Raw genomic sequence first — 116,405 nt, forward strand, 5'->3', positions numbered from 1 at the left:
ATGTTTAAAATGTTAACAAGTCACTTTATTTGGCGTTGACTATTCTCTCAATCTTAATAATCTCAATCATTGTGTTTCTGTGTTTGATATGATGTAAAGCACTTTGAAATGCCTTGCTGCTGAAATGTGCTATACAAATAAAATTCAATTTGATTTTGATTTCTCTGACTATTTTCTGACTTTTCTGCACTTAGCTGTTTGGGTTTTTTTCTTGCTGTCCTTCTGAACAATTTGGGGTTGACTCATTTTATTCTGATTTTCAGAGAGCAATGAGCAATGTACATCTAGCATGTACAAAATTCGTAAACAGGTGGCACCTGTTTGGCACTTTCCAAATTTTCAACATGTCTCACTTAATTAGACAGAATCAGCAATATGACTGTTGGTACTATGACATTTACTGTTGATTTATTTGCTTCCAGTGGTTACTGAGGCTCGTGCCCCACAAATGTTGTCCTCTATTCACTTGTTGTTGTTCCAGATTTTGTCAGCTGAATGTCAATGATGCAAATCTTACACATTCCTAATTGGTGCTGATTGATTTGAGATCTGGTCACTCTACAGACCACTGGAGAGCAATCATCTCAATAGGCTGTGGTGTTCCAACAATGCTCAGCTGAGACTAAGGGGACCAAAGTGTGTCAAGAAAATATTCCTCCCACTATAACATCACCGTCATCAGCTTTTACTGTCGACAAAATGTAGGATGGATGCAAAATTTGATGTTGTTTCATCCACATTGTGACCCAACCATGAGCTGAAATTGTGACTCATCTGACCAGGCAACGTATTTTCCAATTTTCTAATATTGGTAAACCTATCTGACTTTCAGTCTCAGTTGGCAGTTCTTACCTGACGAGTGACACCTGGTCTAGTCTTTTGCTGTTGTAAACCCTGTTGTGTGCTTCAAGGTTTCACAAACGTCGGTTATAGAAGGTTGTTTGAGCTATTTCTATCACCTCAACCCAGTGAGTACACTCTTTTTTTTTTCTTCTGACATCAACAAAATATTTTCATCCACACAACTGCCACTCATTACTTCATTTGTCATATTTGGAGTCTTCTCATCAAACCGTGACCACCTGTTTAGCCCTTCAAAGTCCAATAAATCACAGTTTTTCCTCCAATCTGATGCTCGGTTGACTATCTGTATTAATAGGAAATTGAACCAATAGTAAAGTGGCTGGCGAATGTTGGTCAGCTTCAGCAGCTGGTAAATCTTGTTTGTTTGTTTCAGTAAAACATCATCTTATTTAGTATGCTTTTTTAAGCTTTACTCGTCAAACATTGAATAATCACATAGAATCCAGAAGGACATTAAGTGACATTAACATAAGAACAGAAGATTTGGCCCTCCCAATAATTATCTTGATAAATGATCTGAAAGATAAGAATGGAGGTTTGGAATTGTAGATTCTTATAATGGTTAGTAGCATAATGAATGACCATTTAAACATAGATGATATAAAGGTAGTATTGCTGTGATGAATCATGTAGTTGGAAGGCCCCGCCAATCAGATTTTGTTTAGGGCCCCAAACAATCTTCGTCCGGCTCTGATACAGGCATTTCTCATTTGTTGCTAAGGAAGTGCTGCCTGTTGTGCAGGAAACAGGGAGAGCAGTTTCCTGTTATGGAGAGAGGTTTTTTTTTTTTTTTTTTTTTCCAACAGTTGCATTCATTCAGCCTTACAACAGATGCTTGGTCAGGAAGCCGGGCCAGCAGCAAATGCTCTCTGCTGTCCTGGAGAAACTGTTTTTGTAAACTCCTTTTAGAAGCGTTTCAATGCGCCGTTTCTGTTCAGGAAATAGTCCACGAGCAAAACCGTGTGAGGACGGCTGTGAGAAAAAAAAAAAAAACATCTGCTTGATTTCTAACCCTCTAAGAAAGCAGCATCTAAAATACATCGATGTCCAGTCATTATAGGGATCAAGGTCAGCTGAGCAGCTTATGCAACTGCACGGGTCTCATACAGTTATCCTTTGTGTTTCAGGATGTCAGACATGTTCCACAAACTCAGACGTGCGACAGCTGTCACTTAAGAAAATAAGAGTCTGTTTCCGTGCAAAAGCAGACGTAAAGCAGGCCATCAAACAATGAGCTGCACGTAAATTGTGGCTTAAAGGTTAATACTTATCGCCCAAATCCTTCATGTTTAGTGGATTTGTTGCCCTGGAGTTGACTGTGTTGTTGCTAAGTTACGTTGCACTGTTTGAAGACGTGTCATGCGACAAAATAAAATCCAACTGGAAACTGAGAATTAATTTTGTTTGGTATTAAAAATCATAGCTATAGAACAAACTTCCAGTTAGTTGGTAGATAAAATACTCAGTGCTGGTTGAATTCCTTCTTTCGATTCAAGTATTTTGTATCCAATGTTAGCCAGTTTAGTTACAGCAATGCTAGCATGCTAGCCAGGTGGATAGCTTCCTAAAGCTCACGTGGTCATTGCAACTGAGGCAAAGTTTTTTTAAGAGTTATTCATTTCTTTTTAACATGGAGAACAAAACCAGACAAAACATTACTTCTTTTTGTTGAGTTGTGTATTTTAAAAAGTTAATGTAATTTAACACATTTAAGGTTGAGTTCAAAATGATAGCAGTCCCACACCAGTAACCACTGTAAGCAAATAAGTGAATAGTAAATGTCGGGCGTGACCCACGTTTGGAGGCCTTGCGTCCTCGATGCGGCTGTCACGGGTTCGACTCCCGGACCAGACGATATTTGCCGCATGTCTTCCCACCTTTCCTGTCAGCCTACTTTCATATAAGGGACACTAGAGCCCACAAAGGACCCCCTGGAGGGAGGGGGGAGTAAATGTCATAGTAACAGCAGTCATATTGCTGATTCTGTCTAAGTGAGGCGTGTTGAAAATTTGGAAAATGCTAACCAGGTGCCACCTGTTAGAGAATTTTGTCCATGGTAGGTATAATGCATTCCTGTCTGTAAATCAGATTAAAATGAGTCGCACCACAAATCGCTCAGAAGAACAACAATTTTACAGGCTATATATAGCTACATAATAATTATTATTTATTTATTTTTTGCTTCAAGAGTAGGTGAGCTGAAGTGGGTGGCCTGAAGCGAGTGGTTCGCGCTCCATCTCTCCGCGTCGCGCTGAGGTCCAGCCACAGGAAGCACCCAGCAGCACCTCCCGTTTCCACACAGGAGCGCACCAGTGCGCTGGAACATCACGCGTGGAGAGAGAGAGAGAGGGAGGGAGAGAGGGAGGGAGAGAGAAATCCGCTACCAGCTGTGAGACGAGAAAACACCTTATACAAGATCTTTCGCCGCCGAGAAGGATGCCTCTACTCTCAAAACTTGAATTCCTCTCAATGCTCGCAATGCATCTGGATTAAGTCGGGGCTTTTTGCGGGAGGGCTCCGTTATCTGTGCGGAGAAAAATGAGGACAGCCGTGGGTTTCCGTGGATGATGATGTCCCACAATGAACGCAGGTTGGTCGTGAATCCATAACGTTGTTGCACCGGAGAATAAACTTTTAGTGCTTCGTGTCTGAGTTTGGCACCGACGACACACGAGGAGGTTTGATGTTAAGTTATGAAAGTTACTGTTTTCTATGTTTTTCCCAATGAGCGTCAATATTAAACGATTTTGAGGTGCGTTAACGGAGACATTGCGCCTACTAGAAACATAAATTAATTGACTAATTTTATTAAAATTTTATCTACGGGATATGTGCGTTTCCTCGTGGTAAACATTGTAGTAGGATGATGGTGAATGGCGTGTACGCTGTATGCAGTTGGCGTGTGTGTATGTGTGTCTTCATATCCTGGAATAACACTGAAATCCTTGGAAGTGGACTCAGTAGTGTCCATCTCTTTGAAAGTTATGATAAGAAATTGAAGGGATGTAGCCTACAAGGATTTATGTTTGGATTTATTAATTCTGTCTGAGAAATAAAACCGTGGCGGATCTGAATGGGAGTGTGTGTTTGGAAGTGCTGGTTCTGTTTTCAAGTCCGAGAAGCTGTAGATTATTTCTCGAACAGAATTGGAATTACGTAGCCGACCTGAAGCTGACTTGGGACAGTTTATCTCTTTTACATTGTCCAAATGTGAACATTTGTGCATTTTGTATTATTATAAATGTAATTGTTCAACTGTAAATAATATACAAGTAAATTGTTTAGGTTCTGAGAGTAAATGGTTAACCTGTTTTTGTTTTTGTTGTTGTTTTTTGGGGGGTGGGGGGTTTCTTAAACGTTTAGAAAGATTTTGGTAGTTTTTAAGGAAATGTTGTGGCTCAAAAAAATTCTGATTCAAACAAAATGTTCTGCCTGTGGAAATGAGGAAATTATTTCCAACACTTTATGCTATAACAATTTATTCTTGAGAGCCCCCTGCCGGTGTGAAAGCCTCAATCAGCTGATCATATCGCCTATGCCTTGGACCGACTTTGCTTTTCTTATAACTCTGAAGGATCCAAAGCCTTCGTCAAATCAGATTTGAGGCAGGTGGGTACGGTTAGACATTCAGAATCGAAGCACAGTGTGAAATCACATCCTGGACGTCTGACAGACTCAAGGTTCCAGTGTCTGTCTCTTCCTTTTGTTTTGCAAAACGTTTATTTTAATTGAATTCTTGTTGCATAATTCATATCCTGTTGTTCGCAGTTGGGTGCTTTGTCAGACTGGGACCCGTGTTTTTTTTTTCTCTCCCTGTTTTATTGTTCTTTGGCGCACTCAAAGAGTCCTTTCCAAAGGGGGAAAAAGAAAAAAAAAAAAGCATGTGGTTGTGCGTGAGAATCGTTGAAGAATGGGGAGAAGGAAGTCCATTTGTGCTGTGAAAATGTGAACTCCTCGAGAGGTTTTGTGGTGGAGTGATTGGAGGGCTTCACTGTTAATGTCCTTCCCACCCAGAGATATCCTGTCTGTTTTTTTTCCACAAAAGTTCAACTGGACCTGATTTAATGTTTGAAACCAAAAGCAATGTGTCTTAGATAAAAATGAAAACAAAAACAATGTTCTAGGAATTATTTTCTTGAGATTTTTTTTATATAAGTAGAAAAAGAATAACCAGAAACCTTGTTCCTTGCAGACAGAAGGAGCAAGGAAATACTAAGGAATAAGCAGAGGGCACGCAGGGTTTAATAGGATGTGCGTCAGGACAGGTACTAAATAACAGGAAGAGACCAGGGCTGTACACACTTTGTAAAGAATGGGTGTGTTTCATGACGAGTCAAAATTTTTCTCGACAATGTTCAGTACAGACGATGTAATTTTTAAAGAGAAAGTCAGGATGAGCTTGTTGCCAGACAGACTTGTTGAGGTGAGTCTATGCGAAATGATAAGAAATAGCTCCCTTACCTGTAGTTTGCGAACATCATATCACAGTGAAAACTGATTTAACTCTCTGACTGGTGTTAGGTTGACAGCTAGCCAGACAGACTTTGCCATTTTAGCCGGTTTGGGATTTATTTGGGACTATAGAAAGTAACTCGTAACTGAAACTGAACAAGTTTATGTTAACTGAAATAATCTACTGGTTTACGATATGTTTTAACAAGGTCATTGTTACACCCTAAAATTTTGTTGGTTGAGTTTTTTTCGACCGACCTTGTCAGCTGTTAGGTTATCTGTAGAGAAGTAAGACTTGCTGTCATTGTGATCAGTGACAGTGGTTGAATGAACGCCATCCTGGAAAAAAACATATATATATATATATATATATATATATATATATATATATATATATATATATATATATATATATATATATATATATATATAGTAGTCTCAATCTAAGTTTGGCCTGTTCTTTGCAAATTATGCATGTTCAAGTTTGGAAATGATCAAATTCAGTCCACATCTCGTTAGAAAGTAATAAAAGAGCAATTCAGTTAAAAAATATTTGGTGGGTGCCTGTTCCGCCCCCTGACAAAATGGCCCCCAGGGCAGTGAGCCATACCACTCTTTTGTAGCAAAAATTGCACTTGTTTTTCCTGGTATCTTAGTTCTTGGGAACTTTTTCTAGCAGACCTCCAGTCAGCCACTTTTTGTGGCGACGCTTTGTTGTTCAGTGAAGAAAATGACAACAAACATAACAGCAGTTTCTAATGATGCCATAAATGAATAATTAAATGCTAACATTTATGAACATCCTAAGGATATGAACATCCTTTTGTTTGACTACTTTGAAAATGATTAAAGCGGCCCACTCCCACTAGCTGAAAATGACTCGACGTGCTGCAAGCAAGGGAACTGTTACTGATAGCAACTTAACAGAGCGTCGTAAAATCTGGAGCATACCCTTAAGCCTCTTGTAATTGTAGCTTATAAGGCTTTTCCCAAAGACATAAGCACTTTTGTTGAGGTAGTTGTTAGAAAAGTTTGGATCCTAGTTTGTTTTGTGTGCTGTCCTACCAAAAATCCCCAATCCACTTGTGCCACTTCCCATACAGCGGTGATACTGTCACTCCTCTAAGTACCCCGCAGCTCTTTTGTTTTTCCTGCTGATAATGTCCCTTGGAGCTTTCTGTTGGTTGCTGTCATCTGCACTGGACATAGCTTTCTTTAAAGCAGGGGTCTCAAACTCCAGGCCTCGAGGGCCGCAGTCCTGCAGTTTTTAGATGTCCCACAGGTACAAAACACTGGAATGAAATGGCTTAATTACCTCCACCTTGTGTAGATCAGTAATCCAGAGGCTTAATTATTCTATTCAGGTGGTGCAGCACAGCCACATCTAAAAGTTGCAGGACTGCGGCCCTCGAGGACTGGAGTTTGAGACCCCCGTTTTAAAGGGTCAGTTCAAGATTTATGAAATGAGGTTCTGTTCATTGATCCAGAGTGCTGAAACTAATGACCGGTCCAAGGAGGGGCTGTGGTAGGGTGCAGGGTGGTTATTGTTGGGTGATGGAGACAAGCGACATCTTAAAACAACTCCAGTCTTAAAAAAGCGTGGTAGTGGTTTTGGTGAAGTTGTTCAACCATTAAATTGACTTTAAATTTCAGTGGGTATTTACAAAGAAGCTGGTGACTGTTCACATGGAAAATTAGTAAGGTGGTTAAAATATAAAAAAAATCATTCAGCAGTTTCAGTGAAGAGTGTTTTATTGATTTTTTTTTTTTTTTTGCTAGTTGTTTTTCTATCACTTACTATGACTGCAAACAATGCATGTTTTGTTCTCAGCATGTGTTCAACACAGAAAGATCATTGGTGACACACTGCAAAAATGTATTTACAGTTTTAAAAATTATTAGCCCCTGTAAAATTAACCACCCAATTCAGATGTGAGAAAGGTTATGCATTAGTAAAATAGTATTGGTATTAACTGCTGTGATATTTGTTGCTGCAGGGAAGACATAAATTGAATGAATGTCTATAAAATTGATGCCATTAGATATAAAAATATGAGGCACACAATTATTCTTGTAAAAGAATAATAAGCCATATAAAAGCACAAAATGTTGTAAAAATATGATTTGTGTCATGCTAACTTAGAATTTTATCTCATTCTCTTCGCAGAGTTTCAAAATCCACTGGAAGTCCCTCGACCAAGGGTTCGCAGTCACCTCACTATCAAGGTGCAGTCAAAGTTGACATCAAAGTCATGGCCCCCTGTCCATGGCTTGAAACCTCCTGTGGCCCCCAAACCAAGGCCTCTCTCTCAGTCTCACCTACAGGGAGACACCCACCATCAGCACAGGCTCAGCAACGGAGAGCTGCCTCATGCTGACGGGGAGACGGGAGATCTCCTTGAAGTGACTGAGGAGAACCACAATAAAGAGGAGAGACAAGAAGTAGAGGGTGGGGTTAGTGACAACAGCGCAGGAGGGAGCGACAAAGAGCACATGGCAGAGGGAGAAACCGTGGCAGGAACAGATGGAGGAGCAGAAGTGTTTGATAAAGATGGCGATGTGGACAGCACAGCCTCCGATGACACCATCAAGGCAGACGATTTGATTGACATCGCAGAGGAAGAAACCACTGACGGTGATTCTGTTCAGCCTGAAGATGGTGACCACACTGATGATGAGAGTACAGTAATGTCATTGCATCCTCCAGCGGAGCCAGAGTATGAAGAGGTAGAAAAGACGGAAACAGGTGGTGACTCTACAGAGCACTTATATGAGCAAGAGGTAGAGTCACATCTTGAGCAAACACAATCGTCCAGTGTTGGTGGTGAGAACAATGACGCTGGACTTCACGAAACAAGCATTGAGCTGCCTGGTAGCTTTTTCCCAAATGAGGCAGAGTTGGAAAATGGCAGATTTGCATACGGATTCAGCATGCTTCCAACTGTTACTGAGGAGTATCCGTATGATTTGATCGGCCCCACTGATGATGCTAGCGATACGTGTGAGTCATGTGACACGGCTGAAACAGGGGACACAGAAGTCTGGCAGCCAGAACGAGCCACAAAGGACCCCTCTGGTTGTTTTCGATTCACGTCCAGCACAGAAGACGTGTTCGGGCCTTATTCCGTCATAGAAGCGGTCCCAGAAGATACGAGTAGCACGGCTGATCCTGAGTGGAACCCTGGAGAGGAAGATAAATCTTCATCAGCAAATGAATCTCAAACCCAGGATGCCTGTAACCAGGAACCTTACTACGTGTCATCAGATGACGTAGACAAGCTTGAAGATGAGCAAGCCAACTCAGAACAGCTTCACAATGAGGATGCCATGGAGCAATCTTTTCAACATAAAGACAAAGCAAAAGACATTGAGTCAGCTGATGAATATGCTGACATTGATGATTCAATCTGCCTAAAAGATGATAACGCTGAGCATTCCGAATGCGTGTCATCAGAAGATTACGTCGAGATAGGTGAAGAGGATGAGGAAGAGGAGGTGGAAAAGAAGCATATCCGAGTTAAGAGTGTAAACAAGAGGACTGCTCAGCGAGAACAGGCTTTGCGCGGCCAGAGAAAAAGCTGCCAGCCTCGGCTCAGGTTATGCAACATCACAGTGCCAGCAGACCTAGACCTCGGCTGCACCCCAGAGCTCACCAATAGGGTGGTGTTTGCTCACACCACTGAAGCCTTTGAAGAAGACATTGAAGAACTAGACTGCCATATTGTGCCTTACTATGAAGACACGGACTCAGACAGCGATGAGCACATATATGTAGAGGTTGGGTTTGAATCAGAAGGGGAGAACGTCATGCCTCTTGATCGAAAAACCATTGTCACACGATCAAGGTCTTACTCTGGAAAAGTCTCAAATTATGTTCCAGAAACTGTACCAGAGGAAACAGGGACAGAGACTCATGACTACTGCACCGTACCGGAGGATAAGAGCAGTGAACCTCTCAGCCCCTTGGAACAGCCAGCAGTTAATTGCATAACTCCGTCTACAAAGTCTCGTCGCTTCTTGCTCTCTTCTCGGTCTGCCGATGGTCCAGGATTATCCTTTCTCACTTCAGCGGAGAATGACCTATCGCTTCAGAATGAGATCAGGATAAAGAGAAAGGATGACACTTTGTCCCTGCCATGCGTCATAACTTCCTCTGGGAGCTTCTCTCAGCGTAGCCATCAGTCATCAAGTGGTGTTTCCACGCCAACTTCTTTAGTGGACATACCTCCACCCTTTGAGCTGGTCCCAATCACCAAGAGACCTGTCACTAAGAGCTCACCATCCCTCCTGATCCAGCATGAACTGAGTGAAATGCCCAAGAAGAAGAAGTCCTCATTTAAGCGTTTTCTGGCGTTCAAGTTCAAGAGGAAGACCGACCCAAAGGGTTTCAGTGATGGAAGTGTCCGCTCTTCGCGATCCTCCTCCGAGTCCAGCCATCACGGCGTGAGAGTCATAGAGCTTGATCGCCGAAGCAATGGCAGCTCGCCTCAGCTTCAGTCTGCCATGGTGAACCCCCAGCAACATCCATCAAATCTGCCATCCTCTCTTATTCTCTGCAAAGATCCTCTCAGGAGGAAAGGAGACCTCAAAGCTGATGGCAAGAGCGTGTCCAGAGTGGAATCCTTTGAGGAGCGCTCTCGCCGCTCCATCATGCCACTTCCAATGACCAAACCTCGCTCCATCTCTTTCCCCAGTGCGGACACCTCAGACTATGAAAATATTCCAGCCATGAGCTCTGACTATGAGAACATCCAGATCCCAGGAAGACCCACAAGATCCCACACGGTCACAGAATTTTTTGAAAATCCAAACCGCACCACAGTGGTGTCCAATGAAAATGATGGTTATGTGGATATGAACAGTTTTCCTGGGATTGACAGCAAGCCTCAGACATTGAAAGCAGACTCTGAAAGGTAGGAACAAAGTGTTTTCTATGATTTTGCCTCAACAAATCCAAAATATTTATTTCAACCTTATGTATAGTAATGTCTGGTGTAATATTATTGTCTTGGCCATAATTTTGAGAAAGCTCAAATAATTTTGATGCTTGTAGTATCAGGTACCCCAATTAATGAAAAAATCACAGCTTGATCTCACAGATCTTTCACAGAATTTTTGGCAAGCCTTCTTCTAAATCAAGCCAAATTTCCAGGTTCTCAGTTAGCAAAGCAGCCCCAGACTATTAAACTACCACCACCATGTTACCAGTTTCATTAGTAGACAGAATATTTTCTCAAAAGTGTTTCAGCCGATTTATCTCGATTTTGTGCTGCTTTTCGTTTTTATGATGTTTAGGGTCCGGTAATGAATAACACAAATACCTCCTGTGTGTATTCCCGTGTGTGGGATATGCATTCTCTTTGGTCAGCGAGGGTTTTGGGCTTTAAACTTTCCTACAGGTTAACTTTTTCTATAGTATCTTTCTTGTTAATTCATGAATGCACACCTGACATGAGGCAAGGAGGGATCTACCCTGCTCTAGTCATTGTTCTAGGTTCTTCTACAATGCTTCAAAGAGCACTATACTTCTATAGTACTCTATAGAATCTGCATGATAATTCAGGATAATTTTGGAATTGTCGCGTGGGAACATAAACCATTATTCTATTTGTGAAGAAAACAGAAAAAATGCCCAAAATGGCTTTACACAAGTATTGCTGAAGTCTTAGGAGATTAAAAGTGGGATTGTAACCCTTTCCAGATAGATGCTGGAGATTTGAACAAAATGTTGTTCTTTCATGTTTTTTTTTTACACTGGAAAATGCTGTATTGCTCTTTCGGCCTACTCTGTGTTATCTGGCATACAGTAGATGACAGCTATTTTGGTGATTTCTTGATTATACCGTTTTGGCAGTTTATTTATTTGTTTAATCATAGTTAATTTATGGTTTAACCAGCCTCATGATTGCTTTCTCACCTAAGCCCATTTTAATTGCATATTTTTCCACTTTTCAATTGAATTTGTAACTTAAAAGCTGGCTTTTGTATTCACTCAAGTTCTCATTATATAATATGAAGTTTTGTGTGATGATCTAAAACATAAACTGTGGCCAAAAGACATGCAGATGCAATCCTATTTCAATGCACACTATACAGTCAAAATTCTTGAACAGCTAACAGCCTCACACTTTATCTTAGGATACTTTCCAGTAAGAGGGATCCCACTGTACTCAACCTGGTGATATTTGTTAACGTATCTGAGAAACAAGCAGCCTGCCTGGTCAGGCATCACTGGCTTCAAAAAGACCAACAGCTCTTCTGAGAGAACTTATCCCTGTTTTTTTTGTTTTTTTTTTGGGGGGGGGGGTTTGAAGTCACATGTGGTGGTGCTTTTTCCATGCAAGACTGATGTAGTAGAACAGGTACTGGCAATGAGGAAGCTCAGCGAGTGCAGCTTCTGCACATTAGGGAAAGTCATTATGGATGCAATTAAAAGTGACAAAATGGGTGAGGGGGGTTCTTTCACACGTCGAAGTGGTGGAGGATAAGCGAAAACGTGAGAGCATCAGAGGAGGGAAAAGTGTTAATAGAAAAATGCAGATCAATATGAAAACAAGGTTTGCAATGATAAACTGGAATGGTGGATTGTCTTGCATGAACAAAAGAAAGACAAAAGAAACAGTTCTGGCGTAATTCCTCTACTATGCCAGACACTTGTGTTTAAGAGATTTTTTTGGTATTATTATTATTAAAATTACTCTCCTTGTTGCTTCTCTGTCACTGTCCTCTTGTGGGTCTGCAGGGTTTACTGCAGTGTGTGATGAAGTGTGGAATCATCACCATATTGAGATGGTACAGAAACATCCCGACTGTACTACAGTCACTCCAGAATACACCCTGAGTCCGACCAATTTCCGATCTCTCGTTTCTGTCCATAGCTTTAGAAAAACTTGTATCTCACCAAATGTAGAATTAGCTCTGTGACAATAACTTGTTTGAATAATTTCGGTCTGGCTTTCGGCCCTGTCACTGCACAGCGACCACCCTGGTCAAAATCACGAAAGGTCCCTTGACAGCATTGGACTGCTGCTTAGCCGTCCAGCATCTCTTGGAATAAACAACACAGCTTTATCCTGGTTCTCATCATCATATTTCTCTCATGACTCTCACCTTGTCCAGCTAAAGCCTTTCCAATCCCAAGTATCTCCAGTGAGTGAGTGGCACGCCCCAGGGCTGTGTCCTGGTGCCACTCTTTTTCAATATTTACCTCTTGGCAGTAAATTCAGAAAATGTATCAATTTCCACTGCTATGAAGATTACATCCAACTCTACCTGTCATCTAAACCTACCAAATCTTTATCCCTGCTCCTCCCTCTCATAATCTTCTTAAACTTAATCCATATAAAACTGAAAAACTTCTTATTGGCGCAAAGTCCATAATCCACAAATCTAGCTAATTTTCTTTATCCACTGTCCTCTCACCACAGGTCAATAGTCTTTGTGTCATCCCAGCATCACCCACTCTGCTTTCTTCCACCTTCGTAATGTTAACTGTTTCCATTCCTAACTTACCACCACTGTCGTTTTAGAGATTGGCGGTACCCACTTTTTTTTTTTTTTTTTTTTGCACTAATGTATATGCTCTATTGCAAAAATGGTCAAAAACATTTGGCTTAAGTCACTGCTAATTTTCTTACTTTTACGATAACCGTGAAATCCTGAGACTGATTAATGTGAACAAATGTTCAATATTTCAAATGTTTGGATACAGAGGCAGCTATGTACGAATATTTTAACAGTGTATTAATTGGTTTCATCAATACTTTCTGGAACAAATGGCCCTAGAGAACATTCATAATCTTGATGTGCCCAAAAATGAGTTTGGCACTTCTGCCCTACTGGGTGTAAAAATGTTTTCAAGGCACTCTTATGAGTCTGAGCATTTCTAAAGAGCTCTATACCTGACCACTGCAGATGCTCTGTCTCCTAGTGATGGCATCAGTGCGCTTCGCTTTGTGTTTCAGATCTCACACCAGCCACAAGGATGCCAAAACCTTATCAGTCTTTCTGCTTTTCCTTTAGCTGCATTCCCATCACCGAGGTTCCTGTTACCAGGGTCACTCTGAGTTGCCTCAGGGCGGATTTTTTTATTTAGGTCGATAGAATATGTATTTGTGCGAGAGTTTACTCACAGAGAGGCATTTCTCTGCCTTTCTGAGCACATATCTCGCAAAAGCCTTCGAAATCTTGACACTACCGCAGTCCCAGACCACGGAGATGACGATGACAGTGATTTATTAAGAACACATTCAACGCAGCACGGTCAAAGCTCCTCGGAGAAACAAGTTGATTTTTGTGAGAGAAACAAGCGGATAGCCTCAGGGAGTTTCTCGACAAACGCCTGCAGCCACAGACGTGCATTTTAAGGCGAGCTTACAAGGCTGCTCTCCACCACGGCTGCCCTGTTTCTTGTGGTGTGATTAATGTACACCAGCATTAAGACGCCACATTAGCACACACATTCAGACTAAGCAAAGAAACATGTTCATTAGCTGCGCACTGCAGCGTAGGATGAATGCAGAACAGGCGCTGCGATTTAACCCAATCCCAATCAATCAAGGTGTGTTATTTTTGTAGGTGTGTGGGTGGCTTATTATATGCGCAAACGTGCAAGCGGCCGGAGTTACTTCTCTGTGTTGTTTTATCGACTAGATGATGGTCCAGCTGAGGATGCTGTCTCAGCAAACCAGGCCCATTGAAAAAGCCAAATTGCCACAAATGGGCTGAGGAAACCAGCTAATTTTAGCAAAGAAAGTTCAGAATTTTGTGCAGCCGAGACGCTGTTTTATTTTAGCACGTATAATGGGGTTCTGCTAATGTGTAGCAGAGGTGTACATCACTCTTCCAGTTCAGCAAAAAGCCCCTTCAGAATGATGACAAAGCCCTGGCATGGCCTTTAAAACGGTACCTCCACCCACTGTTTTTTTAGCATTAGTAGTGATGAGGGAACCATCTTAAGTACATTGTTGTTCTGGGTGGTGCGCTGTGCAGCGAGGCGGTGGGCAAGGCGTGTCCCTGGTTCGCCAGGACCGGTGCCAGTTGCTCCGAGGTCGTTAATAGGTCATCCCAAGGGAGGAAGTATCCAGCCCAGGAGCTTCCCACCACCCTGTTTACAGGAAATGCGGGATAAGGGTGAGGTGCGGGTGGGAGGTAGAGAGGCGCAGAAACGGCATGACAGGTAGGACGAAATGGGAGGAATGGGCTTACCCCCTGTGGCGGGGTGAGGGTTTTGCTTTCCCTTGGAACAACAGAATGAGGTGTGGTCCAGTCAGGAATGTCAAGTCTGCTGTCGCTGTTGCTTGAGATTACCAATAACTGCTGCAGTCTCTCTTCAGGAACAAGCTAACAGATTTATGGGTGCTACATGTATTGTTGCTAAAAAGTGAGTTCACGTCTGCTATGATTTGCCAAACCATACAGAGCAGGACTGGAGCTACAGCAAACAATCCTCTGGTCTGGATGTACCAGACGAGCACCTGACTCTACGAACTAGTTTAAATGTACCCGTAATATAGCAATGCAACTATTTGCATCCTTTTGGCCTTGCTATTGATTGTCTATAACAACAGATAGCTCAAATGTGGCTTGTGTTCGTTTAGATTAAGCTTTATATCACACACAATCTTTGTAAGGTATACTTCTGGTTGAACACGCATATGGTTAGCTTTTTAAATTTGCTTAAAGAGCTAACCTATATTCTTTAAAAAGACACTTAAACATAAGGAGCCCTAGAAACCATTACTACTTTCTGTTTGTACTTAAAAGCACCGACTGTAATGTCCCTCCTGAAACTGAAATTCCAAGAGGGAAAGCTGGATTTTTGTTATTTTGCGATCTTCAAAGGTGTCATCTGTTATGTTGTGTCATGTTTAAACTGCATCAGAGACTCAATAAAAAGTGTTTAAGTGCACCTCTGACAGCTTTGGTGTCATTATGTCAATCACACTGAATGTACTGTAGAGTTAAAGCGGTTTTACAGTGGCTGAGTATTTAAAGAGCACTTCGGTTCTCTCTGCCTTGGTAATCACAACTTGGGAATGACATTACACCCAATTTCACCGCGCTCCAGCTGTAAGCTGATTTTATTCAAAACTTTAGTCAAAAGTCTCTGCCTTGAAATTTCTGAGTTTGAGATGGGATTCAATTCAAGTAACTAATGGGGTTACGATCAAGCCGGTTTTAAAATAATCAGTATTGGGAGGCGTTGACAAAATTCCATTCCTGTGATCAGACCTTTAATTATAGGACTGTCAGGTGTTACCGTAAGCCTGCCTCACACCATCGAGCTGTGCAGCAGAAATTTCTCAAGCCAGTTTCTTTAAATTATTGGCTGTTATTTTTTGTTGTTGTTGTTTCTTTTTCCAGTGGTTGAAATTGTGAGGAGTCCAGCTTACCATTAATTTGCTACATTTTTTTTTTTTTTATAAAAATGTAATATATCTCAAATTCATGCATAACCCAGGTAGATGTAATTTCTGTTCTGGTTCTGGCCAGCATTGCTACTGTAATGCACCAGCACTCCATGCAGTGGTTGTTTGAAATGTTGTGGCAGTGAATGGAAGCAGTGATTTTCTGCTCATAATCAGTCCGGGTGCAGCTGCACCACAGCAATGGCTATGAAAGCTTTACTTTAAGGACACCATCTGTCAAATCACTTAAACTCTGTAAGACTCTCCACTTGTTAGGTTTTCTCACTATATGCCGTTTGGTTTAATAATAAAAAAAAGAAAAAAGTGACTTAGAACTAATGGTGAAAGGAAAAGTAAGCAAAATATTGTTATTCAAGCTATCACTCATTTGGGTCAGACACCGAGAAAAAGCAAGTAGCTGTTGCAGCTAATTATCATGAGTGAGGCATGCAGGAGCAGTGTTTGGAGAGAGCAGCTGATTAATTTCATAGTGCGATTTGCTAACATTAACAGACATGAAGATATCTGAAAATAATGACCTCCGTATCTGTAGCGGCTAAAATCCTATATTTTTGGCTACTGGATGTTATTCTTCAAAAGGCGTTGGTCTTACGTGCGCTCTATTAAGATTCATGATGCCGATCTTTAGTTTGATTTACAATAAAGTCGTCTATTATCCAAACAATGTCCATTGTTTTACTATTTCCAATGAAATTCACATAACTTAGACAGCAAACACAAACCAAGCACAGTAGAAAACTGTTGCCTCTTCCCACTAACAACACCTGAACAGAATCATGGTTGACCTTAAATAACCCATTCCCCATCAGACACACAGAACTCAAAATGAAATACGCCCCCTGGTGGCGATAAACACAGAAAAGGATAAATGGCTCCTACAGTTACCCTGACAAACCACACTAGCAGTCGCCTCAGTGGTCCGACTGCTGATTCTCTTGGAGATACTTTTTTCATACTTTTACTTTTTTGATACTTTCATTGAGGCTGAAATTATCTTTACTTTCTTAATGGTCACTCTGTTTTCACTCAACTTTTTGTTATATGCTCAGTCGTCACATGTTTTCTTCTCTTTTTTTATGTCAAGAACAGTTTTCTGTTTGATTTGATCAATTTACGTTTTTTAGTCCTGTGACTGAAAATAAGATCCGGCATTTAAAAATAACCAACAGAGAAAACTTCAGTATATTTGCTAAAAAGTAAATCAATTTTCAGCTTGAATTTAAAAAAAATAAAAAAGTCAGACGCTCAAAAGTTAGAATTTGGACCTGTGACCTCAAATCCCAACTCATCGTACAGTTGAAAAATTATCCTTAATCTAACCCAAACAGACCACATGTATCATCGTAGCTATCATAAAGAAAATGTATTATTATTTTGTACAGACGCCACCTCCACATTAGTAAACAAATAACCTTCCTCTCTAAAGACAGCGAACACTCTAACACATGTTCCAAATCCCACATTAGCATCCCATTCTTCTATAGTTAGCAAGCTAATGAACCAGCACCATTAGACTTTTTTTCTCATAATGGTGCCATTACAAGTGGAAAAAGACTTCTTCTAATATATATCTTGATACGGAGTGTTTACTTTATTGAATCGTGTATTACAAGCACCATCAAATTTAGCGGAGGCTGGTGAGACTCGTCTCTCTGTTTCCACCGTTACTGTTAAATTTGACACACTAGATTTAACTTTGTCGTGTTTCCAACACAGTCAGCTGGGATAATAACTTTACTTTAATAGACTTTTTCAAAAGTCCTAATTTTCCATTCTCCAGGCCCATATCGAATGTTTCTCATAGTGGTCCGAGTTTTTGGTCTGTTTGGTTTCACTTGCTGAACTTAACATATACTGCAAACAAAATCATTTCTTTCCTTTTGTTTGATTCTATTTCTTCTTTCGTGTGAAACGTTTCTCTGAATAATTGAAGGCTGGAGTGCTATTGTAGGTTGAAGACGAAAAGGTGAAGGTGGAAGTCCTCAGCGGAGTTGCTCTCGGTCGTTTTATAGATAGCGCAATAAATCAGAGCGGCAGAATGACTTTAAAGAAGAGCAATTCCCCGCGGTTCTTTTTTTCCCCCTCCTGAGCCAAACCCGGGAGCCCCGGCTACGCCGACCCGACTACTCTGAGGTCAACCGTGAGTAATGGGCCGTAGGTGCTTCCACCGGCCCGCCCAATAAGGCTGTTATAGGTGGCTGCTTGGATGTGTGTGAGAGAGAGAGAGAGATCCTCGTGAAGTATGACTATGTCTGAATGGGAACTGAGCCCAAAAGATAACTCCTATAACCTTTAGTCTCCTGGAGGTATAGCCTACTCCTCACTAGTCAATAACAAATTATTTTTTCAATGAGGCGCTGCACTCGACTTCTAATTTTGCAGCAGCTCTGTATTGACGTTAGATCTATCGACGTACGCCTGTCGTATTTACAGTTTTGTGATGACGTGATGCTGCCAGACTTACTTAAAGGGTCATAATGGGCCAGAGGGCATCGCTAATTAGTGCAGGTTGCATTTAGAGGGGATTACACAAGAAATCGTCTGCAGCACATCCCCTCGGCTCCTGCAGCGCACAAAAGGATTTCTAGCAACTTTGCCATTTCCTCAGGACCTAATCAGGAAAGGGATTATTACACTCTAAGCACCCAGGGACTCTTTATGGAAACTGAAATGCTTAGGGACACTCAGAGGAAGCCGAAAAACATACATTTATAAGGGACTGGGAATTTAGCACCGCGTCTGAATGTGCCCTTTGGGAATGCAGTGAGTGGCCTTTCATTGTAAATTTGAGTCTGAGATGGAGTGCGCTTTATACTACTTTCCATTCCCGACAGAAAAGGAAAAAAAATAAATAAATAAGCATCGTCCCGTGTTGCCAATACAGTGATCCTGTATTCTATAGAAGCTGTTGTGATAATAGGTTTCGCTAGATTAAATGTGTCTTTTTATGTCTTGTGCAGTGCCTACACGGAACCTTTTCCCATAAACCCGGTCTCTGCCGGGCTGTCGGCTGATGAAGACCACGGTCGTACCTCAGAAGAGGAAGACGGCGCTTTGGAGCAAAGTTATGACCGACAGGTGAGTAGTAAGATCCAGAAAAAAAAAGACAAAAAGGTGTGTAACAGACATGGGGTCAGTTACCAGTTATTTTACTTTAACACACCATTTTTAGAAAAAATGGTGTGTTCCTTAGTTGTTGAAAAATATGTATTTCTCATTTGTATTCAAGGAGGAAGGACTGTACTGATAAATATGTTCACAGCCAAACATAAAATAAAACTTTCAGTTTATTATCTTTAATCAACTTTATTTTCTTAAAGGTACTTCCCTGATGTTCCCAGCTCAGATACAGGCAGTGTTTTAATTAGTGTGAGTGAAACCAATTCCTTAACAAAACAAAACATTTCTTGAGATCCCCTGGTTGTTTTTGGCCCCTAAGTGTAAAATGACTTCCTTCAAAACTTTGTGATGTGTGGCATGAAGGTTTTCCCAATGTGGATGAATTTTGACCCACTATTTAAAAATTGTTTAAATCCTCCCAGGTTGGAGGGTTTTCTAGAAGAAACAGCATTTGTGGGCATACAGAGAGATGTCAATCAGATTTAACAAACTTCCAGAAAACTGTAAAACAGCTGAAACACTGACTTCCTTTAAATCTCAACTAAAAACCCACTTGTTTAGAGTTGTATTTGAAACGTAATCAGTTACAAAATGTTTGACTTAATGTTGTGTTTTGATTGTTGATTCTATGTTGCATTGTGTTTCTGTGTTTGATTTGATGTAAAGCACTTTGAAATGCCTTACTACTGAAATGTGCTATACAAATAAAATTTGATTGATTGATTGATTGATTGATTGATTGATTAAGTCCCAGTGAGACCATTTTCTGATGGTCTCGGATTCGACCGCATTCGGTCTCGATCTCGTCTCGGTCTCGGGCGCTGAGGACTCGGGATTTTATTTCAAGACCAGTCAAGACCAGTCAACTGTGGAAGTATTACTAAACCTACAGCATACTGACCAGTTTATTTGTTAACATGTTTGTTTTCACTGGATGCAAAACGCACAGATTAAAATCCAAGCAATAAGGTGACTTACCAATTACGTGTTTCCGTTACTCCCCCCTAAAGACAGTGAGGAGTGCAAAGGGTCATATCTACCATAAAATGTTTTTAATTGTACAACAGATATTACATGACGCTCATCTTCTCAGGAAGTTTCATTTTCGTCTCCTCCGTCCAGAGAATATTTTCCCGACCCTTTGTAATGTTTTCCAGATTGACACATGCCAATGACGTTGATTCTCATGCGTTAGGATTTCTTAAGATTGGAGCACAATATTCTGCTTTTGATCCAGATTGCGTTCCTGGAAAAGTTATATTTATGCTATTGTTGGCAGGCAGTAATCAGCCCTGTAATTAAATGAAGCTCAGCTTTTGTAACAAAGCACAGAAACGTTGCGGTTTGACAAGCGCAGCAAAAAAAAATTTTGGAAAAGGCTTGTTTTGTTTCGGTAACTTTTTCACTTTGTAAACAAAATCCTCAATTGAAAACGGCGTCTTGTGTTTAACCTTGTAATTTGATGATCTGAAAAGCTTAAAAGTAACTAAAAAGGAAAACCTAGCAAGGGGTCAACTACATTTTCACAACACTGCCTTAAAGACAGAACAACAAAGACATAGTTTTGATGTAAACTACTCCTAAATTTAGCTGCTACTCTATATTGTCACCTAAGTAGCAGAAGTAGACGCTCTCACTGTAATACAGTATCAGTCTTAAATTAAGTCATTTCAGCACGTTCGAACGCCACACCTTTTTGTTTCGAAGCTTTGTCTCGATACTGTGAAGCCGCGGTCATTTTCATCCAAGGTCGTCGCTCTTTGAGAATCTCACGCCAGCCCCTGCAGAGTGGGTAATGGAACCCTGTACGTTCACTGCAGGCCGGGTGAAGCCACCTGAATCATTACAGCCTGCATTCATAATCGTGTTTAATAGACCGTGGATGGGGTTTTCATTTTGACACCATTAGATGGAGCACCTAGTGGCCGAACCCTTCACTTCCCTTCAGCCTCGTGTCGGAGTTTATTCTCCAGCCTGTACTGCTTTAGCAGATTTGATGGGCCTTGAAATCTCCCCTCTGTGTTTGTACAACCTTTTACAGCAGCTCAAAGACGGACCCCACCCATCCTGTTGCTGTCACAACAATAACAACCCCCGGTACTGATCATGTGACGCGCATTTCCTTGTTTTCTTACTCTTCAAAGCGAAGTTACAATAAATCGAACAAAAAAAAAAAAAGAAAAAGTTCAGAAGGAAGGGCGCCCTTGATTTTACCATAAAAAGATCAGTGTCCCTTTAAACGAGCAAATTTAACTCTGAACACCTTGGTCACCTTGGTAAAAACCATAAAAGCTTCAATGTTTTGCTTTTGCTCTCTTGTTTCCGAGACGCAGCAATTAGCCTCTAAATCAATGGGGCAGTTTTTCATACAGCCTCTCATAAATAATGCATCTGAATTTAAACATGTTCAATTTGAGAAGGCTTTCGAGTCGCTGCCGCAGAGTAATGAAATAATCAGTCTTATGTTGACAGCGTGAATCTTAAAAAAAAAAAGAAGTCAATTCGGTGTTTTGTCAGCCTGCTTAGCAGGGCTGCAGCTGGCACTGTGAATGTTCGAGATGGCTCCACAAAAGGCCTTTAAACATGAACTGTTTTCATTAATCTCCCACCATTTTCCCTTCCTGTCACGCAGATTGATGGGCGTTCAAGAGCGTTCTACGTTGCCAAAGAGCTTGTGGACTCAGAGAGAATGTAAGTGGCTAGGTTTTGTGGGTAAGCCCAATAAAATCAGTTCGTCTTGTTTTTCCTTTTTGTTTGTTTGACACTTCAGCGTTAACTCATCAAAAGTTCTGGAGTAACTCTCCAAAATCATACCTGTTGTTTTTTGGGGTTTTTTACATCACAACCTACAAATGTCATTATTCCTTACTGATCCAATAATGTCCAAAACTGTGAAGAGATCAATTTAGTGTGAACACTTCTGCGAGGCTTTGTGTTTTTCTTCCTCTTTAAAAACCTTTTAAATAATTTGCCAAATTTGTAGTAAAAAAAACAAAACAAAAAAAACTATTTATTTAAGGGCTTCTTTTTACAGTTTTTTCATAATCTTGTAATGTTCTTGTTTTTGCAGGCATGTTAGCTCCCTCAAGCACATTCAGGAGGTAAGGAAATCTTCTCTGCCTGATCAAAAGTGGGTCTAATGGACCTCAAATCTCTGCTGCTTAAAGATTTCTTAAAGATCTGCTCATTGTATCTTATCCTGTGTGTGTGTGTGTGTGTGTGTGTGTGTGCATGCGTGTGTGTGTGTGTGTTTGTCACATCCAGTCTCTGTCTCCTCTTCCCCCCTCCTCCCTTCTCCCTCTGGTAATGTTCGGTTTTAGAGTTTATCAGTGTTGTTGCAGCCAGGTTCACTTCCTGGTCTTGACAAAGTTGTCATGTTGTGGTCAGTTGTAGGATGACGCAACGTCCTCACACCACAAATCTGTTTTTATGGGGTTTTTTTGTTTTGTTTTTTGTGAATAAGGCAAAAATTCCTCCAAGTAAAAATGTCACTAAAAGAAAGTTGATCTTTCTCGTGACCTTGCAGCCAGTAAAATCGAGAACTTTGGGGTTTTTTGTTATTGTTTTTGAGACGGGAGGGGGATTTTTGTGCATAGAGCACACACACACACACACACACACACACCATATTTCTTTTTTCCATCCTCTCACTCACTTCCTGTCAAAGCAACATCAAATAACTGCATATTTACAAGGAAAGAATGACATTTATGTCTCATGACACTTCCTGTGACTTCACTGCAGCGATTTATTAGATCTTATACGTTGTAAACATGAACTAATATGAATATTTACAACAACAATAACAGGCCCATCTGATGACCAAAAACCTGTAGCTTCAACCTAATAGCCAAACTTACAAATTAGCTGCTGCCTCCTAGACACAAACGGAACCAGAGGCTACATCTTCATGTGAACAATGATGGATAAAGTTTACATTTGAGCATTTATTGCACAAATTGTAATAACATTGTCCAAAGTCTGGAGCACAGTGGATTTTTTTTGTGTCGCCTTGGAAACAAGCAACGGGTGTAAATAAGCTTGAAGTGGCTTACAGAGATACTCATACCCACTGAACCTGTTCACATTTAAAACAGGAGTCTGTTGATCATAACTTTTAAGTGAAAGCACGGTTTTAAAATGCTTTAACTAATTAGATTCTGAAAAGTGTGGCTTGCCTTTGTCTCCAGTCCCCTGTACTTTGGGGCATTTGGAGAACATTTTTTCCCACTCTTCTTTTTTCTAAACAGCAATTCTAAATTCAGATTTCCAGCCGGGTTTGGACCTGGACTTTGACTAGGCCGTTCTAATACTGAAATACGCTCTGATTTAAACCTTTTTGTTTGTAGTTATGCCTATATTCTCACCAGTTTCCCTGTCCCCACAGCATGATGCCACCATTTTTATTGTTGTTCATCATAAATTAACTGATTCCCCCTCCTGAGTTATTGGTATCTGCAGCTCCTCCACAACACACAAATGTTTCTTTTGTTTTACTATTATTATCCGTCTTGCCCAATCTTTAGTTCAGCTGGTCGACCATGTCTTGGTATGTTTGTATTAGCTGCAGCTGTTGCCCTTTCTAATTTTAGGTAATGGATTAAAGCGATTTAATGGGGGTTCAAAAGTTTGGGATATTGCTTATTTTTATGACCTATCAGATAAATAAATATACTTTTTAATGTGAATGATAGTGTCTGAAAAAAACCCCAGCCAATATTCAATAAAAACTCCCAGAAAGCTTGAAGAACCAATGAATTAAAAACTCTTACAACACATACAGTACAGACCAAACGTTTGGACACACTTTCATTGAATTCAATGAGAAGGTGTGTCCAAACTTTTGGTGTGTACTGTATAAAAAAAGACAGGAATAAAGAAGTATGGCTATCTCCTTTACCATCTAAAGGTGACGTTCACTCTTTAGATGATCCAGAGATATGATTATGCAGCAGGATGCTATTGCTTGTCAATCTGTGATCTTTTAAGTTATTGGCGGCAGTTCGATGGTCGTCGTTAAGCTGAAAGTGAGTAGTTCAGCCGAGGCGGCGGGGGTCGGGGGAGAGGTGGCGGTACACACAGAGGCGGAACGGCTTGAACAAACACACCGTCTGGGAAAAAAACAAGGTGCAGCGTTAAGTGAGCAGCACACATGAGCTATTGTTCCATTGTTTGATAAGGAATAACAAGAATACAAAGAATTTCCAGAGCCTGTCTCCACATAGGAAGGGAGGCCGCGCTCCTCTTCTAAACGACTTCTCTCCGGTAACGGCGAGCACAGCACATGCAGCTCGGGCCGTTTCTGTGCTAATCCGCGACCCCTTTGGCCAAGAAGAGGCAGCGAGCAGCCCACTGTGACTGACTGCCCAACCGAAAACTTCAGTTACCATGACAGAGTCGAAGCCGCGCGACGTGGAAGACAGAGTCAGGCAGAAACATGGCCGCTCTTTCAACCAGCCAATGTGGGTCGAGTCTCTTGTTCTGAAGTGGGCCGCCTTCTTGACAGTATCTCGCATCGAGACAGCGACGATTGTTCTGTGTCTTGGTTTTACACAGAACTGAAATTGATGAGCCCCATACACTCGTCCCCTAGAGCAGGGCGGTCAAACTCATTTTCAAGGTCGTGAACGTCCTCACCTTGTGGCAGAATATACTGTGAAACTTTGAAGATCTTGCATCTTTCTCTGCCTTTGATTCGCACTTCTTAAATATTTAACATCTTTGCACAATGACGCAAACAATTTGGCACATAAAAACGTGAGATTTAATTGATAAAATAATATCCAAGCACACAACTGTTATAGTTATATTTATGTGGCCCTCTTGAATCGAAATTTGACTAAAAATGATAACAACAGTTTTAAAAGATATAATAACAATTGCAACTTTTAACTATTTTGTAGTTTAATTTTTTTTATGAAACATTTGCATTTAAATTCCTAAAAATATCCTTTTTTCTCTTAATCTATTTTAGTTGTTAAACTGGAAATGATGAGCAAATATCAACAGCCGATTTAAAAAACAAAACTGTAGATATAAGCTTTTTGAAAATATTTTATGTTTCTCTTTCTATTAAAACCTACAAATAGGAGTAAAATAACTACTATATTAAAACATCAATACATTTTCTGTAGTGGATCTTCATCAAAAATGTCTTTTTTTCAAAAGGTCAGGTAATGCGTTTTATTTAGCCAGATTGAGGATAAAAATGTGTGGTTTTTTTTTTATTATTGTAAAGGTTGCAGACCTCTGGTCTAGAGGTCCACATCAACAGCTACTGTGGGGCCGGATGTGGCCCGCGGGCCCCGAGTTTGACACGCGTGCCTTATTAGAGACACAACATGTAGCTCTTCGGTGCACAGCAGTGTCGATAGAAGAGGAAGCCAATATTTCTCACATCACGCCAACGCCTCTTAATAAATTACCTGCTTTCTGTTTCTTTTTTGAGCTAATTTGCTGAGAAGATAAATATCCTCTCTCCTGTTTTTTTTTTTTTTCTTATCCTCTCCCTCCTGCCATAACTCATCAAACAAGCCCCTTTGGTTACTCACGCCGCTGCTATTAATGCCAGTTGTGCGTTCTTTATGTGCACCGAATACACTTCTGTAGAGCCAAATTAGCCGCCTTATCAGCAAATTCTTGGGCTCTTGTCTGCAGAGGTATGAAAAGCGGCGGCGGGTTTAGTACACACCGGCATTGTATCGTGGAGTTAGGTCATTATGCAGCAACACCTGGTGTGCCGTGCAGGCGGGGGCCACCTTTCCTGAATGCCTGGACGGAGCCCAAAGTGAGGGGATGATATGAAGGGAGGGTGTCAGGAAGGATGTTTAGGAGGATCTGACCTTCCTTCCATTTTTCTCCTCTCTTCATTCCTCCCGTTCCTCTGCACCTTTCATTTCTCCTGCCCTCCCTTCCTCCTTCCATCCTCCTCACAAGCACTTCCTTTATTCCTTGTTTTTGCGTTTCGAGTCCCACCGCATTGTCTTCTTGAAAAGTCTCTCATCGCAAATCCTGTTTCTCTCTCTCTCTCTCTCTCTCTCTTTCTCTCGCTCACACAGGACTTTAGGTCAGCGGTGTGCGAGGCAGTGGACGAGGAAGGGCAGCCAGTGCTGGACAAGCAGCGGCTGGTGGAGATACTGGGGGTGCTCCCACAAGTTTACACCCTCCACAGCAGCATCTTGAAGGAACTGGAGGAGCGCATTAGCAATTGGTAAGAAGCGGGCTGTTCCGTGATCCCCACGGTTTGACATTTAGGTCATTTTCACAGCCGACAGTCCCGTAGACTCAGATCCATTGGGGACTGAAACGGCCACATCTGTTACATTTTCAGCTGCTGCAGTTAGTTTCTACACTGCACAGTGACAAACAAAACAAACCATTAAAAGAAATTTAAAAAACAGTTTACCTCCTCATCTGTTAGTGGCGCTGCTCCAAGAACCACAGAAGGAAATAACAGGAAAACCTCTGAAGAAGTCTAGAGCTCAACTTCCTTCTTCGGGAAATATAAACACGAATTTTGGCGGTCGTAGGCTTTCTCTTTTGTCTTTGGAAAAATGACCATGAGCCATTTGTCCCCCCAACGCAAGACACTTTCATTTGTTTGGGTTGTATTTACCCAGAATGCCCTGCGCTATAGTCCGCTTCCTGCTTTCAGACCGATCCCAAGTTTTTAGTCAGACCAGAGTTTGATTTTTTGTCCGCATCAGAATTCGATTGCGCGTTCACACCTCCCCAAATAAACGGGACTTTCTAGACAAATGAACCAGAGTTCGATGGAATCGGACCAAACAGGGCTTTAATTTCTTTAACAAAAGGTTAACCCGGTAGTTTATTTGTTCTCTCACTCAATCACTAAAGGACCTATAAGTGGGTATTAGCAGCAGGTGTTACTGCATTTTAAATGCTACTTTGACTGAAGCAGCACTCCTATGAGTACCGTGTTGTTTAGATAAAAGCCTTGCAAGATGCACCAGACCACACTGCTTAGAACATAATTGATCAGTTTTTTAATATAAAAATCAAATTCTGATCTAAGTGACAACATATTGGCTCTCATTAGGCTCCCTCTGAGTTAAAACAGTGTAATTAAGACACCTTTACAGACAGTTGTTTACAACTTTAAACATTATTTAGTTTTGCAGGAAGCCTGTCTGGCACTAAAAAGAAACGTTCACTCTTGCAGGCCACTTTGTCAGTGCACAGCTTCAGTTATTACAACTAAAAACCAGCGATCAGCCCGAAACCTGGGAGTAGTGATGGACTCTGACCTTAAAATTCAGAGCCACATAAAGACAGTTACAAAGTCGGCCTTCTATCACCTGAAAAACATTTCCAGGATTAAAGGACTAATGTCTCAGCCAGATCTAGAGAAACTCATCCATGCGTTTATCTTCAGTCGTATCGATTATTGTAACAGCGTCTTCACGGGCCTGTCCAACAAATCAATCAAACAGCTGCAGCTGATCCAGAATGCTGCTGCTTGTATTCTCACTAAAACCAGGAAGATAGAGCACATAACACCAGTTTTAAAGTCCCTCCATTGGCTACCTGTAGCTCAAAGAATAGACTTTAAAATACTGTTGCTAGTTTATAAATCACTGAATGGTTTAGCACCACAATACATTAAAGATCTGCTGCTGTTGTATCAACCTTCCAGAACTCTCAGGTCTTCTGGTTCTGGTTCTGGTCTGCATCCCCAGAACCAGAACCGAACGAGGAGAAGCAGCATTCAGCATCTATGCACCACAAATCTGGAACAAACTTCCAGAAAACTGTAAAACAGCTGAAACACTGACTTCCTTTAAATCTCAACTAAAAACCCACTTGTTTAGAGTTGTATTTGAAACATAATCAATTGCAAGTTTATTGACGGAATCTGACTTGATGTTCTGTTTTTATTGTTGATTCTGTGTTGCATTGTGTTTCTGTGTTTGATTTGATGTAAAGCACTTTGAAATGCCTTGCTGCTGAAATGTGCTATACAAATAAAATTTGATTGATTCACTGATTTGTAGAATCCACCCGCTCTGTGAAACACATCGATGCTCTGGATTTGAATCCCAAATCCACTTGATGTCCTTTTTTAATCTTCACCTCAAAGGGAGGAGAACCAGAAGATGGTGGACGTGATCCTGTCTCGCCGGGACGAATTCAGAGTGTTTGACACGTACATCTCTGAGTTCGACCGCAGCATGTCCGTACTGGAGCAGAGCTGCAGAAGCTGCCCAGCTTTCGCCGGCATTGTCAGGAAATTTGAGGTGAGACTCTCGGCAGAGAGACTTTTTAATTCCCAGGTTTCTGTGGTGCCTTTATTACTTCGCTTGAGGATTTGAATTGTCTTCTTAAAGGACTTTTAGACACCAGGCTTACATTCCCATTCTCGGGAAGGAACATGAAGCATTGTGGGTGTTTCCAGTGCAATGATGCTGTACTGGAAACCTTTCAGCGGCTATTGAATCACTTTTTTTTTTTCCCCCCCGGCAGCCCCTGGGATCATAACAGCATTTCTGCAGCCTCTGTGACCCGCTGCAGCTTACCTTTTTGCCGTCATGCTCACATATTTTATATTCACTCGGAAATGGATCCTCATCCTTTGTCTGACTTTAATATCCTCTTTCCTAATTGACACCAGGAATGTGGGATACTAGTGAGGGGTTAGCTAGAGCTAAAACGAATATCATTACAGCCTGAAGCAAGTAGCTACTTTGTCATTTAATCAATACTGAATGTTCACTGTGAAAACAAGAGAAACAATCAAAAGCCTAACTCTGGAGGGGCTGCAGAGATATATTGCTCAGGTGGAAAGATTTAGGCAGTAATGATGATTTTAATTGGATTAGTTTCAGCTCATCTCTTTTATAAAACACACAACCTATAAAAGCACGGTCTTCGTACTATCTTTGCCGCTTACGTCTGCGTTTAGCGCCGACGCGACCGAGCCTCTCTGCCAAAATGCAGGCAAATTCGCCGGTTCCTTGCTGTGTGTTGATACGCCGTGGGTGTCTGACATAATGCTTTCAGGCGTTTCTAGTTCATTGAGAAAAGCAAACAGACAAGACGCCAACTGTCTCGGCTCATAAATATTCATCGGCAGCTGTGTCTCCTCAGAAAGTCCTAGCTCAGTCACACGTTAGCCCCTCGGCACCCTGCAGCTTGTTTCCTCGTTTGAAAACCTTCGGCTCGACGTTACTCCACTTCTCGCCCCGAGAAACTTCATATCAGGCATTAATGAGACTCCGTTGCCGCTCTTTAGGCTCCTCCGATTGCTTAAAGGAATCACAGTGTTGGCTGTGATGGTCCCAGTTTCCACTGGTATGGTGATGTGTTAATGTGATGGACGTCCTCGAATGTCGAAGCATTGCTTTGGCTGTGATTGTAGGAGTAAAGACAGTGAAATAGCTCAGAAAATATGTGTTCATGGAAGTCACCAGCCAGGATGTTCTGTAAAACTAACCAAACGCAGATTTAAATATAATATGTCCCGCATAAACCAGCTCCATGCGATGGTCTGTATTTGTATGTTTTGATTTTTTTTTTATTTCACACACGATTACCTCCGCATGTTTTTTGAAGTGCATTCTCTTGTAGTTTTGTTTGCATGTTTTCTATTTAAATTGCAACAACAACAACAACAACAAAAATAAAAATAAAAAATACAGTGAAACTTTCAAGCCAAATATAAAAACTCTGCACAGATTTCCATATGTTCAAGGTAAAAAGAGGGCTGGACTGGACTGTGTTACAGATTTCGTTATCGAATAACTTCACGCAAGGGAAATTGTGATAAATATCGTTTGGTCTCGTCGACATGTTCCAACAATGCGTCACTAGCTGCTTCTGGATAAAACCATCTCTATTACCCAGTTTTTGTCGTCAGTCTACATTTCCTAAAAGTTTTTGCTTTGATTCCTTTCATGCATCCTTGAGGAATCCTTTAATCTCCCATTGCAGCTATTCCGCCTCACAGAGCAACACTCCCCTGCGACTTCACCACTCAGCTCCTTCAGACTAGCAGCAGCAATTAGCAAACACTTGGTGGAACTGTTCGTCTGCTGAGGTTATCATCCAAGCTAGTTCTTTGTGAAAAGGCTTAATAGAGGAGCGATGTTGTCAGAAAGAGGAGGAGCTTCTTAAAGAGACAGAAGCCCAATTTCAAGGTGTCAAGTCATTACGAACGTCTTTTAAGTCGTACCTTAGAACAACTGAAGGTGTCATAGTTACTTGATTGTGCTATAAAGTGGCCCTATGTGACTGGAAAATACATAATACCGTGGGTAAGTACATCCACATGTACGTACATATTCCTGATAAACGTTGTTTTCTCTTCTGGCTGCGTTTTAGTCCTCCAATCCTTCTTTCTCTTTCAACGCCTCATTTGTGCACTCACCTTTTCCTGCTGCAAGCTAAAGTCCCGCGGTGTAAGTGGTAGTAATTTCATTGTGGATGTGGTGATGACAGTGATGAAGTAGCCGCAGTCCCCCGATCGGATCAGAGCTCAACCCTTACCGGATTACAGCCCACCACTCCCACCCCTCGCCCCCACGCCCCTTTAACAGCCAGTTGCTTGTTTACCCGCGCCATGCACAAACATCGACCAGAGCTGCGTTCAATCCATGTGTGTCTCCTACGTGTTTGTGCCCGTATGTTGTTTCTGCCTGGCTGTAGCCACACACAGACTGTGTTGATCCTCTCAAACTGGGTTCATGAAATCCCTTTTTCCAAGACTCCTCCGCCTGGATTTTTGTTCACGCCGAAGCATCCCTTGCTTTCTATGTGTGTCTGTGTGTGTGTAGGTGTGTGTGTGTGTGTGTGTGTGTGTGTGTCCGATGAGGCTGTGCAGCAGGTGGACTCAGAGCGATGGAAGGAAGGAGAGAGGGATGGAGCGAATTCCTTGTAAAGGCAGCTGGGCAATGAGGCAGACAGAAGCTAATTAGAGAAGCAGCCTCCTTTACAACTCCCCAATTAGATCAGCTGCGCGCGCGTGTGTGTGTGTGTGTGTGTGTGTAGACGAGTGTGTGTGTTTATCGCGAAGCGTCCTGCTCCTTCTTCTCCCCTCCTTTTGGTTTGCTCACCCAAACAAACCACAAGCTAATTACCATCTCTGGAGCGACACTTCCTCTGAACAAGTGTCAATTGGATGACAATTTCCAAGCGACGCTGGAGGCGAGCGGATGTTCTGAAATCATGCGCTCTGCTGCTGATCCACCCAGCAGCCCGGATCTGCTGGCTGGATCAGGGCTCCCAGTCTTGGTTTCTTTAAAGAAGAAAAAAAAAAACACAGTTTTTTTTAGGTTAGCACCTTCGTTCCTTTCACATCGTCTCATCACCAGATCAAGCTCTGTGTGTGAGGCACTATATGCGCCAAAGTGTGAAGGTATCATTGACACATTTTATATCTGTGTGTGTGTGTGTGTGTGTGTGTGTGTGTGCGTGTGTGTGTGTGTGTGTGTGTGTGTGTGTGTGTGTGTGTGTGTGTGTGTGTGTGTGTGCAGAGTAAATAAAGACGAACATGCTGTTTTCCCGCAGGGTGCTATCGGTGCCTGTCTAATGAAGGATAGAACTTCATTGGATTAGAAAAGATGGTGTGCATGTGCGTGTGTGTATGCGTGTGTGTGTGCGTGCGTGGGTGTGTGTGTGTGTGTGCACCCAAGACCCCCTGCTGCTCCTCAGCCTCTCAGGGCATAAATACCTGTCACAGACAATTAGATCCTGATTGATTTTCCAATACTCTCTTTGATAGTTCCCCCCTTTCTCTGTCCTTTCTCACCTGCAAACGACTCCATCGAGCAGCAGAATAGGACCGCTCTCTGGGTTTTTTTTGTGTGCCTCAAGGTCACACAGATGTGTCTCACGACACTTGAGTTAAAGCGGCGACCCACGTTTGGAAGACACAGAGACTTGGCTTTTTCCGTTGGTGCAGTAACACAAGTGTAGCTTTGGATGGACAAGAAGATATTGAAATTATTGCAGCGTTTCTTTTGCGGATTGGTTTCGGCACGATTGGTGCTTTTTTTTCTTCAAATTTGAGAAATGGAATATGCTGGAATGTGCTCTTTAATGTGTTGAAAATGTAATAGGCGTGTTTGTGTGTGTGTGTGTGTGTGTGTCTGCAGACTAAAAGTCCAGAAGAACCGGAGGTCCCAATGAAACACCAGCTGCTCCAAGTCATAGTGAGGGTTCTTCAGTATCGAATGCTGCTCACAGGTAACAACACAGAGACGCTCAGATTTTAAAAACTAAGGGGAAGATGTCACAGAAAATAAAGTCGTTGTCAGCATCGAGGTAGTTAACTTTGCAATGCGAAAACGTAGGAAGAAAGGTCACACGCACTTGCATCGCTTTTAACAGTCCGGTGTGGAAAGAGTCCAAATTTAGAAATGGTCACTATCTGCGCTTTTATTACAAACGTAAGCAAAATGTTTTCGATACGACGCTGCATGACTTTAAGTCCTGCAAAACCTAATTTTGCAATTGCGCCGTTTCCGTTAAATAATAAATCCCATTAAAACCGCACATGGATAAGTTTGTGCAGTAAATCATCATAAACTATGATGAATTATATTTCAACCGTGGCAGTCGCGATCGTCATCAGCCATCAGAATAGACGTCGGCGTCTCATCGAGGTGTTGGAGCGACAAACTCCTTGTAGTTGGGAGCGGCTAGGCGTGCGGCCATTACACTTTTGTGGAAAGTGCAATGGAAGATTTTGCATAAGAACCATAGATCCAGCACTTTCGAATGACAAACTCGACTATTGACGAACTGTGCGATCTCTGGTGGAGCCAGCTGTGCATTGTCCAAGGATGCCAGTGCCTGCAAATAGGCGCGTTGCTGCTAAAATGTCGTGGTGTGAGAAAAACTTTGCTCTTAGTAGTCTTAGCCACACATTATTACCTCTGTCCTGCATTCCTTCCAAACCCGTCGGGTCGTGTGGAAAAAAAAATCTTCTCTTAATATCTAGAATGAGAACTAAAATATGTGCTGAGGCAGCTTTTCCTTATTATGACCCTCATCTTTCGAGAAGCCTTTCCTGTAAACCAATCATTAGTGTGGCCTACACTTTAATGTATCATCTCTCAGTTTTTATTTAAAATTTGAGCAACTTTTATATCATTTCTTTACAGACAAGAGCTAATCTGGTTTGAATCCCTTCTTATTTCATTAATGAGTGGAATTAGTCTTGGAAAACCATGAATCTTTTGCTCATGTTGTTATCGCTTGGTGTTAAAATCTGTTCTGATGTAAGATTAAGAAACAGAACAAATATGTAGTTTCTCACTGCACCACAGTGAAAAAGTCATCTACAAAAAAAAAACAAAGTCAGAAAAGTTTTCATCAGTAACTTTGTAATTTGTAATGCTGCAAATTAGCATCTATAATTACAGTAAAAAAAACAGTTTTTTTAAACTTGAAAAAGTGCTTCAGACATTGGCGTAATTTACCAGTTAACTGCGCTCCGTTTGATTTGATGCGCACGTCTTTCATTCTTAATCTGCTCTCTCCAGATTATCTGAACAACCTCTCTCCTGACTCCAAAGAGTACGAGGACACTCAGGGTAATTCAACCGTCTCCTGACATGTTTTCATTGGCGATCTGAAGCTCACAGGCAGCTGATCAGCACCGTGTCGCCCCATCGAATGCTTTTTAACTCGTTTTCCGTTTCTGTTGCAGCCGTGCTGGTGATTGTGTCTGAGGTGGCGGACCAGGCCAACGACGGCCTGAAACAAGGGGTGAGTTTCTAAACCTGGGTTAAGAGTGTGCACTCCCAGTACAGCTCTAGCTTTAAGTCTCCAAAGGTCTTTAAGTCCTGCCTCATAGAGCGGTTCCTCCGTGTGAATCTGTCTTCTGAATGATGGCGTGCCAGAGAGAAAAAGAGGTCGATCCCTGCTTGGCGATTGACTGAGGAAAGTTTTTGTGACACAACAAAGGAGGCAGTGTAATGCCGGACATGACTTACGGTTCTTCTTAAGCTTCAAGACTTGGTGGAAATAATTGACCAACACTTCCTCAGTGTCCTTCAGGTCTTTCACTGTCAGACTCCCCCCCTGTGTCTCTTTAGGTTCCCTCCTCTGTTTATCACGCTGCTCTTCCTCCTCCTCTTCCTCCTCCTCGCACACCCACTGATACGGACACACACAGTCTGAGAGATGGGAGGGTGGGGGGACCCAAAGTTATCGCCTCCCTTTCAGCCTCCCGCACTTTCATTCAGAAATAAACTGTCCGTGTGTCGTCGGGTGATCTTCCTCTGTGTTTCATCCTTCGGTCTCCCGCAGGAGAACCTGCTGCGCCTGGTCCACATAGAGTACAGTGTGAAGGGGAAGAGGGACCTTCTGAAGCCCGGAAGGGTGAGACTCACGAAGCCACATGGCGGCAAATCAGAAACGCGGCTGTTTTGATCTGAATAAAAGCTTTTAACGCTTCTTGTCCTTGGCAGATATTCGTCAAAGAGGGGACACTCATGAAGGTCTCGAGGAAGAGTAGGCAGCCGCGGCATCTGTTTCTGGTAATACAGCTCCGTCCGCTTAACTTTTACCCCCACATCATGAAAATAGGCTTATTAAGACACAATTCAGACGTACTGATCTCTGTATTTAAAGAGCTTTTGTACCTCTTGGACTGTTTCACGTTCTGTCTCATTACAGCCTCAGGTGTCAGTGAGTCTAGTTGAAATTTTACAGATCAACACACATTAGCTCATAGTTTTTCAGAGGGAGGAAAGATGTGAGGAATTGGCCAGAGTTTTCCGATTTCTAGCAGGACAACAACCCTAAATAGAGCTCCAACGAAATAGTTTGGATTGAAGAGTATTCATGTGTGATAATGGTCCAGTCAAAGCCCAGACCAGAGGAATCTGGTAAAAGGCTTTGCACACTGATGTTCACACACACATTCTTCACATTTGAAAGAGGGATCATGATGTCATCTATAAACTTAAAATATCTAATTTTGTGACAATATCCTCAATATCTTCCATAAAAAATAAGACCAGAGGATATGTATGGAGAGTGAAGAGTGCCAAAATACGATAAACGAAAAATTGGTTAAAAGAAAAAATTTATTTAAATGGGTCATTGATTTATTAAAACTGTAAATAAATACAAAAATTATTTATTAAATATAGAATTAATTATATGGGGATTATTTAAATGTATTGATTTCCTTGTATCTATTTAGTGACTTACTTATTTCAGCTTCCCATGCTGATCATAAATTTATTTAAACAACCTCAGCATTGAACTCAGTGGGCGGGACCAAAGCTTCTTCTATAGAGACCCTGACGTCTGATTGGTTGCTACACAGAGCAAGTCAAGGCAACTTCTTACAAGTTTGCTGTGACTCTGAGGTCAATATGTTATTTTATATTTTTAATAAATCAACATATGATTGAGGCACATACAATTAATTCTATATTTAATAAATAATTTCTGAATGTATTTCCAGTTTCAAGAACTTCATTAAATATTTGAATAATTATTTCATAAGTTATTGGTTCATTGTAATTTGGCACTCTTCACTCTCCATAGCTGTACACCCATTCAAGTTATCACCACATACTCCTGGCACATTAACCACATTTAGTCCTCACAACCTTCCAACCCACCAAAAAGATAACTTTGAATTTTTACATAAAAAGACCTCACAATAATCATTTTCATGTTTAGGACGCATTTCTGTAGAGAATCTCAGGACCTAATGAGTCTGACTAGGGACCTCTTGTTTAAGGCACCTGCTGAATCACTGAGTCGCGAGTGAAATTGGTTGCTGCTTTATCTGTGTCAAGGAATGTTGGGTGGAGGTAGGTGAGCTCGTGAGGGCGGAGGGGCGCGAGGCCAAGGCTGCTGGACCTCCACTAAGCACCACACCCATCCAGCAAGGGCCTCCCTCTCCACTTGTCTCCTCTCCACCCCTCTCAGGACTTGTTTTCAAGGGCCCCGCTTCCTTACAGGATGTTTGGTGTGGGTCACTGGATGCCGGCTTCCTGTGTATTGGGAGGGAGACTGACAGCGAAGTGAAGGCCAGACACCCTGCAGAATGTGGGGAGGAGGCGGCAGAGGAGGGGCGAGGGTGTTACACAAACACATAATGTGAAATGGAGAAGCCCACTCTATTGTTCCATGTGCAATCAGCGCTGTCTCATGTTATGAAATATGCTTCGGCGAGACATCCGCAGGAGCAGCGTTTAGGGTTTGGGCTTCTCTTGGTCAATCCAACTAAAACAGAAAGATGCTCCGTGGATTAATTTGTCGTTTGTCGTTCTGTCCCGACACGTCCTCCATTGTCTTTTTCCACCTGCAGCTATACACGTTTACTGTAAAGCAATGTCCACCCCCCTAACATCTTTGGTTAGTTGGTATTTTGGGGGCTTTTAGTAATGGAGATTCCAAACTGTGAAGATGGAAAGGCATCAGTCTGGTCAGAGACAGACAAAAGGTGAAACCAATCCTTGGCCAAGTGAAGAAATAAAACCAGCTTAGGGTGTGTTCACACCAGTCCTGTTTAGTCCGCTTTAATTGAATTCTAGTGTGTTTGCCTAGAAAGTCCGCTTCCGTTTGTGGAGGTATGAACCTATGTTTTAGTTCGGTTCAAGTAAAGTATGGCGCAGTGCGATTGCAAACAGGGATAAAAGCGGTCCAAAGACTCCTCCAATGCAGTGCATTCTGGGTAAATACTACCAAAACAAACGTGTGAGAAATGGCTTGTGACAGTACATAGAAACTACAACCACTAAGAATCTGATGTTGGTCCACTTTTGTTTACATTTTGCGAAGAAGGAAATTGCGCTCATGTCTTCTTCAGAGGCTTTTATGTCGTTTTCCTCAGTAAGTTCTTGGAGAAGCGCCACCACAGGTGAGGGAGGAAACGGGAAACAATTAGTTTATATTGATCAACACAGTAGGAAAGCTAACCAGTACAGCTGAACATGTGACAAACGTTACATTTTTGGTCCCCAATCGAGCCGAGACTACTTGGACCATCAGGTGTGAAAACGCCCTTAGATTGAGCGAGGAATTAACAGAAGGAAGGAAGAAGGCAAGTGGACGGCTGAAAAGTGAAATATGAAGCGCAAAGAGGGTCGCGTACTCATGGGTCGGCCCTGCGAAGTCTGTTTGCTCAGCTCCCGTCGGCGTCTCTGTGGAAGGAATCTTTCAGTAAACGAGCGGCGCAGGGTGGAGCTCCCAAAAAATCCCGGTGGCCGCGGCCCAAAGGTCGCTCCGGCTTGGCTGCCACGCACCGTTTTGTCTCCAGCCACCTAGCTAAAAAGGAAACTAAACAAAAAAAAACTGTTTGTGTTGTTGTTGCGGTGAAGGAGGCAGGCTCCACCCAGTCCTGCTCCCCTGTAGCCTGAGAAGCCTCTGCAGGGTGAGGGTGGTGGGGGGTCCGGAGCAGGGTGGAGAATTCCTGGACGCTGCCCGTAGGGCCCCAGCGGATGTTTAGAGCACACATTAGGTGTGACCAATGATGTCATGTCTTTTGTCTGTGTTATGAAACACCTTTCATAAAACAATGGCGTGCGGGGCTTATTAGAACTCTTTATTCCAGTATTCAAACAAACATTTGCCTTAAAGTTCTGCCTTGTGTGGGCATGGGAATGGGAAATTTAAAGTACCACTGAAAAGAAACCCCCCGCCCCCAACAAAAGCTAAATTGAAAAATAGTATTTTTTTAATTTGCTTCTATTGTTATTCCATTTAAAACATGAGAAGTCAGTAGAGAGCCACAGATCATGAAGGGATTCCTGCTTTTAGAAATTCCTCTTGTAGTTCCAAGCTCGGATTGCTGACCACTGCAGGTAAGACACTGACTGCTCATAAATACTGCAACACAACAAACAAACGGAACAACCTCTTTAAACAGAGACTCTCTTGAAGCAGAGCCGCACCGCCACCTTGTGTTGGAATGAGGTAGTACATGAGTTAAGTAATGATTGTTAAATCTTAGTCTTCCCATTTATCCAATTAGAAGTATCTCAATCTCATTCCTCTGATTTCCTTTCTCTCTCTCCCGAACAGATGAATGATATTATGCTGTATACTTACCCACAACAAGATGGAAAGTACAGACTTAAAAACACACTGTCCCTGTCGGGGATGAAGGTAAGCACATTTTTCTGATGACTTCTTTTCATTTATGCTTTCCTCACACACACTTTGCCCACTGTTTCCCCTGTTTCGTATCTCTGCTGTGCGCACACAGGTGAGCAAACCCGTGGTGGACAACGTGCTCAACTGTCTCCGGGTCGAGGTGTCCGACGTCACTATCACTCTGTCTGCCAGGTGAGCGACGCCAGCAACTGCAGGTTTTGGTTTATTTTTATTTCTCTTTGAGAGATATAAGGACATCGCATTCCTTTTTTTTTTTTCTAGTATTCCTGCTGTGAGCGGTCATCGATTATTTATAATAAGTGCAGAGAGCCTTGTGTGAGGAAGCAGTCACCCTGTGCTTGTGCTTCAAGGCAAAAACAAAATCGTTTTCAGATCTTATTTTAGCAACTAGTAAAGTTAGCTTGGCTAGCATCTCTAAACAGAGGTCTCTGAGGATAGGACCTTTCTTTACAACGGAGAGTTTCAAAAGGTCGCCGGCATTTCCAAGTTCAGCATTTTCCATAAAATACAAAAGGATCAAACAGAGAAACTGTGCTGTGAAATGTTTAGCCTTTCGCTGAAAGTCTCTCGTTTTCTCTTATCGAGGAGGCACGTCTTAGAAAATACAATCTCATTTTTATTGCCTTTTTTCCCCCATCAATAACAATTTCCACATTATTGTCATCATACTGTTATAGTCCAAGATCAGAAAATGTCAAATTTATTCAATTTCCAGGCGTCAGAATCTGGCTTGGGGCATCTTAAAAGTCGCCAGCTGACTTTTTAATGCTCTTCATAGCAGAAAATCCCCTAAGAATAATATTTTTTGTGTTGTAGCAGCCTTACTAGAAACATGATTTTTATGTTTAAAATATATATATCTTTTTTTCTCAGTTCTGTTGGAGAGCGAGAGGATTGGTTTCACACTCTGAGTCGAGCCATCGCAGACCACGCTGCAGGACTCTGCACCTTTGGTGGTCCATGCAGTGAGGTAGAGTAGGAAATTATGAAATAAAATTGTTTTCTTTCTTACAAACATGCATTAACCTCAAAATATTCAGTTAACTATTACAGATGAAAGACCCCAAAGATAGTGGGGGGAGGGGAAGGAAACCCTGCAATTCGTCTCTGGCTTATCTGTCTGAATGAGTTCTGTTAATTGGAGCTTTTTTCGCTGTAACATGTGCGAATCATTACAACGCTGTTCCGACAGGCCCGCGAGAAACTGTGGATGGCTCTTGGTGAGGCCGCGCCTGTGCTTGTGCCAGTTTCCCAGGTGATGATGTGCATGAACTGCACCACAGATTTCAGCCTCACGCTCAGACGGCACCACTGCAACGCTTGTGGAAAGGTACGGTATACGCCGCCTCTTCATAAAAAAGAGAAAGAAAGGATCAGTTTTTATGCTCGCTATATGACAGGCAGATGTCAAGTACTGCTTTTCCTCTGCTAAGGTCGATGGCATCATCCACACTACTTCTCTGCTGAGCTTCTCTGATCCACCATCTCTTGAAAACAAGCAGCCCTGTTCATGTTAGCATATGTTAACATTAAAAGCGACATGGAGCCACGTTAGCATTTCATTCTCTATTGGCTAAAAGCTCTCTTATCATTTGTAATTCTTTTACAATAGATGATGAACCACCATTACTGCAGCGGATTAGCTGCTGTATGCTAAACATTAGCATGTGTCAATAAAACATGATTAAAAGACGCCATAGAAAATCAATTCTCCTTCTAAACGCAATGGTGATGTAATAGCTAAAATTACAGCATGTGACAACGTACCGAGCCGACATTTTGGCCCTAATTTCTCTTCAGAACTGGCAGGAATTAACTTTTTAGCGAGTTTCAGTATCATATTCAAGTTCCAAAAACATTTAAAGAAGTTCACAGTAGAGATACAGGCTTTAAGAAAGTACGAGCATTGAAGTGTGTATTCTAATGAGACATACTTTCCATTATAGCGCTTTGTCGGTGTGCCAATCTGCTTAGTTTATTTCAAGAGTGGCATCAGTGTCTTGGAAATGAAGCACAACATTGACGGTTCATTTCTATCGATGCTACTGTTTGAGCTCAGCTTATGTAGGAGGTTATTAATGTTTTGATAATGAGCTGTGTAGGTTTGCAGTTATTTCCATTTTGTCCTGAGGATCTCAACATAAAGCACACTGATCCACTCTGTGTGTTTGAGCAGGTGGTGTGTCGCGCTTGTTCCAGGAACAGATACCCTCTGAAGTACCTGAAGGACAGAATGGCCAAAGTGTGTGACCACTGCTACGCTGAGCTCAGGAAAAGAGGTGACCCCTTGTTTTTTAAGGATCGTAGCGGAGAACGGAGTCAGCGGGACGTTAAATGTTGTGCACGTCTGCAGGCGGCAGCATATCGGGGGCGTGTGGCAACTCGAGCCCTCGGACTCATCGGGCCAGTCGGCCGCTCTCCGCCGTTTTCCAAAGTCTGCAGCCTCCCAGTCTGTGGAAGTCCAGGAAGAGCAGCTCCAACCTCAGTCAGGTTGGCCAGCTGTTGTTTGCCCACTTCATTGTTTGCCACTGTATGCAGCTTGTTAGATATCAGAAAATAGAGAATGTTCCCTGACCGGGAATCGAACCCGGGCCGCGGCGGTGAGAGCGCCGAATCCTAACCACTAGACCACCAGGGAGCTCTGGAGTTGAGTTGCTCCTTTGACCCCTGGAATGTCTGGCTCTCTAGGCAGCTGTCAGCCGGGTTCATGTCAGCTCCCTGCCATTCTGTCTTATTCAACATGTGATATTTTAATGAAATGTTTGACAAAAGCTTGCAGAGTTGTATAGTTTCTTAACTTGTTGGACACATTATCATTTTTAGTGTAGGCCTGGCAACAAAAATGAGATCTTTGAAAACCCTTAACTGGCCCGTTTTAATTATTAGGTGTTGTCGCTGAAGATTTGTGGCTCTATTTACATTTTTAAAAAAATCAAAACACTTGTTTAGCAGCTAAAATTGTCTATTTAAGATATAATTTAGAACGTTTCATACAGAAAAGTCTCGATGTTCATCAGGGTCAGTACAAAAACTACCCCAGGCCGGACTTTGTACGCCCCTAATGTAAAGTCATCCTGCACAAAACACCCAATTCTAGTGTTTCACTCTAATGTTTGTGTCATTTCTCTGTCGTCGCTCCGTCAACGTCGCCAGGCGTCACTCGGTGTGGACGGCTCCACCATGAGCGGCAGCCTGCAGCGCCGGAAGAAGAGCAAAAGGAAGTGGAAGAGGCTGTGGTTCCTCCTCAAAGATAAGGTGCTCTACACCTTCACAACCCGTGAGGTGAGGGGGCACAGAGTCTCCCGCACCAGCCCCAGAACACTCCCACGATCCCATTACCATGATCTAAATCCACTCTGCCTCAATCAGACAGGCATGCTCTTTCTTTGCAACATCTGTTCCTCCCTCCTCTTGATGCCATTTTTTTCAACCTTTCTTCAAGCTCTTTTGGTCTCGCCGGTATACCACTAATGGAGGGGATTCTCTGTGCTCTCTCTCTTCTCTCGCTCTCTCTCCTCACAAATGCACGGGCTGTTTTTGTTGCTCTTCTTGGAAAAAAATAAAACAAAACACCTGCCGTTTTCTTCCAGCTCTCGCCAGCGGCGCTGCTCACCGCTCCTTGTGATTTTTGCGCCACGTCTGACGGTTTTCAACTGTGTCTTTTCTTCAGGATAAAGTGGCTTCGGAAAGTCTGCCTCTCCAGGGCTTCACCGTCAAGCTGACGGAGAAGCCAGACGGAGAAGAAAGCAGCAACGTGTTCCAGCTGTATCACAAGAAAACACTCTACTACACATTCAGAGCCGACGACCAGCACACCGCTCGCAGGTCGGCGCCGCCGTCTGAGGCCTGGAGGGGCTGCATTTGTTTGCAGTCGTTTCGAGTTTGCAACTCTGCAGCCACGTCGCTTTTTTGTGGATTAAAATAAATATTTAGATGGAAAAAAAAGGCCGATTTAAAGTCACACTCTAGAGGTTACATTTTTAAGTGATAGGAAATGAAAGCAGTAAGAGGAAATCTACTGACTACCAACAGAAATATGAAGGAACAGTGAAGACATAGAATAGTATTATTCTTGAAAAATGCTCCTAAGTTTATTTCTGGACATGTCTAAATGAAACAACTTGTTTATTTGGTTCAACCTTTATTGACAAATGATGATGAAATTAGTTTAATAAGCTGCAGGATTGGTGCATGTTTTTAATCGCTGTCACTTTTCAACAGTCTGATCATGCAGTAATGTTAAATTTCATTCACACCGCCAGTATATTTTGGTTTAAAGCAGATTTTTTTATTTTACTTTCATACTTCTACTAACAGAAAGTACTAAGGCCATTTTTGGAGCGGCCCATTCTGAGTCTTCACTTAAATCTGATGTGGAATCTGTGAAGAGATATAAAAATTAGGGTGATGGCAAAGAAGTTCTTTGCATTTTGTCAAATTTTCAAAGCATAAAGATGACATTTTTTTTATTTTACATGTGTTTTTAGTAGGGCATAAGTCATTTTTGACATACCATTGTTTTAGGGTTAGAGATAGGATTAGGTTTCATCATTTAAATAAATGAAAATTGAAACCAAAATGTTCAAATTTGTGTGAAAAAAAAAAAATTATTAACTTTCTCCAGAAACTCAAACATATGATAAAGAATGAAACAAAAATCATAATCCCGGCAGATTTACACGTGAACATTTGTTTTGTTTATAATCAAGGTTTAGTTTCTGGTTGGAAATGAGGCGGACATCTTTCTAAAGATAACAAGACCATGTAGATCAGTTTGAAGAAAAAAGCTATTTGTATATTTTAACTACATTCTCTTTAAAAATGTCAACTTTAAAATGCATAATTACTCACACCCTCCACTCAACAACCAATGGAAAATCTTTATTTGCTCTCCGGCAATCAAGCTCTTCATAATCACCCGCCAACTTTTCTGCACGTTTACCGTTTGGTATTTTATGACCGATCTTCGATTGAGAGCCTGAAGTCTTTGAGGTGGGAAATCCTCTTTGCCATCACCCTAATCTTTAGCTCCCTCCACATATAATCTCTATCATCAAGATTGACTGGGCAGTTTTAACATGTTAATATTACTTGTACCCTTCCCATTCCCAACCTCACAGCTGCAGGACCAAAACGGACTACATCACATAGTTAAAGCTAAATATTACAATCCAAACTGACAAGGTCTTTAAAAAAAATGCTAAATGTTTAATTTCCTGTGTTTCAGATGGGTCAACGCCATCGAGGAGGCCACAGTTTTATAGCACCTGCTTGCCTTGGGCTAACACACCCTGCTGTGTGCAGCTGCTAGCACAACAAAACTACCTACTGACCAAGAAATGCTCTGACGTCAAATGAAAGAAAAACAAAAATCACTGGATTCCTGAGAAGGCTGCCCCCCGGTGGCGAGGAACTGAAAGTGTCAGTCTGTGAAGAAGATGAGGTTTTTTGCATGATGAATTATAAACTCTTCAGAAAAAAAACAACAACCATGGGAGCCTTTCTTCTTTTCAGAATAAAGAAGAAGAAGCCTGAGACAGAAGGTATTTTCTTCTACGTTTCAACTTTTTACAACACTGTACAGATCTACCAACTTTTATTTTTTATTTTTTTAGATTATTTCTTTGTATTTTAATCTCTTAAAGCATCCAAAGGTTTTCACCTCTCTGCGGGAGAAGACTTTGCTTATGTCAGAGTTAAATAAAATAAAATTAAAAAACGAAGCATCCCACTGGGCCATCAAAACGTCAAAAGCAGCTGCACGGCAACATCCATTTTACTTCCGGCTATGAATATAAATATGCCGAATATCACAGTGAAATATCGGATTTATTTGTATAAAGTTGGTGTCATATGATACTCTGAGTAAGGGTTGTTCCTCACTGTATAAAAACATTGTGTTTCATGTGAAGTTTTACTGAATTCATTGTAAAAAAAAAAAAAAAAAAAAAAGCAAACCAAACATGACCCTCAGCATGCCTCCGTATCAAAAGTATGTCAACAAACGTTATGAACTATGCTTTGAACTTTATTGTGTAAGTTTCTACATAACAAAATCTGACTGTTCTGAAGTGCCGACTCAGTTGAATGCAGTTACATTTGCTATAATTGTAATTATTATTGAATGTGCCTGAAATCAAATGTATTCCTTATCCTTTATATTATCACAGTACTGTATGAAAACATGTTGTTTTTTGTTTTTTTTATCAGTTACTGAAACTCAAACACTGAAGAATATAGTATTGTGGCATTTTCTCTCTCTTTTTTTTTAAATTGAAGCATTTTTCTTTGTAAAGTATTATCGGCTGGAGTAAAGTGGTCTGCCTTCATCAGAAGAAAGAACCCTGGATTTATTTCTGCTGTAACTAACTCAGACATTCGCATCGTTCTTCATAAATGGATTTAGAAGCAGTTATCTGTAACACTTCAAGCCGTCTCACAGCTTTATCTTTAAAATGTTTGGGGGGTTTTTTCAGTTTTTCTACCCGTTTCCTTACATCAGTAAGGTTAATGGATTGTATTTCAGTCATATAGGGCATTGTAAATGTTTGTGTACATAGAACCATTATGAAATAAACAACTTTTAAAGATGTACGTCATTGGGGGGATTTTGCAGCGTGTAGAGATTTGTTGCTTTGGTGAAATATGATGCAGTTGTGGATAATAGCATCACATCTCTCAGTCTAACAGAAAGCACACTTAAAGAAGTGGTATTTACCTCGGTGATGATAAATAAATGCCGGTGTGAGGCTGATAAGCACACTGTGTCTTGAATAGGCAAACGCAGATGAGGTGAGTACATCTTTCACCAGCAGGGGGCAGGTTTGCATCATCCGTTCATGGATATCTGAATCGTTTTCCTGTTCAAGTCATAGGCGGTCATCACCTGCAGCATATCACTCTGTAGCATCTTCATCGGGGATAAATTCAGATCGGTTGGTCCTGAAGCTGACAGCTAATCTGAGGGGCTAAATACAATCTGAAGAATATCAGCACTTAACAGAAACAGTGCTTCATAAATACTCTTTTTTTATCATCATACTCTTTGAACAGGAAGTGGTTATTGTTTTACACAGGGAATGGAAATACACAGAAGGGTACCTTTGAGTAGCCAATAAACCGAATACATTTTGAATGGCATGGGGAGAAAATATAACCTTACGAACTTGTCCAGCCGACATTCAAGCCCGTTTCTCTGTGGTGTAACGGCTCTAACTACGGCAACCCAGAGGGCTTAGCAGACGTGAAACAGGTCTGCGTTGTCTCAGTTTGGCGGAGCAACAAATGTTAAATATTAGGATGTATTTGTTTCAGCAATGTTTTCTTTGCACAACAGATTCAAAACCATCGCGTTTCTACTGCTGTTCCTTGGCGATGTGATCATACCCCATGGCTTTTTTCACATATTGCCAAAACAATACATCAGCTGCAAATGGTGATGTATTGTATTGAGATCAGTGCAAAGTATTGTATTACTATGAGGCTAAAGCAAAAATTATATGTTGTTTCAAAAATGTTTTCTAATGAAACTGAAAAATTTGGAATGGATTCAAGTCAATACTTTGTAGAACCATCATTGGTTGTTGCCATGGAAATCCTTTCCATTGCCACTGTTGCACATCTAACATCTGGCCTTTGACTCAGTTGTAGTTTTGGTCTGAATGTTGAGTGCTGCTGTCCTGCTGAAAGGAGACTCTCCGTCCCAGTCTCAAGACTTCTGCAGCATCTTCCTGGTTTTCTTCCGGGACGTTTCTGTATTTAGTTTCATCCAGTGCGCACACAAACACACCCCATGCAGTCAGCTTCGTTTTCCCTTGGTGTTTTGCAATTGATTAGACTATGTATCAGATTAAATGAGCCTGAATACCTGAGCTACACTATTTTTTTTTTCTTAATTGAGTATTATTTCCCCTCTACTTCTTGATTACTCATTAGCTTGCGCTATGTTTGTCACTTAACCTTTCAGTGAAACATATTGACGTTCCTGGTTGTAATGTGACGCAACGTGGAAAAGTTTGTGGGGTGTGAATACTTTTACTTACTGTGTTTGAAAGAAAAATGTTACACCAGGAGCCACTTGCTTTTGGGCCCCTAAAAAGCTTCTTAAGACACATAAAAACACATAGTTTATATTCAAACTGATTTTGTTTGTCCTGACGTGATCTTAAAGTTGAATGTAACGTAAACTAGCTTCAAGTAATTCTATCTGACAGAAGCAAACCAAGATGTCTCCCAGATATGAATTCAGTTAGAAAATATACAGGTCCATGGCTGCCAGGGCTGGAAATACTTTCACTTTCACCTGCCTTATTTAAGTCGTGAAGACATGTAAATTTTATGGAAATAAAACTGATGTGTCTTGCAAGCGACCAGACGACGACTGTTCACTTTGATGCAGATGTCATGTTGCCAAAAAGCACAATTGCGAAGAAGAAAGCTACTTCAGTTATGCTAATCGGTCGTTTCTACAGCAGCGTAAAGTCGTTGCATGAATATTTAGAGACAAGCAAACATCACAACATTTTCTCCAAAGGCCTCAAAGACCTGTGATCGGCAGGTTTACTGAAGGAACAGTGACTAAAACCAGCATTCGAAGAATCTAATCGATACATCTGAGACATTCCTCAGACTGAAAATAAGAGAGCGAGGCAGAAGAGCAGCAGCGGAGGTCACTGCCATCGCATACAGATTTTAATTTAGCCAAGACGAGAGGGTAAATACGCATGATAGTGAGACAGTGGGCAGAACAGAAAAGATTCAGCTCCACGATCCCAGGAGGGTCAGTGACCCGATACTTAAGGGAACAAAAGAAAGAAAGTAGGGGGGGATGGCAGGGGCAGCAGGCAAAACTTTTCATCTGCTTTAAGCTCCTAGGACCTGCTAGATAGTGGGACCACAGTTTCTCTGTTTCTCTCTCTCTCTCTTTCTCTCTCTCTCTCTTTCTCTCTCTCTTTCTCTCTCGCTCTGTCTCTCTCTCTCTCACACACACATATGTTTGTGTGCCTATCTTTGTGGGGACCTTCCATTGACTTCCATTCATTTCTTTAGCCTAAACCGTTACCCCTATCCTAACCCTAACCAAACTCAATTCACACCTTAGTCCTAAATCTGACCCCTGACCCAAAAACAGCGTTTCCCCTTGTGGGGACCAGGCTTCGGTCTCAACAATGAGCAGCGGGTCCCCACATCGTAGTATGTGTCAGGAAAATAGTCCCCACAAGGTACTACAGACACACACACACACAAAACTTTTCCATTAGTAGCCAGGAGAGCAGCAGCTTTCAGTTTCATAGTCTCAGCATATTGTGAGCAAAGGACCTCTAAAGATAGCAGAAGGACGGCGTCTCCTTGTGTGTCGATGGAAGCAAACTAATCCATATCCAAGAGGCTAATAGTGAGTCGGAAATTTAACACGGGTGTCTCTCTGCACTGCCTCTCTGCATTTCTCTCGCAGAGACAAAAGCGCACACAATAAACCTGAGAGTAGCATCAGGCTGAACTACAAGAGCTCACCGCTTACCATAATGGTGAAAGCGTGATAACTATTTAAGTGTGCTTCACGTGAGCGATATCACTGGAGAATTAGCAACGCCCCCACAGGAACACAATCTGAAAAGTTTTGGAGACTTTCTGAAGGGGAAATGATTCCTGCTAATGTCTGACATTATTTGCACGCACATGAGGATGACTTTCAGAGCTTGTTACACGAGGCAGGGGACTGTAAATATGAGTGACGGCATCTCACGAGCACCCAAAAAGTCCCGCTCCAGTTCTAGAGGACGACATGAACACCCTGGATGTGCTAGATGTGGGAATTTTCTCGATTGGCGAAGAAATCAGCTGTCATGTGGATGCACCGACTTAGTGCATCCACATGACAAGAAAAAAAACCCAGGTTTAATCAGTGGTACATGTCTAGATGAAGACAACCATTTCTCTGCTCTTTCATGGTTTGTTTTTCATCCTTCCTGTTTGTCCCTTGTTCACTGTTGTTTGCTCTAAGACTACATAATGTTTGTCACCGGATGGAGCTTTTTACACCCTGAGAAGTTTTTCTCTCTCTTTTTTTTTTTTTCATGTTACAAGCACAGACAAACACAAAGCAGTGCTCACTAGGGAAGTACAAGGACGTTATACATGATTTTTCTAGATTTATTACAGAAAAATTAAAACTATTTTACCCCCATGTGTCAATTCTTCATAAAGCCACCTTCAGTTGCAATTACAGCTCCTTTTAGGTGCGTCTGTGCCAACTTTGCACGGATAAGAGATTAAAATATTCATATCTCCCTCTTTGCAAATTGTCTCAACCTCAATTAGGATGAATGAATTTAGCATTTGTAAACACTTCCGTCGTATTTAATTACACCCAAGTGGATAAAACTGACTGATTAAGTGACTTCTGAAGCCAGCTGATTGCACTGCATTTTGCTCAGAGCAGACTGAATGGAAACGCATGGCAGCTCGCGCTCTGATCATTTGTGAAGGGATTGATTTTTATCTTTCACTCACCAATCCAGTATTTTCTGACGGCGCACTGTGTAAAATCCTGAAGTTTGTGGAGTTAACTTGAGTAAAAGCGAAGAGGTTGAAGGGCTACGGATGCTTCTGCAAGCGATTCAAGAGTTTTTTTTCCTCTTGAAGTGTACCAACAGGTACAACCTCAAGGTGGAATTCCCACCTCCAACAATGGGTTTCTATTTTAAACCCTCAAGATGCAAGGGACAGTTTCTTTTTTTCTTTCACTTACAGCAATGCTCAGGTGTTATATAAGCAATGCATAACCTGTATTTCCTCATTCAGGAAGTGATCATGAGACGTTTATTGTTTTGGGGGGGTTTTCTGCTAAAGCAGCATAGTTCACCATTGAGTAAGAGCAAGAAAGGTTTGACTGAACGCAGGGAGGCGTGTGACGTATCCACTAGATGTCAGTTGGGAAGGCAAGAAGCAGGTTTTCCCGGTGGGAGTGGCGGCAGAAGTGACTGATTAACACTGCTGGGTAACCTTTACACAATGGAATATTCTTTTTACGGCTCCCGGTGGAAAAAACTTGAAGTCGCTGGTAAAGATAGAAACATTTCAAAGAAGTGAAAGCAGAAGTACTCCCTCTTGAATGACTTTTAGGTTTCTTCCTCCAGTTGCGAAGGATGCTAAGGATTTCGGCAGACACAGGGACAGTGAGGAATTAGAGAAGAAGAAGAAGAAGGAGAAACAAACAGACAGTCACACGAGGTCAAATTTGACTGAAAAAGATGCTATTTTAAGCTCCCTTTTTTCCAATGGTTTGTGACGGCAGTAACCTGATGAGTAATGCCAGGGCTTTTGTTGCGTTAATCTTTCGGCCCCCATTGCTACACCGGGTACGTCATTTGTTTTTGTTTTTTTTCTTCTTCTTTTGAAACCTTAAATAGGTCTTTTGGAGCTTAGCATGGCCGCTCTATTGTCTGCCCCCGATCATTTAGCAGCACGTGATCGAGCCACTTTGTGTCAAGGTGCAACGGACTAATCAGGAAATATGTGGCCGCTGAAGTCATTCATTAAGTGACATCGGTGGATTTTCTGTTGTCTGCCAGTCACACTCCAATTGCTTCTTTTTTGTTTGCTTGTTTAAATGGAAAGATAAAAATAAAAACATAAATTCTCAATCTGGTTGTGGGTTTCAAAGTTCTTGTGTTGTATCAAACTCCAGCTTTGACACAATACAGTATCTTAAAACCATGATGTTATAAATGGATCCAATTCTGAGAATAAAAACATTTTGTTTCCTTTGTAGCCAACACAGTCCTAGTAGTTTTTTTGTTTTTTTTTTTACTTCATATTGAGCTTTGATTCATTTAAACATTGATTGCTTTATTTGTATGTATTTGTATGGAGGGGGTAAACAGATTATTCTTTTAAAGTGATGTTACCTTTTCTTTTGTTATCTTTTGCATGTCAACAACACAGTGTTTGCACACTGCATGTTAAACATTTGTATGCTGGGAAAACAGCATGTAAACAACACATACTTCCTGCATTCAGGTGTGTCGGAGAAGAGATGAATCAACATGTTGCAGGATGTAGGGATGAATGAAGGTTTGTTTTTCCATAACAATTTCAGATTTGTCGCATTGTTAACACACAAAGAATGTGTCGCTTTGCATGTATGTTGTTTCTGCATGGTTTACATGAGCAATGAGCAAACAATAGTCCACTCATAAATACATTTTGTTCTCATAAACAAATTATTTTGGACGCATTTACCTGAAGCACTATCTAGTGAATTGTTTTGATTAGAAGGTTAACAGTGGACCCCTGGTGTTTGTGGGAGTTAGGGACCACAACCATCCGCAAATAGACAGAATCAGGAAATTCACGAGGACGCTTAGAAAAACCTTACAGCTGCCTATTTTTTCATAGCTCAAATATCAAATGTATCATAATATGCATTAATACGCCCTGCAGTTTTCCTTGTCGCCCCTTGGTGGCTGGTTTGCGATGTAACCAGGTCACGGTGTGTCAGGTCGCATTGTGCTGAGGTATTTCAGCTTTCAAAGTTTTGTTTTTGTTTTTTCATTACCGAATTGCGAAGAAAATAAGCAAATAAGTGATATGCAGAATAATAAATTTTAGAGGTCCACTGTGCTTTAATTTTGGAGATGGTCAAAATATATATACCTTTTTCTAAAAACATTATTTAAACACCCTATTCTGACTTCTGACCACGACTTGAGCCAGCTGAACTGGCTACCACTGATCAGACCCAAATAATATAAAATCCACCAAGGCAAATATAATGTATTTCCGTTGTATACCTTAATTTTCTTACTGTAGAATATGAATAGATTATTAATAACGTATTGGTTATCTAAATGTAGTACATGAACGGTATTAAACATCTTGTGGCAGGTGACTCCTAAAACCCACCAAGGCAATATAAATAAAATGACCGGCACATGTCAAAGACAAGCGAACTGGGTACTTGTTCCGCCGCCTCGGACCTTTCAGGTATTAAGTGTGCTCACCAGTGAGTCTCGAGTCTCGGGAATTCACCTGGCTGACGTCACACGCCGCGAGCTCCTTCCTAATGAGCCGCGGCACGAGCCGGCAGTCAGAACCGCAAAGGATCCCGAAAGAGCAGCAGCGACTTGAGGCACTTCCTCATAAGCAGGCTAAATAAGACGGGGAATTTCGGGAAGAGCGTCCATTAGAAGTCTAAATTTGGTAGAAATTCAAGACCAAGAAAGTCGGTCTGCAGTTTGAGAAGAGAGAGGTGAGTTACTGAACTTTCTCCCCTCCGTCTCTAGTAGAACTTAAAAGTCGGTGTTTTGATTATTGGGACAACAGTCCAGTATCCACCTGTGCTGGCTTCCTTGTTGTAAAGCGGGTTTTCAACATGCCTGCGTTTATGCAGGACAGATTTTGTTGAGAGATTGTTCTTTCTCTGCTTCACAGCGAAACAAAACGTGGCAAGAAGAACACTATTGCCCTCTCGGTTCTTCTGGCTGTGCTGGTTAGTTAACTTTCGAGTAGAGGCTGTAATAAATCACGTGACATCGACACCGAGTCAAACATTTCTGTGGTGAGATGGTAGCGCTGTCTGTTTTAGACTGTTTCTCACGAAAAACTCGAGCTGAAACATAGAAACTCGTAAAATAAAGCCCCTTTAAAAAAATGACTGTATTTTGGTTAAAAAATAAAAATAAAATAAACCTCTGTAGATTGAGCAGTTAACAGCCTCGACCTCTTTCATTTGGGTAAAAACATCGGTATTTAAACAAAACAAATATAAGGACTTTAATGCAAAACAGAATAGTAGCATTACCACTGCTCCTAAAATTACATAATTTATTATTACATGTATATTGCTGTGCTGTATTATTATTACGACACATAAAATCAGATATACATTTTCTTCTCTATAAAAAATAAGCACAGCATTTTTAATAATAACTATAATAATAATATTGTTTTTATTTCACCAGGATGATCAATATGTGTTTTATATCTAAATAAGTGGCAGTCTTTTTTATTTTCAGTCAGCTGACGGGCAGTGTGCAGGAACAGGTGGGTGAGAGTTAGTGCTTGTACCTCATCCTCACACTTTCTCACTTTAAATGATTTTAAAGCCTAAAAGTTCAAACTTGACCCTGATAGTCAGCCCATGCCTTGTTCAATAACTTTTAAAATGTCGACTCTTTATTTCTAAAATGAAATGCAAGAGGACTGTTGTTTGGTTAAGTTTGGACATAAAGCCTCATCTCAAGGACTATATTATGTCTATTACTATTATGTTAATTTTTTTTCTTCTTCTTCCGATCCTGTTGATTTTTATCCCACCTTATCCAACCTCTGGTTGCCGTGGCTTCAGCCTGCCGATGGGTTTGTTTATGTTGTGCACAGCTGAGACTAAAGTCTATAATTATGAGATCTCAAAGGTGCCTGCCTTCACGGCGCACACATCCCGTCAAGAAAATGTGAAAATGTGAGGCTTTAAAGGAACTGCCTTCGTTCGACCTGCTGAAACCGCAACATCTTCCGATTCACGCCGACTCTGAGCACATGACCGTGTTTTGAAATGTTCCCTCCACTGGTTGCAAAAGTCTTGAGTCACCCAGTCTGCAGTTGTGTTTTTTTTTTGTTTTTTGTTTTTTGTCGAGGCAGCGCAGCTTTAGAGCACAGGTAACATTATCCGCCCACATTGCTGTGTCAATATAGGCTTGGGGGCATTGTGGTTTGCTTGGAGGATTCAGCAGAGACATCTGCTCAGAGAGGAGCTGCCCTTTTTCTGTACCGATCACATGATGGTAGCACATGCAAACAGGACAGGCTGTGGCTGCATGGATGTTCAACTCTTTAACAAGAAGCACTGGACGTAGTCATGTCCTTAAAAAAAAAATAAAGCTGAGTTTTGTATTTGTACAAGTACAGTGAAATCACCTCGATTAGAGATCGGACTGCATTACACCTGCACAGACCTATTCTTACAGGCCTTTTTGATAATGGGCAGTGGGAAGTGGTGCAGTGCCTCTGAATGTCGTAGAGGCAGATTGGGGTTTAGTATCTTTCCTAAGGTCATTTCAACATGCAGGCCAGGATCAAGATCCGAAACTTTAACTGGTGTTACTCCTGATGTGCATGTAGATATTATCTGCATGCTACCCTGCTTCTGTTGCTTGTTACTGTTAAAAATGATCTTTTTTGTTCCCTCTTGTGTTCTTCTACTTTTGAGAGAAATGAGACGTCACAGGTAGCTGTTAGTGTTGTTAAAGTAGAGACGCACAAATGAGGTTTTCTCTGATTTCTTTCAATTTTTTTTGCTGTTCTTTTGCAACAGAACCGCAACAGAAAACATGTTCATTTATAGAGGTCGTCGCATCTTTTAAATTGTTTATTGTGGAATTACTAGGATATCTCTAGTTCATGCATCAGTCAGTCAGCCAGAGGTCAGAATCGACTAGTTTTTCAAACCATCAAATCTGATCGTTAATCATCACAAAAATCAGATTACAGGCCTGTTTTGACGGCTAAACACAGACAACGGTGTAACACTCATTTACTTGTGGATTTAAAGCTAGCACTTCTGTCTTACCTGAGAAAAATCCTATTCAGCATTTCAAGGCATAACGACAAAACAAGAACTGAGCAACGCCCCGATATTCTATTAAACCTTGTTAATAAGACATCTGCTCTTAATTGCACACACAGGCAAACACGCACTTGTGTTTCGGTTATTCGCACAATCAGTTCTGGGCGCTGATGGCTTTGCACATCACATGCCTTTGTGCTTTTGTCACTGCTCGTCTCTTTGTCCCAAGCAGCCGTTCCTCCTCGCAACCTGGCATCCTGTTTGACTCCTCTGGCTCGGAGGCTGTTTTGTCAGGCTTAACTAAGCCTTTGTGAACTGTGAGCGAGGCAGAAATGGATACCCCCTGTTTAATGCACGCAGAGCAAATGCGGATGTTCAGTCTCTCAAACGGAGGCAGGAGCCTTTCCTCGTTTGCGCAGCGGGTCTGACGTGATTTGAGAAGTCGGTGGGAGAAGTCAGGGGAGGAATGGGGAGGAGATGCAACCTCTTGACCCTGTTTGTCAAGAGATGCGTCTCCTTATCTCTGTCGTTTTGCATCCCACTATAACCTCATCACTGTTTATCTGTTAGTGTGATCTGGTGGAGTTTGCATATTAACCTTTTGTTAGGGGAAAAACAACAACCTTCTTGCCAGTCACTACTAATTTTAACTAAATACGTCTGAGTTTAGTTCCTGTTTGAGCACATAAGTGGACTGGCATACTGTTAAGACAGACATTAATACAGCATGATATCTCAGAGAGATTTGAGAATGAGGTAAATGTTTATAAAAAGGCAAACTTACTTACATGACCAGGAATGAAAAAAAGAAAATCATGTCACTGGAAAAGCATTGAAAGCCCCTTCTGTTCTGAATTTTTGAAGTGAGTTTTTGTTAAATGGTTATGATTTGTAGCATAAACCTAGCTTGACGTCTTCATTTATTATGAATCCTCTGTAAGTTGATTCTTTCTGCTGAGAGGAAACGTGACTAAAACAAAACCAACTCTGATCTCAAAGACATTGTGGTGGTTTTATGTGAACACTGACTCATAAAACGTTGCCATGTTTGGTACTGGTGGTCATTTAGACAGAAGCTGATGATTGGAAGTGGAGTAGGAGGCCGGAGCCCTACAGCGGTCTTCCTGCGTGAAACAAATACTGAGAACAAAACACGTAAATAGTTGCTGTTTGATTTGATTATCTCTAGTTGCAGATCTGGCAGGCTCAGAAGACATTACAATATTAAATCACTTTCTTTCATCCCCAGCAACGACGTCTTAAAAAGAAAAACTAGATTAATAACAAGCTTCTGACTTTTGGAAAAACATTTGGACTCTTTCCAATTTGTCCTTAATGAAAGAAATTGGTACATAAAGATAAACCTGCATCTCAGCAGTCAACCTAATTATGCCACTTTTTATTCCGCTCCAAACATCTTGCTCCAATTTGTTTGTGACGTGTTCAACCTGACGCATTATTTGTACATATAAAGTCATTTAAATGTAAAAACCCTTGATGTTTTCTGCAGGTAAAACATCAAGTTTTTTGATGACAAGACAATTTGCGCACCAAATTGTCAGATAATATTCTAACAGGTAAAAATTTGTTTGTGTGGGAATCTGGTTTTTCTGATCTCTTCCTGCTTTCCGTCTGTGATCTGTAACGTTCCCCCCTTTACATGAATGGCATCGCCCTGCTTAATGCTCGTCTGGAAATATAACCAACATGCAGCATAAAAACTTGTTCGTTTGAGCGATGAAGTAACAGATAACAGCCACTGCTGGAAACACTAAATGATCGGTGTTTGCGCTGACTCAGGTGAGGCGTTGGGTTAATGCGTTCAGCTGCGGTTCTCTCTTCTACACCATCAACCTTCAAACAGGCTGGGCTGCTTCTGTCGTGTCATGAACGCCGTTTAATGGTGCGTCCCATGGCTCTGTCTTTAATTTACTTTTTGGCAGCCTCGTTAAAGGCCCTGGAACACAATGTGGAAAGACGGGTTTGCTTGTCCGGGAAGGTGCGATCAGAGAAAGCGTTTCATTTTACCGAATCTCGGATATTTCCTGCTGCGGTTTACTATACGTGTGGGAACTTGCTGAACCTTCCTGGCATCTTCGACATCTGAAGCCTGTGACAAAAGGAAAAAAAAAAAAAAAGAATGTTTTCAATTACATTTATAGCTGTCCCCTTTCAGTGAGTTTCAAGTACTTTTTAAAAAGAACAAAACATTTGATGCATTGCGATTTTTATAACGTACGTCTTATGCTTTATAACTTACTTTTATTGGCTTCAAAGGTTTGTTTTTTCTGAGTTTTAATTTCTCAATGTTGTTCAGTCTTTGCAACATCCTGACGTATTTTATCCTTTGTTAGACAAGGAGAAAAGCAAAGTTGTTTGTCCTTGAAACATGGCAGATGTTACAGTTAAGAGATGTATTCAAATCGAGACATTTTAATCTGATCCGTGTCCCTGGCAAAACTCCAGTCCTGATATTGGCTGTCGACTGGGATTTTTGTCAGACGTGCATCAGAGGGTGAATTTTTAACAATCACAGCCTATTTTGGTGTTCAGAGCTCGTAAAACTCTACATGCACGTTTTTAAAAACCTAACAAAACGGTGTCTTCTCTCACAATAATAGCCGTGTTTCACTATTGCAAGTGGCGTTGAAAGTGAAAGAGACGGTATGGATTACTTCAGGTTTGTCATGTGACCTGCTTCCCCTTGGTGACCACCTCTTGGTGTTGGAAAGAAGGATGCACACTACACAGCCGAGACTCTTCTCATTACATTTTCAATATGTTCATGTCAAAACACGTTTAATAGGAAAAACAGACGAAGGAGAATTCACACAAGAAGAAACTTTTTTGTCAAAACACAATTACCTGGAGCCACGATCAAATATACAGCAAGTTGATTAAAACAAGTTGGAATAAAGCAGAGCGATAATTAGCTCATTGCTTGAGCAAAATGTCATTTTATTGAAAATTCTGGCTGTGCGTGTTGTCAGATATAGTTTTAGCAATAACTGATGAGGCGATGTTCTGTGCTGTTTGAATATTGTTGTAGTTTTCTTTATGTAGTGAAGTTGCATTTCACAGCTGTCCTGCAGAAAAACCAGTTAGGGTAAAGTAGTGGTTTGCAGCAGGAGTGAGTGATTTTTCTTTTTTTAAAATGTAGTGGGGTTTTAATACACTTTTTATAAACACAGTGAGATTTAAATATATTTATGGCACGGAAATAAATGTCATGTCGAGGTTATCAAAGTTATCGAGAAATGGAACTTCTTTAGTAATCGATTTAGTAATCAGGAGGAGAAAAAAATCGACAGTTTTACATGAAGTCATCACAGATTTAACAAGGTCTGTTCACACTGACAGACTGGTTTCTGCTTCACAACTAAAGTACATGGAGTTGCACACTTAAAAATACGCTTATCTCAAGATGGCGAGAGTTTAGAGGAATTAACATACCACTACTTGGCAATAGCAGAAGGTATTCTAAGACTTTGAACGTGTTGTTCTTGTTCCACTTCCCTCTAAAAGGAAAGAATGCAGAATAAAATATAAGGCATTTAACAATGTGAAAGGTCGGAGCATTTATTGTGGGCGCGAGGTTTCTTGAGTTTGGACTTTAAATGTTCCAGGGTTTTGGTTCTATGGCAGTCCACTAGCAGCCCACCATGTTTTTGTGTTAAAAATGTCCAAATGTATAAAAATGTGGGGTGCTGTGATGTCACATGGGTTAAGCACAGCCCATATTAGGAGGCCTTAGACCTCGACGCATCTGTCACAGGTTCGAATCCTGGCCTGTTGACCTTTGCTACATCTCTTCCCCCTTCTCTCGTTACCCACTTTTCTGTCAATTCACTATCAAATAAAGACTACTAGAGCCAATAAATAATTTTATTTAACAAACAAAAACATAATCTGGAGATGATACCGTGTGAGGCCAACATAGACCCAGTTCAATGAGTCATCTATAAACCAGCTTAATCCAATCCAAACAACCCTGTTCAAAATAAACAAACAACGCTCAGCCTGGTGGGGAGGCAAGTAAAGCCTGGTGGCCCACCAGGCCTGTAATACACTGGAGTGTGAAACCCAGTGTTTTACCTGAACAAACAACAATGTCATGTGTTTTGTGGGTCACTCTAAACATAGTGGATTAAGTCCCGTTATCTTTACATTCAATGTGTGAACTGTTTGATTTATTTCAATAGCGCCGTTCTTTTTTTTTTTTTTTTTTTTACTGGTTTTATCTTGAAGAGCTGAGACGTTCTGTTCTTTCTGTTTGTTGGTTTTACATCCACTGCGTTCATGCACTTATGGTTACAAATAATTCACAAGAAAACGTTAGCTCCACCCCGAGGCACATTTCAGCCTCTCGTTTTCATTAGTTGCACATTTGCAGTTTAGTTCACACCACCCGACTGGGTCCAGCTTTTGCATTAAAAAAAGATTCAGACATGTTTGTCTGACTGTGACCTGTGTAGAGTTTGTTCCCCTCTTCACTTCTTCTCACACCGACATATTTTTGGGCCCCAACAGCTGCAGATTTCCCCCGCCCCCCAATTCGTAGTCCCACATTTAGCCCTAAAAAGAAGAAAAATAAATCAACTGATCAAGTACAAACTATAACGCCTGCCTTTAACCACCGCAAGGTTTCAGACGTATGTTTCGACATTTGGGTTTATCAACGCGCTGTTGCAGTTTAGTTGCTCATTAATCCGTCACAATAAACCAGAATGCACTTTGTCAGACCTCTGCAAGGAAAACATGAAAGATGTAGATTGTTTTTTTTTTTTCCTTTGTGTTGAGTCAGCAGGCTTTAATAACTGCAGTAAATGATCTTGTTTTTCCGCATGTAATTGGAGGAAAAAGTTCAGGTAATATTGAGAATATTGTAAATGGCGGCGTTGAAGTGGGGCGGTTTCACTGACCTGACACGGTTCACGCTGACTCACTGAAACCTGTGAGCATCTTGTCAAAACATTAAAGGTGTGTCTCACGCTTCAGAGATTAAAAAAATAAAATAAAATGTTAATGTTCCAGTAGCTGAGCGATGACGGCATGATCAGACAGCAATTGTCTGGCTCACAGCGTGTACCTGGAAGATATTTTCATACCGCTGAGCAATTATGTAACAGCCGGGGAAAATTACAAGTGATTTTGCCATGTATTCACACTGGAGACTCTATTCTGCCAGATTGACGCGTTATATAAAAACTATTCATCCTACCAACATCTGCATGTCTAGTGGTCATATAACAGCCTATTTATTTATTTATTTTGATTTGTAAAACGAAGATAAGCTCGCTGCTCTGCTGACGCCGTGCTCACTCACCCAGGAGCTCCTGAGCCTGTTGGACCTGCTTGATCTCTTCTCCCTCCTACGGGCCATTTTTCAACAACTCGATCTCTGTGGATTACGAGACTTGTTTATGATGCATCTTCTGTGCATGACTTTGATTTTAATCTACCTATTGTACACAGTTACATATTTTGTGTTGTCTTTAATGCCGTCCGTGTCATGGAAAAGTACGGCCTTGTTTCTGATTGATTTCTGTGCCAATAAGAAGAAAACTCTGAGTTTTGCCCCCTTTTTTTTTTTATGAATGCTAAAACAATATCAGTTCTTGAAATCTATGTATGAATTATTCTATAATAATATTTCTAGAGTTATTCTATAAATAGAATTTATAATAGGTATAATGATGCATCAAGCTAACAAAGATGATAAACATTGTTGAGTTTTAACCTTAATTAAATGACAATCTGTAATGAGTGTAGTGCGATTAAGAGCAGCTTCAATGAGTCCATGTAGGAATTGTTTTTTAAGGGTGTTTGTAAAACGTTTACAAAAAGTCTTCCTATATAAAATGAAGGTGTCATACATTAACACGGTTTTAAGGGATCTTTCTGTATTATCAGGTTCAGGTTTGATCAAAGTATATTGTAGATTTACAGCAAAAGATTTCAGATTTCCTGTAAAACAGTGAAGTAGCTTGTAGTTGTTGGCAGCTAATGGTTAGTCCATCATGGTATTCCCACCGTGGGCAACAACATTTGACTCTCTGACTGTGTGTTTTGTTTGTTTTTGTTTTTTTCTGTAGGGCAACAAAAATGTTGCCAGATGCACAATCTAGAAAATGTGGATACTTCTTTAAACAGTGTTAATAGCAAGGCCAATTAGCATTCTTTGTTAGCCTAAAGCCACTGTTTTCTTTTTGGCAACTTTTGCTCACAGCAAATTATTTTAAGGAAACTTCTCAAAAGCTCATGTGACAGATTGTTTTTTTGATTTTTTATCTCAATACCCTTACCAGCATTTTCTGTCGACCTGTGACATCAAGTGTTTTATTTCTCCAACACGCTGCGACCTAATTTTATATAGTATCGCTGCATATTTTCAGTGTGTCTTTTTCGCTGGCTTAACAGATTTTTTTTATGTGCCCTAGTCCTCCCTCCAGTGATTTGTTGATTTTCTTGCTTCTCGTTTGGCCTTTCCTCTACCTTCTCCTTTTGGCAATTACACTTGCTCAGATTTTCCACTCCCTCTGGGGAAACAAGACACAAATACAGATGCAAGTGGTCTGAGGCTGGAGATGATTTTTGACAACACGTATTTTGTGTTGAAGAGACTAATTGCTACTCAGGCATTTTCTGTTTGTGGAGAATTGGAAAGTATTTAAGTATTAAGTAAGACATCTCTAGGGCTGAAAAACAAGTTCTTGAACAATAAACTGAATATTTCAGGTGCTTAAGACCTGCATGCAGCAGTGCTGCATAGTTTGGCAGCTGAGTAATGGTAGAGCTTTTTTTTTAAGGAGGTTAAGACTTAATGAACACCTTGGAGACACATCATGGTTGTTTCACTGAACTTGCAGATCATAAGCCAGCTTCTGTAAGAAACCTGCCCTAGATTTTACAAAGTCTTTATTATTATTATTATTATTATTATTATTATTATTATTATTATTATTATTATTATTATTATTATTATTATTATTATTATTATTATTATTATTATTATTATTATCATCATCATTATTCGTTCACCAGACATTATAAAAAGACACACTGCTGCCTGAGATGTGCACATTGTGACTGGATTTGAGTTTTTCTTTTCACTGATAACAGTAGAAGCTGTCAAAGTGGGAATTTCCATCACCTCTCACAGCTATTTAAAGGCAGTAAATAAAATGCACAACTAAATACTTTGTTCACCTCAGTGGAGCAAAACAAGATCTCTGACCGGCCAAGGGCTTAAAATAGCACCTGGATTACCTTTTAGTCCTGGAAGAGGGAGGTGTGTACATTCCTGACAGAAGGTACTTGTTCAGTCAATTGGTGGTGAATGCAGCATGAGAACAAGGGAACATTATCATCTTTTGAAGGATGAATGGTGGCTTAATTAGAAAGAATAATGCTACCTTACAGACAGAGTGTCTCAGTATATTTCTCATGTTTCGTACTATAACTGGTTCTACAACATTGATTTAATATATTTTTCTCAGATGAAACCCGCGAGCTTTAACCTTCTTATAAGCGTTTGTTAAATTTTGATGGTCAGACTTTAGAAGGAGTTTTCAGGACAAGTAGCCGTGGGCCCAGAGTTTTGGAACGCCCAAGAAATATATGTATTTTATGACTTTTCTTTTTGTAAGATCCCATTTAAATGAGAGGAAATGCAGCTTGAGAAGCTGCCTGGGCGGAAAGCCACCTGACACGCCATTGGCTGGTGTTTACGAAGTAGCCATTCATTTTTCTTGCCACTTATGACTGTACCCCAAGAGCAGAAATAAGGAATACCATGGATGTTAGCTTCTGCGAATATGCTAAGACAGTTTCCAGTTTGTGTATTAATGCATATTAAGCTGTGCTTGGGGTCTGAACTATTAAAATAGGGCACTATCAGTGTTTTCAGCTACTTACTGAGGGTCCACTGTGATATTAATGTTAAACCTACCTGGAGTATGAATGATTTTGAGCTTTACTGTTGGATAAAGACATGCCCTGATTGACGGTTTGTTGTTTCTCTAGGAGTCCGGGGTGAGCGGTCACCATGGCACCCTTTCTACGATTTACCCTGCAGGGTTATGATCTGGGCGCTCTGGGCCCCATGGACGGCACACCCACTTGTGCCGTCAAGATTAAAGAATCTATCAGCACAGGTATGACCAAATATATGTGCATGCAAATATTGTTTTGAGTATTTATACTAGTGCGTGACTTTCCTATAATTTTCCTGTTTTTCCACAGAGCGAGGAAAGACCTTGGTTCAAAAGAAGCCCACCATGCGTCTTCAGTGGAAGTCCAGTTTTGACGCTCATATCTATGAGGGTCGTGTCGTCGAAGTGATCCTCTTGAAGAGCTCCGAAGAGCCTCTGGCTAAGGTCACGTTGGGAATGTCTGCTCTGACGGAGCGCTGCAAGGCCTTGAAGACCAAAAACCAAACTGAATTCTGGGTGGACCTTTATCCTTCGGGGAGAATTCAGATGTCCTTACAGCATTTCCTGGAGGACACGGATATAGGTAAAAAATAAAAATAAAAATTCTGCATTTGTAGTAATTTGATTTGTCTATAAAACTTCCTGTGCTTTACATGCTTGTGTTCATGGATTTCTTATAAAGTCCCAAGTTATACAAGTTCCTTCGTTTGTCACAATACATTTTAAACAAGAGAGAATACAGGAGATTTTGGAATGACATTTATTTTAGGCTACAGGGTTTAAAAACAACAACAAAAAAAGTAGTTCCCTGACCGGGAATCGAACCCAGGCCGCGGCGGTGAGAGCGCCGAATCCTAACCACTAGACCACCAGGGATGATGTGTGAGAGGGCTGCAGTAACCTTACACTCACCCATAAACCCTGTGGTCATGTGGCTCCACTGCCTCTCTCTCTAGTGTTGTGTGTTGACCTCTACTGGAGGAAGTGCTACCAAATAGGATTCCTTATTTTCTTGAAACACGCGGTATTCAGGAATATATAGTACTTAAATCCATTATCTGTAAGCCATATCCATATAGCTATGTAAAACCATATGTCCAAGAAAGAGATTTTTTTCAATGAGTTAGATTCTTGTTGGGTTAAATAAAAATCTAATTGCTCTTGCTTTTCCACATTCTTATATTGACCCTTTTAAAGTTGGCGGATGATGTGTAACTTTTCTATGCTACATTACCCTTAATTGCCTGTGTTTTAGGCCTGCGATCCCAATGCAAGTTATTATTGTTTTGTCATTCTGAGCATAACACGAGAAAAAACGGGTTGCAGTTTTAAATAGAACATCAAGTTAAACATTTTTAAGTCTATTTCCATTCCTACATCAAATCTCCCTTCCGTAAACTTTATTTTACGGTTTATTAAAGGCAGAAAAGCTTTTGACGCTGTAGATCAGTGGTGTACAAACTTCCCATAGAAATGAAAATCAGTGGGACGTGCTGCGGTGGCGTAGGGGATAGCATCCTATGCTTGGAGGCCTTGAGTCCTCGATGCAGGTGTCGCAGGTTCAATTCCCAAACCAGATGATATTTGTCGCATGTTTTCTCTCCTCTCCTTCCCCCTTTCCTGTCAGCCTACTTTCATATAAGGGACACTAGAGCCACAAAAGACCCCCTGGAGGGGAGAAAGAAAAAAAAAAATCTAAATCATCAAGTTGAAAAGATGACAGTGCCAAAATAAAAAATGTAACACATTAAAGATGCAAAATCTAACTAGATGTCTTTAAATTGGTTTTGTATTGTGGGAGTACAATTTGAGTGTTAGGAACAAGCCCCACACTCCACCAGTGTCCACCCACCCACTCCACTGGGTGCCCCAAAAATCATCCCAGTGTTCATTTACTTATGCTTAAATAGCTGAGTGGATTTTTTCCCCCTGATTTTTCAGGCTAACTTTCTCTTCCAACAGAGAGAAAGTTAGATTATATCTCTCCGTTTGTCACTCTATTCTTCCAGAGGACATTTGTTAGACTGCTTCTCTTGCAGATTGTTCCTATGTCAGCCCTCGCCCGCCTCCCATCCTCCCATCTATCCTTCTTCTCTTCCACAGCTTTTGTCTGCTTTGTTTGCTTCTCCCACACCTTCTCCTCTGAAAGACCCCCGCTGTACTGACTCTGAGCGGCTCATTTAGAAGAGTATTTGTCTGCAATTAGCCTCCAAACCCAGCTCAGTATTTACAAGGTCATGCCCACATTAGAAAGATGTGACAACTGTGAGATGGTGAAAGCTTAGAGAAAGGTGAAAGAACCTGACTACTGCTCTGTACGTTGGCCAAGGAAGGATTCACAGCAGTTCTGGTTGACAAAATGAACGTGTTAATCTTGGGATTTAATGTATATATTTACGTTTCCCCCTCTGTGGCAGGCAAGCCGCCCACTAAGGCTCCTCCTCCAGAAGGCGTTATGACTCTCAACAGGAGGAGAGGAGCCGTTAAGCAACAAAAGATTCACGGCATCAAAAACCATGAGTTCATTGCCACGTTCTTCCGCCAGCCCACCTTCTGCTCCGTCTGCAGAGAGTTCCTCTGGTGAGACCATTTCCAGTCTCTGTTGCAGACCAGTTGTAACTTCGACAACATCTGACTGCTCTTTTGTTGACTTCTCATGATTTGGATTCTCATGACTTCATACATTTTATTTAAGCAAAACATGCCCACAAACCTCAGTGTAGTTTGTTGGGATTTAATTTGATCGACCAGCACAAAGTCACACAAAATTATGAAGTGGAGGGAAAATTCTAAATGCTTTCCTAATATTTTTTGGAAAAGATTTATGAGAAACTGCAGCATTCAGTTGTTTTTTTTCCCCCCCTCTATTAACTCTGCACAGCTGGAGACCAGCTGTATTTATATATGTTTATTAATTTAACCCTGCTTTAGGCCTCCATTTATGGAGCTTCACCAATCTGTGAGTCAAGCTCCTCCTCCATATATCCAATCTATAGATATTTTTTTTATCTGTTTAGAAAAGAGCAACAGGAAATCTGTTGTTTTTCCCAGCCTGTGTTTTAACAGTGACTTATATTTGCTTACTTTTAGTTTTATTATCCCTTATCTTCAGTTTTGCCTGTAATAAATGCAAAACCACCGAACACACACATTATTGGGTCTGTCGCATTTGGAGACCGTTCTATACAGACATTTTTCAATATGTCAATGAGGTAGAGATCTACAAACCAATCCTAGTGCGACAGTCATTCCAGAAATATTCAAATATTTATATCTATTTTTTTTTCTCTTTTATACAGGGGTCTCAACAAGCAGGGGTACAAGTGCAAACGTAAGTGGCTTCTAAGCTGATGCCCTCCTGTTTGTACATTTTGACCCTCTGGACATTTGTAACCCAGACTTTTTTTCTTCACATCCTAACTTTAACATCACATGTCGTTTGTCCCAGAATGCAATGCAGCCATCCACAAGAAGTGCTTTGAGAAAATCATCTACAACTGCACTGGAACAGCAGCGAACAGCGTTGATACCATGGTGAGCGCAGTTAATGTTCTGCTGCAAAACGTCAACATCGGATCTGGCAACGACAGCGAGACTCTTATCAATATTTTCCTTTTCTTTTTTTTTTTTTTTTCATGTTGTGGTTTCAGCAATGATTTGAAAATGATTCTTCATCTGCACTATTTGTCACACCGATAAAAATACGAGTGTTTAATTTTGACTTTCTACCTACAACCAGCTGACGCGTTCTGATCTCTGTTCACGCAGTTCCAGAGCGAACGTTTCAACGTCAACATGCCGCACCGCTTCAAGTTCTACAACTACAAGAGCCCCACGTTCTGTGACCACTGCGGCAGTCTCCTGTGGGGTCTGGTGAAACAGGGCCTGAAATGCGACGGTGAATACCACAAAGCGCCTTTTGTTTTTTCATTTGTATACATCTGTCTTCCAACTCTGCTGTGGTGCTAACATCCTCACTTCTCCTTCACGCTTTCGCCCTCCGTCCAGCGTGTAACATGAACGTCCACAGTTACTGCCAGGTGAAAGTGGCCAATCTGTGTGGAGTCGACCAGAAATTGTTCGCAGAAGTTCTGTCCCAGTTTGCCACGGTGGGTGGAGAGCTGAGCTTTGCACTCGATTGGTTTTGAAATCCAGGTTGAGGCTCACCCAAAATAAAAAAAAATTAAAAATGTTCACTGCAGAAAAACGACACCCAGGAGGAAGATGACCCAGAAATTGGGATTTATGAAGACAGGAGTTCAATTACAGATCCTAAAGGTAAGAGTTAAACACCCACTTTCATCTTCCTTGTATCGTTTGTTTTATTCTTTGAAATATATTCTGGAATTGCAGTGCTCTGATCAGAATTTTGCGTGGGTATCTACATACATGGTCATGTACTCAAAGTGTCCAAATGTGTATTTCTAGCTGGCGAAAGACCCAAGAGCGTGAAGCCGGCGCCTGCCACGACCCCGGCCCAAGACCCGACCCCGGTCCCGACCTCCCAGCTCCTCCATCTCAAATTGGACAACTTTATACTCCATAAAGTTCTGGGGAAAGGTAGCTTTGGCAAGGTATGCCCTGCTGCGTCCGTCCTTAAACAACCTCACCCTGGGATAATATGACGGCCCCGTGTTGATTAAACCTACTTGCTTCTCCGAACGTCCCGCACCTCCAGGTGATGCTGGCAGAGCTGAAGGGGACGGGTCTCTACTTTGCCGTGAAAGCCTTGAAGAAGGACGTGGTGCTCATGGACGACGACGTTGAGTGCACCATGGTGGAGAAAAGAGTCCTGAGCCTTGCGTGGAACAATCCTTTCCTCACTCACCTCTACTCCACGTTCCAGACTAAAGTAAGAACACTCCTGCTGCCTTCCACTGATCCTGTTGCAGGGTATTGCACATCTCTGTTAGTAAAACAGGTTTCTCTTCTTGCATCATGGTAAACGCTAATGAGGAATAAATTAGAGTGTAGATGGGGGCTAAAAATTTATTTTAATTAAAGCCTCTAGCAGCATATTATTTTAGTTAAGAATTTACTGCTTTCGTTTTTAGACCACCAGCTAAGTAAGTAAGTTTTTCAGCTTATGCTTAACGTCTTCCCGCTCAGTCTTGGCGCTTGTTGTAGCACCAGGGTGAGTCAAGTGCAAATCATCTGGGATGTGCGATTGAAAGAATCCTTTCCACATGCGTACGCACCCCTCTGCACTTGTTGCAGTTACTACTTACTTTATTTCCTCAACAGGTTAAGCTATCTATTCCTCTATTTGCATGATAATAAGTCGATTAACACTATTAGATATAATCCGTTTTCGTTTGGTTTCCTCTGCATGAGAAAACCAAGCCCAGCCCAAAACTGAGGCTTTATTGTTGAGAAAGACGATTCCCAGCTGTTCGTTTGATAACGTCACACAAATCCAGCCTGTGTTATCTAAACGTCACGCCCTCCACTCGCGCTCTTCACGCCCCGTTAGTGAGATGACGGTTATATCTCGTTTTCACAGGAGCACCTCTTCTTCGTGATGGAGTTCCTCAACGGAGGCGACTTGATGTTTCACATTCAGGAGAAAGGCCTCTTCAATCTCACCAGAGCTACGTGAGTACGCACCCAACCTGTGACGCAAAGGTTTGCAGATGCAAAGCGGTCTCGATCGACATGAAACGGTCTGAATTTTCCCCGTAGGTTCTATGCTGCGGAGATCGTGGTAGGGCTTCAGTTCCTTCACGCACAAGGAATCATCTACAGGTAGGACTCTGCTCTTGTGCGTTCCGATCAACCTGAAAATAACCGTTTCATTGGACGTGCATACGTCTGGTTTGTCTACAGAGATTTGAAGCTGGATAATGTTATGCTGGACAGTTCTGGACACATCAAAATAGCAGATTTTGGCATGTGCAAAGAGAACATCTCCGCAGAGAACAAAACCGGAACGTTCTGTGGGACGCCGGACTACATCGCACCCGAGGTTAGACCGAGTCTCCTCAACAAATGCCAAACCTTACTGTTCTTTGATTTGTCTTATTATATGAATAAATGTGTGTGTGCCTCCTGGTGGCCTTGACAAACATTGCACCTGCATGCGACGCAACTCCACTTGTCTCTTCTTTCATAGATCCTGACGGGACAAAAGTACACCTTCTCAGTAGACTGGTGGTCGTTTGGTGTGCTCGTCTACGAGATGCTGATTGGTCAGTCGCCATTCCACGGTGACAATGAGGACGAGCTGTTTGAATCCATCCGGTTGGATACCCCTAACTACCCCAAGTGGCTCACCAACGAATCAAGGAGCCTGCTTGAGCAGGTGAATAATTAGTAGTGTCGAGAGTAGGATGGCACACTCTACGTTTCTGTCGTTTGCGATTCAGTTGTATTTCCTCCTGTCTTTCCTTTCAGTTGTTTGTGCGAGAGCCAAGTCGCAGGTTGGGTGTGGTCGGCGACATCAGAGCCCACAGCTTCTTTCAGTTAATCAACTGGTCGGCACTGGAGAAGAGAGAAGTGGAGCCGCCGTACAAGCCCAAAGTGGTATGGGAGTATATTAGAAGTGTGCAGTAAAGCAGGAGACAGGAAAACAAATGTGTTCCTTAGAAATTAGAATATCGTAATAAGACCAATAAAGAAGTATTTTCAATACAAAATAGTTGCTGAATAAACTGTCCATTCTCACTGTTGTCCAGCAGAAAGTCACTGGCCATAGAGAGGAAGGCCTCAAAAGGCCATGACTAAAGAAGTCTGTAATTCTGTAAGCATGTTAATGAAAAGTTGAGTGGAAGGAAAAAAATTGTGTGCTGACAAAACAAAACAAAAATGGAAAAGTATCAATTGTTCATGGGTTAATTAAAGCAGCATAGGCTTCCTGGGCACCTCAGCAGAGCTAACTAATTATAATTTTTCAATGTCTTTTGAGAAAATAATGGAAATATACCACAAGTGTGGCTAGAAATGGGACTTATGAAAGAATTGACTTACTGAACGTCATTAATTGTGCTGCAGCTGCGTCTGCATCTGTCCCGATTACTGGCTGTTGTGAAACTCATTGAGCTCCTTTTGTTTTTGTTCCTTTGTGTCCACAGAAATCTCCCAACGACTACAGCAACTTCGATCGGGACTTCCTGAGCGAGAAACCCCGCCTCACTAACTGCGACAAGAAGCTCCTTGCAACCATGGACCAGAGTGCATTTAGAGACTTTTCCTTCATCAACCCCAAAATGGAACAACTGATGAGAAAATAGAAGAAAAAAACTCACACAAACTAAAGTTTTAGCTCAGGACACGGAAGTGGGCTCTTGTGTTATTCTGTTTATCTTCATGTGGTGTAGGGGTCAAGTGACTTTTGAGCCTGATCGTAAGCTTTATGGTTCCTCTGATACATCAGGAGATAAAACGACGTTTGCTGGAAGCGTGCGTTGTCTCATCTCCGCCGTCAGACGGCTCAGGTTTCCAACGGAGCGCGAAGCTTCAGGAATGCGAGTTGGACTCGTGGACCAGTGTCGCGTTTTTGTTTATGCTGAAGGGGTACAAATCAATTGCGAGTTTCGTCTTCATTTGTTGGTCGTGTTTTCTTCATTCACCGTATACCATATCACAACTCTTCAATACGCAGGCACAAGATATTCACTCTTTGGTTTTATGAAACTGTATAAACCTGACATTGAACATGCAAACTACGGGAGTTGAATGTACGCGGAGAGCACATTCATTGCAGCACTTTTTGCACGCAGATAGAGATTATAAGGACTTTTGTGTGGAGATGCTTTCCTTTTTTTGTTTGTTTTTTGTTTTTAGATGCAAAATGGTGCTAGAGGTTGCCACTACCGTTTTAATGTACTGTAGACGGTTTAAATTTGATCTGAACTGAAGGGTTTATGTCTTGAACATTTTACTGTCATTGCTTTCCTCCCTTATTCCTTTATGTTTTGTTCTGTTTTTAATATTTGATTCTGTCTTTATGTGAAACGAGTATAAAATAAATTATTACACTCTATATCAAAGTAAAGGAGAGCACAAGTGAAGTTCTCTGGGTCCTCGTGGAACTCGGTGGAAGAATGCGCGGCATGCGTTTAATATCACACCTGTACGTCTGTATGCAATGAAAAATGTTGTTTTATAAGAGAAGTGGCATTTCTGTGTGAGAACAGATCTTTAATATGTCATATGTATGTTACAATATTTAAATACCGGGATTTAACAGGGAAATGATGCAACTCTGTCTAGACAAATCATGTGTTCGGCTGTTAACTGCTTGATTTTAATGGAGTCCTTTTGAAATGTCCATCTTTTACAAATGATTCTGAATAAATATACTTGCAAATTGAACGTTCCTTCTCGTCTACTGTCCACATTGCACTTGATTAGCTTTGGATTTGAGGCGTCTTCAACGAGACACTAAAATTTGGGCCAAAAGCAAATCTGTGAGATTTACTTTTTGTTTAACTGAAAACATTTTGCATTTGAGGAACAAGTTTGTAAAATTCAGCTTTCCTATGAAACGACATTGATAAAGTCATGAAAAGTTCCACACACCGCTCGGTTTTGTTCCACACACACACACACACACACACACACACACACACACACACACACACACACGCACACACCCCCACACACACACACACACACACACACACACACAACTAGACTGCCATCTAGCGGCCACAAACTGACCTGCAGCTCCCTGGTCAGTGAAGAGATGAAGAAGAAACGTGCCCGCGTCGCGCACGCCAGGTGTGTGACCTGTCCTCGTCCTCTCAGTCTGGACCCGGCGGTGTCTCACCGTTTCCCGCGGGATGACCAACAAAACCAGAACTCTGCGCATACATGACCCTCAGTGTTAATTTTTAAAAGACATTCCTCCCTGCAAACGTATGGTTTAAACCTTCCGTAGCGTTAAAGTTGAAGTACAATTGTGATGGATAATCATTATTAGGAAATGGCACGGTCAAAAACAAAGATGCATGATGTGTTTACTCTTAAAAAAAAAGAAAAGAAAAAACAAACAAACAAAAACGCAGCTTTTCATTTGGTATCGCCTTTTTTCCCCAAAATGCTTCGCAACAGCAGCAGCACCTTTACTTTTGTTGAATAAATCAATTAATTAGGAAATAAATTCCCTCCCCTTTGATGAATTCATTGCTCTCCCACTATCTTCGCAGTTAAATCGAGACACTGTTTTATTTTTTTACGGTTGATTCCATCAGAGGATAGTGTATTCCTATCGGCTGGATTCTCTTTTTTTCTCTCTCTCTCCCCCTTTTGTCATAACAGGCGTAGGGTTGGTCTATTGTGGAGGATTATTTTTCAGCAGAAGCCTTTTTTATTAATCGTTCGAGTGAGCTACAAAATGTGTTTCAGCTCCGCGGTTCTATAGGAGCGGGTTTCACAGAGGAGAAAATGCACTTATTTGGTCGAGGAAGCGCGTTTGTAATGATAAATGGACGGACTTTGAGCGTTGCACTCACACTGTCAACGCATATTTCCAGCAGTTTCTCCCGCCCTCTATTCCGAAAAAAAAAAAAAAAAAAAAATACGACTTGCCATCCGTGAGCAGCGTGTTGTGCGGGATCACAATGTGTAGTGCTGCGATGTGATTTAATTAAAAGTACTAACTCACCCTCGTCTTTATATCGCATGCTCCCCCACAACCCAATTAGAAAATCGAACAAGGAAGGAAAACAAAGCAACTCGTTCATCTTTAACAACATTCAGTCGACTTCTTTATCTCGAAGTGTGTTTGCTTTTGATGGGAACAATACGACACTTATCGAAAGTGGGCCGATTAGCCTGTGTGCGAGCAGTTAAATTCAGCTGAACCATCAACTATAAGTCCAAATTCCGCTGGGGATTTAAAAAAAAAAAAAAAAAAAAGAAGAAGAAGAAAAAGCACACCCTCCCCTGACGACCATTTCTGTTACTGTAAATGAATGTCAGCGGGAAATGTCGGGATCTTTCTTTCATTTTGTGTGCTTGTTATAATTTTCCGTCTCCACTCTGCTTGTCAGATGTTTTATTGTGTGTGTGTGTGTGTGTGTATGTGTGTATGCGTGTATGTGTGTGTGTGAAGATGGAAGTCGGGATGATGATGATGAAGCCAGGCTCAGAGGCATATAGGCGGCAGAACATGCGCAGTGGACACTTGTGCCATATTGGAATGAGGTCGTGAAGGAAAAGCGCATCAAGCTAAGGGAAGTTTGGAGACTCGACCCTCCACAGTAAAAGGCCCCGCTTGTTGCCTGGGCGACGGTTGGCGCCACAGATATTGACGAGTAGAAGCCGCGTGAGCGTCAACGTCGCCGCCATATTGAAGACAGGCATTTTCTTTGGATACACAAAATGCAAATTGTGATGTGAAATATATCATTTTACACGCTACGGTGGTTGCCTTTTGTGTTTCGGTTGTTGTTAATGTTTCCAACCAGAAAGGGAAAACGTTTTGCTGAAACCTGAGAGTTACTGACAACTCTTTAAAAATCATCACTAAAATAAAACACCACATCTGTTAAATAAAACATTACATTCATATTGCAAGTATGTCACAGCCATTATGAATAATTTAATCTACAAGAATATTTTAATCTAGCAGTAGCTGTAGTTTGAAAAATAAGTTCTAACACACTTGAATTTGAGTCACTCTGACCTGCAGTTTGAGACCTAAAAAAATCCCAAGGTCTCATCTTCTTACACTCTGAAAAGTGTGAGAACACTTACACTTACACTTCATGGATAGCCAAGTACAGGCTATCCATGTAGCCTGTACTTGGATAAAGACACTAGGGATGACACTAATAAAAAGTAAAAAGGAGGGAATAGTTGTAGTAGATGAACAACAACAACAACAACAACAACAACAACAACAACAACAATAATAATAATAATAATAATAATAATAATAATAATAATAATAATAATAATAATAATAACACACAAATGTGCTTAAATAACTTCTGCAATTCAATTAAATCTAGTAATCATTTTCATCCCAGAGAAAAATTAAATAGGGAAATTAAATTACATAGTTCGGGGACAAAAGAATCATTTCATCAGTATAGACATAATAATAATAATAATAATAATAATAATAATAATAATAATAATAATAATAATAATAATAATAATAATAATAATAATAATAATAATAATAATAATAATAGTCACTATTATTATTATTGTTATTATTATATTTATTTTTTATTTTTATATATTTTTTAATTTTATTGTATTTTCAGAGGTAAATTGAAATAAGTGAGCATTGTATACATTGACTTGAAGACGCATTGATTTGTCCGAAATATCGACACTATTAGTTCTAAAATACATTATTATTCACCGGATGGCTCATCATTGTTTGCTGACATTCAACTTTTGTGCTTTTTTTTTCAATTTCAAGCGGTATGCCGTGCCTCGGCGTTGGTTTCCAAGGCGACATGCCACTCACAACATGGCGCCGCACTGACTTATCGTTTCCAGGGAGCAACAAAGCCCAAACCTGCGCCTACGGCTGTACGTCTATGGCGGTGGCGACCCGGCCGTCTTATTTTGAAAGGTTCCCCCGGTACTCCGGCTTTTTCACTCACGCTGGATTAACACTGCTGCGAGAGCGAGCAGGCGGAGAGGAACGGCATCTAAAAAACCGACTTGGAAAAACTACTTATCGGTAAGCGGGGAATTTGGCGACTAAATATTCACGTACTCTGTGTTGTTTTTCACGTTTTCCCAACGGTGTTTGGTGCAGTGGGCACGCGTTCGCCTTTTTTCCCGTCTCTCAAAAAGATGAGTCGGCTTCGGTCGAGTGTAAGCGCCCTTATTGCTCACCAAGCTTGCTCCTATATTGCTCCCCAGCCGTGACGTTCAGTAACTTGACTCGGACACAGTCGGTCCCACCATGTGCCCAAAGAGTCCCGCACGGCCCTGACACGTTTCGGGTCGGGGTTTCTAATTCATCGGATTCGCATTTTAATCCAGTACGTGTCATGTTTTGCTCAGTGTGAAAGTTGGAGCGTCGGCGCAGTGTTAGTCTCTCTCTGCAAAAGCCATTCTTGGCCCCATCTCTCTCTCTGTCTCTCGGTCTCTTTCTCTCTCTCCCTCTCTCTCTCTGTGTTTCTAAATGCAGCGGTTAGTCCGAACAAGCGTTGCAATTGTCAGGCTAAAAACACTTAAAAGCTTCTGTGGAAATTTCCACTTATTTGGCCTTGAAGAACTCCGTATATTTCTAACGTCGAAGCCTTACATAATGAAGGTTGCACGACCTCATCCGATCCGCTTCGCTGAGGCGATCGCCAAAATAAACTAAACGCGGGTTTGAGAAGCTGGTGAACGCGAGGATGCGTTGCACGAACTAAACTGTTGACGTTTTCCACGTTGACTCAAAGCAACCGATTATTCATGTGGCCTCTTAACTTCCCTATTGTGCAACTTGAGTGATCCGCTGGCAGCGCGCTGCTCCGACTGACGTGCCGCAGCAGCTTCTCTGCAAACGCACGAGAAACTGCTGGCAAAACAGCAAAAAAAAAAAAAAGTTTTTTAATTTATTCATCTCCGTCGTGTTTTTTGGTCTGAAGTTGTAGCAGTATGGATAGATATGGTGGGTGTAAGCAGGCCAGCTCGTGACTTTTAGAGACTACATTACATGTTGTCCATGTTAATGCAGTTGGGGAAGTTGAAGTTTTTAAAATTTCCTTATAAAGTGGGAGCTCCATATGCTGGTCGCCTCCTGGCTGCTAATATCCCAATACTACGTCATACGTCAGCCATAATTTATTAGTTTAATTTTTTAAGTTTACTGTAGTTAGATTTTGGAAAAAGAAATATTGCAGAAAACGTAAGCCAAACGCATTCCAACTAGAAAACACCAATCGACTAGCCAGACATCGATATCTGACCTGAATGCTGAAAAAATATCCGATTTTTTTTTTCTTCTGTCATATCAGTTAAATGGATCAAAACTCACACTATTTTAGCCTACAGGAGCACATCGACCAGCATTGTTTACCTGGCTAGTCTGCTTTGTTTAGCTTCATAAAAAGTCCTATAATTTTTAGAAAAAGAAGTGCTTTGATGCATAAGTAGACATAATCTTGTAGTTCCTTCATTTTATGTTGGGTTTCCAAATTACTACCTCACATCAAAGAACCCGCTGCATGTTCCTTTCTCTTTTATCTTTTCTAGTAGGTTAGTGCAGGGAAACATGGACTCTGCATGTCACAGCTGGAAGAAAAGTGAAACCTGGATTGGCCAAAAAAAAAAAAAGCCTGATCAGGGCTCCTCTAATTAAAACTTGAAGCTCATCTTTCCAGAAATGCTATTCAATATCACATTATTTACTACGTTCATTGGAATATAAAGCCTTTCCATGCTGTGAACTAGTAGCTACAGGTATCTATTAGATTCTCACGATATGATAATCTTCGGTATAAAAGTACAATATCATCACCATGACAAATAGACATTTAAATATATAATATTCATGTAGCATTATGTTCTTCTATTAAAAAAGAAAAACAACAATCATCCATTGTTCTGCTTAAAGAATATAACATTCCTAGCCCAAAATAATGCTACTGTATTAGCTATTTTGACTCTATTATGTGGAGTTAGCACGTAAACGTAGCGCACATATATTCTGTTTTTTCTTTTTCCTTTCCAGAATATGACATTTCTCTTTCTTTTAAGCAATGTTAAAGTTTTTTGTATAGGCCAGCTGACTGGCAGTGCTCAGCAACAGGGGATATGCTCTGTATAACTGGGACGAAAAAACCCCCAACTCTGGTATTGCCAAGAATGGTTTGATGGAAAAACATTGAAATAGTATAATTTTTAAGACATTAATGCTTGTATTTATTTATTTTTTTTCTACAACAAATACACCAAGTATCTGTTTACTTTTATTTCGTTTGTTCTGTTGTCACAATAACTGCATCTCCAGAATGGAAAGAAATGATATCAAAGACATAAAAAAAGATTGATAAGTGAACACCTCCGCTGGGTTTTAGAAATTATACTTGTAATATTGTATCGTTTGTAATACGTTGCGCAGCATCAGCAACTACAGTGATAATAGTAATATTAGGATGATTTAAGATTACTGGCTTTTTTTTTGTTTTGTTTTGTTTTTTGAAAAAGAAAAATTTCTCAAAGGTGATCATTTTCCTTCTATTCTACTCTGAGGATGTTTTTTTTTTTTTTATGTTTTTAAAACTTGGAGCCCCGTTCTTTCTGAAGTCATAGCAGCGTGCGGCTTGTTTCTATGCAACAAACACTAAAGCAGATGAAGGCTGTGAGTCTCTGCTGAAGGGATTTTTCTACACTGGTTCATTTCACTTCTGCTCTTTTGTGTCCAATATTTTGCTTTTTAGTTCCAGCCAAACTTTCTTTTCTTTTCTCTTCTCTCTCTTTTTCTTTTTCTTTTTTTGTCATGTCGCAGGAAGGTCTCTGAGTGATTAAAGAAGTTGGCGGTGCCGGATCATTTTGTGGTGGTAATTACAAGCCTTCACAGACGAGACCTTTTCCCTGTTTTTTGCCTTTTCCTTCCAGAGAGAACTCATCTTTCTCTCTGGAACCCAAATTCACTGTTAGCAGCTTTCATTGTTCCATTTAACGCCTCGATTTCTGGTGAACGTGATGCTTTCTAAACTATTTGGGACCAAAACAGAGAAACTTCAGGTGAAGCAGACGTGCGTTCTTCTTGAATCCTGCTTTTATCCTTCTTTGGCAGAACCATGCCTTCGTCCTGTAGCGGACTGATGCCAAAACATCTCCGGCAGTGCAGGGACTCGCCTTCACTTTTTCAACACCTTACCGTCTTGCCCTCCCGCTCAGTCCCAGGCTGCATTACATTTCAGTCAACCGCAGTGCAGAGAGCAGTTTGTTAAAAAAAAAGAAAGAAGTGATTTATCTGGGTGAGTATTTTATGTTGTTATAAAGAGCTCTGGAGCTAAAGCACGCTGTTTTATCGGTGGCGATTTAGTCGGCTACAGAGCAGCCTCAAAATCTCTCCATCTGAATGAGCTTTCCTCCCCGTCTTTAGCATCTTGTCTAATCTCCACAGAACAGGCTGGGTCTCGGGCAGCGTCACGTTCTGTCCGCCAGCAGAAGCAAATATGTAGATGAGCTCACTTTTTAAGAGTTGAACTTTGTGAAAGTACGTTTTACGAGTAGGAGTAGGAGACGAGCATACATCTCCTACGAGCATTTATGCTCGTCTCGTAGGAGATGCTCTTAGTTATAGGGCACCTGTATAACTAAAGGTGCTGTTTAGCACTTTTAGTTATACAGGTGCTAAAGAGCAGCTATAACTCTTTTTTTCCTTCTGCACATCGTGATAAAAGTGGTGACAAGAAACAGGTTTTTGAAAGTTTCCGGCAGTGTTTTTAAACTTTGCATGCAGTCAGAGCGTCGTATAAATGATGAGTAAAACTTACAATTTCTCCAAAAAGATTCTTTGCCGCATCGAATCCAAAAAGGCCACGATTTTATAACTGGTTTTTGTTCTTAATAATTGCTAATTAACCAGCTAATATCATTACGTATACGTTATGGTTATTTAAAAAAAAAAAAAAACAACAACCAGAAAATCAAAATTTTTTTTTATTGGCTCAAGTTTGTGAATTTAAATAAAAAAAGACAACTAATAACTTTTACATTCAATAATCAACATATCATCTTTGCAAAGGTTGAATCAATTGGTAGTTTTCTTTAAATAAATTCTATCAGGTCATGTTGCTTCTGCACAGGCAGTTGATTTTGCTATTAGCGATAAAGTCTGTGATCGTTTTCATATTGTCAGAATCTCAGACATGCTGAAGAAATACGTTCCAGCTTCACTAATTTCAGGAGAAAATCCCTTTTTGTTTCTCCCCTGCCTGATCGCCACTTACGTTGGAAAGCGAGCGCCGGTGAGCTACGGATGCCACCAAGCGGAGTTTCGGGGAGACGTCCCTCTGTGTTTTAGCACGTTGACACTATCGGGTTGCTCTTCCCCACCCGGGGACGTTGGAGCCTTGATTTATTTATTTTAGAACTGTTGAGGATGTGATTCGGTAAGTGCTTGTAAAGGGGATGTGCGGCGTGGATCTCCTGTTGCCTCCTCGTGGCCATGCGTGTATGAGCGCGTGCACATTTGGAATTTGTCATTTGTCTTTCGGGTTCAGTCAGAGTGCCCGTTGGCGTGAGATGGAGGCGGGCCGCAGACCACTCTCTGCTGCGTGCAAAACGGGGAAGTCGCCTTTCTTCCTGTTTCTGCCTGTACCAGCCGAACATCTGCAGAAAGCTGCGGCTTAATGCCGCTTCAAAGAAACAAAACCTTACCGACTGTTTTTTGGTATAGTCTCTTATGTGAATATCTTAGCTTTGTCTTATTTCATGTGTGCTAACGTCCAAGTAACTTTGTAGGAGCTTGATTTAAGTCGATAGTTCCTTAATATAGTTTACAAAAGTACTTTATGCATTGGGAGGTTATTTCACTTATAACATGTGAAAAATGTCTTGTTATAAATGAGTGGTAATAAGAGGTTATTGACTTATAACTAGCTCCGATGTGTTGCTGAAAAGTTATTTGTAAGTTAGTTTTTTGTTTTTATTTTAAGTGTACTAAGATATTTTTCACTAGAAACTAGACCAAAAAATACTTGGTAAGAGTTTGTATTTTTGCGGTTTGTGTTAAGACAACAATTGATGGAAAAGTGCTAATTATAAGTGAAATAATTTGCAAGTGAAACAAGACACATCTCTTTCCAGTATTATGATGTACTTATAACTAGTACTTTTCTGTCAATATTAAGGAATTATTGACTTAAAATGAGCTCCTATCTCTTCCTGACAAGTCTCTTTTAAGTTTGTTTTGTATCATTTCAATTATACTAAGATGTAGAAAACTGTAAGATATAGAAACCAGACCAAAAATACTTGGTACAATTTTGTTTTTGGCCTGTTTCTGTAGAAAAGTTAAAACGACCCAGGATGTTAGAAATGGATTGATTTTTTGACAGTTTTTTTTTATTTATCATAAAGCAAGCAATTACACTTTTTTCTCAACTGCTCTTTTTTCCCCCCCCCTCTTCTTTTAACCCCCCCTTCACCTCCCAGTACAATGAGGACCTCTGGTCTGTGTGTCTTTTGTCAGAGTTAGAGGGTGTGTGTGGGGGGAAGAGACAGAGAAAGTCTGGTGCGGGGTCGCGGGTGAAAGGCGGCGCTGGTCCCAGCGGAGCAGCGGGGTCGCCGTGGCAGTCCGGCGGTCGGGGAGGGGGTCGGCCCTCGGCGGCGGCCCCTGTTTTAATAGAGATGTCAGATGTGACAAAGACGAGGCTGACAGCGCGGCTGAATGGAGCCGAGGCCGAAACCGGCGCTCACCCTGTCCCTCCTTTCGCATTCACGCTGCCACCGCCGCCGCCTCTTGTTGCTTTAACTTATTTCATCTGCTTTTCACAGTCAAGCCTGGGGTCAGCTCCGTGTGTCAAAACTATCCACATTCACGTCAAGCCGCCGTTTGAGTCGTCCACGGCGGTCTGAAAAGACGCTCCCAATTACGATTTTTGAAAAGAAAAGAAATCAGATTCGCCAGTGGAAGCGACTCCTTTGCGAGATTAAATTTGTCAGCCATCTGGGGTGCTACTTAGGTGCTAAGTGCAGGGCAAGAAGAGGAGCTTTTGGAATATTAATGTTCTGACTTAAGATTTGGCAGCATTGTTCAGCAAAAGTCAGCACTCCTTCATTTTGCACTTTCTGAAACAAGTGGCCTCGATGCAAATTAAGGCAGCAGAAATTCTCTTTGTTTCGAGCCTGAAATTTCACCAGCCGGTACACAGGAATCCATTTTGGAGAACTAGGGCACCGTGAAGTACTTAGTATTTATACCACTTTTTCCTCACATTTTCTCGTGTTAAAACCACAAAGTATAGAGTATTTTTGTTCTGTTTTGCTTGCTTATAAAGTGGAAGCGGACCTGAAAAGTGTGGCGTGCATGTGCTTTCGACCTTCTTTACTCTGATAACATTCAGTTCCACAAACAGGCTTCAGGGGTCACTTTATTATTAGATACTCTTATAGAATAAGAGTCCACCTGTGTATAGTTGAATCTGTTTAAAAGCAGTTGTTCTGTGAAGGCCTCAGACGTTTGTTGGAAAACATTCGGTATCCGTATCCAACCTTACTTTAGTCCAATCCAGAAGTTTGTTTCTGATATAAAAGGAGACCTGCATCTTTTAGAAGAATTTCGAAAAACTAATTTTACTTTTACTGCTGTTTTACTTTACTAAAGCTTGGAATGTCAAAAAAGTATTTATACTCTTATTCTTGATTGTCAGTGGAAAGATCCAGCTCTTAAACCCTTCTAATAAGTGCTGAGCAGCTTCTTTGCATGTTTTTATTTGTATTTTGAGGATTTATCTTTGGAGACGAGTGATGGGTGGGCGATATGCGCTTTAAGTTTTATCGCAACACTTTGTGATACTATTGTGACAGTATCGCAGCAATAACAAGAGATAACTATTTATTACCGGTACTTCTTTTGTGGGTAACTCTGGCTGACACAGCATTCAAACACTGCAAAGGGAAAAACGTCTCCCTTTGCAACGCGCGTCTACAGGACACCGGTCACATGAAACGGTGGGATTTGTGTCACTGAATGCACACAGTAACCGCATTTGATCCTATTTTGAGATTTGTCGATGTTTATTCATACTCTCATTGAACAACTGGTGGAATAGAATAGCACAACTAACCATCCCAATAGCATGGACAATTTAGGAGGGATTTAAAGATCCTTAAAATAAATGCATCACTGTGAAAGATACAATAAATGCCCATGCCTATGAGCTCAAATCTTTGGATTTGGAAAGCCTCCTTGCTATCACCCTACTCTTCAGCTCCGTCCGTAGAGTCTCTGTCGCGTTCAAGCCAGGACTTTGACTGGACCGTCCCGAAATGCTGATATTTCTCTCAATACTGCCAGAGTTTTGAGGAACACTGGTGAAACCTGAAACTGCTAGGTAATTTTTATTGTTTTATTTATTCTGGAGTAACCTCATTGGAACCTCAAAACATTGTCCTGAGCCGTATGCAACGAAATTTCGTTCTGTATACACCCCTGTACATACAAAATGACAATAAAGTCAGCCTAAGTCTAATTCTAAAGAGCGAGTGAATTAGTTGATGCCACCTAGCTTGCTTGGCTAGCCATGAGAGGTTGAGCTCTTCCAGTGCCTACATCCTCCAGAATGCTGCGCAGTTTTGGATCAAAGTACAGTGAATATTCAATATGTTGAAGCTATCAGATTTTTTGTCTATTATTGTTTTTGATTTATTATTGCATGCATCATTGCATCTTTTATTTATTTTTTTGCTCTAGTGACCTTCATTTGAAAGTGTTAAGACAGGAAAGTGGGTAAAGAGAGAGAGAGAGAGAGGGAATCACCACGCCGGGAATCGAAGCCGCGACAGCCGCTTTGAGGACTAAGGCCTCCTTCTGTGGGTTGTGCTCAACCCCTGCGCCACCACAGCACCCCGTCATTGCAGCATTTGCAGCCGGCTAGAAGGAGCTTGTTCACTGTTGAAAGAGATTTGTGGGACTTCTTTTGCATCTTACAACATTTTGTTTTGGCACGTCTATTGCTATGATGCAGAAATGGCACCTCGCGCATCTTATTGTCGAAAAATAATTTCAGTCATCATTTGGTTCAGCAAAAAGGGGAACACCGAACAGGCTGAAAATCTATCACTCTCCTTTCTTGCTAGATCTTTGGAGCGGTTTTGTCTGATTCGCTCGCTCTCGCTGGAGAACAATCCTTCTCGTCTGCTCCCTCTCAGCGCTCCGAGCCTCAGCCTCGAGGGGGCCACCGCTATGAGCCAGGAGACACCCGACTCTGGTAGGAACTTCTCTACGAGCGGCTGCTTAAAGCGAGTCTCCGGAAAGAAACACACGTTTATGAATGTAAATGTGTGTGTGTGTGTGTGTGTGTGTTCCAGATGGAGACTGTGCTCAGGATGTGGCTGACTTCAGCTGGGACGACTACCTGGAGGAGACGGAAGCCGTGGCTGTGCCCCATCACGCCTTCAAACATGTAGGTGAAAAGTTGTTTTGTTTATTTTCCTTTTCTTTTTTAGCTCAGTTAAACTACGTTGTAATACGAAAACATCATTCAAATGATAAGCTAGATCCCAAATTTATCTGGGATGAATTTTGAGTTCGTCCCAGATATGAACTCAAAATTCACAAGATGTTTTTTTTTTTTTGAAGTTCCGCTGAAATGATTAATCAGATTAATCGCAATAAATTTGAGAATGAAATTGGAGTAATTGGAGTCTACATACTAAAGTAAAAAGGCTATGTGCTGAAAAAAAACAACACATTTAGAGCATTAATTAAGCCTAAACTCTACAGAATGGAAACACTATTTTCTGTAAAAATGTTTGACCCAAAACTCTTCATAGTTTTAGCTTCGCCCGGTTCAAATTCGCTAAAGGAACGCTACCTTGTCATAGTTTATGTAAGAAAATCTGTCTTTTCTTACTTAAAAAATAATTCAATTGCTTATTAGATTTTTTTGCATGCATTTCTAATATTGTTTAAAAAAGGCTTAAGTGGTTGAATGAGAAATCTATAGAATGGGCACATTTTTAAAAATGCGATTAATCAATTAATCATCAGAATAATCATTAGTTGCAGCCCTATATTGGAGCTCTCCTCAAGTTCCTTTACTGACTTCATTTGCATGAACTCCAGTAGACGGCAGCTGGTTTCAAACGATCCTAACCCAGCGTTCCTGGTCATGTCTCAGGTGGACCAGGGACTCCAGACGGGTCTGACCCCGGGCATGAAGCTGGAGGTGTGCGTCCGCTCAGAGGCCGACGGCCCCTACTGGGTGGCCGCCATCATCACCACGTGCGGCCAGCTGCTGCTGCTGCGCTACGAAGGCTACCAGGACGACCGCCGCGCCGACTTCTGGTGCGACATCACGACAGCGGACTTCCACCCGCTGGGCTGGAGCCGGCAGCACGGCAAGACCATGAGACCCCCCGAGGGTGAGCCGTTGGTTCTGACTCAGTCGGACTGGAAAAGTTCTAAAAACAGTTTCAGTGCATCAGACACCGATACCTGTAGTTAGAGATGAGATGATTAATGTCATCATAACGCTGTGATGTGTTTAGCTAGATCTGTTCCTTCTGATCAGAATCCATGAAAAAAAATCCTTATTTTTTATTAGTAGTTTTCAGCATAAGGTTGCCTTAAGAAATATTCCTCTCCCTTTACAGCCACAAACTCAACGTACTTTGGAATATATAAGTTAGACCTACAGATTGCAGAACATATTTAATAAGAAAAAGGATCATAAGTGATCAATTTTATTATTGCAAATGGATTAATTGATTAATAATTATTATGCCACTTGTTATATTTACAAAGACGCTTTTTTATCTCAAATGCAAAATGCATATTGTATAGTTTTGGCTTAATTGCTGCTCTGACTGTGTTGCTCTTTCAGCAAGTGGCCTTTTGTTAGAGTCTGTATACTTCAGTTAACGATTAATCGATTGCTAAGTCAGTTGGCGATTATTACATTATTACGATGGACGTGATTAATCGTTCCAGGCGTCATACCTGGGCAATAACTGACCTGGTATGTGAGTGCAGATTTTATTTAGGGATATCAGAGTAAAAGGGGCAGAATTCCTAACTTTGCCATACTTTTAGTACTGTCCTTTGTAAAAAAAAAAAAAAAAACGAACAAGCATAAAAAACCATGTAACATTTTCCTCCCACTTCACAATCACATGCTCCTTCGTGTTGGTGTAGCACATTAAAAATCCCAAAAGGATGCTAGACATTATGAGACATTTTGTCTCGTTTTGTTTGTAATGACACAAAATGTGGGGAAGTCCAACGGGTGTGAATACGTCTGCGAAGCACCGCGTTCATTTTTATGTCAAGAAGCTGTAAAACATGGTTTTATCTTCAACTTTTTTACCATTTTTATTTGAAAGAAGAAGAAGAAGAAAAAAGCAGGTCAAGTCCTAAATCAGTAAATATTTGCTTTGACTCTTTTTAGGTGAGTTGGATGAGTGAAAAATGGAAGCTGAAAAGGAGTGTGTGTGTGTGTTCCTAAAGACCTCCTGGTCCTGAACGCTGTCTGTGATCCTTTCGCTGTAGGTGTGCGTGAGAAACATCCAGAGTGGGAGGCGCTGTTGGAGAAGGCCTTGGCAGAGGAGTGCAGCGCGCCTGCCAGTCTGCTGGAAATGGTGAGGCAGTGCTTCACAACATCTGCTCACCCCTACACTCCTAAAGGAACCTAATATCTCTAAAGCTTCTGTTTGTTGCCTTTAAACAGCATGCTAGCCGTCAGTAAGCTTTAAATAAGCATATTGAGGGTCCCACAGTAAAGTCAGACAATGGTTGTCACTCTGTTGAGGTCAGTATTTATAACTGACTGATTTAGAGAGAAGAAGAAGAAAAACTGAGGGTTTATAGCCTCAGATGATCAGAGTAAGTAACTGTAATGTTTTACTTTCTGTTTCACTTTCAGTACGAAAACTCATAGTTGATGCAACTTTCACGCTGAGGATGCCTGTCGCACTGCAAAAACACAAAATCTTACCAAGTATTTTTGGTAGAGCTCCCAGTGCAAATATCTTAGTTTTGTCCTATTTCAAGTGCACTAACTTTTCAGTGAGAAGTGGGAGCTTTTATCAAGTCAATTTCTCCTTAATATTGATGGAAAACTACTAGTTATAAGTGAAAAAAATTTTCCAGTGCAACAAGAGATTTTTCTCATATTATAAGTAAAATAAGTCTTGTTCCACCAGCAGACTATTTAACTTATAACTTTTACTTTTTCATTAGTATCAAGGAATTATTTATTTAAAGCTCTGATATCTTGCTGAAAAGTTACTTGTAGGTTAGTTTTGTCTTATTTTACCTTTGCACTAGAAACTACTTGGTAATGGTGTTTTTGCAGCGTGGCAAAAGCTTCAGCCTGAACTAAATGAGATTTTGCGTCTGCAATAAAGTCCAGCCTGTGCGACTCGCACGCAGTTGGGAAAACACAGGCCAAACTGAGCGTTTGTTTACACCACTAAAGGCCGAGACGCTGAAAGCACATTCGCAGTATGAACAACCCGTGAAATTCTTTGCCGCTGTTGGTTAGCTTCCAGCGACCGAGCTTCGGTCCTGCCACTTAGTCACACGCGCCGCGGTCTCTCTCTCCGTGCCGAGGGGTGCGTCCGCATTCACGACCTCTCTCACTCCTCAGCCTCAGCGTGGCAGAGACCCGGTGGAGCTCCTGACCGCCGGGTGCTACGTGGAGCTCCAGGACGGCGCAGACCCGCGGTCGGCCTGGGCCGCCGAGGTGGAGGAGAACGTCGGTGGGAGGCTGAAGCTGCGCCTGCTGGGCACCGAGGGCCTCCCAGACACGCCTGCGACCCTCTGGCTCTTCTACCTCCACCCACGCCTGCACCCACCCGGCTGGGCTAAAGAACAGGGCTGCACCCTGAGGCCTCCTTCAGGTTAGCTGTTCTCAAGTTCTGTAGTTACGCGGAAGACGGCATGAATCTAATGGAGGTATATGAAAACATAAACAAAATAATGTAACAGAAATCGTTTGATCACTAACTGCATTCAGCGTGTTTGTTCTTCAGTACTGACAAGAAAATAAAGGGACAGTGACCCAGTGGAGCTTGAAATTAGTTTTCCATTCATGATTAGAGCAATTTTCAGGACTGCAGCCTGTAAATACAATCCTGTTTGTATGCAAAATATAAAATATAAAAAGCCCTAATGGCTGTATACTGTACGTGATGACACAGCTAGTTTCTCTTCTACTGCCACTACAGCAAAAGGCTTATTGATTTTTAATGCCAGGCCCTTTTTTTTTCTTTTTTTTTCTTTTTTTTTTTGCTAATGTAGTTGTTTTTTTTACATTTGGACACTGCACAAGAAGCAAGAAGCAGAAAATAGGGAGAGGTGAAACTCATCTAAAGGATGTCAGTGTTAAATGGGCAACTCTTAAAGCTCTAAAAAGTTATAACTTATATATATATGCGTACAGTACAGACCAAAAGTTTGGACACACTTTCTAATTAAATTCAATGAGAAAGTGTGTCCAAACTTTTGGTCTGTACTATATATATATATATAACAAAACAAAGGCTAACCTTTGTGTAGCCAAGCAAAGTTTACAGTTTACAAAACAAAAAGGAGAGTTGTTTTTATCTGGGTATTAAGGAATAGAGGTGGGATGATGCTTACAAAATATTGCTGGGATCTGTTTTTGCTGTGGTTCGTCCAGAAATATCACACATTAGCAACAGACAATCTGTAATTTACTGACTTTAAAACATGTTATTCTCCAGGTGTAAAGCTAAAAGGATGAGGCAGGCTGGCATTAGTTACGTCATTGTGTCAGACTGAAGGTGGAGGTTTTAGGATTCTCAAGTGTGTCCTATTATTCTGGTAAAAAAACCAAAACTGTTTGCTAGTCAATGACTGGAAAATATGATCTAAAATGAGTTTCCTTTCTATTAAACTACATTGTAAAGAATTTTTAACACCTTTTGTTGAGGCCCAGCTCAGACATGTTCAAATTGTGGCCATGTGATCATCTTGCCCTTCTGCTATTTTTCTTAGTTTTCTGGCTTGCAGAAAGAAGTGCATTCATGGCCAGGCACATGACTTGGCTGAATTAACAAAGTTCAGTTTTTTTCTACCCAATGTGGGTTTCCCAACCAAAATCAATCATTACTACAATCACAGCGAAAACCAGTATTGACTCATTGGCTTCTAGGTTGTTGTCAGGTGAGCTGCTAGGCTATTACTGTGGGAGGAAAAATCTGTATAAAAGGGAGCTAAAGCACTGCTGACTAAATGTTATGATCTAGAATGCAAAGTGCTACGTTTACGAAGGCGAAGAACGCACTTTTTTTCTAAGTTGTGTCTGCGCAAAGCTGTATTTAAGAATGTAACATTCAAAACAGAGAGGAAACATGCTAACATTAGCCTAGCATTTTAAGAAACTGCTGTGGATTAAAACTTTGTTGACAACAGCTCTGCGGTTTTCCATACAAACTGAGAGCTCAACGTCAGAATTGTCATTAGGGAGTGAATTTGAACTAGTTCTATGTTTTCAAGTATAGCACTAATTTTAACAAAGTATCAGACTGGGTCCTGGTAGTGGCGTAATACTGTTCTCAAACAGCTTGCATTAGTAAAAATAAGCAAAAATCATCACTTCCCCAGTATATACCCTTTTCTCGATTACAATTATACATGTTGCTGTAAAACATCCCTGTGCTTTAGCTAGAGCTTTCGCCTTGTAACACCTTCCCACAAATAGTAGAAGTTGTTCTCCTGTGAATTTAGAGGCCCTTTCATCTCTGTAGACGTGCCAACAAACAGTGCGCACATTGTCGCTAGCATAAACAGCATATGCTACTCACTCAGAATGATCTCGGTTTCAGCCTCTGTAGACGAAATAACTGCTGAAATCCGGATCACAGATTAGGGTTGCACAGAGCCAGCAAGCAATAACATCATGATGTCTTTTCCAAGACTCGTCAAAACTTACCTCACTTTATCTAGTACGTTTAATCCGGTGTGATAGTCAAGATAATACCAACAACATGTCCAGTTTTTTTATTTAGTTCCAGTCAGTTCTCTTACATTTACTATTAGTTCTCGTAAAACAAAAATAGTTTCTAACTAAAAATTTCCAGAGTCTCATTTACACCGGTCTTATGGAAAACACCAAGCACTTCGCCTGGTCAGTTTTGCCTGAACCGAAGCATTCAAGTCGCATTCATAGTCTCAGAGATATTCACAATTTACTGCTTCATCAGTTGAAACGCAGCACTTTCTCACCAAAACAATGCAAGCATGTTTTTATGCTTGTCCTGGCTGCACCTGCCAGACAGATCTGCATTTCACTTTGTGATGTTTACATTTTGCAACAAACTCTAAAAAGGAACAATAGCTTAAGTTGTGCCTTAAGACAAACTACACTTTTACTGTCTTCTAACTGGTATTCTAACTGTACTTTATACTTCAGCAGCTGATTGTTGTGGATTTATTTACTTCAGAGCTGCTGGCGCTGCGAACCGAGGAGGAGTGGGAGGAGGTGAGGCAGAGGATTAGCGACCTTCCCGCGGACGACGCTTTGACGGCAGAGCTCGCTAAGGTAACGCCGGCGCCGCCGTGTGCTTTTGCCGAGACGCATCTGTTTGTCCAGCAGTGATAATTTGATCACATCTTTGAATGCGAGCTCCTGAAACGGACTCACGCGGAGTGTGTGCTTTGGGTGTCTCGTTCAGGATCGGCCCGCTGTCGCAGATCATTGTTTTAAATTCGGGATGAAACTAGAAGCCGTTGACCCGGCTGCACCGATTTCCATCAGGCCTGCGACTGTCACCAAGGTAACGGCGGCTCTCGTTTCTCTTATGCAGCAAGGTCCTCGCTGGTGTTTGTGTTTATTATTTCCTTTATTGTTACCTACATATATTTATATTCATAATTCCAGTCGTCCACATAATGTTCATTGGTTGGTACCAGAGGCGGGTAGTAACTAGTTACATTTACTCGAGTGACTTTTTGGAAAAATCTACTTTTAGGAGTATATTTAACTACACTGCACTTTTTACTTTTACCTGAGTGACTTTATTGTGAAGTATCGATACTCTCACCTGAAAAAAATCTCTGGGCACTCTGCCCATTAAGAGTGACTTCACCGAATGAAGAACAAACTCGTTTTAACCAAAGATCAACCAGACGCAGACACACACACTCACCGGCAGTCTTTGCTTGAAGTTTCATAAGTTTACACGCTTTTCATCTCCTTCTTTGTTCACCAGGTGTTTGATGAGAAATACTTCCTGGTGACGATGGACGACCTCTGTGGAATAGAGGAGTCGGAGGGCGCGGGACGATCCTTCCTCTGTCACAGAGACAGTCCGGGGATATTCCCAGCGCAGTGGAGTCTGAAGAACGGGCTGGCCCTCAGCCCCCCGCCAGGTCTGCTCTTAACCGTCTCACTCCAGATTCCCCGCGCCGCCTCCCTTTCTCTCTCGGCTCAACTCACCTTCCCTCCTTGTCTTTGTCTCTCCTTGCCCACAAACAGGTTTCCAGGGTTCTGACTTTGACTGGGCCGACTACCTGAAGCAGTGCGAGGCCGAGGCCGCTCCTCAGCATTGCTTCCCCGTTGTGAGTCGTTTTTTTCCATCTCGCAACCCATCGTGTAAAAACTGTGCTTCCCACTGACCTAAAGATGGCAATTAAGTGAAGTGATGATCTGTTATTTTTTTTTGTATGTGAAGGGTTTATTTCTGTCTTGTTAAGGCTGTGCTAAATGTGGCCTAAAAAAATTAAGTGGGCGTGTGGAAATGAACTCCTTCAGACCCAGCTGCAGCTGAGCGCTGTTCGTCATTGTGAAAAGATTATTGTATTTGAATTTAAGTAAATATATGTACTGGATATAGATTTAAAAAAAAAACAACAGCATGCCTTTTTGAAGTTTGCAGCTGCAGTTTCACCGGTCGGGTTGTCAATACCTTTACATAAGGATGGGTTTGATGCAGAGTCCAGTGCTGCCTGTTGGTGATTACATATTAAACACTATTCGACATATTGTTGAAGAAACCTGGTACAGATGATTAAAAAGCCATATAATGAACTGGGGTTTTTGTCCTAAGTAGAATTTTTTTTCTTTCAAAAATCAAATCTTAGCTGTGATCAAATCTTAGCTCTGACATTTACTGGCACTCCTTCTGTTAATTAGCACTGAAAATAAAAATAAAAAGCTTTCCATAAAAAGAAAAGAAATATTGAGATGCAACATTGAGATTCAAATGAAAACAAGCTGTTTACATGTTGCATAAAATGTTCCCAGTGTTTGGCAATGAGAACAGAGGAGAATTGTAAACGGTTTATTAGATTGATAGCTCAAGGCTTTATGGCTTGTTTAATCCAACAGAACAAGTCTGGACCTGTTCGATTAATCACATTCTTGGAGGTAATTTATTTATTTTTTCATCAACGGGCTCCTTGGGTTTCCATAGTAAAGAGAGTCAGCGTTCCCGGCGCGGCCATCCTGTTTTACAGCGTCTATTTGTTTCAACTCTGGCGATATACAGGGATCAGGCAAAGGTTTTTTTTGTTTGTTTGTTTGGTTTTATTTTTATGAAAATAAAGCCAATATTAGAAGAAGACAGTGGTAATAATATGAGAATAAAGTCTTAATATTACCAAGATTAGGGCAATAGTGTCCTAATTTAATTTTAGAAAAACTCCTACACAAAAAATAGCAAAGTATTAATTTGTCTAATCTTTTTTTTTATCAATAAAATAACTTTTTTCTTCCAATTTTAAGACACTCTTCTGGTGAAATTGTATGTTTGTTCTGCTAATATCATCAATATATTCTCCTAATTAAACACAAATTCTTATAGACTGGCCCTAATACTTTGTCACACAACTCGCAAAAAGAATTGTTGAAATAAAAAAACTCTTTAGAAAAGAAGGCGAGGGGGAAAGGGATCACTTAAAATCAGATCTAGTGGTAAAACAGTCTGAGATTTCATTTTGAAGCCATGGTATCGCTCAGCCATATTGGAAATCTTGAATAAATTCTGATGTAAAATGGCTCCTTTCAGAAAATAAATTTGTGCAGGACTTTTCGGAATCATTAGTGTTTATTTGGCCCAAATGTTTCAGACCATTTTCCTGTTAACCTAACCAATGACGATACAACATTAGTTTGGTAACGTGAACCATATTAGTATTTAAAATGTTTTTCACTGATTTTAAAAGACTCCAGGAGCTTCGGGAAGAGGAACCGTCCTGCAGCATCACATATCAGCCGCCATGTTTGACGGTGTGAACAGGAGCTTTTCTATTTTATTTCACTTTGACAAAGTTTGTTGCCAAACTCTTCGTTTGTGGTGCCCTGCATAACAACTGCTTGTTATGCATCTAATTGTTGTTATGGAGACTCGGTGAGAAGAAATGTTCCTTTTCGCACATTATATTTATACAGAAAGCCTCTGTTGCATTCAACTTTTGTTTATTAAGACAAAACGATTGGGCGCGCCAATCGCAGTGACGCTGCTTCAGTAAATATGAATTTATTTTAAAGCTTTGTTTTTGTTTTGTTTGTTTGTTTTTTCACGTCTTTGTCCGGGCCGCTTACAAACCTGACCACTGCTGTGAAACGTTTTTGCTGTCCAGCCCAAACTCTTGTCTTCCCTCACAAACATTCAGAAAGGACGAAACGGAGATAATGAGATTGTATCCATGCAAAATCTGATTTTCATCGCCGCCGTTTTGTTTTTACAGCGTCAGCTGCTAAACCCCCAGTTGTTCTGTTGCTCTGGTCTTCACAGGAGCAGGGTGAACACAGCTTCAAAGAGGCCATGAAACTAGAGGCCGTCAACCCACTGTCACCCGAGAACATTCACGTGGCAACTGTCACCAGGGTCAAAGGGCAATACCTTTGGCTCAACCTGGAAGGTGAGATGGGGGTGGGGGAAAACTGTTCAGTTTGTTCAGGGAAGGTAAATAAAGCTTTTGGGGTTTTTTTTTCTTTCTTTTATTCCTCTGTGCAGTAAACAATGCTGAAATAATGAATTCAATTTGAATTGAAATGTTTTTAATTATTTAATTCTCCTGAAATATCTCAACGTAGAAGACAAAAAAAGGCATTTTTACTTCAATGTAACATTATATTTTTGACTAAAAGCCAACCGATTAAAGTTAATAAACACTGTACTATAAAAGTTAAAACTGAATATTTGATTAATTACATATTGAAAATCTTTGTTAGTTCCACAAATGTGAATATTTCTTTCAGCAAGAAAAATAACAATCCCATTTCCTGTCAAAAAAACCCCCCCAAAAAAAATCAAAAATACCAAGAAGAATCAGTTAAGAAACCAAATGTTTTGCATTATTCAGAAATCCCTTTTAAAGCCTTTTGTTTGCTTGTTTTTTTGGAGCTCCCCACATTTTGTTTTATTTAATTTTTACTGAAAACGGCCCATGGATTTCTGCATTATGGTTGGGTAGCAGCCAGATGCAACCAGATTAAACAGATTTCTCTTCCTACGCTGAGTAAACTCAGACAGTTTATTGTTCACTGCAGAACTTTCCCTGACGTCTTATAAGACAGGGGTGTCAAACTCCAGTCCTGGAGGGCCGCAGTCCTGCAACTTCTAGATGTGCCTCTGCTGCACCACCTGAATAGAATAATTAGGTCATTAAGGCTCTGGAGAACTGATCTACACAAGGAGGAGGTAATGAAAACATTTCATTACAGTGTTTTATACCTGTGGCACATCTAAAAACTGCAGGACAGCAGCTCTTGAGGCCTGGAGTTTGACACCTGTGTTATAAGAGGTACTTTAGGAATGGTACAGTACAACAGAAGTTTTTAAATAAAATAAAAATAATTCATAAAAGAACACAGAATAGACCTGTTTAATTGGAAAACTGATCTGAATTAGCTTCAGTTTTGGTCAAACGTGGGTTATGTCCAGAATTATTCATGGCCCCCCTGGCAGATTTAGATTTTAAATTACATTCATTCAACCAAGAAGGTGATATGAAAAGACTACCTCATGTATTTTATTTACATTTTTATTAAAAATAGCATCTCAAAAATACCTTATACGACTGATAATCAATGAAAACATCTTTTATTGATGTTCCAACAGTCAAACTCTTGTTTTAGTTACCAACAAGCTATGTTTGATGACACAAACCTAAAGTTTAAAAAAGTATCCCGACGTAAAAATGTCTTCGGTGCAGTAAATCACTTCCGACAACTTTTTAGGATTCTAAGACCGGACCTGTCAGTTTTGTCACCACGTCAAACTTGTCACAGGAAGTGACGCGCTAATGTCGCTGCTCGTGGCTTGTAGGTCTGAAGCAGCCGATGCCAGAGCTGATAGTTCACGTGGATTCGCTCGACATTTTCCCCGTCAGCTGGTGTGAGACCAACGGCTACCCGCTGGTCTACCCCATCAAGCCCTCAGGTAAACAACATCGGCCGTCACAGTGGATCCTCCTGATCGCTGTAGGACTGACGTTAAAACACTGACTTACTTTCACTGCCCACTTTTACTCATCCTGGCCGCTGAATAACATTTTGTTTGTTTTTACTGGATTTCCGTTTTAGTAGAGAAAGAAAGAAAAATTGCCGTGGTGCAGCCAGAGAAGCAGTGAGTATCAGAGTGAAGTACAGGCGTATTATTGATTTGTCTGTCAACTTCTTGCTGAGTTTTTTTGCTGCTTTGCAGCAGGACTCCCCCTAAGTCTTCATCTCCTGACGCCATCAAGCAGCAGATCGCCAATCAGTCTGAGACGGGGGGTGAGTACGTCTTAGGGTTTCCAGCTATGTTGTGGTTTAGTGACTGGCCTGTGGTTGTTTTGTCTCTAACCTGCGATCTCGGCGAACAGGACAGGGCAACGGTAAATACTGCTGTCCGAAGATCTATTTCAACCATCGCTGCTTCTCCGGGCCGTACCTCAACAAAGGTCGCATCTCGGAGCTGCCTCAATTTATTGGTCCGGGGAACTGCGTCCTTGTTCTTAAAGAGGTGAGCCACGCGGTCTAGCCTGAAGTAACACACAATACTAACACCCAAAAAAGAAGACAAAGTGCCTCGCCAAGGTGTTTGTAGCTTCTCTCACAATTTGACACCTAAAACCTGCAAAGTCCAGCATATTTTTATCAGTGTTGTATGTGGCATTTTTTTAAAAATCCCACTTCACGACTCTGCTTTTTGTGTTGGCGTCCGTCAACATCGATCGATGTGGTCAGTTCAGCCAAGTGTTTGGCTCATGCTTCATATTTCAGCGGTATCTTCATGTCACATGGCACTAAGCATATTATTTAGAATTTAGAATTAAATTAAAGTTGTTCACCCCACATCAAAACAACCTGCTTTTCCAAAATTAGATTAAATTTTTGTTCAGAAAAGAAAAAAACAAAAGAAAACTGTTGCCACTCACCACTTGACACGCAGCTTTTGACAAAGAAAGTGCTCTGAAATGAACTTCTCGGCTGCTTACGTTGTTGTTTTTGTAGCGCTTTTTGAGAGGAAAAAGGAAACACAACCGCCTTCTCCACACGCGAGAGCCGGGCAAAATGTTTTCTGATACAGCTAATGATGTCTGCGTGGGATGTGGATTAGTAGATGTTAAGCATGCTTTGCAGAAATGCTTAACACTGTAAATGCTAGAAAGCAGAAGGCCAGTTCTGTCCCTTTCATTTGGGATGCTTCAGCTAGCATTCGTCTTGTACAATCTTTTGGCTAAAGTCAAGGAATATTTCTGTCATAAAATGTCGGGCGACTGTCGCTGGCACACAAACAGGACTTCTTGATAACAATCATGACTCGACACATTGGTCTTTTGAGATACTGCGAATCTGACGTGTTCCAACCGTTTCCTTTTGTATCTAGGTGCTGACCCTGCTGATAAACTCCGCGTACAAGCCGAGCCGTGTGCTGAGGGAGCTGCAGCTGGATCAGGAGAGCCGCTGGCAAGGCCACGGAGAGACACTCAAAGCCAAGTGAGAAGAAACGCTCTTTAACCTCTGCTCGACGTACTAAAACTTCCTAAAATTGCACAAGGGTTCGCAGCTGGCCTGTTTGAAGGCACGCTGTGGATTAAGCACAAGTACAAGTGTTTTAGAACAAATTTAAAACACTTGCTGCTGCTCTATTGTGCGATTGCCACAAGTTGTTATTGCGCCAATCGCTCCAAGGGGACTTTAGCCTGACTTCACCGGTCTAGATAGCTTACTTTGACCAGGTTCAATCGAAGCAGAAGTCTGAAAAAGGGTCTGACACACTTAATTTGTTGTTTAGTAAGAAGTCTCCTCCTCTTTACCAATACAATCTTTGTATTTGTGGAAGAAATACCACTGTTTTGTCTCTTTATCAGTATTTTTCTTTATGTATAAGGTACAAAGGGAAGAGCTACCGGGCCACCGTGGAAATCGTCCGCACAGCCGATCGTGTGGCAGACTTCTGCAGGAAGACCTGCATCAAGCTGGAGTGCTGCCCCAACCTATTTGGACCTCGCATGGTTCTGGAGCACTGTTCAGAGAACTGCTCTGTCCTCACCAAGACCAAATACAGTACGTGTTTATAACCACGTTTGAACACTTTTACAGCGCTTTAGAGACGCTTGTTTGAAAAGTTGGAGGAAAAAAATCAAAAAAAATATTAGCCACTGAAAAATTCAAGATGGCCGCCGCCACGGCTGTCAAAGAAAATTTGCCAATATTTATCACAAATGAATCTTTTGGTGTCAAATCAGACTCAACTGGACCCATAGAAATCATATTTACTGATTCTATTATTTATTTATGTATTCATTTTTTTCCAACATGCCTGACATAAAAAAATATATTTTTGCACTAGACTCTCCAATGAATGTGTTTGGTGTCAAATCGTAGCCTAATCATTATAATTTGTGAAAATCAGATATTTTGTCTTGAACTTGTGTTTTCTTTTTCTGGTGGACATTTTTCAAAATGGCCGACATTAGTTTCAATGGAGCATATATGCGCGCACTAACAATAGCAGTCGTCACCGCACAGCTAACCAAAAGGCAGTGTTCTCTAACCACTACTCAGCAAGGATCTTAGCTCTGCTAATGCTAAATTGCTAGACACATATTAAACATTTGTGAAAGCTAACGCTAACCATGAAGATGGCTGCCTCTTAGTCTGTCGCTCATCTCCAGTCGGCGATTAGTGAGACTTCATCCAAGTCATGAAAACTTTTAGCATTTTATGACAGTTGGTTTAAAAGGATTTTTTTTTAAATGCGGCCATCTTGAAACATAGCGAGCATGCACATTTTGTCCTTGTATCCCCACTTGAAAGATGTTTTCAGTAATATGCTGCACTGCTTGTACAGAACAGCTTTGTTTGGAGTCACATGTCTCAAAAATAAACTGCAGCTGCCTCACAGATTTGGCGAGGACAAGCTGACGCAATCAATTTGCATATCTTTCAGATTTCCCAAATGTTTGTTGGCTCCCTTGGGGAATAATAGAAGTCATAGAATGATGTTTATTTGCGTCCCTCCCAGTAATATGTTAATTTCACGCTCAATGTAGAAGGCAACATTTCAGAGCTGCCATGTTGTCTTCTCACCAGCATATTACTGCGGGAAGAAGAAGAGCAAACGTGTCGGCCGCCCACCTGGGGGTCACACCAACCTGGAGGGGGGAGTAAAGAGGAGGGGCCGCAGGAGGAAGAGGAGGAAGCAGCTCTTCGTCCACAAGAAGAGGCGCTCCTCAGCGTCGGTGGACAACACGCCTGCTGGCTCGCCGCAGGTAAAGGACACGAGCATTTTCACCAGTTCCGGGAATAATTGCACGCTCGTCCCGACACACTTGTGCTCATCTCGGCCCACAGGGCAGTGGAGAAGAGGAAGACTTGGATGAAGATGACTCCCTGAGTGAGGACACTGGCTCTGAGATGCAGGACGACCTCCAAGATGACTCTGAGCAGTCTGTGGAGAAATCTCAGCCCACCACGCCGTCGCCCTCCCCGCCGCCGACGCCCAGGTCCTCACGGAGGCGGCGGAAACCCCGCTCGCCTTCCTTCTCCGATGACGAAAACCATCCCCCTTCACCCAAGGTGATGAGAATAAAAATGAAAAAATTAGTCTACTTTCAGAAAAATTGAAAACCCGGGTGGCGATCTCACCAAGTTACAAACAAGACATTCCTGTGTCTACGCTGGGATTTTAGGATATAGAACTAAACAACACAGAGAATAATTCTGAAGTGGAAACACATTAATAAATAACTTTCATGCTTTTTTTTTTTTTTTTTTTACAAATTAAAATCTGAAAAATGTGAAGTTTATGGACCTATCTGTGTTGAATTGGGGCATTCCCACAGCATGATGCAGCCACCACATTTCTTTTTTCAGAAAAATTAACAATATTTCAGCATCACACATACTTTAAAGTTAGCAAAACCAAACCACCTCTGGTTACCACCTGAAAGGCACATTTTCAAAAGTTTCCAGATAGCTAGTGTGACTAAAGCGTCATTTCATGTAGGAAGTGTGCGTGTCCGATGCCGTTTTTCAGTCGTGCGAGATCTCGGCCTGACTCGCCGAATCTGTGTTTCTCCAGACATCAAAGGTCGAGCCTCCTCAGAAGCTGTGTCTGGACACGAGCCCGCTGGAGTGGAGCGTTTCTGATGTGGTGCGCTTCATCCGGACCACTGACTGCGCACCTCTCGCGAGGATTTTCTTGGATCAGGTATAAAGAAAGAAGTGGGGATACACGTGTTGCCCGTAGCAGTCGTTTCGACTGCCTTCACGTCACATTTTAGCTTCAGAGAGGCGATATCAGAAAAGAAGGAGAAGTTTCATCTGGTGTGGAAAATGTGTGTTTGCAGGAGATCGACGGTCAGGCCCTTCTGCTGCTGAACCTCCCGACGGTGCAGGAGTGCATGGACCTGAAGCTGGGACCAGCCATAAAGCTGTGCCACCACATCGAGAGGGTCAAGCTGGCGTTTTATCAGCAATTCGCCACGTAGTCCATGGGGAAAGTTAACGGGACATGGCTGCTTCCTGTTCTACGAATTAATCCTGTAAAAATGCGGAAGAAGTTTTATTTAAAATAGATTTTTTTTTTCTTTTTTTCTTTTTTCCCATTTTGTCAAGTTTTGTGTTTTTGTTTTTTTACACTGGACTTTTTGTTTTGGGAGTGGGGGGGCGGTTGCATAAATCTTATTCTTTCAGATGAGCTTGGATCTTACGAAGTGAGAAAGTGATATTTTCTGACGTAAAGAGCGAAGAGGGAAACAAAATATTTCATACACTCAAGAAGAGAATGCGAGACACGTTAATGACGCAAAGAGGCTTTGGAGGAGCATTAAATCCATCAAGTCCTTCAGTGATGTTGGAGTTAGACAATTAATTATCAAGGACCTGCTGTCAAGCTCCAAGCAGCCATTTTGCATTTTTTATCTTGACCTTCTGCCTTCTGAGTGTTTCGGTTCCAACCTTGGTTTTTATGCTGAGATTGCTTCTGCTTACAGAGACTTCTTTGATAAAAATGTTCGATATTCTTTGTGCATACAACGGGCTTAAGAGCCATTAAAAACTAAAAAAATTCTTTCTCAAAACATCTTTAAACGGAGAGATTACAGGCGGTGCTCTAAAGGAAAATAAAATGCATTGAAATCCCTTTGAAGTAAGTCAAAGATGCAACACTTTCAAAGTGCGGGCTCAGCTTTCTCAGAAATGAAGAAGACCGCTGTTCCAATTAACAGCCAAACACGACATTCAAGGTGAAAATAATGAGTTATTTTTTTATAATGAAATTGTTAAAATGTCGGTGGTTTTGTTCCTACGAAGAACACATTTGTTCTTCCCACACAGTCGGAAGATCGGTTTGCTCCGAGGGTTCTGCAATGCAAGCACAAGCGAAACAAGGCACTGAATGGTGATGTAACCCCAGTGCATGTTTGTACATAGTGTACATAATCAAATCTTTTAGTAAACAGGGTGATTTGGACAAAAGAATTCTGCGTAAGCAATGTATAAACGTCCAAAAGTATGCTGAATATTTGCACAGAACAGGCCTGCAACCTTCACAAGGGGGGTTGGGGGGGGAGTATAATTTTGTTTCGGAAGAAGGTCCAGCTTGTCATATCGGAGTTGTTTTCAGCAAACAATTGGCAGCTCTACAATACGACGATTATCCAGAAAATGCTTCTGTAATTTGCCATTTTGTGTAGTTTGAATTTGTATACACTTCATTTTATGCCCTCCATTCTTTAATTTGCTTGTAGGTTCCTCTGTTCTCAGAAAAGCAGAACAAACTTGCGTGTTGTGTAAAAAAAAATGAAATACTGCAATAAAGATCGATGAGCCCGGGTAGTCTGTGGTCATGTCACTTCTTTGCCGTTTGGGCTTTTGTGGTTTTGGCAAGACTTTTTTGAAGCAGTTAAGTGATATAGCTGTGAGGCGCTTCTCCAACAACGTGTAACATCAGTATGGTAGCAAAAACAATTTTTAAAAACATACAACGATAAAAGTAAATTAAAGCTGCGGAGCAGCGTCGTGCGGCCCTCGCAGCAAGCGCCGCTCCGGCTCACTGGCCACCGCGGAGTTCCAGCCGCCCCAGCTCTCACGGCGCCCGCTCGCCGCAGCAGGAGCTGTCACGAACCTTCCCCGCCCGATCGCCCGCCAGACGACACACATGAAAGCGTTCGGCAGCGCTCCCCGACAACTCACAAAAAATCTGGCGCAGATCGGTCCATTTACGGCGGAGATATAGCTGATGGATTAACCTAGGGGGCGCAGTGGAGTCAAATTACATTTCAAAACTTTTGAGCTCTTTAAAGGTTACCACAGGTCTTACATTTCAAGTTTGGTTCCAATCGGCTCATCCATGTGTGATTTAAAGACAATCGTATGAATATGGCGAGGGTCTGATATTCGCCATTTGGCCACGCCAACACTGTTCAACCAGCATTGACAGATGTCATCACCTTATCATTTTAAGTGAGTTTGCACTGGATTAAATCCATATGCTCGGGTCTGATATTGTATTTTATCAGACCCGAGCGTTAGAGGTCACTTCGGCATGCCGCCACGCCCACCTGCTCCATCAAAGCGGTCGGGCTGAATCCAAAATACACCAGAAAGTCTTCTGTGTCTGGAAAACTTTCAAGTTGATTAGGTCAAAGGTGTAAGATAGCGACCGTTCCCAGTAAAACATGACACTTCCTGTTCTCAGGGGGCGTGGCCTGAGTGATGTCATCATTTGACCACAGGGTCTTTTGGGTCAACCCATGATGATCAATCACTGAAAGTTTGGTTCCTCTGAGAGTTTTACTGTAGGAGTTATAAGAGTTTTATGTTTCATGGCGAATAGTCAAAGTTTGACACATAGCCACGCCCACATACTTTGAAGTACGACAATTCCTTTGATAACTTTTCACCTTTCATGCCTCAAGTGTGTGCTGAGCGATTTTGAAGTCTGTATCAGAAAAACTGTAGGAGGAGTTCGATCAAATACGAAGGCTGTAAACATCAAAAATGGGGTCAATTTTGGAACTTCATTCCAAAATGGCCGACTTCCTGTTGGGTTGAGACCATGGCTCCAAGAGACTTTTTTGTACATCAGGACAATATACAGATGTGTAAGAAGTTTAATTATAGGTTATAGCATGGCTTGGGCTGATCATTTAAAATTTTCTAGGGGGCGCTATAGAGAAATTAGGCCACGCCCACCAAATTTTATTATGGATTCCTGTCTTGGGGTGGATAAAGATCCATCCTAGTGAGTTTGGAGAAGTTTGGCCCAAAACTGTGGAATTCAGAGCCAAACGTATGACAGCGGCGTTAGAGGTCACTTCGCCACGCCGCCACGCCCACCTGCTCCATCAAAGCCGGTCGGGGCTGGAATCTTCAATACAGCAACATGTTTCCTGTCTGTTAACACAGTTTCATGTTGATTAGGTCAAAGGTGTAATATAGGGACCGTTCCCAGTAAAATATGACACTTCCTGTTCTCAGGGGGCGTGGCCTTAGTGATGTCATCATTTGACCCCAGGGTATTTTAGGTCAACCCATGATGCTCAATCACTGAAAGTTTGGTTCCTCTGAGAGTTTTAGTGTAGGAGTTATAACTGTTTAGAGTTTCGTGGCGAGTTGGTGAACTTTGACCCCTGCTAGCCCCCCTTCAGCATACTCAAAAAGTCACCGTTTTGATAACTTTTAATCGGCCATGCCTTATGATCAGACTGACCGAGTTTGAAGCCGATCAATCGAAATCCCTAGGAGGAGTTCGATCAAATCTGAAAAGGCTATAAATGGCAAAAATCGGGTCAAAATGTGACCTTCGATCCAAAATGGCCGACTTCCTGTGATACTTGCACTATGACAATAATTGTAAATTCTGAGCGTCTTGGGGAGCTCTACAACTGTACCAAATTTCAAGTCTCTACGACAAAGTAAGTGAATAGAAAAGGGTCTTTTGAAAATTTCTAGGTGGCGCTGTTGAGCCATTTTTTTGGCGATTTTTGCAACGACCTTAAAATACGAAATTTTTAAATAGGCTTTACGCGTCCGCCAAGTTTGGTGAGTTTTTGAATATGATAAAGCCTCCAAAAAGGCCTCCAAAGAGGGTGGAAGAAAAAGAATAATAAACAATACAGATACAATAGGCCTTCGCAGCGCTTTGCTGCTCGGGCCTAAAAATCTAAATTGGTGTTTATTTTCTTACTCATCCATGTTTATGTGATGGGAGAGGAAAATATCTGGTACGACAACTGAAGCAACAGCGCCTCCTACAGTCAATTTAGTTTACAAAAAAAAGATAAATCAAACTAAATTTCTGCACATCTCATTTTGAAGGGCTAAATCCCCCCTCCCCAAAATAAAAACAAAAACGTTCGTGTTTATTTTAGTCATCACACATATACGATTATTTATTTCACTATTTACTGAACTGTGTCCATCTCACTTCACGCTCTACTACAGTTGCCAGCACAAATGACCCAAAGCAATATTCTATAGCACATTTCCCAGCATGCTGTTCGTGTGGCTACGCTCAGGTCACGTGATACCGCCTGTCAACATTAGCGGACGCTGCTGGGCAGGGAAGCAGCTAGATGTGTCCGAGCCATTATTTTCCCATTTTTAAAAGTCTCCTTTTCGCGGACTTCTCCGAGTTGCCATGAGCGACAGGACAAGTTCCGCGTTTGACGTAAGAGAAAGTTCAACTTCGCTAGCTCATTAGCTCAATTTAAAGGGATAGCGTGAATAGACGCTAACGCTGTAAGTGCTAGTAGCAGTAGCGGGACCGCTTTTGACTCCGAACGGACATTTTTCATTTATTTATGTTTCCTCTTAATGCTGTCTGACCTACGACGGGACTCAGGTTAGTGGGGCTATAACTCCGGGTTTTATTTTAGCTACATAGCACACATTTAGCCACCAGTGTCCGTTTCGACGCAGGTTGAGGAAACAAACATGTTGTGCCCTGCACAGACCTCCTGATGCATCTGTTATGGCTTTCTAATGTCGCAACTTCTTGTTCAGACAGCTTCACCTCTCGAATGACCGAGCAGCTATGGCCGAGCGGTACGGAGCAGGAGAATGATTACGAGCCTTCGAAGAGGATGCGACCGTCTTTCAGCGAGGACTGCCCAGCTTGACATACCCGCCAGCTGACAGTTACCGGGCAGAGACCTGGCTCTCGGTGGGGAGAACAAATTCATTGAGTAGAGAGGTCCGGATAACTGCTGCAATGGCTGCTGTGAGCGGAGGAGACACGTTGGCAGCCGGTCCGGGAGGCGCGGCTCTACCCGCGGTATCTGCGGCCAACGCGTCCTCCAGCCCGGGGCCGGGCGCGGATACTCGGGGCTGCGAGAACGGCGCCTTGATGGACTCCTTCGGGATCTTCCTACAGGGCCTCCTGGCCGTGATGGCTTTCAGCACGCTCATGTGTGAGTATGACCCAAAAAGCTGCAGCGTGTCGGATATCTGACACCGGGCTGCTGGAGGAAGCCGCCTTTATCCAATCGCGCCACTGGATTAACCCAATGCTGTATTGATCTCAGCTGGCAGGCGGCATGAACAACTGGCTTCCCAAAGGAGACACATGAACGAAATCAAAGCATCCTCCCTTCTCTATAACACTTCATCTCGCTCATGGCTCCTGTGTAAACGTTAATTTTCTTCATTTATCGAGGCATATTTTACTACAAATATGCTGAGCAAGCCAAGAAAAGTCGAAGCTCAAGGACATTCTTGTCAGGACCAAGAACATGAGGAAAGGGGTTGTTTGTCTTGATTAAATAGTGACTTACAAAAAATATGCATCTTCCCCCATCCTAGATTTTGTCACTTGACCCTGAATATTTATGCATTTCACTGGGATGTTATGTGGTTGACCAACTCTAAACAGTGCATAATTGTAAAGTAGAAGGAAAATGCAACATTAAGATAACATTACCTGTGAAGATGACATGTACAGTGTTATACTTCTGCAAAATATGTCAGTGCATGTAGACCAAAAAAAAAGTTAAATGTCAGTCTCATCTGACCAGATTGTGACAAAACGTGAAGTAATTTAATGCGACTTTCCTTTGGATTGAGTGAAGTGCTGCCTCTTTTTAAAAAAAAAGCTTTAAATCATAAGTTATATCAAGTAGAATTACAATAACTTAATAGTGCAGTACTAACCACAATATACATTACAGTTCCGCTGCTATTTATTTTTGTACCAGATTTGTTCTGAAATGTGTTATTGGTTATTTCAGAAACTCAACGCTAAAAACTGTTTCTTCATGAATTGAAGAGACGTTGCACCTGGAGACCGTAGATGCCCTGCGCTTTTTCCAACTCTATGCATTCTGATGATTTAGCATAAATTCTTAAACTTGATACTGGAAGAAATGGAATCTGTTAAGTTCACAAACAAAAAATAATGAGCTCTGCTTGCGTTCACAACACACCCAGCTGCACATTGCAGGGTGTGTTTGGTCTGCAGTCAGTGTTGACATCACGAATCGAGGTCATCGTTTGCATTTTCTTCACACTAAAAAGACACGATTAACCCCTGGCTATAGATTTTCAAAACCTTTTTTTTTGTTGAGATTGCTACTTTGTATTCAGCTTGTGATCTACAACTTTTTATTTTTTTACTATTTGTCCGCAGAGACAAACAAAACAGTTCTGCAAAACAAGTGACTATTGTGTAGAGAGGGAGGAGCTTGACTTGTGTTGGATGTCTCGTTGCTATTGGTAGCGAGCCTGTTCACACAACCCCCTCCTAATTCTTTTTAAAACATTATAGTCTTGTTTTGTCTCTCCATCATCAGCTGCTGTTTATTCTACTATAGGCTATCATGAGGCACTATAATGTTTTCTTTGCTTGGTTATGCCTTTTTAAAGATTTCAGGAACTGGATGATTATAAACCAGTCTGTTCCCTTTTTTTTGTTGACCTGATAGACGCATATTTCTCCCTTTCTGTTCAGTAAGCATAAAAGCTGAAAATAGTTTATTTAAAAAAAAAAACAAAAAAACAAAACCCTTAAAAATAACCCCCATCTGTGTGGCGCTCTGTTCTTTGCAGTAAAACGCTTCAGGGAGCCCAAACATGAAAGGAGACCCTGGAAGATTTGGTAAGTCAAGTGAGCTGATTAGCGCTAATGTTTTTTTGCGAGCCTTGGAACTAACTCAGCCATCTGGATTCAGGTTCCTGGACACCTCAAAGCAAGCAATTGGGATGCTCTTCATCCACTTTGCTAACGTGTATTTGTCAGACCTTACGGAGGAGGATCCCTGCTCGCTGTGGGTATTTTTTTTGGCAATGCATCTCCAAAGAATCTTAAGATTTATGCTTTTTACTCCTCTAACTCTGCAAGAAGGTGCTAGCAGGTTTCCCCTTGGTCTTCTTTTACAGATACCTCATTAACTTCTTGTTGGATGCCTCTCTGGGCATGTTGCTCATATATGCAGGCGTGAAGGCTGTCAGTGCTGTTGTTGAATGGAGGCAGTGGGATTCTCTGCGTTTTGGAGAATATGGTGAGGCCAACGTGTATGTGTTTATCAGTCTGTCTGGGTAGAAGGGTCTTTTTATGCCTCTTATGTCCACTAGAGGGCAGTAGGCGCTTAGGTTCTCAAACTATATTCAACTTTCCAAAGAATTTATGCATCAGAAAGTAAACACTGACTTGTCACACGCTATTTTTAATCAAATATGAATAAAATTCCTTTTTTTAATCTTTTAATTTTGTCATGGTTTGCATTCTTATCTGTGTAGGAGAGCCAGTGCAGTGCACTGCATGGTTGGGCCAATGCATCCTGTACATCCTCATCGTGATGTTCGAGAAAGTTCTCATGATGTTGGTCCTACTTATCCCCCAGTGGAAGAAGGTAAAAAAAAATATTTTTTTTAATTACCGTTTATCTTTTCCACACTTTTTTCTACACGTTAGTGTCATGTTTTTACAAGACAACAACAAACTTAATTTTATTTCATTGTGATTGTCGAGTGCGAGAAATTAACAAAGTCCAAACCTTGTAAAAAAGAGAACAAAACAGCTTTATTTCATCTGTACAGACGGAGAACCCAGAAGAGAGATCCGAGATCTGACTAGACAAAGGAATCACTTCTCTATATACTGTTTAATACCCTTCGCACACAGACATGGTGTCATCGCTGATATTCTAAAAAAAACTTATCAGATTAATACACATAGTGAGAAAAATGTAACCTTTAGTTAAAAACCAGTTTCAGGCAGAATATTCTGTGCCTAATAATAATCACTCAGAGTTTGGGTCTGGTCTGTCACTTCGGATGTATGACAATTATTTACTTATCGCTTGTTACTAGGCTTCTCACACACTGGAGCAAACTTGTGAAGGCTAGAAGAGAAACAATGACTCGATAAGTCTGAGTAAAATATAATAAACTGATTAAACATGTAAGATTTAATAAACTTCTAATAATAGCAAACATACTGTAAATAAATATTTTATTCCACATGATTTTTGTGACAAACCAACACAAGGCAATGAATTATTGTGTATTAATAAGAAAACGATTCATGGGGTTCAAAATTCTTTGACACGTATTATTTAATCACCCCCTTTTTAGTTTGATTCCTCTAAATGATTTCCAGTACAAACAATTGTCTTCAGAAATCACTTAAATAGTATTTTATTTCTGGCAAATCTGTCCTGTTTAAAGAGAAAGAAAGCCCTGTTTACAGTTTGACATAAACCATGTTGGAAACGCAGCGAGGCGGTTCTGTGCAGCATTATTACCCTGTGTTTCATTATGTGCTTGTGCCCCAGCTGGCTCTCCTTAATCCCATAGAGAATCCTGACCTGGAGCTGGCTGTTGTCATGCTCATCGTTCCATTCTTCGTCAATGTAAGTCCGCTGATGCTTGTAAGTCACATAACCTGAGTCGGTTCATGCAGGTAACACGTTGTTGTTGGGTACATTGTTTGGTTTAGGCCCTCATGTTTTGGGTGGTTGATAATTTCCTAATGAAGAAGCACAGGACAAAAGCAAAGCTTGAGGAGAGGGAAGAGGACTCGCGTGGGAACAGCAAAGTTCGTTACAGACGAGCACTTTCTCACGATGACTCAGAATCAGAGGTAAGACTGAAATAGGAAGTTATAACCAAAGTCTTAACAAAAAGTACCTCTCCTTTTCAACTTATAAGAAATCCTTCAAACTGTTCAGGTTTTAGGGTTGCCTGACTAAACATTTTTGTTTATTCCCTGCAGATTATAGAAAGGCCTTTATAGACTTTGGTGTGGCTAACTGTGCCTTAATGTCTGGAGTTTGGATCGTGCCTTGTAAGAACTTCAGATTGTGCATGTGATTTGTTTTCTTCAGTTCTTAAAAAGAGTAATTCCTCTCTCCTTTTTTCACTTTATTGTAAAACGGTTTCAGTTTACAAAGTAGCACTTGCCTGGAGCAGCACAAACAAAACCCAGCTTTGTGGTTTTTTTCACTTCTTTGCCTCAGTGCTGCTGCTGTCTGAGCAAGACTTTGAGTGCAAATGTGGGGGGTGGATCATGGGCCTTGTCAGCCCATTTGTGTTGTGAAGGAAGCTTTGCTCTGTGTGCATTGAGAGGGCCAGTGGCGCAATGGATAACGCGTCTGACTACGGATCAGAAGATTCTAGGTTCGACTCCTGGCTGGCTCGATTCTTTTCCTTGTTACTATTTTTAGTAATTTAAGCCTTAATCTTTACAGATGTAAAAAATCTTTACCTTATAAACATTCTTTTGAAATGTAGAGTTTGTAAGGCCAAATTATTTTTATTGTTGTGCTGTGGTATTTGAAAGGAAATTTCAAATACTTGAATATTAAAATTTTCTTTGTTTCTGTACCACTGAAGTCCAGCCTGCCCTCAACTGTGTTAATAGAAAGAGAGATTGATTTAGGGATTTATTACTCATTTCCAGAAAGCCATTCTTTACCAGTGGTTTGTTTTGGACTAGGTGGGGGTTCAGTTGCACTCAATGGGCCAGTGGCGCAATGGATAACGCGTCTGACTACGGATCAGAAGATTCTAGGTTCGACTCCTGGCTGGCTCGATTCTTTTCCTTTTTCCACCATGTTATTCAGGCGGATTGTAGCAAAATGTGCTTCTGAATATGAACATCTAAAAAAAAAATGGCTCTTTAATGTTGAATTGTGTTCAAGTAACCCTTTATAGTATGATAAGGAATAGAAATGTTCTTTATTTTCCCAGTGAGGGGAAATTCAGTTGTAACAGCAGCCGTGGCTTTCATCTGGGTCTTAACTACTTCTAAAAACTTCCCATGTGTTTAAAAGAAAACAACCAGCTGTGTCTTGGTAATAAGTTCATGGTTTTTGGTGCCTGGAAAAATTAGTAGTTTTAAAAATCCCCTAATTGTTTAGTCACATTCGTGGGGACTGCGCTGTTACCTAGCAACCCCAGGCAAGCCTTTCCCTTCACATAGAAACCCTTTCCCCGTTACCTAGCAACCCAAGCAGAGCTCCAGTATGTTGGGTCAGCTGTATACAGCTGAAGGAATGTGCAACTGAGTAGGATCATTCTAAAAACTGTACAAAATATATATTTAGGCAGTTGAAAAAACAAGGCTATTTGATTTACAAGCCTTTTTATAAGTTTATTGCCTCTTACGAAGATTTAGTAGTCAAGTATTACGGGATTAGTCAGTATTATGACTGTTATTGGGGTGTGCACATTTTTTATTTGCTATAAGGCTTATGAGATGAAAACATGACAACACTTTCTTGATTAATAAACAGACCCAGGAGACGGGGATGAAGGCTCAAAATCCAAACCTGTGGATTACCAGGGACAGTGAGTCAGTGAGTGTAGTGGAAGTCAGCACTGAGGTTTAATGTGGAATCTCGCAACTCAAATCATTTTTTTACATTTTTGGCATTACCACTGTTTTATGTCAAAAAATATACACACTTAGTGATCTCAAAGGGAAATTAAATGTTTTTATGACTCATATTATTCGAGGCTCTTAAGAGTTGATGTAGACGGTGATGGTTATAGGGCAGGAAGGATCTCCTGTAGCAGTCTGTAGTGCAGCAAATTTGAAGAGGCCTCTGACTGAGGACACTGTTTTTCTATGACGGTCTCAAGAAAAGGATGCTCAGAATTGTTCATAATTTTCTTGATTTTTACATCAAATAAAATAAAAAAGTGATTTTTAATCACCGGAGCTGTCTCCAGAACAGAACCAGCGCTTCTGTATCAGGTTGTCGAGCCTTTTTAGGTTCCTGGATCTGATGTTGCTGCCCCACCAGATGGCTGCAGAAGAGACGACGATCTCAACAACAGACTTCCTCAAGAACCAAAGTCTTCAACGTCTACAAAGACGTTGAAGACTTTGGTAGTTTTTCTGTCCTAACAGTAAACTACGGTTATTTAGCCTCTAGCAGATGTGTTTGGGTTAGGTTGTGTCATGTTCTCTCTGAATGCTTTCTACACGTTATAACATGACTCTGCCACTTGGGGGCTGTCTGAAGAAATAAATCCAACTCTTGCACATCTCATGTTTCTGTTGTTGGAACAAATTCATCAAACTGAAACCAGATAACAAAAACAACTAGATAGCAGCAGTGTTATTTATTTTACCTTTGCTGCTTTTGTTCTTAGTTTTTCTTTGTTTTCTTTATTGTGATTTAAAATTGGCTGAGAGGTCATAAATTTCACCTCTCAGCTTGGTGAAATTTATGACCAGTGACCTTTTGACCCCAGGTCCAAAGGCTAGACCTGGGTTCAGCAACCTCTCCAAACCTAAGAGGCATTTTTGCCTTGAATCCAGATAAACAAAATGTTTTTTAGAGCTTTAAAACCTACATGAGTCAAAATGAGCGAAAATCATTTTTTTGTTCTTTGTTTTAAAATTCCAAATTGTACAGTAAAGCTTTGTTTTTTAGGTTTAATGCATATTCTTTGCATAAACCATACCAAAGAAGTATGTAGTTTGCAACCCATTGACAAAAACAAAACACCACTAGCATCATTCCTTGTGAAACTGTTATTCAGATGCTACCTGGAAATGCCTGGAAAAACTGCCGAAGCTAGGCTTTTTTTTTTCTTTTCTTTTTTTTATTAACCTTCACATTTTTAAATATTAATGGATTCCTTCAAATCTTTGGACAAAAATTATTAAAAGCCACATTCTAAGGAACTAAATGCAGCCCCAGAGCCACAGATTGCAATAATCCCTGTTAGCATTGTGAAAAACTTCTTGGACTCAAATCTGAAGCGTCGGACGCGTTTTTTGACGCGTGTAAGTCCGCGTTTGGTGTGAACGCACCACAAGCCCTGCAACAAGAAACCCAGTCCGGTATATTCAGATTTGAAATTGTCTTCAAACTTTTCCAACCCACCTTTTCTTGATGTTCCTCAGATCCTATTCTCAGCAGACGACGAGATGGACGAGTCGGACGAAGACGATGTCCGTCGACTCACCGGTCTGAAGACGGTGAAAAAGAAAAAGCTTCGAATGGGGATTCCCGTTTGATGAGCTCGGCCGCCTTTACGTCTAAAAACTGTTCTCTTCTCCTCAAGTCCACCTGCATTCCTGTACCTCCACAAACCACAACGGCTTTTGGTCCTCTTCAAAGACGACACTGTACTCCTGAGTTTCCTTCCTTCATCATTCCCAGAGGATTGGTACGCAAAAAAAAAAAAAAAAGACGTTTTTGACTTGGGCGCTGAAATACACTTCTTGTTTTTTGGGGTTTTTTTTGCAGGTTTACCTTTGGATAATTGCTGCATGTCGATTTTGCACTTTGAGAGAACTGTTGTGTTTGCAGTTGGATCAACAAAGTGCTAATATTTTCATAATGGGAGACAAATGACACTAAATTCCTGACTGGACTTGTCCGTCTCGGATCATTTCAGTTGGTGGCCTCGAGAGACAGATATGCAAACTCACCCATCTGTGATTTCATTTACATTTCCTTCCTTAACGTGTTCCTTACATATTTGAAGCTCTGTTGCGACCTTCATGTCAGCTTTGTCCTTTCGTGTAGAAGTACCATCATGCCCTGCGGTATATAAACAATACATGGGAGTGGAGGTGAGGACATTCTTTCTCCCTTCCAGCACAGTAACAAACTTAATCACTGTACACCTTCTGTGTGGTCTTACTTTTGTCAAAGGGAGTTTGTTAATTCATGGAGTCTAACAAACGAGGACTGTGAAGAGTTTTCTAGTGTCAACTCAGTCTGTCAGACATTTAATGAAGCACTCTCATTCGTTCGGATTTGCTATGAGTTTTGTTCCTTTGTGTTTTTGAATTGTTGTTTGTTGTTTTTGTCTTTGGTTTAATTTTTCGATTTGTATTTTCTTGGGCCAAAAAGATGACTCTGCTTGCCTCCAAACTGTGTTTCATTCCTGCAGAGAGACTTTATAGAGGAGCTACTTTTTTTGCACATGTTCAGAATTTCTTTATTTGTTTTTTCTTGTCTTTGTTTTGTTCTTTGTTTGTTTGTACGGACTGCAGGTCAGTTCCCCCCTTTATCAATTCGTAGTCGCGTTTCTGACCCGCGCCTTGCCCCTTTGTCCCTTTGTCCCTTCCAAAACGTATTATACCCACGTACGGTTATGCGGTTGGCACATCAAGTAGGGTTTGATTTTTTTTTTTTGGTTTGTTTGTTTGTTTCGTGGTTGTCAGATATTTTTAAAGATGTGGAGTTTCATATTTTTGTTAGGGTTAGGGTTATATTAAATCAGGATTGCGTTTGAGGTCCTCTTTTCTTTTGATGCTCATTCTGATTTCTGTTTGGGCAAATTGACAGCTTGTTAGCCTCTCAACAAACAGTTAAAAATAGCTCTTACACAATCTGAGAAAGTACGCCGTTTTGTTTCTGTATTTTCCAGACCTGGATATCGGGGGCTGAGAAATTACATTAGGTAATTTTGAACTTTATTCTAAATCCCCTTTATTCCCTTTTCCTCGTGTCCTTCCGTCCATCTTTCTTCTCATCAATCTGTGCTTTCTCTAGTTTCTGCCGTAGTCAACTTTTGTACTTGATATTTTATAAATGGAATGAATTCTGGAAATTTTGAGCCTGTATTTTTCTCTTGGAAAAACTTGTAGAACCTTTGAACTAAGAGCAGCCTTCTGGCACTACATATGTATTGAAGTTGTGCAACCATACTTTCTCATATTGGACTACATATATAAATCAGAAAATTACTTAGAAATCATCCGTTTCAAAAGCAGATACAAAGCGTTCGTGTTGCGTTGGGGGTGAGGGGTACAAAACTGCACAAGTACGAAATGACGAAGGAGGAGACGTGACCTGCACCTGTTGGTATTGTTAGTATTTTTTCATTTATTTATTTATTTTTTTTTACCTGCAAACGGAGCTTCAGATCTTCAAGCATAATGCAACACCTGGCGAGCTCTGATGTTCAGAATGTGACTTACTCTGACCTCTAAACTGTAAATGATGAGTGTGGACCAGACAGCTGAGAGAAAAGTGTGTTTTGTATGCGCGTGTGTGTGGATGATGGCGTGTATATCCAAATATACCTACGGCTTCAAGCGTGCGATGAAATGACCTCTGGTTCTCATTAACAGTAAACTAAGTTACATAAACTGTGGAGATTTGCTTGTCATGTTTTCATTAATTTTCAACATTTTTCAAGTGGCAAATTTGAAGGTAGAAACCTCTGTCGCAGCAGTCGGTGTATCTCTGCAGCTCTTCTCATACGGGACAAAGAAATCCCGCGATATTTCAAAAGCTTAAATCATTAGACAGTTAAAGGACAAGTGATTTATCATAAAGAAAATAAAAGCTGTGAATTTAGTTATTATTCTACTTTAAGACATTGGTCTTTTTTTTTATTCTATATTTTTGTCATAAACAAGGTTTTTATGTTTTAATAACCAAAAAGCAGTTTGATATCTATTCCTGGCGTTGTAAAATGTGATGAGCTCACTACTTGGATCTCCCCAGTCTTTTCCAAATATTCAATGTACAACTGAGATGAACATGATTATTTGTAACTTAAAGAGACTGTAAATGGGAATTAAAGGGATGTGTTACCACTAACTATAGAGCGTTAATAGGGGGTTAGAGTCTCCACTAACTATAAAACTAAATATATTTGGTGTTTCCATATTAGATTTCACTTTATTCTCTCATGTTTTCAATGAGATTTGTACCATTTGGGATTTTCTCTCCCCCCCAGTATGGATCTAAGTAACCTAATAATAAAAGATATAAAGATGTGAGTCATCAGCATACATATCGAGAGATGTAGCTTCAGGTATTATGTATGATCTGCTGATGTTTAGTATTTATTATATTTGACATTTTTGTCCAAGCAAAAGCCCAATTAAGGAGAAACCTCACCTTTAAGGGCCTATCAAAATAAACTAAATGGATATAAATATAAGCAATGATTTCAAATTAGTTACGGAGAAAAAAAAAACTGAACTCTTTATTTAACCCAGAACTACTGTGTGACATATCACCACCTTCCTCAAAAAAAGAAGAAAAAAAAGGGCTTGTCATTTTTTGCTGAAAGTAATTTTTGTAAACAAAACAAGAAAAATATATCACCCCCATTTCTACTGCCGAAAAATGATTGAGGCAAAATAATAAAACAAAAAAAATCACTTTTGACAAAAAATGACTTATGCCATTATTTTAGGAAGGTGACGATGTGAAAGTGTGTGCTCATTTTCGGTTCTGTGTTACATTGCCGCGTCAAGTGTGCAATTTAAAAAAAGCAGTGAGTCAGTTTGCCCACCATCGTATGGGCGACACCTTTATAGCACAAAATACTGACTAGAGTCATGACTCAGTAGTTTAACGGTTTTCTTTTTCCTATTTAAGCTTTGACTTACACAATCATTACATATAGTAAAACCTGTTTCATATGTACAAAGATCCTCGCCGCCTGTAAGTGTAATCTCAAAGCTGGGCAATTTTTCCTTAAGACTATTTAATAGTTAAGCCCCCATTTTGTTGGTTCCTGTCGTATAAAAGTCTGGACGGTAAGTCCAGACGATTAGGACTGGGTGTGGGAGTTTGTTTTTCACAAGCTCCCACACCCAAAATGGAATTAATCGTGGACTAGATCAAGTTGTGGGAATCCCTGCCTCCTCTGAAGCAAGAAGGTGATCCTGGACGGCGAATCCTCTTCGGGTTTTTTTCTTACGGTCGCGTCTTGAATAATCAGCTGTCGTCCTGTGAGCCTTTCGGGAGACCCGCTCCAGCTGTACCATCCGTCACGTCACTCCTAATAATACACACTGACAACAATGTTTGGAGGGTCTGCCTGACTCACGGGGTGAGGACCGGGACTATATATAATGTCAGGCTTGCTAGCAAAGAAGGCACACGCACAGCAAAACAACAATCAGCCCATCAGAACAAACTCTTGAAGCAGTAATAACCATGTCACAGGTAGGTTATGTCAGATGTTTTGATTTTTATTTATTTTTTTGCAGGATCTTGTTTCCCTACAGAATTCAACATCTTCCTGTCGCACTATTTAGTCAGGCGAGGTGAAAAAGAAGAAGCGGCCACCGATGAAGGAGGAGGACTTGAAAGGAGCTCGCAGTAAACTGGGCCTGAAGGGCGAGGTCAAAAGTAAGACCTATGAGGTCATGGTGGAGTGTGGTAAGTACCGTCTTTCAGTAACGGAGTTTCACTCTGACATCAAGGAATTTGTGCAGTCTTTAAAAAAATAACAACTTAAAAAAAGGCTATTCCTCTCTTAGACTTGGTCCAAGAAGTGTAAGATGTCTGTTTTCTTTTTGTTTTTTTGCCTGTAAGAGCTTACAGAACAAGACAAGGCAGTGAGAAATAGGCAGTATTAAACATTAACTTGTAAAAGTGGAAAACTGTAAATAAAACACTGTAGATAGATAAATTATTTGTGTATGCCTTACTGTCGTTCAATTCAGAATATCCACATACATTTGTCAGAGTAAAACTAACAAAATGAAAAACGTAGTTCCCTGACCGGGAATCGAACCCGGGCCGCGGCGGTGAGAGCGCCGAATCCTAACCACTAGACCACCAGGGATATATGATGGAGGAGATACTACATCGAATATGAGTGTAACAGTAGCATCTTTTATATTTTCTATAATCGTTATAGTGTTTAATTGTGGCGGACAGTCGCTGGGTTTACGTACTTGTTTTTAATAATGTCTGTTCTCCTGTGTTCAGAGCGTATGGGGAAGGTGGCTCCATCTGTGTTCAGTGGCATGAGGACGGGCACAGAGACGGTTCTTGCCCAGCCTGCTGCTCCCAAGGATCCTTCAGCCAGTGTGTTCGGCAAATAGTCACCGAAGTAAAAAAGAAAAATTTAAAATGTCGCTTTCACAGGCATTAACTGGACGGTGGTAAATGTAAAGTGTATATTTGTGTAGCTTAAGGGGGACGAATAAGCTAGCTTTGCTCTGATATTGTATTTTGTTTGTTAAGTTGTACTTTTTTGTATTTGCCCATCTGTTCGAATAAATATTATTTCCTGTATTTAAACGTTTTGAAAACATTTGCATTTCCAAAAGTATTTGTTACCTTTATGTTACCTTTTGATTAAAGACAGTTTGTTTTTTGTACCAATATAAATGCAAAAAAATGAGTAAAACTAATACATTTATTTTTTTTGCACGTAGCTGTCAATTTAGCTGCCGGACTATGCTGTCAGAAACTTTATATTCTCTGCATACTGAGCGAATAAAGGTTTAAAGTATCTTATCGCCTAAGCATGAAGACCAATCCTGTCAAGTCTGCTCTGACTAACAGTGGATTCTGGCTTCCTTTCATAGGTTCTGGTCAGAAAAGAAAGGCTTGATTGGACTACAGATGTGAATCTATGGTTGTTAAGCACCAAGGATTCTGTGGCGCCATTTGTCTATTAAGGACAGAGAGTTGTTCTTGAATGCCAAAGAGGGCAGATTTGATAAGTTGTGCGGTGGGGAAGTAACACCTTAATAGTCTCCCCTGGGGTTTATATGACAGCGTACAGGTCTGTGCTAGAGCAGATTGACCAACCTCATGATAAGACTACGCAGATATCCTGAAGCAGAAGAAGGGTGATATTCTAAAAATGTACATTATAGCAGGGGCGGAGCTTCAGGGGGGCTTCGGCGGGCCCCACATGGAAGACAGAATATGATTTCAGGGATCCAAGATTTTATCATGTCTGATGAGAGCTGGAGAAAGCGAGATCTCTTCTGTTGAGGATTATATAGTAGGTTGCACCAGTTACTGTTGACTAATGATTGCTAAAAACTTTACAAGACCGACTGATTTTAGTGACATAGTGGGTGTAAAATATTGAATAAAATGTTGTGCTTACAAGACTGGCTTTATTTTTACTCTTACATTTAACTTTATGACACAAAATTACAAGTGGATCATCCATATTGTCTCCAAGTGCATTCTGGGTAAAGCTTGTCACCAGCCGTCATCATCAGTCACTTGGCAGCAGATGGCAAACTAACTAGAGCATTTATAGAACTAAGTTAACATGAGCTGCAAAGTGAAAAGGATGGAAAAAAAGAGAGCAAGGAAAAGCCAAAAACTGGATGCATATTTTGTTCCTAATCTTGGAGATGAACTGGACTTTTTTGGTTGGCAGCGATTCAGACCCGCCAAAACTTCCAGCCCATCGAAGGAGCCGGACTAGTTACAGGTAGCAACTCTGACATTTTTCACAAAGTGTGAGTTAACTGTAGACTGATTGTAAACAGTATCAGCCTAGCCGCCTAGCTAACATCCCTTTTTCTCTCTGTCGGTGGCGCAGCGGCGATGTCAGGGACTGAAGGCTGAGTTATAGTCGTTTTCAACTGTTCGGGTTGAGCGAGTTTTTGAGCCAAGACAGCAGCATGGCGGTTATAGTTAAGGTTTACATTGGAGCCGCCTGGAAGAGCATCTCCCAGATCGTCCAGTTTGTGTGAACGGCGGCGCGCGCGATCCGGGCCGAGTTACAAACATCCAGAGGTGCACGAGGTGCAGCGTGCCTCTGCTTACCCGCCTCGACGAGCTGGCTGCTGCTGCGTGCTCGGTTCAACGAGTCAACAATAAACCCAGCTTAAGCAGTTGCTAGCTACTCAGATTTGAAATTGATAAAGTGTCAGAATGATCCGGACCCATCCGTATCTGAACTGCTTTGAATTTGTGTCGTTTCATCATTAGTGACCAGTAGCTTGATGTTTCTGTTCTCTTGGTTCGTTGTACTTCATGTCAGATGGATTTCAGAATGACATGGTCGCTCTCTGTGGTGGTGAAACTTATAAGCTTCGCTGTTGCGGGCATGTCTGTGTTGTAAAGTTAAATTATCATGAGCTTTATTATTTGGGTATTAAGGGCCCGGTCATTCGCCCCCCCCCCCCCCCCCCCACTCGACTCTGACTTGTTCTGCTAGTGCATTACAGGCTTTTGTATCGCAGAAAAAACACTCTACTTAGCAACGCAACAAGCACTTTTGGATTTAGATAGCAAACTAGCTTGCCAGGCACACTTTGACTCCGTGGCATTAGCCAAAAGAGTTGATAATGTCTGTTTTTGCTTCGAGTGGGCCTATCTGAGGTAATGTTGCTGTACGTGGGAGTGTTGGGTGGATGGCGAACTGAGCCTGCTCCGGAGCAGAAAGGCCCTTTTTGTTTCAGCGTGGGCCACACAACACACTGCCAATTCGGAGGGAACATTTTCCCGAAAAGCCATCTCGCAATTAGCCTCAGCACTTGAATGTACAGCAGTGACGAGATTCCTGGTGATGAAGGGGAACACAGGAGTGTATTTATTTATTCATTTTTCTTTTTTAGTTTCATTTTTGCTTCGATCGTAAAACCCCTCCGAAATAACACGGCAGTTGTTATTTCTGCCGTGTTATTTGGGTGAGTTTCCAAAATTCACCGCTTAATGAATTTGGGAAACCAGTGTCAACAGAG

The 116,405-nt window shown here is 41.2% G+C and overlaps 4 protein-coding genes, 1 long non-coding RNA gene and 5 other non-coding genes across 16 annotated transcripts; 6 read left to right on the forward strand and 4 right to left on the reverse strand.

Annotated features, from left to right (window-relative positions):
- The first annotated feature begins 2,791 nt into the window (after positions 1-2,791).
- LOC122834365 (FYVE, RhoGEF and PH domain-containing protein 5-like) lies at positions 2,792-44,564 on the forward strand. Of its 2 annotated transcripts, none has more exons than XM_044122752.1 (22): positions 2,792-2,920; positions 3,053-3,454; positions 7,484-10,229; positions 18,707-18,824; positions 21,499-21,557; positions 21,937-21,967; positions 25,925-26,076; positions 27,967-28,123; positions 31,979-32,069; positions 33,371-33,421; positions 33,538-33,596; positions 34,140-34,211; positions 34,301-34,369; positions 37,878-37,961; positions 38,062-38,141; positions 38,844-38,940; positions 39,163-39,300; positions 40,147-40,249; positions 40,324-40,460; positions 41,124-41,252; positions 41,641-41,795; positions 43,198-44,564. In XM_044122752.1, exons 2-22 carry the CDS (start codon positions 3,445-3,447, stop codon positions 43,232-43,234), a joined length of 4,575 nt encoding a protein of 1,524 aa, XP_043978687.1. In that variant the 5' UTR covers positions 2,792-2,920; positions 3,053-3,444; the 3' UTR covers positions 43,235-44,564. The 2 variants fall into 2 exon arrangements, with proteins under 2 accessions (XP_043978687.1, XP_043978688.1); XM_044122753.1 differs by having other exon boundaries at positions 41,124-41,225.
- On the reverse strand, positions 40,537-40,608 carry trnae-cuc. The gene has a single exon. It is a non-coding gene; the product is annotated as a tRNA-Glu (tRNA).
- A 6,451-nt stretch (positions 44,565-51,015) lies between the features above and the next one.
- LOC122834367 (protein kinase C delta type-like) lies at positions 51,016-69,789 on the forward strand. Its single transcript, XM_044122759.1, has 17 exons — positions 51,016-51,222; positions 61,564-61,694; positions 61,783-62,055; positions 63,890-64,052; positions 64,772-64,803; positions 64,921-65,006; positions 65,241-65,370; positions 65,481-65,581; positions 65,675-65,750; positions 65,901-66,046; positions 66,151-66,324; positions 66,976-67,067; positions 67,155-67,217; positions 67,299-67,437; positions 67,585-67,773; positions 67,866-67,994; positions 68,543-69,789. Exons 2-17 carry the CDS (start codon positions 61,586-61,588, stop codon positions 68,699-68,701), a joined length of 2,061 nt encoding a protein of 686 aa, XP_043978694.1. The 5' UTR covers positions 51,016-51,222; positions 61,564-61,585; the 3' UTR covers positions 68,702-69,789.
- On the reverse strand, positions 52,133-73,830 carry LOC122834368. Its single transcript, XR_006371186.1, has 3 exons — positions 73,693-73,830; positions 70,134-70,276; positions 52,133-55,648 (listed from the first exon to the last, which is right to left on the reverse strand). It is a non-coding gene; the product is annotated as an uncharacterized LOC122834368 (long non-coding RNA).
- Positions 62,277-62,348, reverse strand: trnae-cuc. Its single transcript has one exon. It is a non-coding gene; the product is annotated as a tRNA-Glu (tRNA).
- On the forward strand, positions 72,898-98,374 carry sfmbt1 (Scm like with four mbt domains 1). Of its 4 annotated transcripts, none has more exons than XM_044122755.1 (21): positions 72,898-73,119; positions 81,192-81,322; positions 81,423-81,517; positions 82,235-82,478; positions 83,605-83,693; positions 84,704-84,956; positions 87,525-87,622; positions 87,756-87,857; positions 88,293-88,452; positions 88,559-88,641; positions 90,819-90,945; positions 92,355-92,468; positions 92,612-92,654; positions 92,733-92,803; positions 92,893-93,032; positions 93,900-94,009; positions 94,404-94,579; positions 95,609-95,787; positions 95,870-96,094; positions 96,600-96,728; positions 96,868-98,374. In XM_044122755.1, the coding sequence occupies exons 1-21, from the start codon at positions 72,974-72,976 to the stop codon at positions 97,006-97,008; spliced, it is 2,856 nt and encodes a 951-aa protein (XP_043978690.1). In that variant the 5' UTR covers positions 72,898-72,973; the 3' UTR covers positions 97,009-98,374. The 4 variants fall into 4 exon arrangements, with proteins under 4 accessions (XP_043978690.1, XP_043978691.1, XP_043978692.1 ...); XM_044122756.1 differs by having other exon boundaries at positions 92,736-92,803; XM_044122757.1 differs by having other exon boundaries at positions 92,615-92,654.
- A 2,543-nt stretch (positions 98,375-100,917) lies between these two features.
- Positions 100,918-113,982, forward strand: stimate (STIM activating enhance). 3 transcript variants are annotated; one of them, XM_044122766.1, is made up of 11 exons: positions 100,922-101,192; positions 101,528-101,934; positions 103,568-103,616; positions 103,690-103,785; positions 103,898-104,019; positions 104,258-104,370; positions 105,295-105,372; positions 105,459-105,602; positions 108,882-108,989; positions 112,995-113,118; positions 113,674-113,982. In XM_044122766.1, exons 2-11 carry the CDS (start codon positions 101,736-101,738, stop codon positions 113,787-113,789), a joined length of 1,149 nt encoding a protein of 382 aa, XP_043978701.1. In that variant the 5' UTR covers positions 100,922-101,192; positions 101,528-101,735; the 3' UTR covers positions 113,790-113,982. The 3 variants fall into 3 exon arrangements, with proteins under 3 accessions (XP_043978699.1, XP_043978701.1, XP_043978700.1); XM_044122764.1 differs by lacking the exons at positions 112,995-113,118; positions 113,674-113,982 and having other exon boundaries at positions 100,918-101,366; positions 108,882-111,083; XM_044122765.1 differs by lacking the exons at positions 100,922-101,192; positions 101,528-101,934; positions 103,568-103,616; ... (4 more) ...; positions 105,459-105,602; positions 108,882-108,989 and adding an exon at positions 112,710-112,902.
- On the forward strand, positions 106,087-106,159 carry trnar-acg. Its single transcript has one exon. It is a non-coding gene; the product is annotated as a tRNA-Arg (tRNA).
- Positions 106,481-106,553, forward strand: trnar-acg. Its single transcript has one exon. It is a non-coding gene; the product is annotated as a tRNA-Arg (tRNA).
- trnae-cuc lies at positions 113,456-113,527 on the reverse strand. The gene has a single exon. It is a non-coding gene; the product is annotated as a tRNA-Glu (tRNA).
- Positions 113,983-116,405: the final 2,423 nt, after the last annotated feature.

This window comes from Gambusia affinis, linkage group LG07 (assembly GCF_019740435.1).
Source record: "Gambusia affinis linkage group LG07, SWU_Gaff_1.0, whole genome shotgun sequence".
Classification (NCBI taxonomy): Eukaryota; Metazoa; Chordata; class Actinopteri; order Cyprinodontiformes; family Poeciliidae; genus Gambusia; species Gambusia affinis.

Coding starts and splice junctions, on each gene's coding strand:
- stimate (XM_044122766.1), top strand. CDS start 101,736: ATGGCTGCTGTGAGCGGAGGAGACACGTTGGCAGCCGGTCCGGGAGGC. Junction 104,371..105,294: donor TTATCCCCCAGTGGAAGAAG/GTAAAAAAAAAT, acceptor CTTGTGCCCCAG/CTGGCTCTCCTTAATCCCAT. Junction 113,119..113,673: donor TGAGGTCATGGTGGAGTGTG/GTAAGTACCGTC, acceptor TCCTGTGTTCAG/AGCGTATGGGGAAGGTGGCT.
- LOC122834365 (XM_044122752.1), top strand. Junction 21,558..21,936: donor CTTGTGGACTCAGAGAGAAT/GTAAGTGGCTAG, acceptor TTGTTTTTGCAG/GCATGTTAGCTCCCTCAAGC. Junction 28,124..31,978: donor GCATTGTCAGGAAATTTGAG/GTGAGACTCTCG, acceptor GTGTGTCTGCAG/ACTAAAAGTCCAGAAGAACC.
- sfmbt1 (XM_044122755.1), top strand. CDS start 72,974: ATGGCGGTGGCGACCCGGCCGTCTTATTTTGAAAGGTTCCCCCGGTAC. Junction 88,453..88,558: donor GGCCCTCAGCCCCCCGCCAG/GTCTGCTCTTAA, acceptor GCCCACAAACAG/GTTTCCAGGGTTCTGACTTT. Junction 93,033..93,899: donor GCGTCCTTGTTCTTAAAGAG/GTGAGCCACGCG, acceptor TTTTGTATCTAG/GTGCTGACCCTGCTGATAAA.
- LOC122834367 (XM_044122759.1), top strand. CDS start 61,586: ATGGCACCCTTTCTACGATTTACCCTGCAGGGTTATGATCTGGGCGCT. Junction 61,695..61,782: donor TAAAGAATCTATCAGCACAG/GTATGACCAAAT, acceptor GTTTTTCCACAG/AGCGAGGAAAGACCTTGGTT. Junction 65,582..65,674: donor TTCTGTCCCAGTTTGCCACG/GTGGGTGGAGAG, acceptor TGTTCACTGCAG/AAAAACGACACCCAGGAGGA.